This window comes from Callorhinchus milii, unplaced genomic scaffold, assembly GCF_018977255.1.
Source record: "Callorhinchus milii isolate IMCB2004 unplaced genomic scaffold, IMCB_Cmil_1.0 Scaffold9, whole genome shotgun sequence".
Classification (NCBI taxonomy): domain Eukaryota; kingdom Metazoa; phylum Chordata; class Chondrichthyes; order Chimaeriformes; family Callorhinchidae; genus Callorhinchus; species Callorhinchus milii.
Genome location: NW_024704750.1, coordinates 2,851,580 through 2,995,758, shown reverse-complemented (window position 1 = coordinate 2,995,758; position 144,179 = coordinate 2,851,580). Strand labels below are relative to the sequence as shown.

At 42.5% G+C, this 144,179-nt stretch overlaps 4 protein-coding genes across 9 annotated transcripts in view; 2 read left to right on the top strand and 2 right to left on the bottom strand.

The window, feature by feature from the left end:
* Positions 1 to 14,240, bottom strand: part of atxn3 (ataxin 3) — a 19,228-nt gene extending 4,988 nt beyond the window's left edge. Inside the window, exons 1-9 of one of the 5 annotated variants that reach the window (XR_006085291.1) lie at positions 14,148 to 14,240; positions 10,425 to 10,589; positions 9,350 to 9,394; positions 5,788 to 5,873; positions 5,438 to 5,504; positions 4,332 to 4,419; positions 3,179 to 3,323; positions 2,120 to 2,289; positions 1,023 to 1,098 (exon numbers count right to left, since the gene is read on the bottom strand). Coding sequence is in view for 4 of the 5 variants with exons in the window: in XM_042337962.1 (XP_042193896.1) it covers positions 2,120 to 2,289; positions 3,179 to 3,323; positions 4,332 to 4,419; positions 5,438 to 5,504; positions 5,788 to 5,873; positions 9,350 to 9,394; positions 10,425 to 10,589; positions 14,148 to 14,171 (790 nt within the window). In the remaining variant the exon portion in view is untranslated. Of the gene's footprint in view, positions 1 to 1,022; positions 1,099 to 2,119; positions 2,290 to 3,178; positions 3,324 to 4,331; positions 4,420 to 5,437; positions 5,505 to 5,787; positions 5,874 to 9,349; positions 9,414 to 10,424; positions 10,590 to 14,147 lie in introns of those variants that run through there. The other 4 variants (XM_042337962.1, XM_042337963.1, XM_042337964.1 and 1 more) reach the window with 4 other exon arrangements.
* A 1,390-nt stretch (positions 14,241 to 15,630) lies between these two features.
* LOC103185390 (NADH dehydrogenase [ubiquinone] 1 beta subcomplex subunit 1) lies at positions 15,631 to 18,941 on the bottom strand. Of its 2 annotated transcripts, none has more exons than XM_042338176.1 (3): positions 18,832 to 18,941; positions 16,430 to 16,570; positions 15,631 to 15,950 (listed from the first exon to the last, which is right to left on the bottom strand). In XM_042338176.1, exons 2-3 carry the CDS (start codon positions 16,567 to 16,569, stop codon positions 15,914 to 15,916), a joined length of 177 nt encoding a protein of 58 aa, XP_042194110.1. In that variant the 5' UTR covers position 16,570; positions 18,832 to 18,941; the 3' UTR covers positions 15,631 to 15,913. The 2 variants fall into 2 exon arrangements, with proteins under 2 accessions (XP_042194110.1, XP_042194109.1); XM_042338175.1 differs by having other exon boundaries at positions 18,836 to 18,941.
* A 620-nt stretch (positions 18,942 to 19,561) lies between these two features.
* cpsf2 (cleavage and polyadenylation specific factor 2) lies at positions 19,562 to 30,549 on the top strand. Its single transcript, XM_007903849.2, has 15 exons — positions 19,562 to 19,635; positions 20,437 to 20,610; positions 21,057 to 21,216; positions 21,406 to 21,511; positions 22,121 to 22,250; positions 22,741 to 22,856; positions 22,981 to 23,168; positions 23,405 to 23,695; positions 23,973 to 24,073; positions 24,278 to 24,478; positions 26,225 to 26,377; positions 26,823 to 27,048; positions 28,072 to 28,380; positions 28,589 to 28,723; positions 29,547 to 30,549. The coding sequence occupies exons 2-15, from the start codon at positions 20,462 to 20,464 to the stop codon at positions 29,637 to 29,639; spliced, it is 2,358 nt and encodes a 785-aa protein (XP_007902040.1). The 5' UTR covers positions 19,562 to 19,635; positions 20,437 to 20,461; the 3' UTR covers positions 29,640 to 30,549.
* Positions 30,550 to 77,790: 47,241 nt separating this feature from the next.
* On the top strand, positions 77,791 to 143,250 carry LOC103185392 (sodium/potassium/calcium exchanger 4). The gene is given in 14 exon segments (XM_042338347.1): positions 77,791 to 77,995; positions 78,893 to 79,006; positions 120,045 to 120,121; positions 122,541 to 122,615; positions 125,355 to 125,439; positions 126,304 to 126,407; positions 126,968 to 127,042; positions 132,862 to 132,887; positions 134,883 to 135,034; positions 138,745 to 138,911; positions 140,209 to 140,323; positions 140,945 to 141,057; positions 141,608 to 141,673; positions 143,043 to 143,250. Coding segments are annotated over 14 exon segments (1,479 nt in total). The 5' UTR covers positions 77,791 to 77,838; the 3' UTR covers positions 143,196 to 143,250.
* The last annotated feature ends 929 nt before the right edge of the window (positions 143,251 to 144,179 follow it).

Sequence of the window (144,179 nt, the reverse complement as noted above, 5' to 3'; positions counted from 1 at the left end):
TTGAATAGCGATATAAGAGACTCTTTTGTATGTTGAAAGGTGATTGTTCCAACTAATCATGACCATTTCTCTTCTAAGGAATAATTTATAAGTGACATGCACATGCTTAAAGCAACTTATGCAAATTAACACAAATTACAGTCAATCCACTTTACAATATATTCTGTGACGTACTTTGAGACATCTCAATAACGTGATAAGGTGCTATATAAAAATCAAGGATTATTATTATTTACAAAAACCAAAATCCTAACAAGTTTTACTGATGTACAACTAATTCCTTTGGTAATAATTCCAGACATCAAATGAAAAGACTACCCACAATGAACTAACTGTAAACTCGGCATGGCAACAACAACGATTTACCACCAACAACATTTGGGCTCAGAGTTTCACATAAAGCTTTAAATTTTGGTTGAAAACCAAAATGGTTAAAAAAAAAGTATAAAACTGCAGTGACCCAAGATTATATGAGAGTTTTCTTCCCACTTAATGTATTAGCTTTGGCTTCAATGTCCTGTGCCATATATCTTTCCTGGCTTAAAGGACAAGATACAAATCTGCTCTTGTGCTGGTGCTCTACAGGTGGCTATGAGGAGCTACACTAAATAAATCACTACATCATTGCTGCAAGTTTCATCGGATAGTGAATAATGTGCCCCAAGATTTTGAGGTAGTGTACTCTTTAGCTCCAACCTGCCGTGTAATTCCTGTAACATACATGATTGTCCTCTGAGGTTACATGATTAGTATTGAAATAAAAATATTTTGCATCATCTATCGAACCATTAAAGCTAAAGGATACGCGGCTGTTCAGATTTCCCACAAAATAAATTAAAGATTATGTCATTAAAGAAATGTCCACAGAAACAGAGATTTACTTAAGACTATAACTAAAGCTTTTTTTAAAAAAAATTACAGATAAAATGAAAAACATAAAAACATTTTCATGTTTTATTTACGAAACGCTTAAAACAAAACAGCAGTAACGAAACCTCAGGCTTGCGACTGTATGTACATACGGTATACAGTACAGCTTTGCTCTCTTTGTAGTCATGCAGGGCTGTGAAGCAGTCTATCACCTTCTTTTGGACCTTTCTGTTTCAAAGGATAAAAACTTTTGTAATCTCTCGTCAGTCCAAACACAACTAACTCGTTTCACGTCTCATGCCTGATCTGCCCCTTAATCGGTGGGCGATCTTTCAGCAATTCTACTCCCGCTCTCTGGGACTCCATCCTGGAAACCCTGCACATTACCCCCTCGCCCCCTCCCTAATTTTAAAGCTCGCCTCGACTTACCTCTTCCAATGCGCTTTCAGTCATCTTCCCCAACCCACCCCTGAGCCTTCTTGGCTCCCCACACCCAAGGCATAGCTGTCTAGTCAGCTGTGTGAATGGCTTTGAAATGTCCTCCGGATGTGAAAGGCCTTATACAAGTGTAAACTATATTTTAACTGCAGAAACACTACTGACAGGTAGGTAGGTCACAGTCATGTTCAGACCCCAATTTGGGGGCTTTTGATCAAAGAATAAACATGGTGCAAAACAAAATATGCAGTTACATTTCAGAATTTTACTTTCTGAAAGTCAACAGTTACAAAAAAAATTCAATTTCAAGCTACACTGGTCAATCCTTTTCACTGAACTAGATTATAGCAAGATGATAATAACTATTTAAATATCAGCCTTCCCTATGGAGCTATAACCAGGAGCATCTCAACCCCATAGGGATCAGTACAGACTTCTGGATTGGCTTTTGCATATAGCTGAGAGAAACGCACAAGGCTGTAAAAATACACTGCTCAACAATTCAACACTGTTTTACACAACTCGGATTTCGTAAATTCACTTTACAGGATATTCTGTGAAGCGCTTGGAGACGTCTCTAAGACGAGATAAGGCGCTATATCAAATGCAAGGATTATTCTTTTTTTTCAAATAAGCCTTACCTGGAATGCCACAAAAATATGAAAATAGTGCATGGATTAACCCATGGTTGGTGGGATCCTACCCTGTGTGAGGGGCGCTATATAAATGCCAAGTTGTTGAAATGTACTGCAAGGTCGAGAGAGTGAAGAGAACTGGTAGCTTTCTCCTGCATTGCTGGGTGAATCCCCACCTTGCATACTGAGGTGAATCGCTCTGCGGAGATCTGCTTCCTCGTCCTCTGTCTCCATGTGCTGACGGCTCAATGACAATGCTCTCTGTAGGTTTTCATCATCCTCGTCGACCACGCTGGTAACGGATTTACTGGCATCGATTGTTTGCTCCCAGTCACTGTTCTGTACGCTACAGAACACGAGAAACAGAGAGTAGATTTTTTTTACTACAAATTTTTTTTATAAAATATGCCTTTTCTGCCAACAACTATTAAAAATCCCAACAGTTTAGTTCAGACATTCAATCACGCTCCATAGGCCACCATTAATCTACTGTAGAATTATCTCTATTTCTTGTTTTATAAGAGCAAACATTCTTTGGATTTGTGCTGGTGTGAACGTTTACAATAGGTGGAAGATAAAATCAAGATTATTTTCACTCTCACATCAGAGATCTCACCCACAGCAACCCCCACCTCCACCAAACCACAGTGATACAAAACACAAATGCACCTATATGGGGATGGGGGGGCAAATTGCATATCGAAAAAATCACAAGTCATTTAATATCAAAAAAGACACGGTTAAATGCAACATAAACTATTCTTTATTAGCAAATTGCTCAACTTGGTAATGCATTTTTGGGACAAAACATCTTAAATAGCTGATGTTCCGTTCATTCCATTCTATAACAAAATTAAGGATTGCAATAAGACTGGGATGGAAATCAAAAGGGGATTTGCGCCATCCTGCCTTGTGGTAGGGAATAAATATATTTTTGAAAACAAAACCATTTTCTTCCCCATTTTATGATAAAATAATCCTTGCATTTGATATAGTGCCTTATCGCGACTTCAAGAAGTTTCAAACAGCTTTGCAGATACATTGTAAAGTGAATTGACTATAGATTAAGTGGGAAAAACGCGGCAGTCAATTGCACGCAGCAGTGTCCCACAAACACTCGTAGATTAAATGACCAAATTATTATTATAATTTTTTTTTACTTTTACTTATTTTTTACAATGCCGATCCCAGCCCAATCCAATACTGTAAATGAAATTCTCCACATTGCTCACTACCTCGGACTGCTCTCGGTCTGTGTCCTCTGGGTTCCCTCCTCTCCAATCAGCTTGGGTCTCTCTTGTTGCACTACTCTCATTATCTTCAGCAGTTCATCAGCTTCACATTCTGGTAAATCTCCCCTCAATACAAATATTGAATAACCTGCGGAAACAAAACAAACTTCACACAGAGCTCCACGTTTGACTACTTTGTCCACTGCACACACAAATGTCACTCTACAGATATTTGCAATCACAGCTTTACCAGAAGGCAATTTTGTTCTAAATTAAAACAAATATTTTATGAGCTTTAAATTGTTACTGTACTACAACTGCAATTGCCTATGATTATAAAGGAACCTATGTCCTAGTTGATTTAAGAGCTGTAGCAGCACTGTTTTTATGCTCCATAAAACTATTTCTGTTTCTTATATAATCATGGAGTTCAAGACCATGTTAGTAAATAAATGTCTGGAACAGGAAAGAACTATCAGGTATCTGTTCACTGTGAACTCAGAAAACTTAGCTGCTCAATCAAAGGAATTGATTTGCCTAGCTACAAAATATACAGTCACTACATTTTACAGTAAATCCCATGAAGTGCTTCAAATGTAAGGATTATTATTATTAATCATTTATATTCTGAGCTTTGTTGTTTGTTACCTCAGTGAAACCACTCCCACTTTACTCATTTATTTTCATTCCACACCTGACTTACTGACTGCTTTCTGCTTTGTAACAAAGAAGTGAAATAATGACCAAAATTATGAAAGAGATTAACAGTGGTTCATTTTATGATAGCTAACGTGAAGACGTTTTTTGGGGAAAAAAATACATAGAATCGTATGAATTGTATAGCAAACAAATTTAGGGTGTGATCTGAAAAGGAAAGTGAAATTTCCCTGATGGATATACGTACTTAAAAGAAGTAATTTTATATAAATATCTTAAAAAGTAGACCTGGGTCGTAAATTCATAAAACCTGTGAGGTATTGCAGTGATCCGGTTTGCACTGATAATAGTAAAAAGCTTCTGAATTATTGCTTCCTCTGTTTAGAAGGCTGATGAGTCACCTCAAAAGAGTCAGAAAACACAGCTTCTCCAATTAGCTTCTTTTTCCAACTTATTAATCTCTATTTATTAATTATATTGTAATATTTAACAGGGATACCTTCTTGTTGTAATTGAGCCAAGAAAAGGGCGAGGTATGTGTCGGAGATCAACTCAGGACCCATCAGTAAGGAATTCAAGTTAAACCACTGACCAGAAAAGAAAAATAGCCATTATTCCTTGTGACTAACAACCTAGAAATCAAAAATTTCTAACTGAACACACATCGCAAAGAAACATAAGTGTTACATAAGTCTATCTTCACGTATAGCTATCAACAAGGACCGTTAAAGTCACTTTTTAATTCTTAAAAACATGTTTTAGGGTTTTTGGGTTCCATTTTTTCTGTCAAGAAATGGGAAAAACAGAGGGGACAATTTAACACAAAGATAGAATCTACTGCGAAATTTTGGGAAGCCAATGCACAATCACAGAGGCTGAAAAAATTGCCGGATTTGGCTTTAAAATCTTAAATTCAGTTTTTTTTAAAAAAAGGATTGTCTTTTAACCAAAGAAAATAGGTATTTTTATCAGTGAAAAATGACTCATGCTCTTTCGGTTCCTAGCTATTTATGCCACCTAGTGCTGAAACTCTGGGTAAGTTAGACTGCAGTCAAGCAGACCACCAAATGTACCTATTTCTTATTTTAGTGAATCAATCAAGGTTTACAAGGGAAATTAAATTCATACTGATGACTCCACACTGATCACTAACCCAGGAAGAAAAGGGGTGTACCTATTCACGCGAAAGGCTGGCGAATAAAACCAATGATTTTTTTGTAACCAATGTTATGATTTTGAAGGATTGGTGATTTTTTTCACCTCCTGCAATTCTTTCCCTATAATTGTCTTAAGAAAGCTGGGTCCTGATTTAAGGAAGGAAGTGGCAGTCTGGTATTCTGGCATGCTAATCCATTTGAGGGACATCATATAGGGAATCTTTGCCTCGTTCTATATCAAACCAGGTGTACTGAACTAACTCATTTGAATCTCTGGAATACTACCACAGTATGTTTTAAAAATCTTTCGATTAAATTTCTGAAATGGCACGGTAACAGTTGAAAATATGGGCAACAGTTGAAAAAGTGGGACATTTCAAACGTCAATATTTTGTGGCGAGATTCAAAATTCTACAGTGCACCTTAGAGTTAGTAGGCTAAAAACTACCTGATTTCCTAATTTTCGTACTGTAAACCAGTGTTCCTTGTAGTTGCATATAAATGCCCTTTCATTTCTGTGAAAACAATAAATTGTGGATATACTTTAAACCATTTCCACGAGGGCTTTGATGAAAGAATCAACACTTTTTTTTAAATAAAAAAAATCCTATTTCCATAAATGACTGTCCATTATATATTTGCAGTAATTTTTTTTGTTAAAAAGCAGAAAATTTGAATAAATGAATCCAAAATCTGAAAATTAAAATTAAGATCGGTATAGTTAGAAAAATAAAGCAGTATTTTTTAATATCAATTAAAAAAAGAGAACACACTGTATTTACATATAACATATCTTACACTGCGTCAATCCTTAATCGTTGATACTCTGGGCTGTTGAAGAGGGTAAGTTCTAAACCCCAGACTCCCAAGGCACTACTAATCACCTGCAGAAATAAAATTACTTTGAAAGCTCTTTGAATTTTACAGGCATACAGTGGAGCCCACTTAAAACACATATTAAAATATAACAGATTGTAAAGCATGCAAAAACTCAATGCATTGAATTATAAGATAATACTGCCATTGTTTTGTACGACTCACGACCTAACATAGTAATAGTACAAAGTAATAGTAATAAACTATTCACATCACACTGTATATAACCCAAATGGAGTGTAACATTGTGTAACTGTTTGGCAACCCCCCTCCCCCAGTCTATTATGTCATAAGAATAAATGTGTATTGTATACTATCAATTATGTTTCCAAAGCAAAAGAAAGTTTCTACAGTAAATACTGTGTACTGTGTGAACAGCGTATCAGTCTTCGATCTTGGATAAGTTGTAATGATTTTACGTAGTACATTCTAAATGACTTTGTATAATATATGATAATTTTCCAACAATTGGAACAATTGTTAGCCCAACACTGGGATGAATTTCCACCTCCCTGATATTATTTATCAGTGAATGTGCTGAGGGGGGGGTTTTGGAGGGAGGTTCTAGCTACTTATATATTATTTCCACAACAACCCCTCAAGCCCCTTTTGAAGGCTAGCAAAGGCTGAGTGTCAAAACATTTAAAACATTCAACTCTTCCAAATGACTTTTAAATCTCACAATCACTTTATTCACCAAGGGGAATCTAACATGATACTCTCAGCTGACCATAATTCAAGCAATGATTCAAAGAGATGAATAGATCTGGTTGTACTGAGATCTGATCATTGTGCAACTGAAATTAAGTGAATAATAAATTGGAAAAGCGCTTGGAAAACTCTCCGCATCTAAGACAGACAAGAGCTTCAGTCGCAAAGGAAGAGGAAAGAGGTGCACAATGCTCTTTGGAAAAACAAACAATAAACACATAAGTTATTGGCTGAACTACAGAGCAACACTAGCATCAAGTAGCCAAGGAGGAGTTACTGTACAAGTTTCGAGTTGACACACAGTTGATTTGAATGGGATGTCAGGAAGCGATATGACTTGAGGAAACAAAAGCATGTGGGGAGGGAAAGAAAAAGAGCTAAATCCAACACAGAAATTTACTTGTCTGCAATTTTCCACTTGATGAACTAAAGTACTTGTAAAATTTGTGGTCAAAGCTTGCATTATTTGTTTTTAGAGAGCAGCAGCAGTTAATGCATTTTAAACGGCACATCTACTCTGAGGCAGTTCATTTATTTCACTTTATTCTGTAGGATGTTAGAAAGAACTGTTAAAAAGATATTTGAATCCTCCATACATTTCTTGACTCAGAGGGTAGTAAATTTATGGAAATCTATCTCAGAAGGCTGTGGATGCTCAGTCATTGAACATATTCAAGACTGAGATCGATAGATTTTTAAAAACTAAATGGATATGGGGATAGGGCAGGAAAATGGAATTAGGTTAGAAGATCAGCCATCATCGTATCAAATGGCGGGGCAGGCTCAAGGGGCCGAATGGCCTACTCTTGCTCCTCTTTCTTATGTTCTTATACATTAAATAATAATTTGTAATAACCGTTAAATTTCAATTAAGTATTACTACTACAACCGAAGTTGCCAATAAATATAGATTTATTAGCATTTTCTATTTAATAATGAAACGTCTTCATGTGCGAACTTGCAATGCCAAAGCAACAGAAAGAAAGATGCAGAGCTCAAGAATTGTTTTTTACATTTAACATTCAGAATTTTGCTAGAGGATTACTTTTGCTTGCCACCACTCAGGTCAGGGCCAACTTGTTACACATGCTCTCTCTAGTTCATCTTCCCCTATGGTCATGAAACAGAGCATTATTAAAAGGTACAGATAATTCAGCAAGCCGCTCCACTTCAATTGAATATTCCATTAAAATAGATCTGCAAGATATTCGAGCGGTCTGATATCGGAGTTTTTTCCCCCCTCTCGGGTCTTTTCTGACCGGGACTATGCACACGGACACACCACACTTCTACTCTTTGATGGATTAAAAATTGTTTGTGTTTTTCAAGCTCACTGAGCAAAGCAGTTACTTGCCCAAATCAAATCGCACCAGTGTCAAATTTAGACTCGTACATACAACAACCAAGACACTTGGAACAAAATATTTGCCGCTGTAAAATTATTCACCATTGTTCAACATCTGTGGTGGTGTTAGAGGAGAGGACAGTCACAAAAGTTCTGACAACTTCACAGTAAACCATAATCCACCCATACAACTTCCCAAGGATATAATTTATGTATTTTATCTCTAAATAGAAATAGCTCTGAATCCTTTTAGCTTAGGAACTAGTTCATTGTCTAGTTATGTTGAACAATTCTTTTCTTTAAGGATAAAACTCTTCCTTTACGTTCTTCCCCCCTTTTCCTTGATTTTCCAGCCAAATACCATGTGAATCTGACTGTCCCCAAGCCCGAACCAATGCTCTCTTTACCCCAGCTGCCAGGATGTATTGACCTGCCCTCATTTCTCCTCACTAACACTCTCTGGCACCATCTAATGCTATCATAATGCACTGCAATAAATTGCATAAATAGCCCGTCATTGCTTCTCAGATTATGCACTTACAGAAAACAAGAGATCAAAAAGAAACTAATTGCTGCCCCAAAAACATATGACCATTGACTCTTTTTTATAGATTAGGTGGATAACTATTTTTTAATAAAACTGTCAAAACCATTATTGATCACTTCTTCCACTCACACTTACATCTTAGTTTTATCAGTCAACGTCAAACAAATTATTCTTCTGCTTAGCAAGTGGAAGCATATTTGTTTTTAAAAAAATCCAACCACAAACAATTCCTGCTTAAAGATTATAGAATGTGGCAAACACCTCTCATATATGTACAATTAATGGATTTTTTTTAGTGAATTTAATTTTTGATTTTAGGCAACCTTAAAAATGTGTGGTGTCTGCATAGTCTCCGACAATTATAATTCACAAGTGATTTTTTTTTAAAATTCGATTCTATAATTGTTATTCGAATTTAATATTTAACACTTCTACAATTGGGAGAAGTTGTGTCTTTATATCTATTTGTAGTTTATAACTGAAATCTAGGATCAGTGATCCAAATTCTGCAAATTTTTCCTTAGCAGACAAGCAGGTGGTCAGTTTATTGTGAAGCAATGGCCTGAGAACTGAACGTGACTATCCGCTGAAGCAGGAGGAAATGAAGAGATTTATTTTTAAGAAAAGGTAAAATAATGGCAACGGATAAGCAAAACAAAATGAAGCCTGGAACATCAGGCAACTACATTAAAGCAAGCAACTGCTGAACCTACTTGTTTCTTATACTGTAATCTTAAACAATAACCACTAAAGGGAACTAAAAGATCATGAAAAACAAGTATAGTTTCCAATCTTTATTTCGGGTGAAGGAAAGGGTTAAAGTAAGCATTTTTTTTAAAAGCTAATAAAAGTAACAGGTTGAAGAGATTAAAAACACTTACTTGAATTGAAAAGAAACCACTGTCATCCATGTTCCCTGAAGGTTGCTGTGTTGAGAAAAAAAAGCTAAATAAAAGTCAAGATGGTACTTGGTGGAATGTTAAAACTCCTGCTTATGTTTAAAGGAATTCATTTGCTGGTAATTGTGAAACATTTTATAAAACAGTTGGACGTAAAACACCTTTGGCATAATATAATTTGATTTATTGATTTCAGATTCAGTAAAATTTAACTTGTTCAGCATTGGGCTTTGTAGCAGTTACCACCTACAATTTGAGGCATGTGAGTACAGTCCATCATTTGCCAAAGTAATTGGGGGGGGGGGGGGGTGAATAAAACCTTCGGACGAGATGTTAAACCAAGATCTTGGCTGCCTGTTCAGGTGGATGTTAAGAATCCCATGGTAGTATTGGAAAAGAGAAGGGAGTTGCTCCTGGTGTCCGGGCCAACAAGCCCCAAATAGAATTTGTCACTCATTAAATGACAATTTGTGAGACAATGCTGTGCGCAATTGCTGCCACGTTTCACCCACAAAATACAGTCCATTCAGTTTACGGTTTATCCTGTGAAGCGTTTTGAGACATCTCAACTCTGTGATAACAACAACAAATTACATCTGTATAGCACCTTTCACGTTGGGAGGACGTCCCAAGGTGCCGGACATTCAGGGATTTGCACCCGAGCAGGGCGTTGGGATCAAGAGGGGTGGATGGCTGGGAGGGTAGCGGTAGGAGGGTGAGTGAAGGTGTGGTCAAAGAGGAGGGTCTTGAGACACGCCTTTAAGGTGGCAAGGGAAGGAGCAAGGCATAGGGACCGTGGGATAGAGTTCCAGAAGGTGGGGGCAGAGAGACTGAAGGTTCGCCCGCTGATGGTGGGGCGGGTCAGGCGGGGTAAGCGAGGCAGGACCGAGTCTGCTGAGCGGAGGGAGTGGACGGTTCATTATGGTGTTAGCAGGTCACAGAGGTAGGAAGGAGCAAGGCCGTGGAGGGCTTTGGAGGCAATAATTTCTTAGTCGTGTTTGGAGAAACAAAATCCCAGAACTTTACATCTATTTAAGGGAAGCAAATCATCATTTACCTGTAAAAATATTTTATATTCCTCTGTTGCAGTTCCTCCCTCTGCCATTCTCGCCCGTTCCTCTTCATCTAACTGCTGTGCAATTGAAGAGAGCTCTACAGGACTAAAGTACTCTCCCTGTAGCAAATTGTTGAGACAATGCTGAGCACAGAGGGACCCTTCTTGCTGTGGAATCAAGCGTAGCAAAAAGTTCATCAAAATCATTATTTGCATTTTGTACAAAATTCTTGCGAATGAAAAGAAATCTCATTTATATTTAGTGAAACAGAAACGAATCTGGAACATTTTCAAATCCTTTCACTAAGAGTGTGCATGATACATGTATTCAGCCCTTCCAAGTGTAGTACTGTGTTCATGTCCTGTGCTCATTTTCATGTACACAAATTGTAGCCAAGAACAAGAAAAAAAATACAAAACAAACAAATATGAACTGGAATAGATATATAAAAATATGCCCCCCATCACCAAAAAAAAAGTAAAGAAAATAGAAAAATGCACTAATCCAGACAGGCACAAGGGAAGTGATGCAAATGTGATATGTGGAGCACTGACTTGGTCAGGCTCATGGTTACATGGTATCTTGATTATAATCAACCAAAAAACAATGTGCATTAAATTGTCGTTGTGCTATTTCACAACCGTCAAGGTTGCGGAATTTACAACGAAGGAATCCATTGCATTTTGAAACAATGTACTAATGCACAATGCCACAAGTTAATGCACAATGCCTTAGTTTTCGACCGTGCTTACTTACGGTCAACTCCCCCCCCCCCACCTCCGGGAGTCAGGCTCCGCCACTGTTAAGCGCTCTGAGACGCTGCGTGGAGGATGCTATATAAGTGGAAGTTGTTATTGTTGATTAATAACACGGCTTTGTCTACACAGGAAACATTTCGAGGGCTTGAGTTCTGAGCAGAAATTTAGTATCTTTCAACAGAGAGAGGTCACCCACCTACTTATGCACTTCCTGGTAAACAAATTAGAATGACATTGGCAGAGTCCTAACAATGTTAGCAATGCTAATGGATTGCAACAAATTCTGGATTGAGTTCGCTTTTATCGATCAGAGCATTTACTGCCCATATATATCATCAGCATATTCTCCAACAGCATATTTTATACAATTCTTATACAGATTTTTTTTTTAGCACTTTCACTAAGTATACACTGTTCACAAAAGCTGTCGGCAGGAGAGGATGTTTACAAGCCATTTCGGCTAGGTTGATTGGTATGAACATTGTGGGTTGAAGCCCCATTGCACATGAAGTCACATTCTAGGGTAAGGTCCTGGCTGCTTATTCAGGTGGAAGTTACAAATCCCACAGCACTATTGAAAAATATAGGGGAGCTTCTCCCAGTGTCCTGGTCAACAATCTCCCGTAATAAAATTAGGGGTCATTCATTTCACAGCTGTGTGTGGGACATTGCTGTGCACAACATGGACTGCCTTATTCACCCACAAATACAGTCACTCTATTTCACAGTAAATCCAACACATCCTCTTGACATGAAAGGCAATCTCCAATTGGTGTACGATGTTGGGCAGTTTTGTATCTTTGCAACTGGGATGCCTTTGTATCCAATGAAGAGGAATTATGGATTTTAAATCATAAAACAGGATGTGGAAGTAGTGTACTGCAAGATCACAACAAGAACATATGATGGGAAGAAGACATTTTACTGGGAAAACAGCACCCTCTGGCAGTAATTGCTATATGGCAGACTTGTGACAAAAATCCTGGGGTAAGAGGCAAGAACAGTAAACACGTTATGCAACTGTCAGGGATTTTCACTGCAATTATGTAATAAAGCAAAGTGGAGGACAAATCTAAATTGGGGTTGTATTGCAGATAAACAAATGGAACTTAGGCAATATCTTCAACTTTCCAGTTTCACTTTTGTAAACAACAAAATCAATGAATCAAAGTTTACACAAAATACAAAGCTTTCCTCGCCAAATTCCCACACTCATTTTCCAAAACTTAGGAAATGCAGAATAATATCCCCCCCCCCCCCGCTCCACCACCAACTACACTGAATGATAGATAAACATTTCCACAGACTTCAACGCTGGGTAGTTCCACAGTTATCTCTAAGGGACTGCTGGTGGGTTAAGCAGTCTGTGAAACTTTTAACGATGGAAACCAAAAGCCCTAACAAATGGGGGCAATGCTCAGGCCACTGTTATTGGCGACAAGTTCTCCGAGACACCACCCCGCATGAAAGGCACTACACAAATACGATGTGATGATGTTGTTCCCATTGTTTTCGCTGGACAAGCTTATTCGCTGCGCATTGCACAGCGACCATTACCACAACCCCTAAAATGGAGTCGAGATGGGGCAGGTTTGAACGAAAAAAAACGAAAGCAGCTAAACAACACCTGGGGCTCATCTGCAAGTCAAGAACACCTGGGAGGGTTGATTTACAGTCACCGATATGGCTGTGGGTCAATTCCCTCCCTCCCACCTTCCTTCCTTCCTTCCCTCCCTCCCTCTCTCCCATCTTCACCCCCAAAGCCTGGTCACGGCAGCAGCACCAACAAGCCAACACCACCTGGCAGGGGTTGAGCGCACAGAGTTACTGCCCTCAGTGTTACTGTGGGCGGCGGAGAGGGCGAGTCCCTGCCTCCCTCTCTCCCCCCCCCACCTCTCTCCCCCCCCCACCTCTCTCTCCCCCCCCCACCTCTCTCTCTCTCTCCCCCCACCTCTCCCTCTCTCTCCCCCCCACTTCTCCTCTCTCTCCCCCCCACCTCTCCCTCTCTCTCCCCCCCCACCTCTCCCTCTCTCCCCCCCACCTCTCCCTCGCTCTCCCCTCCCCACCTCTCTCTCGCTCTCCCCTCCCCACCTCTCTCTCGCTCTCCCCTCCCCACCTCTCTCACTCTCTCCCCCCCACCTCTCTCACTCTCCCCCCCCCCACCTCTCTCACTCTCCCCCCCCCCACCTCTCTCTCGCTCTCCCCCCCCACCTCTCTCTCTCTCTCCCCCCTCCACCTCTCTCTCTCTCTCCCCCCCACCCTCCATCTCTCTCCCCCCACTTCTCCCTCTCTCTCCCCCCCCACCTCTCCCTCTCTCTCCCCCCCACCTCTCCCTCTCTCCCCCCCCCCCCACCTCTCCCTCTCTCCCCCCCACCTCTCTCTCGCTCTCCCCTCCCCACCTCTCTCTCGCTCTCCCCTCCCCACCTCTCTCTCGCTCTCCCCTCCCCACCTCTCTCTCGCTCTCCCCCCCCACCTCTCTCTCGCTCTCCCCCCCCACCTCTCTCTCGCTCTCCCCCCCCCACCTCTCCCTTTCCCCCCCCACCTCTCCCTTTCCCCCCCCACCTCTCCCTTTCCCCCCCCCACCTCTCCCTTTCCCCCCTCTCTCTTTCGCACCTGTCTCTTCCCCCCACCTCTCTCTCCCCCTTCTGTCTCTTCCTGTCTCTCTCGTCTGTGTGTGTCTCTCTCTCTCTCCCCCTCCCCTGAACCCCCAAACCCTGGTCATGGGCTGAAGCCCTGAAATTCGGGCGCCATGCCGGCTGGAAGCCTGGCCCGGCACAGCCCGGGGCGTGTTGCGGTCGGTCAGGGCCGCCCTCGGGGACCGGCCCGTGTCGCTGCGGCCCCGGAGGGGAGGGAGGGGGAGAGGCCTCCTTCCCACCCCAAACCCTCAGGGCACCAACCGCCGCAGGTCCCCCCCCCCCCACAGGCCCGGCCCCGCGCTTTTATTCCCTTTCCGCCTTTTTAACTCACTTTCTCGTGAAATATGGCCTCCATGATGGACAATAGACCAGCCTGCACCGCGGCCTGGCTCCGCCCCCCCGCGCGGCCGTCACCGCCTCTCAACCAATCAGCGCTCAGCACCCGCCCCGCCCCCGTCCTCAGTACGTCAACAACAGAGCAGAGCCGCCAGGGCAGGGGGCGGGGCGAGGGGGGTGGGGGGGCGGGGCGAGGGGGCCGGGGGGGCGGGGCGAGGGGGCCGGGGGGGCGGGGCGAGGGGTCCGGGGGGGCGGGGCGAGGGGGCCGGGGGGGCGGGGCGAGGGGGCCGGGGGGGCGGGGCGTGGCCGGCTGCGGCAGGACTCAGGCACTGACCCGCTGAGCCGCGGACTGGCAGTTGGGTCACGCCAGGCAGTGGAGTCCTGTTGCTCAGGGGTCAATCCACGACGCTGCGCACGATCGGCTGCCATGTTTAAAGGCTCTGAGGCGCGGAGGGCGCTATGCAAATCCAAGTTGTTGTTGTTGTTGCTGTTGGACGTTTCGCCCATACAATCAATTCACTTTAGCGTATCCCGTGAAGCGCGTTCAGACGTCCCGAAGACCTGATATGGCGCTGTATCAAATGCAAGGATTATTTTGTGACGTCCTCCTGACCTGAAAGCAACGCTACCCTTGCAATGACGGCACTGAACTAACCAGCGGATCAGCCGTGGCCGAGCCTGTTCCACCACCGAGAATGGTGGAACAGGCTCGACGGGCTGAATGGCCTCCTCCTGTTTCTGATGCCAAGCTCTTCGGAGAGCTGTGCCAGTTTTGAAGTGTGTGTGGGCAGAACCATTCCCATCTATGCAAGATCTGTGCCATACGGGTGCAAGCGGGGCAGAGCAACTGATGCTGGACTAGTGCAGTCAATGCCACAGCTTCGCAGGCTGCTATATCCAGCACTGAACACTTTCAGCGTCGTAAAGCCAGTTCAGAGTTGTCAGGCAGGTACATTCATGTACATTTCCAATAAGTTTCTGGCCGTGCAATTTTCGTAGAATGCGTAGGTGTGTCTGATGAGTAATTCTGCACAGGATGTTTGTTCTTTCATCTCATTTTTTTTTTTTAACTTGAATAAAACATTGTCGGCTCAGCAAGTTTATGAAGTGAGCAAGCCTGCCATAAAATAGACTGGGAAGCACCCAGATTCAAATTTCACTCTGCTTCAAATTAGTCGGAAGTCATTCAGGGTGACAGCAGGGCACAACTGACCTTTTGATGATATTTTGAAGTTTAATATTCTGCTGAAGAATTTATATTGAAGAGGCAAGTTAGTGTTCAGACAAATGAATGATGAATCCTGGAACATAAATATTGCACCTCTTCGCCACTTTATTTTTTCTATCTCTACCATATCCCATTCCAGAATAAGAGGGGTGGGAAAGGACTACGAGTGCATTCACATTCTGTCGCGTGTTAGATATTCATGCTGGGCATTCATTAAAATATGAATGAAAATTCACAATCAAAGTAACAATTCAAACAAATTACTAATGCGTTTATTAGGTCTGACATAATACTTCTGTACATCAGTTTCTTAAACAGTAAATGCTGTAATAATGAATAGATACATTTTAATTTTGTACTTAATAAATGTTGTGTGATGTTTTGATGCCAAATCCCATGTTAGAAAGAAAACCAGTATTCAAAGAAACTCATTAAATATGGTAGCTAGCTGGAAATTTGACAAGGCCAAGAACTAACTTAGAGCCTGATTTCTTTTAATGTAAGCAAGCTTCATTTCCAGTGGATTTGTCATTTTACTTCCATGTAGTTTCTTCATCTGGTCTCAATTCTCTGAAAATAAAGAAATAATATGACTGATTAAAACATACAACTGTTCTATTGCAGTAGTTAATTTGAATTGACCCCATTTACTCACATATAGCAGAAGCATATTTAATTGAAATAAAAAGAATGAAATATTGCAAATAAAAATGCCAAAAGCATTTCACTTTTTTTAAGTTTTTAAAAACCAATCTTACATTTCAAATAACAAATATTTTGCAATTTAAGACATTTCTCAGTACACTGCCACTGCCAAATAAGTGCCAAGAAAGGGAACTGATGTATTATTTTTACAACATATTTTGTGAAGCGCTTTGAGACATCTAGAAGATGTAAAAAGCGCTATATCAAATGCAAGGATTATTATTATTATATATTTTGTTATATTAAAATATTAATGCATTTTGCAGCCTCCAAAATTAATTTGTAAATAATGCCATATGAATTAAACAAGAAAATGTAGGTCTATATACTATTCCACTACTCACCGTCTGTACAACAAGCTTTTATTTCTGAAGTCAGTAAATTTTGCATCATTCCTTCTGTCAAAATAGCAACCAAGTAGAAAACCCAGGGGAACAAGGATATTGACCCAGTGTTCCCGTGCAAAGCTAACCAGGTTCACCATGCTGAAGGGAGGAAAACCAACGAAGAATTATCAAACACAAACTTTTACCTGAACTAAACAAGTCATGCTATTAAAATTTTTGGTAAGCATCAAATTAGTGTAAAAATCATATACTCCAAGTAAATCAGATGATGAAACATTCCTCTCGCCCACCAGATTTACAAGTTAAAGTAGAACTGAACCACTGATTTTTACACGCGTCCAGAAAACACTTAGTAGCGATCAAAGAGATTGGGTGTCTACCCAGTTCTGATAATAACGCTCGCTTTTGATAATAGAGCCTTATCATGTCGTTGAGATGTCTCAAAAGCGCTTCACGGAATATACAGTAAAGTGAATTGACCGTGTATTTTGTGGGCAACAGCTGACCCAGCCGGTACGCCCACTGCCGAAAGGTGAACTGACACCCACAGACCAAAAAGATCTTGAGTTGATTTCCCAGTCGACACTGAATTAACTGATCTCAACCAGGGCAGCAGCAGTATGGCTGTAACTCTTCATTACAATGTTTACCAGCGAAAATAACACAGGTAACACATTAGCCAACCCCCACCCCCCCTCAATGCAGAGGGTGATCAGTCACTGGAAGGCGATCAGTATTTGGGACGATTCCTGGATGATTCCACTCAATCTCCAGCCCCGAGAGGTCAAAGCTAAGAAGGACACTCTTTTTTTATATTGCCGTCCCGGCTGAGATCCCAAGTAACAACGGAACTTGGGGTCAGTTGTGAGCGGTTGTGTTGCGGCTCAGTTCCACTGGGCAATGGCACAGTCACTCCACTTTACAGCATATCCTGCGAAGCGCTCTGAGACGTCTCGAAGGCCTGATACGGCGTTATATCAGATGCGAGGTTATGATGATGATGATGTCTGGCCCGAGGCTCTCGGCTCCGGATTCATCTCCAGAAGTTGCCCCAAGCAGCCAGGCGCTATCTGAAGGGAGGAGGGGAGGCTGTGGGGGGGGAGGCTGTGGGGGTGGGAGGCTGTGGGGGGGAGGCTGTGGGGGGGGGAGGCTGTGGGGGGGGGGAGGCTGTGGGGGGGGGAGGCTGTGGGGGAGGGGAGGCTGTGGGGGGGGGAGGCTGTGGGGGGGGAGGCTGTGGGGGGGGGGGAGGCTGTGGGGGGGGGGAGGCTGTGGGGGGGGGGGGAGGCTGTGGGGGGGGGGGAGGCTGTGGGGGGGGAGGCTGTGGGGGGGGGGGAGGCTGTGGGGGGGGGAGGCTGTGGGGGGGGGGGCTGGGGGGGGGGGAGGCTGTGGGGGGGAGGCTGTGGGGGGGGGGGAGGCTGTGGGGGGGGGGAGGCTGTGGGGGGGGGAGGCTGTGGGGGGGGGAGGCTGTGGGGGGGGGGAGGCTGTGGGGGGGGGAGGCTGTGGGGGGGGAGGCTGTGGGGGGGGGGGAGGCTGTGGGGGGGGGGGAGGCTGTGGGGGGGGGGAGGCTGTGGGGGGGGAGGCTGTGGGGGGGGGGAGGCTGTGGGGGGGGGGGAGGCTGTGGGGGGGGGGAGGCTGTGGGGGGGGGAGGCTGTGGGGGGGGGGAGGCTGTGGGGGGGGGGGGGGGGGGGGGAGGCTGTGGGGGGGGAGGCTGTGGGGGGGGGGGAGGCTGTGGGGGGGGGGAGGCTGTGGGGGGGGGGGGCTGTGGGGGGGGAGGCTGTGGGGGGGGGGAGCCTGTGGGGGGGGAGGCTTTGGGGGGTGGGAGACTGTGGGGGGGGGAGGCTGGTGGGGGAGGCTGTGGGGGGGGGGAGGCTGTGGGGGGGGGAGGCTGTGGGGGGGGGGAGGCTGTGGGGGGGGGGGGAGGCTGTGGGGGGGGGAGGCTGTGGGGGGGGGGGAGCCTGTGGGGGGGGGGGGAGGCTGTGGGGGGGGGGGAGGCTGTGTGGGGGGGGGGGAGGCTGTGGGGAGGGGGGGAGGCTGTGGGGAGGGGGGAGGCTGTGGGGAGGGGGGAGGCTGTGGGGAGGGGGGGAGGCTGTGGGGAGGGGGGGAGGCTGTGGGGGGGGGGAGGCTGTGGGGGGGAGGCTGTGGGGGGGGGTCACTGAGCCACTCGGGCTCCCCTTCCCGGGGGGGTGGGGGAGAGACCGGGGGAAGAGAGAGGCCCCGAGCGATGAGGGCGGCCCTCGGGAGACGACAGGAGAGAAGGAAAGGCCGCGGGAGAAGGTCATCGGGGCCTTAGAGCTCTGTGTCCCCGGGGCCCGTGTGGAGTGGGGTCCGGGCGGGGGGTCCGCGCTCGCGGGACTGGGGAGCCGCGGCCTCTCCCCTCTGACTCTCTCTCTCTCTCTGACTCACTCTCTCTCACTCCGTCGTCGCCGCTCCTCTTCGAGGCGTGAGGTGAGGTGAGGGGGAGTGAGGGGGGGGACGGACGCCGGCGCAGCCCATTCACGGCCTCTTGCGCGCGGAGAGGGGGGGATTGTGGGGGGTGTCGAGGAGTTGGTGCAGTCCGGTGACCTCTGACTCACACGTGACGCGGGGCGAGCGGGAGGGAGAGCGCCGGCAATGGCGGCGCGGAGTCCCACACACCGACCGCGCGGCTTCTTTTGAAGCTCTTCACTCCCTCTCTCTCTCTCTCTCTCTCGGGCGAAGGAGTCTCTGTGTGTCCGCGCTCCCCCTCTCTCTCTCTCTCTCTCTCTCTCTGCCTCTCCCTCTCTCTCTCTCTCTCCCCCCCCCCCCTTCCCGGGGGTGTTTAAGGGGGAGGGGGGAAAAAAAAAAGGGCGCCTGAGGCCTGTCTGCGCGCCCGCCCGCGCGAGGCGAGGGTCTGGGCGGCAAAGCTCTCCAGTTGGAGCCTCACGAGCCGCACGTCCCCGACACCCCCTCTCCTCATCCCCCCCCCCCCACACCTTCCTCTCTTACTCCCCTCCCTCCCCAACCCCTCCCCGACCTCCCACCCCCTGTTACAGACCGCAGCCCCCGCCCTCACCAAGCGAGTGGGGCTCGAGTGTCCCGAGGGTGAAGCAAGTCAAACCCTCTGTGGAGTCCACAACCACAACAACAACAGCCATCACCGCCACCACCATCACCCCCTTAAAGTCCCATTGAAGCGCGACCCAGACCTGTGTGCGTTTTAACTCCTCAGTTTTCAGGCTCCCCAGGTAAAGTGCACTTGTTTCACGTTTCGCCCCCCCCCAACCCCTCCACCCCCCCACGATAGACGCGGTCGCTGTACTTGGAGCATCTTCCCGCGAAGCGCCTTGAGACGTCTCGGAGACGAGAGAAGGCGCCGTACCGAATGCGAGGTTTTATTCTTATTTCTGCGGCCGTCACGAGGGCCGAAAAGATACCGATAAAGATAAAAGAGATACTGCTGCAAAATTTTGTTTCATACATTCACTTGGTAAAACAGGATTGAAAGGCGGTTACGGTTTGGCACTTTCGTTATTCAGGGGCCACTCGCTGCGTGATCTAAATTGCCATTAGAACTGGTAACTTTCCTGTGGGGTAGGGAGAGAGGCTGATCGACAGAACAATGTTTTGAGATAGTAGGAAGATTGGAGGGCTCTGCGTCGCTACCCTGTGTGAGTGGTGCTATATAAATGCAAGTTGTTGTTGATGGAGAGCAAGCAGAGAACATAGACTGTACAGCATCACTCCAGACTGTTTGGCCCAAATAGTTGGTACCAGTATTACTTAAGAGATGGGCTAAGAAGCTGCACATCACTGTCGACCTTTCACGCTTCTGAGTCCTGTATAATGTTTTGGTGAATATTTGAATCTATAAACGAGACACATTTAGTGGCATGAGGGTCACAGGGATTTGGGATGGGTTGCTTCTCGGAAAAACAAACACCGACCTGAAGAAACGGGCTAAATGGCCTTCTACCATGTTATACACTTGGATAGTTCTCGTGTGTAGACTGGGTCTGATTCACTTTTTTTCCTTGTTCTTTTATCAGTTGTGTTTATCTGTGAAAACCAAACATGACGTCTATCATCAAACTAACTGCGATTTCCGGAGTGCAGGAGGAATCTGCTCTCTGCTACCTCCTGCAAGTGGATGAATTTCGCTTTCTGCTGGACTGTGGTTGGGATGAAAGTTTCTCTATGGATATAATTGATGCACTGAAAAAGTGAGCAAAGTCATTCTCCGCATAGTGACGTGGTCTGTTTGTAAAGCATTTAGTGGTTATTGCTGCAAAATTACAATAGGTTTAGAATTTTCAGTCAAATGTGCGAGAAATATCAAGGTTTCAAAAAATAATTGTACCTTGCTTAACACTAAGCCGCTCTAAAATACTGAAACTACTATTTTTTGTTAAACGTTCATTAGTATGTTCAGCTTTAACTTTTTTGTGCCAGTTCCCTCTGCTCACTTGAGACAGCTGACTTGTCGGGGAATGGTTTCATAGGTAGTGACAGTTCTCTGTTCTTCACTCAGCTAATTTGTTGAGATATTTTGTAGCCATTTCATTAAAAACAGTTTCTGATCACATTTTTTTCTTTGACAAAGTTGTATTGAACTTGAAGATGTCAGTTGTTGGTAGCAATTTTGTAACTGATTGCAATTTGTTTTCAGGTACGTTCATCTAGTCGACGCAATCCTACTTTCTCATCCGGATCCATTACACCTCGGCGCTCTCCCATATGCTGTTGGGAGGTTAGGATTAAACTGTGCAATTTATGCCACTATTCCCGTTTACAAAATGGGACAGATGTTTATGTACGATCTCTATCAGGTGAATTCATTTAAGAAACATCTATGCTCTGACAATGATTTAAGTACGAATGCTGTTAATCTTTAGTTACAAAACTAAGATGCATAAGTTTTTATAGTAGCCAGTAAGGCACAGCATATGGTACCTGGAGCTGATTATCATGGCATGAAATTCTGATTTAATTTAGAAGCTTATACTTTTTTTTACAAGTCTCGACACAATACTGAGGATTTCTCACTCTTTACCTTGGATGATGTTGATGCAGCGTTCGACAAGATCCAGCAGTTGAAGTATTCCCAGATTGTCAATTTAAAAGGTATATTTGGAAACAAGAATCCATTTGGAGACTCAGAGGTTGAATTAAGTAATGGAAACCACAATTGTGCAGTACCAATGCATTGCATCAAATTGTGGTAGATTGTCTGTTAATGCCTGCTTTTCCCCACATATGGTATTTTTCAATCTACGACTGTTTGTGGGGACACTGCTGTGCGCAATTGGCTGCCGCGTTTGCCCACAAATATACAGTCAATTCACTTTACAGTATATTCTGTGAAGTGCTTTGGGACGTCCAGAAGACATGAAAAGCGCTATATCAAATGCAAGGATTTTCAATCTTAGTTATACTATCAGGGTCAGGGGATTCACCTTGAGGAACAAGAGAAAGTTAGGTGTGACTTTACAGGCTCCTAACCTCACAGATTGCTTGCTGTCGCAATGCAGAGCTGTACGGCTAAGAATGGGGAATGGTGTTCGACCAAGAGCATCCTTGAAGGTGGAGAGGGAATAGTTGGGAGGATTGTTTCTTAATGATAGTATTTTCAGATTAATTATTCAATTGAAGCAATGAAAAATACAATTCTCTTACCGTAGTTAGTATTTTTTATGTACGGTTGAATATTTCTCTATTGTATCTCATTTCCAGGCAAAGGACATGGTCTGTCCATAACTCCTTTACCCGCAGGCCATATGATTGGAGGAACAATCTGGAAGATTGTGAAAGATGGAGAAGAGGAAATAGTTTATGGTGTTGACTTTAACCACAAGAGAGAAATGTGAGTGACATAAGACAGCACCCTTCTTAACAGTATAGCATGTATTTCTGCTGCAGCTCTTTTGTTCACGTAGAGGTGCTGTTTACTTATGGCAGCCTAACATAGTTGTTAGGGACCAGCTAAAACTCATCCTCTGTTAAACTGTTTGGTTGCACCTTACTGTGGTGAAGGAAATCAACATAGCTTGTTCCGCTTTTGTAAAACCAGGTTTATCTATTTTTTGTGTCTGATGTTGACATTTTACTATGGAACCTACAGTCTGTCTATGAAAGCATCAAACAAAAAATTGTATCAGGTGGAATAGATGAGGACTCCTTATATCTTATATCTATGGACACTGTCGAGCTAAGTGCAGTGTGTTTTTCAGTGCAAACGTGATGGCTGATGTGGATTAAAATGTGGTAATAAAACTAGTTGCTATTAGGTAGGTTTAAAGCATGATCATGCAATTTGAACAATAAGTAATTCATTTCCCATTTTGTTTTCTTAGCCACCTGAATGGATGTTCAGTGGAAATGATCAACAGACCCTCTCTGCTCATCACGGACTCTTTCAATGCCACTTATATTCAACCCAGAAGAAAACAGCGAGATGAACAATTGCTCAGTATGTACTTTCCAACAGTTGTGTGCTAGAAAACATAATCTAATGCTATGATTGGTTTGTTTTGCGGCAGCATAGGCATGCTCTGTGTGTTCTGTTTCTGTTTACACTGTGTCTTACCTTGCAGCCAATGTCTTGGAAACATTGCGTGGTGATGGCAACGTGCTGATTGCTTTAGACACTGCTGGACGAGTGTTAGAACTGGCTCAGCTTCTAGACCAGATCTGGAGGACTAAGGATGCTGGACTGAGTGTTTACTCTCTCGCTTTGTTAAATAATGTTAGCTACAATGTGGTGGAGTTTTCCAAATCACAGGTTGGTCTGGAACTATGTTTTTTTCATTACTTCCAGATTCTTTCAGGCATTCTATTATGTGAAAAGCACAAATGCAAGTTTAAATTTAGTATTTTACAAATTACTGAATGCATTTCAGTGATTACAGTTCCTTGGAACCATAGTGTTAAGTGCTCTGGGATACCAGCCTGCATGAGGGGCGCTATATAATGCAAATTGTTGTTGTTAAGAGATCTCTGTTGCTTCTTCAATTACAGGTGGAATGGATGAGCGACAAGTTAATGAGATGTTTTGAAGACAAACGGAACAATCCCTTTCAGTTCCGCCATCTGTCTTTGTGCCACAGCCTTTCGGACTTGGCACGAGTTCCCAGTCCAAAGGTTGTGCTGGCCAGTCAGCCTGATATGGAATGTGGGTTTTCTCGTGACCTTTTCATCCAGTGGTGTCAGGACCCAAAGAATTCTGTCATCCTTACCTACAGGACGACACCGGGAACACTGGCCAGATACCTAATAGACAACCCGAGCACCAAGAAAATGGATATGGAGGTAACAATGGAAGTGAAAGTTGGTGGTTATGATTTGTTTGCTTTAGACTTGTTTAGAAAGAAGTTTTTATGGTGGTTGGTAATTTATACATCTTCAAAGCCTGTGCATTGTTTCCTGTGTCAGAGGGGAAACAATGACCCACTTGCAACTCTCCATCTGCACTTTTGAGATTGTAGCTGGGAAGTGCACAAGAGATGTAAAACAGTCCCATAGTATTCACACACGTCGTGTACTTTCTGTGATCTTTACAATTCGTTTTTCTTTTTTTTGGAAATAGATTAGACGGCGGGTAAAATTGGAAGGGAAGGAACTGGAAGACTATCTGGAAAAGGAGAAACTCAAGAAAGAAGCAGCTAAAAAGCAGGAACAAGAAAAGGAGTAAGAAGGCTTTGGAACCTAATGATTCTTTCTACCCCCTCCCTTCCCTCCCCCTGACCATTTCTCCCCTGCTCGGGTCCTGACCCAACTGTCCAGCGCCTTGGGACGTCCTCCCAACGTGAAAGGCGCTCTATAAATGAAATCTTGTTGCTGTTGTTTTCCACTATTAAGCTGGCTATTTTCTTGACTGTGTGCGCTTCACAGGCGAGATGTTGACTCAAGCGATGAGAGTGACGTTGAAGAAGATCTGGACCAGCCGATAACGGGGAAAACCAAACACGATCTCATGATGAAAAGTGAGAGCAGTCGCAAAGGAAGTTTCTTCAAACAGGCTAAGAAGTCTTACCCCATGTTCCCGGCCACGGAAGAAAGACTGAAGTGGGATGAATACGGAGAAATAATAAGGTACGTTGGACGCTTGTAACCCTTTCACGTGGCTTTCACCACATGGAAAAGTTTTGGATCTACATCTCTTTTCCCCCTTCTCCGCCATTAACAACAACACAACTTGCATTTGTATAGCACCCTACACCCGGGGTATCGTCTCAGAACGCTTAGGTGTCCAGCTAGCTGGGATTTATCTATATGTGGTTTTGTTTCGGAAGGCAGAAATGATTTGACAAACATTTCCATGAAGGTAACACCCTTGTACAATATACTTTACATAAGACATAATGCCTTTCATGTTGGGAGGGTATTTCAAATGTTTTACACAGCTGGTTGGGCACCCAACAACAACAACAATAAAATTACATTTGTATAGTGCCTTTCATGTCGGGAGGATGTCCCAAGACGCTGGATAGACAGAGTTACCGACCTGAGCTGAGGGGTGGGGGAGGGAGGGGAAGCAGGGAGATCGAAAGCACGGTCGAAGAAGAGGGTCTTGAAGGTGGCGAGGGAAGGGGCGAGGCGGAGGCACTGTGGGATGGGGTTCCGGAGGGTGGGTGCAGAGTGGCGGAAGGCCCGCCCTCCGATAGTGGGACGAGCAAGGTGGGCGACGTGAAGCAGGCTGGAGCCCGCTGAGCGGAGGGAGTGAACAGTGTGATAGGGGGTTAGGAGGTCAGAGAGATAGGGGGGGAGCAAGACCATGGAGTGCTTTGAAGGTGGGGACCAGGATCTTGAACTGTATCCTCTGTGTGATGGGAAGCCAGTGAAGTCGGGCGAGGATGGGGGTGATAGGTTCGCGGAGCCTAGTGCGGGAGAGGATACCGGCTGCAGAGTTCCGGATGATCTGCGGCCTATGGAGGGAGGAGTTGGGGAGGCCGTCAAGCAGTGAGTTAGCATAGTCAAGCCTCGATGTAATGAAGGCGTGTTATGAGGGGTTCGGCAGCCTGTGGTGTGAGACAGAGTTGGAGCCGGGTGATGTTGCGGAGGTGAGGAAGGCAGAGCGGGTCATGGCACACGTGGGGTAGAAAGGATAGTTAAGGGTCAAACAAGACCCCAAGGTTCCAGACTGGCTTAGCAAGGTGGAGTGTGCATCCATGGATGGTGACGTTGTCAGCGCCTGAGGTGAGGAGGTGCTGACAGAAGCCATTCAGGAGAGCCTCGGTCTTGTTGATATTCAACTGAAGAAAGTTGGCTCTCATCCAGGACTTGATGTCTGACAGACATTCTGTCAGGACAGCAGTGAGTCCTGGAGTCAAGGGTGGAGGCAGAGAGGTACAGTTGGGTGTCACACGTATACACGTGGAAGTTGACCCCATGTCTACGGATGATGTCACCAAGAGGGAGCATATAGATAGACAGAGGAGTGGGTGGATAAGAGAGAAGAAAATAGCCCAAGTCTTGAGTAGATGATGAAAGTTTTGTGCAACAGATCTAGGTGGTACACTGACACTACACAGAAAAGTCATAAATTTGCAAATGTATTTTGTCTTGAACCACAGCAATGTCCCATGCCAGCTTTTCATTTTATTGCAATCCTGGAGTGCTATTTTTGCCTCTGCCACTTGGTGGTACTCTATGTCAGCTTGTTTTGTGTTTCGTGGGCATGATTTTGTGTGCGTGTGGATTATTTATGAACTGTAGAAGTTGCAACTAGCTGCTGACATTTTGTCCAATGCCAACATTAATCATTGACATTGAAGCACGGCTCTGCATTGTAATGTTTCTGTTATTTTACTAAACTTATCAGTCGATGTTTAATTTCAGAGCAGAGGATTTCTTGGTTCCTGAACTTCAGGCAGCAGAGGAAGAGAAGAGCAAACTTGATTCTGGTCTGAGCAATGGTGAGGAGCCCATGGATCAGGACCTGAGTGACGTTCCAACAAAATGTATTTCAACATCCGATACCATAGAAATCAGGTTAGTAAGATCCTATATCTTAATATGTGCCTTGTATAGAGTAAGCCAGTTGCTTTCTGTTTCATTCTGTCCTATCTTCTTAATGATAGCACAACTGTTTGTGGGTCTCTGCTGTGCGCCATTGGCTGCCGTGTTTCACCCACAAAATATACAGTCCATTCACTTTATAGTATATTCTGTGAAGCGCTTTGAGACATCTCAACCATGTGATAAAGTGAAATGTGAAACTCAAGAATTATTATTGTTTATTAATTTTCACTCATCAAAGTAATTGTCATAGCTCAATATTGTGTGTGTATGTGTGTGTGTCCTCTCATCTATATTGAGTTACCATGTGTATCTGATCAAGAGCTACCAATAAATCGTTTGCATTTGCAGTTTTTATTTCGAGCCTAAGGTGTATGTACATGAAGTGTAATGTGCATTTGTCTTCTTATTTAAACAGAGCCAGAGTGACATATATTGATTATGAGGGACGCTCAGATGGTGACTCGATCAAAAAGATAATTAATCAGATGAAACCGCGGCAGTTGATTATTGTTCACGGACCCCCAGAATCCAGTCAGGACCTGGCTGAATCTTGCAAGGGATTTGGTGGGAAGGACATTAAGATTTACACACCAAAGCTTCATGAAACAGTGGATGCAACCAGTGAGACTCACATATACCAGGTATTGCAAGATGCACATTAAATACCACATGATTTTTCAAGAGGCTACTCTGATGATTACTTTTTACATATAATTACATAGAATAATAATAATCCTTGCATTTTATATAGTGCCTTTTGTGTCTTCTAGACATCCCAAAGCGCATCACAGAATATACTGTAAAGTGCATTGACTGCATATTTGTGGGCGAATGCGGCAGCCAATTGTGCACAGCAGTGTCCCACAAAGAGTCGTAGATTGAAAATGACCAATTTATTATTGCTTTATTTTTTGGAGGGATTGTCATTAGGTGTGTGGAGTAAGGAAACTTGCCCAAGGTTTCACCCTGCCTGGGATTGAACTCAGGTGTCTCACTTGCAAGGCGAGTGCTCTAACCACTGAGCAGCATGTAATCAGACTGATTGGCCCAAGTAGTCTTTGATGGTGTTTATCCTCTTTATGATCCTCTGTCCTTATTTTCATTGGTAATCTAAATCAAATAGGAACTTTCAGTTTTGTTTGTGAGCTAAAATGAAACCCTTTGGTGTATCTAATTCTCGTAATCACTTATCATAGGCTATAACTGTTAATATTGTCCATCAACCACAATTCAACATACTGCTGTTTGTGTTAGAGTAGCTAACTTTATTCCTTTGTGCTGTTAAAATGTTATTTCTATTAAACTTGCATTTTAATGCAAGGAGCATTATTAATATTTTATCCTGAATATTTTTGTCTATGTAAATGCCATTTATTTCTGTGGAAAATGTAAATGCAGTTTGTTTTAAAAGTAAGATTCTTTAGTAAAATGAGATTTACTGCTTTATCATCACGGTTTATATAAGCAGTATTTCTGTCCTAATTGCACTGGAGTGGCACATTGAATGTGTTAAGACCCAGCAGAGCAGTAATGGTGTAAAAGATTGCGGTGGTCATTGCAAGATGACGAATATTTCTGAGATTTATGTGGTTGCTAAATCTATTTGCTTAAGATTCCTAAACTCTTGCATTGATCCTTGTGTTTCTTGCTGTTTCTATCCTCAGGTCCGACTGAAGGATTCATTAGTTAGTTCTCTTCAGTTCTGCAAAGCGAAGGATGCGGAGTTGGCCTGGATAGACGGTGTCTTGGACATGAGGGTGTTAAAGGTTGACACTGGGGTCGTTCTGGAAGAGGGGGACTTGAGGGTGGATGATGATGGAGAAATGCAGGTCGACACTACTGCACCCACACATACCTCCGACCCAGTTGCTGCTCAGCAAAAAGCTATCAAGAGTCTATTTGACGATGATGAGAAAGAGGCCAATGATGACCTCGATGTCATCCCAACACTGGAACCATTGCCACCAAATGAGGTACATTGAAGGCATTCTGAGATCGCTTGTTACTGTTGACTGTAAACGTTAATTTCCTTAAAATGTAGGTAGTGTATATTGAAGCCTGAAACAGTAAAGGAGTATTCATTATAAGTAAAATGATTTATAAAATCTGTAGCCTTTAAAGCTCTCACGGAGTTATATAAAAAAAAATGAATTATTTATAATTATTAAACTAAATTTTCAGGTTCCCGGACATCAAGCTGTCTTCATTAATGAGCCAAGATTATCTGATTTTAAACAAGTTCTTTTGCGGGAAGGCGTTCAGGCTGAGTTTGTTGGTGGTGTGCTGGTCTGTAACAATGTGGTGGCGGTCCGAAGAGTAAGTATATTTGCAGCTGTCCAGCGTTTAAAATAAAACCAACAGAAGTGTGGAATTACCCAACAGAGAGCCAAGACATGATAGTGGTAACTAATAGTTACTTTGGTAATTATAATATATAATAATAATTATTATATAATATAATTATAATAGCGCCTTTGGTCACTTTCCTTCCCCTGGCTCGGTCACGAGATCGTTACTGTAAAGCGCTCTGAGACACCGTCCGGCGTGGAGGGAGCTATATAAATCCAAGTTGTTGTAGTAGGCTTTCCTGTAGCTGAGCTGCAAATCTTTCTCTCTCATTGTTAAAGGTGCAACAAGTTCAAGACTGAGGTGGACAGTTATTTGTTAGGTAAAGGTATCAAGGGATATGGGCCAAAGGTGGGTAATTGGAGTTGAGGTACAGATCAGCCATTATCTTATAGAATGGCAGAACAGGCTCGAGGGGCTGAATGGCCTCCTTCTGTTCCTAGAGTAAGAACTTAGGGCCATTTGAAGTTTCTTAGGTAATGCTAAAATCCACAGCAATGAAAATAGCTATTGAGCGAAATCATCATGCTGTTAAAATTAGTCATAACAACAACAACAAATTACATTTTTATAGTGCCTTTCCCGTCAGGAGGACCTCCCAAGCATTAGTTAGAATTTTTGCCTTTTATTAATTCCTTTTATTATTCCTCTCATTTACTAAGTTTTTCCACATGTTCTGCTTCTGCGCTTTATCTTCCTTACCCTCATCGGTATTTCCACTTTTTTTCCCCTTATTTTTGCTTTTCCTTATTGGTGGATCAATCCCTTGATTTTGATCTTGTTTCTATTTCAGACTGAGACAGGACGAATCGGACTAGAAGGTTGTTTGTGTGAAGATTATTATAAAATACGGGACCTATTATATGAACAGTATGCAATTGTGTAGCTAACAGCACTTGGAATGCATTTGAAAGACAAAGATTGGTGTTCCAGAAGGCTCTAAAAGTGTCAGTCTCTGTTGAAAAAAACATTTGCTTCATCTAAAGTCTATACAATTTTTAATTGTTTTTTTAGGACAGCATTTGTTTATACCTGTGTGAATATTTTTCTTGTTTGCAATTCTACTGCAAAGTATTTTGAAAATATTATACAGTCGAACAACTGTTATGTATTCTACTGCTGTTAACACAGTAAAATGTTCTGTTAAATATAGAATATGTTCTACACAATTCATCAGTTTTCAGTCTGTGTGGGTTGCTTTTGTGGCCACTTTGCTGATTCAAAAAAAAAACGAGTAAAGAATTATTTAGAACAAATGTTGGCTTTCATGCCCATTACATCTGATATCAGTTAATGTTAATATTGCAGCTGCAAAATTTTAGTATTTAACCTGTGAGCAATTAGCTTTGCTTATTTAATGAGGGGAGGGTACACAGCAGTAAGAAGTAGGGAAGTATTCAAATGATATAAACTGGCACAGCTGGTAAGATTTATTTTTACAGCCTGTATCTTTTTTATCATTGTTTTATTCGGTTGTAAATTCCTTAGATCTCGCTCAACATCAGATCTTTGCAGATGATTATATTTTAGAATGAGTTGCTGATCTCATTCTAACATGGTTATTCACTTATAAAGCTGTTGTTGACAGTTTTTTTTAAGTGAAGTTGACAGTACAGAAGTTAACGTACGAATGTTAATATATTTGAACAGGTTTAGTAAATATTTGAGTGCTGTTTTGATAAAGGATCAAAATGCTATTTTGAGCATATTTGTTTACGAATGTATTGTAATAAGCTCTATTTTTGAAATCCGAGTGAAATTAATAATAGTTCATAAAATTCCTTGTTCAAATTTCATTGTGACCGATTGCCCCCAAACTATTTGTTCAAAACTAAGTTTCTTTTATTTGCTTCATATTTGGTGTCTCCATTTATTGTTGTATTTCTAGGTGAGTATCATTATTTGAGTTATTCAGAAAGCTGCAGCTCTGTTGACTCATCTCTTATGGTAGCTGCAGAATGGAGCAAGTCTGTATCATGTCGAGTATTCAGAGGAGAACATCATTTGGGGGAGGGGGTGTGGGGAAGGAAGGCAGACGGAAGAAGTACATCCATTCTAAAGTACTGTCCTCATAACTTCTTTTTCCAAGAGAAATTAATTGTTTTTACCATCTGAAAGGAGAGCTTTTTTATCTTCCTTCAAGAAGGGAATCTACTGGAGACCAGCCATGTGGGATATCCTGACAGGAAAAAGGGAAATTAAATCATTTTAGACCAGGAGTCTTTATTCCATGTTCCCGTTTTTCTTTGTAACCCAGGGATAAATTCTCCGTTCATTTCATAGTTTAGTAAAGCGTGTGAGTAATTGCTAACACAAAGTCTACCGTATTTTAATTCTTCTGCCACAATTTAAGAGCATTAATATTCTGCCCTTTCCCCCTATCGCCTGAGAGATTTGATTGAAAGGAAACACAGTTACATATTAGTTGTACCAATGAATTTTTTTTAAATTTCATTTCCCTAACCAGTTATTGATTTGTGTTGGGTCATAATTCCCAAAGCCTTAAAAGAATGAGAAAAGTCCCAATTTGGAGGATCTCAGTGAAATTGGAAACACTGCAAATTTTGCGATCTTTTAGGGACGAGATGACAAGATGGGTAATATTTCATCTTCAAATTGTGTGAAAGATGTGGTTTGTTCCATTGGAAGTTAATATTGAGTGTTCAGTAATTGGCAATCTGCATTCCTCATAACTCAACAACAACAACAACAACAAGATTCCATTTATAAAGCGCCTTTCACGTCAGGAGGACGTCCCAAGGCGCTGAACTCAGTCAGAAATGATGCTATAATTTATGGTGTAGAGTATGGACAGTTGATTGTTAAAGCAGAGTAATGTGGTTTAAATTATATATGATGCATTGCATTTCATTAAAGGAAAAAGAACACTCATCTTCAAAGGATGGCGCTGTTTCTCTATCCCATCATTCACAGTAGAAGCATATTTGGCAATTGAAGTTGCCAGTTGTATTGATTTCCATAATTTACACAGGCCTTTCTTTGATTAAATAATAAGAATAATCCTTAAGATGTAGTTAATAGTCTGGTATATACTGCATGCCTAATCAGTTGTCACTGCCCTTTTCTAATGCAGTTCCCTCATTATACAGTACTTGATTATCACCTCCTTTTCACTGACAATCTAGGTTTCCAACTTCACAATAGGGGAGGAACAAAGAGATCAGGATGTCTGGAATAGACAAATTGCAAAACTAATTGCGAGTAAGGATCTCCATTTAAATGCAGAAGAGGTTGTATGCCCTGGTATCTGCATATTTTGAAAACAAAACACAGTTAACAACAACAATAAGTTGATTTATGTAGCACCTTTCACATCAGAAGGATATCCCAAAGTACTGGATAGTTGAGGGTTTGCACCCAGGAAGGGTGGGGGTGGAGGAGAGGATGACCTAAGGTGTGGTCAAAAAGGGAAGTCTTGAGCTAGACCCTGAAGGAGGGAAGGGGCACGGCAAAAGGACTCCAGAATGGAGTTCCAGAGCCTAAGTAAGGGTAGATAGAGTAACCTGATAACTCGTCACTCCCCAAGGAAAAAGGGCTCATCGACGTGTTTTCCGGAGTGATGGGTTACACCCTGGATATTGACAGCACAATGACTTAAGTGATGTGACAAGTTTAAGCCAGATTCGAGTTATCAGGAGTTTGCTGTTGGTTGGAAGCCTGACCATTGATGATGGGGCTGGGGCACAGAGCTAATTGGGTTGGTTGGGTTTGCCGAGCGGAGGGAGCAGGCTGATTGGTTTATGAAGGTCACAGGTAGAGTGGGCAAGACTGGAGAGATTTAAAAGTAAGGATAAGGATGTTGAACTCAATCCTCTCTGGGTTTGGGAGCCAGTAGAGCTGGGCAAGGATAGGGGTGATAGGCTTTCAAGCCTTCCGCACGGAGTTGAAGGGTAATCTCAAAGTCATGACAAGATTACACGAACGGTGATAAACCAAGGAACTATTTAGCTGGAATTTTTCACATTTGTCTTTTTTTGTTGGGAAAGGAGAGTTATTATCAATGGCTATTTAACTTCCCAGTAAAATCGTGTAAAATGAGGGTTATGTATGTATGCCTTATAATTACTCCAGGTTCCAGTATTTTCAAAGTGCTGTTAGAAGTGGAACAAGAAACAGGTTTCCTGTTGTGTTGAAAGGAACATTGCAAATGGTTGTTGTGATTATTACCAGAAACCAGTGTTTTTGAGGTTGGAAGGTTGAACCTGTTCAATTAATTGAATCTTTTGTGGATCCATGTGCTAATTGTAAGGACTTAGCTCTATGAAGTTTTACGAGTCTATGTTTGGTCACAGTTCACAAACATAAAAATATATAGCAGCAGGTCATTTTAAACAGGACTTTGTTTTCGACATTGGCTTAATATTTTTATGATCAGCAATAGTGTTTGGTTATCCAATCATTGATCTAGACCTTAAAGCATATATGCAACCTACTGCTTTGGTGGCTATCATTAATAGTCCTTTGATTATGTGCCTTTGAGGAAACCAGTAGTTTATAATTGCTGAATGTATGATGGATTGGATTCCAAGCTTTATACCATAGTGTCATCAGTAATTTGCTCAGTTTTCAACCTGCGAATAACACTTCCAGTCATTGGCCTCCAAATTACACAGTCACTACATTTGGCAGTAAATCCTGTGAAGCGCTTTGAGACACACTCGACAAGAAAGCACTGTATCCAATGCAAGAATTATCATACACCGCAGCACTAAACTTCCATCTGTGGAATGGTAGCTTCCACATGATGATATCCCACACTAATCCAGCTTTGCAACACTGTTGGTCTCTCTGCTTAAATCTGGCAATGATGCCCTCCACCTATTTCGACCACAGATGAGCAGCACAGAAACCTTTGTGTCTCAGAAAGTATTTGCTCAACTCAGTCTGCACTCACCCTATAACCTTCAGGACGATTGCTCACCAGATATTTATCCAAAACCTTTTGAAAGAGTTAATTGACACTGACTTGGTTGATTTTGCTGGGACTTTTTTTCAGGTAACCATTCCGTGGAGAAAACAATCCTGCTGACCTCTATTAATCTGAAAACCATATCCATGCATAATCCATATCATTCATCCCGATTACGCGCTAACATGGATAATGTTAAAATGTTACAAGAAGTGTTTTCCACCATTCCATTTATCAATTTGTGAACAGTAGATGTCCCTCACCTGATATGGAATTGCACTCTGAGTCCAGTACGTATGAAATCATCCCATTAAATCACTAGCTTTACAGTCTAATTCTAGCATTATCATTAATCATAAGATCACTCAGCCCAGTGCGGTAAATTCACGGATGATATAGTGCAAAATCATTCCACTAGCTTCAGAATTTGGAATCGTACAGTAATGAGCAACCATCAAAAACTAATGAGAAAGCTGAAAAATTCTCTGGGATTCGAAATGTCTCGATCAGGGGTTGAAACAATTGGAAAGTGGACGTCCACCATCTGCCGCTGACAGTGAATCCAGCCATCACATTCGTGCTAATTAGATATTTGTTACTAATGAGCAGATTGTAGCCTTCAGTTAAACTATCATTATATTAAGTTTCACATCTGAGAGATTCACTTCGGAACAATCATGTGAAGAAGAAGACGAATGATTATTCATTGGCAATAAACCCCTTGGATAGCTGTGACTGAAGTAGCTTATTAGGGTAGAGAGGCAAAATTAATTAGTGGTTTAGCATAAGATTGTGCTTCTGATTTACTGAGAGTGTCTGCCCTAATATATAGTATTTCTGGCCTGTTACCTTATTACATTATTTGAACTCAGTGCTGACAACTGGGAGAGCTTCAAACAAACTCGCAGATACTGTGGGTCTTTCTGTTAGTGGAGCTGTGACTAATTTGAAAATGCTGCTTTGCATTCTGATCTGATCGATTACTGTTAAATGCAGTGTATGTTTGTTGATTCGGTACAATCTCCTACTCGGTGTCAAAATAAATTCAAACGTACACAAAACTCAAAATATTGCAGATGCTGAAAATCTGAAAAGAAAAACCGAAGTCGCTGGAAACACTCAGCAGGTCAGGCAGCATCTATGGAGGAAGGAAGGTGATGCATTTAGTCGATAGTCAACGTTTCGGGTCCATGACTTTTCGTCAGAATTCAAATTCCCTTATCAGTACAGCAAATCCCAACTCTCATTAACCCTCTTCTGTTTATGGCTCTGAATGTGTGAAGCACACAATGTCACATGTGAGATGTGCAGATATTAATGCAAAGCTGTGGAATGGTTACATAACAATAAATGGATCTTATTCTACCACTGCTTCTAAGATGATAATCCTTGCACTAGATACAGTGCCTTATCACGTCTTCGAGATGTCTCAAAGCGCTCCACAAAATATACTGTAAAGTGAATTTAAGCGCTCTGAGATGCCGTCCAGCGTGGAGGGCGCTATATAAATCCAATTTGTTGTTGAATTGACTGTATATTTTGTGGCCGAAAATATGAGTTGACCCATGCAAGATAAGGGCCTACATCTGATCTGTTGTTTGTGTTGTATGGTCTGGGTATTGAGCAAAAAAATGTAAACATTTTGTTGTGAATACTTGGCTCATTCTCTCTCCCCCCCCTCCCCCGGCAATTAAACAGAATTCATCATTACTGAAATTCACAGCAATATCCTTATGTAATTCCGTTCTTCTGAAGAGGGTAATTTAAGACCATGGGAGGAGAGAAGTGGGCTAGAGAGAATGAATTAGAGCAAACAAAATGGGAAAGTGTTTAAAGATATAAAAAAAATGTAATTAAAAAGAATATTTCATCTCCATAGGGTGAGATACGCAAAGTCCAGTCTGCCTCTTCTGGTGTTTAAAGTAGTTGTTAAAGATTCTCCGGCGCTATTTTGAAGAACAGGGATTTCTCCTGATCTCTTTGCAAATATTCTTCTCTTATTCAAATTCATCCCAACAAAAAATAGATCAATCGGTCATTCTGTATTTGCATGTTGCTTGCACAACAACAGTAACAAAGGAACTTCATGACATTTTGATGTTACTATATCAGTATCAATCAATGCCATCAGGTTTATGAATAATATTGGGGATTTATGACAGGGTTTGTAATTAGTGTAATGCATTCTGAACGTCACCTTCAAAGGTCACCTTCATACTCAAGACATGATGTAGATTAAAATTGGTCTCCCAAATAATGGGGTCACCGAGGTTGTATTTAGTCGATAGTGTTTTCGTAGCGATGATTCTCAACCAGCAGCGGGAAAGTGTAGATGGTTGAGATGGATGGCATTTAGCTTGCACCACGGAGAGACGAGGAGTGAATGAATACTTGAATTCATTCTGCAAGGACTCAAAGCCACAGTAGAGAGTGGGAGGGGTTAAACCCTACATTCGTACATTCCTTTTTTTCATCCAAAGTCCAGTGGAAATTTGGAACTCTCTCCCCCAAAAGGCTGTGGATGTTGGATCCAAATTTTCCAGACTGCATTGGATATTTGTTAGGTAAGGGTTTCAAGAGATGTGAGATAAGGGCAGGTAATTAGAGGTGAGGTATAGATCAGCTATGATCTTTTAGAATGGCAGAACAGGCTTGAGGGTCTAAATGGCCTTCTCCTGTTCCTATGTTCTTATGCTGTTACAGTTACTCATGATTTTGAACAGAGCACATTATCCTTTCAGCCTAATGTTTTCTTTTGCAATGGTTCATATTAAATATTTAGAAAAATATTGTTTTAAAATGTCAGCCCATTGGAGAATGAGAATTCAATGCCAGATTCACGCAACACTGAATAAAGGAAGCCTCTGAGAATATGGAAATGGCTTTCATTTCCTCGCAGTTTTAGAAATTAAAGCTGGAGGGTTGTGATTTTTCTATTCTTCTAAATGTGCAGTGTTATAAATCATGGAGATTATAGTGCCACAGGAGTAACTGGTTCTTCATTTGTAATGAATATCCTGTGAGAAATTATTCCTACGAAATTGAACTCAGTCTTGCATTGAAATGTAATGGACCCCAAAAAAGGCCATTGCAGTCAATCTGACCTGTCCCAAAATAAAGGGAAATAAAATCGACACTAACTCATAATTTCAATCAATTTCTTTGCCAGATTGGTATCTAATTCTCTCTTGAATTTGCTCCTGCAATGTTTCTTAATATTTCACTTGCTTGAACACATTTCTGAGCCTCTGTAGAACCACGGCAACCTGAGCCGTCTCCATCACTGAAAAGCCTCTGCATTGGGTTTTCTTGGCAAGATATCAAAGTGCCCACTCACAGTGCAGTGGATACAGACATTCACACACATTGCAGACAGCTTGTAATCCATGTGCACCTTTTCGCAACTCGAAAGACATGCTTTTTTTTAAGCCAATGTAGCAGTGACAGCAGCAGCAGGGCATCTAAACAGTTCAGCTTCATAATTAAATGAGGTTGACTTCAAAATAAATCTGCTGAATGTTGGCAATACTGTGGCGCTGAAGGTTAATCCTCTATCATATTGCACCACAGAGGGTGTGATGTGACTCTACACCCATGATCCGTAATTCAATTAAGTGGCTGCAACGATTGTCAGCCAAAGGATTCTCTTTTGGAAGTTGGGGAAGAATTATTGTAAATCACCCTGTACTCATGCGGTGTTGTAGTGTATCAAGGTTCGATTCTTGGGCAGGGCGAAACCTTACGTGAGTTTCCTTACTTCACACACTCACCTCTGTTTACTGAGCAGTAAATGGGAACCCAGTTGTTAGTTGATTGGCGCATAGCTTACCGGGAGTAATAATTGCTGCAATAAATAAATACATAAATAATTTGGTTACTTGACCCACGCCTGTTTGCGGGACACTGTTGTGCGCAATTGGATGTTGCATTTCACCCACAAAACGAACAGTCGCTTCACATTACAGTATATTCTGTGAAGTGCTTTGAGACGTCTCAAAGACGTGATGAGGCACTGTGTCAAATACAAGGATTATTATTATAAAGTACTTGCTTGCAGGTATTGAAAGATTGGGCAGAGCAGATTGGGCGTAGGAAGGCACTTGCCTGTTGAGTCAGCTAAAGAATGTTGAATGAAAATAGGGTCAGGAAAAAATAACCCATGTGCGTAAAGTACACTGAAATGTGGCTCAGCGTGTCGATTATCAGAAGATCACAGAACAGCATTGACAGTGTGCACTGGTCTGGACTGGACTGGACTTTCCTGGCCCAAGTCAAGAAAGCTGAGTGCCAGCTATTGACTCCTGTTCAGAAAATTAAGGCAAAAGCGTCAGTGACAAATTAACACACGAAACCAAGATAAAAGATCTAAGAGAAACTGAACCTCGAGACTTCCACTAATTATACTCTTGCTGCTTCCTGTGTGTCAATGAGAAAAAAAACTAGTTAGCATTTTTTCTCAATTTATTCAATTTAACTCATTCAAATGGAATTCAGCACAACATTTTTTTAAGCGTATGATTTACGCGTAACTGATTGTTAAGTGGTTGCGTAACTGATTGAGGTGGGAAATCAGCGGCTGAGCAATATTGGGTCAAGTAACGCTGAGCCCGGCAGTGAGAAGGTCACACTGAGAAGGTTTGTGCCTTGGAAACCCAAGGCTTGTCAGTGTGCTTTATCACTCTTCCACCTGTTCGGATTAGCAACGTTTTTAAATTTATTGTTTCTTCCCAGAAAACAAATGCAATTGAAACAGAAATTTCACCTTATATTAAAAAAGAAACCCACATAATAATAGTGCCTGTACTACGAACGGAAATGCAGATGTGAAAAGCAACGCCGGGGTCTAAAGATTAGTAATACATAATATTACATACTTCCTGTCTTTTATCGAATTGATCTGCCATTATAGCAGCTCAATCAATCCTACATCCTCCCGTTCCTGACACTATCAGTGGAGTCTTGTCGAGTATTGGTTAGAGCGCTCGCCTCGCAAGGAGTGGGGTTCGATTCTCAGGCGGGACGAAACCTGAGGCAAGTTTTCTTACCGCACCCACCTCTGTTTGCCAGCTGTTTCTCTCTCTCTCTCTCTCTCTCTCTCCCCTCAGATAAATGTACTCACATCACAAATCAGAACAGATAGTCAGTTGCGAAATCTACACCTCAAAGGGTTAAACACATATCAGGGTACACATATCAGAAAGAGATAATATAGATTCCGGCCATTTCAGATAGATTGACTGGTGCAGAGAATTATCTGACGTGCTTCCAAACGTATGACAGTGTTAGGTTTGTAACGATTTTAGCCTTTTGTGTCCATGGTAACTAAAGACGAGGTACTTTGGGGGAAAAAACACAACAGATTGGAGTTGCAGAGAGGAGCTGAGAGCCATCAATTACAGGGAACGAGAGGTGACCTAATTCAATTGGGGATTGCTGTTCCACTGTTTGTTTTTTGATTGTATTGACAGGGCGACACATTGATCTGTCGCTCAGTTTACAATCTTCTCCAGCGACTGAGGGATGGCAAGTCAGTCTGGCCCCTGTCTTCACATCACCATCGCCACAGTGGACTTGACACTTTTCCTGTGAGGTGCACGGGTACATTAACGGAGCTGTGTTTATGTCAAACGTTAACGTGAATCTTAACCTCACACATGGTAACGTGGATTGTACATATGGGGGAGAGACAGAGAGAGAGAAGAAAGGACATGCAACATGGGTTAGCATGATAATGAACACATTCAGTCCAACGTGTCTGTACCACTGCTATCTGCAGTATCGCCTTTTATTATTAATTCAGCTAACCTTGTATCCCTTAACATTTCTTTACTGCGCTGGTGCTTATCTGGTTTCTCAGCAGCCACTTGAAATGAAACCCACAACCTAACAGCTGTCTGAGTAAAGACATTCCTTCCAACCTCTCCTGTTTTTTTCTATGAATGATATCAACACCACCAACTTGCATTTATACAGCACCCTTCACAAAGCGTAGCATCTCGGGGGCAAGAGAGGATTGGCAACCGAAGGTGTGGTCGAAGAGGAAGATCTTCAGGTGCGATCTGAAGATGGGCAAGGAGGAGGCAAGGTAGCGGGATTGAGGCAGAGAGTTTCATAGTTTCAGGGCGTTGTCGCTGAAGGCAAAGCCGCCGATGGTGGAGCGGAGGGGATGAGGGACGTGCAGGAGGTCAAAGCCAGCCGAACAGTTCAGAAGAGTGCCATGGGTAGAGGAATAGGATATAAGCAGCATCACATCACACTCAGTTTCCCCCTTTATTTTTTTAGAAAGGCAGAACAGTAAAATATACTTTTGCTTTTTGTCACACAGTTCAAAACAGTTGACTTTGAATCGTAATTATCATTAGTATCTATTTGTCTGCTGTAAAAACGATATACATGTATCATTTGCTTTGGTAAAATGGACTTCAGCTTGGATCAGCATCCTCTGAAAATGCCACGGAAACTAATAGAAATTCTTTTTCTTCTTTGTGGAAGAAGGATTTGCAAGAGAGCTTGAACTCTGGAGTCTGTCACGCGCCCCTCCCGCTTGGGAAAATACCAAAGCAATGGAGGTTGTTAAAGCTTAAGGCTTGTTCCTTTATTTCATTTTTGTAACTGACTGGGAATTTCTTTTCAAAATCGGGATTGTGAATTCCATCAACCTAATCCTCTTATGTGGCGATGAGAGTCTTGTGTAGCTTTAGCCCTGCACTGGAACTACAAGGTGCCCACAAAGTCCTGTTACAACAACAACAACAACAACAAATTACATTTACACAACGCCTTTCACGCCAGGAGGACATCCCAAGGCGCTGGACAGTCAGGGATCCACACCCGAGCTGGTGGTTGGGATCAGGAGGAGTGGAGGGCAGCGAGGGTAGGGGTAAGAGGATGACGGAAGCACGCTCAAAGAGGAGGGTCTTGAGACGGGTCTTCAAGGAAGCAATGGAGGGGGCGAGGCAGAGGTACTGTGGGATGGAGTTCCAAAGGGTGTGGGGCAGAGAGGCTGAAGGCCGGCCGGCCTGCCCGCACTATACTAAATACAATTAAATGCAGATAAATACAATTATCATGATACTTCCACATGTTTCAGTCATTGGTTGTTGGTCAGTGCGCTGTGTAAAACAAAAAGCCATGAGGGTAACAGGACTTTATGGACACTGTATACAAGAAGCCCCAATCAAAATGAAAGGGATATATTTCTTGTCCGATCATTTTCGCAATTGTTTTTCCCTCATTGTATTTGGTACCGAGCCACCGAGAGCAAGATTGCAAATGTGATCTCTGGTCTTCAGTGAGCAGCCGATCAAAGGCAAAAGAATGGAGGCCATTGCTATAATAGGCCTCAGTGCCCCTGGGATGGGGAAATAGACCTACGTAATCATTCCCACACCTGATCGCGACCCAAATTGACCATTGCTAGGGAGTGTGCACATGTGGACATCAGGCACCGACTGGATATATCTTGGATGGATACACTTGCAGTTGTACGCCCTAATGACACTCAGGTGTCAAGGCTCATAGATTAATGGTTTTGTTTTGTTAAGCGAGACCCCAGAGGGTGACTGGCACTGAACAAGAGTCAGATTGCTTCAGCAGTGGAAGGGAGAAAAGTGGAAGGGAGAAAAAATACGGGAGAAAACTAGAGGAGAAACATTGGTTGTGTTTTAAAAAAAAGGGTATGCACTGAACAAATTTTCTGATTTCTTTGTTGTCTATGTGTGTTATAATTGCATTGAGTTTTGGCAGCCGCAACCCAATTTCTGAGTGAGTGTGGCTGCACAGAATTCTGTAAACTATTCAGAATTTGGTACAAATTTGCACGAACATGGCAATTTCACTCAGGGAGACTGATGTGGGAGTAGATTTCCTCTCACTGATATAACTCTTGGGGACACTGGGGTTCTGGCGAATGGTTGGAACAAGGTAGAGAGAGCTTTATTCTGTGTCTGACTGTGTTATACCTGACCTGAGTGGACTCAGTGAGTGCTGACAATGTGGGGAAAAAAATATACCAAAGCATTCCATTCCCCAGTGCTGATGTCTCTTGTTGCGGTGAGTATATTAAAGAAAAATTATGCACCAATCTACAGAAAGTTCTTGTGGGAAGGAAAAAAATACTGTTTGATTGGTAGAATCACCCATGGACTAAATTGCATTGGAACAAAATAACCATTTATTGTTGTAAAAATCGTTAATGGTTTTGTTAAATTTCAAGCTTGTTAATGAAAACCAATTGCAGGATATTCAGGTGGGGGAGAAAAAAAGAACATTTATTTCCTAATATTTATTTCAGTGTTTTAGATTTTAGTATTTCAATGTTCTGGATGCTGGAGAGAAATTGCCCTGTTCTGCAATAAGCTTATGTCATTTTATTTTACTATAATCTTTCATTGAAATCCTTATCCTTGCCCTAATGGACAATATTAAGGATGTGCAAAATGACCTCTGATTATGTACAGTATATAATGTGCAAATTCTGAGCCTCTTATGATGACAAAAATATCGTTGATTTTAATCCCTTTATATAAGAAAAAAATGCAAACCTTTGTTTTATTAACACAGAGCTGCATACGGTGTAAATAGGTAGTGTGGTTTGAAAAATGTACCTATCAATTTCCTTTTGTTTTTGTTTATTAAAAAAAATCCAGCATGTCGGGTATCAAAGGTTTCTGTTGAGAAGTGTACGGCTCATTGTTGGCAATAGTTTCACTTCTGCAGAACCTTCCCAAAAGCTTATTATTACAGGGATTTGCAGAGACTTTACAGACATAATTGAAAGCTCCCACTGCCTTCAGTCAAGGTGCAGGAGACAAAAGGTACCAAATGCTTAATGAAGGATTACGACTTCATTGAACAGCCTCAAAATGTGCTATGGAGTCCCAGTTACCATTCTAAAGACATGTTCACATTGGTCCTATAGCAAATTGAAAAGGGATTACTTTGTGACCCAGTTATGTTGCTGCAAGTGATTTGGAATTGCCTCCAGGAGCAAAGTGATGAACTCCAGGGGCAAATATTGTTTCTTCTGACTTTTATCAGGGACTGAGGAAGCTGGGTACAGAGACTGGATAGCGCAGTGCTTCTGCTCTCATGTGCAGCACCTAGTTAGTATTTTTTTAATTCTGTTTAAAGTCGAGGAGAGATTTAATCTCTTTTAATAAAGTATGTCCAATGAACATCCTCGAGCACTTTTAAGGGACCGTTTCTACAGTGAAACCCAAATCAGTTGACACATAATTGCATTTCTACTGCAAGATGAAAGCAAATTCTTTGCTCTAATGCCACTCGAATCAATTTATACTAAGCCTTTGCAACTTCAACTCGTACTGTACTTGCATCCAATTGTCCAACAATATAATCTCATGGTTGCTCCTTGACTACGTTTTTGTTCAGCCACTGTTTTTGTCATGAATTTAACAAACTCACTTCACGCCTTTCTAGTTCCCTTGAATGGAGTATCAACACGTATTTCAACAACAGGGCACCCAAAAAACCAGCACCATTCAAAGTTATGCAAAGCACATTTATGCCACAAGTTGGACATTGGTGACACTAAAATGGGAGATTGCAGCACCCGATGCTTGACAGAGCTGATCACACACTGGTCGCTAATAATGGCAACCCATCAAGGTTCTCCAACAGAAATATAGTACAAAATTACATTTGCAAAGCGCTTTTCATGGCGGGGGGACGTCCTGAGGCACTGGTCAGCGTGAACCTTCTCCAAGTTCAAGGGCTACAATAACAATTTGCCTTTTAGACGCCTGGAGAATATCTCAACGCGTTTCACACAACTGCCTGGGACCAATTGAGCAAGTGCACTTCTAAATACCCAGGAATATGAAGATTAGAAACTGCACCAAGAATAAGGTACCTGCCATTAGACATCAGTTTAATTTGTGTTAGTCAGGAATCTGCAGGAAATGCACAGTATCACTGTAGAACAAGCACAGCAGGGTTTAACACTGAGTTCATGCCTTTGGGAGAAATCTCATGTCCACTCAGCACAATCATCTGATATTGTGAAAACCATCAAAAGGAGATAGGAACAGAGAACCAGAAAGAGAGATCAAACCCCTGTAACGAGCAATTTGCTTGACAGGCAGGTAAATACTCAATCATCCACTGATTCTGGGACCAAATGGATTTCTTCCCTTCACCTAATGTGATAAATATTCAGATTTAGAATTTTCATTACCTGAAGTCTTACTGGTTTTCTCAAACTGACTCTTTGTGAATTTTCAGTTTTATCGCAATCTTTCCTATATTTTCATATAATTAAATTTTGTTTAAGTGTATCGTAGTTCTTGAAATTTTTACTATATTGAAGGACAACCTCAGGTTATATTGTATAATTGCACTACCAGTGTCTTTGGTTCAATTTAAGAATAGATTACAAATGACCCAAGTGAGAATTCTTGCCACACATGTCACTGGATAGAAATGATCAGAAGCATTTGCCAGCAGAAAAGAGCCAAGGGTCTCTCTAGCATTATAATCTGACGAGATCAATATACAACTCTGATTAAAAGCAACGAATCTTGTTTATCCTTTTGATGTGACTGAAGCCACACGGAACAGCGCTGAAGACAACTGACAAAAAAAATCTGTAGAGCAATGGGAGGGGAAAAAGTTGATGTTTCACAAGATTCGGTTGTGATAATTTTATCACGTTGAATGTGTTACTAAACATCGCTTGGGTGTTAGCAGTTTTCATAGAATTCTTGGGTTTTATAAGGAGCTGTGAAATGCACAATGGACAGATGATGGTTGTGAGCTTGTTACAAAATAATCACATCCTCTTGGGTTGATTCGGAGACCCTGAGGGGGAAAAGCTTTTGTACTTTAACCAATCCCCTGAACTCCAGATACAGCCCGAGCAAAAGGATTATTTGTTTCATCAAACCCACCCTTCAATGGAGATGAATAATCACTTTCACTTGTGTAATAATTTTCACATAGAATGGATGACTCGAAGAGCTTACTGATGGAGAGATGAAAGAAGGGGAGTTTGAGGGAATTGCTCCAGGCAATTGCGTTTTTGTGAGATACGTGTTTATGGTACATCCGATGTTTTGAAGCCAGGTAAAGGAGGCAAAGGGGAATTGAGAGTGAGAATATAGGGCTCGCAGGTTGCTCAGGATATTATTGTTTCAGCAAGATTAGAATCACAAGCATGTATCGAGCATTGATTGTCTGTGTCAATACAGTACTTGTCTTTACAGTGTTAAAACACATCCTTAACCAGATCTGCCAGCAATTCATTTCAAGGAGGTTAATTGACAAAGAATTAGTCTCTTTTGATGAATCTATTCTACATAACTAATAATCTGTGGGGAAAAGCTTCTTCTGATCTCTGTCCTTTTGTTCTATGAATTCTTTAATAACCATGAGTTTTCCTTCCCCGCTCTCTCCCCAACCCCCGGCTCGGGTGTCCATTCCGCGTTGTCAAGCCCTTTGAGACATCCTCCTGACATGAAATGCGCTATAAAAATGTAAATTGTATTATCGTTCAGCATTGTAAAAGATGTGAAGCGCACTTCCGCTCAATCCTGATTTCTCCAGCAAAAATAAATTCCGTGCTATGAATCTCTCTTTATATCTCATTCTGCATTTAGAGTATTGGAAGTGAATTTTTTTTNACAATCAGTAAATCAATCTCGAGTGTGAAACCTAGTTTATTCGCCCTTCCTTCAAGGCGCATTGAATTGGAGATACTAAAATCGGGTATAGAAATAGAAGACTTTTCAATGCACCGAATGAAAGTGAAAATCTGCCTGTGTTATTTTTCGATGCTGACTCAGTGGAATTTTTTTNCAAATAAATGTCATTCAAGAGTTAGTCTTCAATAACATGAAGGACTCTTGAAACTTCCTGGCTGTGCAGTGAATTGTTGGAAAGCTTCCAATTCCGACATAAACGAGTGGAGACCAACAACAAGATTACAATTGTACAGCGCCTTTCAATTCGGGAGGATGTCCAAGGCGCTGGGCAGTGTACAGCATTTCAGACCCGAGCTGGGGTTGGGGGGTCAGGGAGGGAAGGGAAGGGGGTTGCCAATGGCATGGTCGAAGAGGAGGGTTTTGAGGCGGGACTTGAAGGAGGCTGAGGAGAGGGCGAGGCAGAGTGATTGGGGGATGGAATTCCAGAGGTTGGGGGCAGAGTGGCTGAAGGCTCTCCCGCCAATGGTGGGGCGGGGGACGTGGAGCAGCCAGAGCCGGCTGAGCGGAGGGAACGGGCGGGTTAGTAGGGGGTTAGGAGGTCACAGAGGTAGGGTGGGGCGAGGCCATGGAGGGCTTTGTATGTGAGGACCAGGATCTTGAACTGGATCCTCTGAAGGATAGAGAACCACTGGAGTTGGGCGAGAGTGGGTGAGATGGGGTCACGGAGTGCAGGAGAGGACACGGGCTGCAGAGTTCTGGATTATCTGCAGCCTCTGGAGGGAGGAGTTGGGAAAGCTGACAAGCAGAGCATTAACCAATTCAAATTTGGATCTGTGTGCAAATGAATTAACTGTTATAATGTTCCAGGTTGGAATGGGTTTCGGTGGCTCGAACCTTAATAACAACTAGGAGGCAAACAAAACATACTCGGTGGGACTCCAATGGAGGGTATTGGCTGATCGTGGAATAGTTCCTGAGTCAGGCGGGTCTACAGTTTTCCAGGGCACTCGCTGCTGATGATAGCGCAGTCCAGCCTAGCTCACCGGTAGGACCTTGAAGGGCCGACCAGTCGCTGGGCGTAGTGAGTCATCTCACTCCGCTCCTATTAACCCTGCAAGCCAAAGCCCTAATGGGTAGTGTGGTCTATCTGAACAAGCAGCGTGAAAGCTTGCCAGACTGCAATATCAATGATAAGCAATGGAGTTTTAGCTGGTTAGACTCCAGCAGTTACTCCAACGTATGCTCTGTGGCCCCCAAGTCTTGGCTCTTGCCAACATGCGCCTAATACTGAATTAAGTAAACAGGATGCATTGCTCCAGGGAGAGAGAGCGCATTTCATTCCAACAATCTATCTCTGGGATGTCCATGTGTAGGTGGGATGCATGGAATTTTCAGCTTGGTTTGGATACTCTTAAGCAACGGTGATGGGTTTCTGCATGTGTCAGATACCCAGCTGACCAAAAAAAAGTGGAGGAGAAGTGAAGCATTATGTGCTCTTATAATAGTGTATCCCTCTGATCCGAAAGGTCCAGGCAACTTTGCGATATTTGTATATCCTTCAGATGGTTTTGTGTGAAAGTTGGCAGTGTTGCAGTCATATGAGTCTTTACTTCCACCTTGAATGCTGATGATTATCAGTCTGGTCCCCAGCATTGCTGACACCTTTCACCTATTTGCCAGAGATCCAGACTTCGGAAACTCACTTTCTGTACAGAGTTCTGTACAGTTTCAGGATTTATTCGCTGCATTTGATTTTGGCTTTGCTTATTATTTTTGGACCATCAAAGCAGACTTTCAAGAGGTGTAAAGAAATTAAGCCGTCAGTCACGCAGATCATTCATAATGCGTTCTATACGATAAGGGAGCTTTTAAAGCCAGGCTCCTGTGTGGTTGGAGCCTCTGATCCTTGCTAAAGACACTTTTTTTTCCAGTGGGATAGATTTTTTTAAATGGTTGCCTAGTGACTATTGCAAAGTTCCTTCTCCTGCGGAAAAAGCTTCACAGGTGCACTTACACAGCATGCACCATTCTATAAATGACTGCCTACCTTGCTGGCTGGTGTTGTGTCAGCGATGAGCGGGGGAAGGGAACCACAGGGAAATTTAACAAATGACAAAAAAAAAATCCAGTCTCTTTTAGAATAATAACATACGCCGTGAATCCTGGTTGAACAATATTTGTTGCAGTTAAAATTTTTATTCTATCCCCTGCATAGAGGAAACGTGCTACAAAGCCCTTATTTAGGTTTAAATTTTCAACAGCAAGAGGATGGTGTCAAATCCCCCTTTAGATTTTCTTTCAAATCTTGCCCAATATCTACTTTAATAATATTATTAATATCTACTTTAGCCTTTGGGAGCCTGGCTATGAAGCCATGTCCCTTTTTGAAATTACAAAGTGTTTGCTTTTAATGGAGAGTCTGCAAATTAGCTGAGGAGGTAACTCAGCATATCATCAATGCCATAACAAATGCAGTTTATTACGGTAAAGGTTATTACCATGTTCTGCTTTTGCTGTTAGACCATCCTTTAGCATTCCTTACATTAGGCAACATTATTGCAGCGGCAATTCTAGTCACGTATCGGACTGTTTTACATCCAACTCAGAATTAGAGTACATTCCACCTGGGGCTGGGTTTACTGTATTTAAGTGTCATTTCAGAGTTTGCCAGAATTGTCGAATTCTTAAACACAGTCTTAACTTTGAAATCGGTTCCCTGTAAGTTCTTTTGAGTGTAAATCTAAACCCGGGTGAAATCTCTGCCTCTACGACGATACAGCAGTACCATTCCTGTGGTGAACAGAACTTTTTTGAAAAAAACTGCGGATAATGTTTTTCTTGTTTCTTAGTGAAATGTATCCTGAATGAGCGTTACTGTCCGTACAAACAGTTGAACATATACGGTCAGTTCACTTTACAGTATATTCTGTGAAGCGCTTTGAGACGTCTCGAAGACGTGATAAGGCTCTGTATCAAATGCAAGGATTATTATTGAAATCCTGCTCCCGGCTCGGAGTCAGGCTCCGCCTCTTTTAAGTGCTCTGAGACGCTATCCTGCTTGGAGGGTTCTCTATAAGTGCATGTTGTTGTTGTAAATCATTTGTTGGCACAGAATACTGGCAGGCTTGAACACTGCTGCCTCCATCACTTGTTTCTGTGGTAACCATTTGTTATTAATGTGATTTGTTCCACTTCCGAGGGATTATCCCTGTTAAATCTGTAAGTACAAACTGCTATCTGTAAAACATGAATTCCCTTGAGCTGTAAAATTAAATATAATGTCCTTCAATTGATCATAATGACTGCTTGCTTGTACTTTATTCTTTTTCTTCAGATGCGAATGATCTGACTGATTGACAGCTACATTTAAAGTAATACTTACCATTGCATTACACACAGGTGTCTCCTTTCCATGATGAGCAACTAAAGTACATTGAATGATTATTTATTTTACCATTACATTTTTTTTGGTCTGACACATGCAGAAACCCATCACTGTTGCTTAAGAGTTACCAAACCAAACTAAGAATTCCATGCATACCACCTACACATGGAAATTCCGGAGATAGCTACACGGAATGTGCGGTCTATATAACTACAGTGAATAGGGAGAAGAAAAAGACACATCGCAAGTTGTATTAATGTTAGATTCGAGTTGGAACTCGTGGAAGTCGTACCTGCAGATTGAACAAAAAAAGCAGTGCAACGCTTAGAACGATACTTCTTGAAAATCAAGTGCATCCACATGTAGCTTTCTGCAAAAACACCAGGGAAAACCTAAAATATATTCAGTTGTCATTCATTAGAATTTACATATTTATATCTAAGTGAATGCATTTTACTGCTATGTATTAATAGAAGCGCATAAAAGTTTGATGTAATTCCAAGAACACGGATTTAGCACATTGCACTCCAGAAAGCAGGTTCACAGGCCGTTGCTTAAAATAATTAAATGTAATCTAATTCTCAACAGGAATTCTATTGCAAAGATTTTGAAAGTACACTTAAGAGTATAATATTTATAAACATAATAATCCTTGAATTTAGTATGTGCTGTGACATTGAATGTGATGTCCTCCAAATTGATCACGATGCCTACTTGCTTGTACATCATTATTCTTTTGCTTCCGAAGAATGTCTCGAAGTGCTTCGCAGAATATGCTGTAAAAAGTGCAGTGACTGCATTTTGTAGGCAAACGGGGTAGAAACATTTAAACTTTTTATCGGCAGGTTTCAAACGCTATGGTCGGTCCCTATATATACCGGGTGGATCAGAGTGGTCCAACTGGTGGCTCGCGGGGCCATATCCAGCCTGGGGGACGATGACATCTGTCCCACAAAGTATTCCCAGCTTTGTTGTCCACTGAACAAATACAAGAGACACGCGGGCTCCGAGTCAATCAGGAGATGGTGACTGGGGGCTCAGGCTCCGCCCGGCAATGGATTTTCCAATCAGGATAAAATAACTTAAGTGGCCCTCGTACCTTTCTCAAATCCAACACCTGGCTCTCAGCAGCCATTAGCTTGGACCACCCGAGGGTAGATAATGTCCTTCTGAAGCGCCGGTAAACTGTGTGTTATTTACCTCAATGACTATATTTTACAAGTTCTCCAATCCACAATCCATCCCCATTCCTTGCAGGTCACAGTGGTGGCAGACAAAGAGCAGTTGTTCGAGAGCTTAGCCAGAGTACAATTTGGTACACAGGTTTGGCTGAGCGACTCTTTAAAAAGCCCAGAGTTTATGATTGAATTCCTGCATTTAAAAGAGATCATTTCCTTTGCACCTCTCACCGAATAACGCTTTGTATCCAAATTATCTCTGTTTTATATTACCTCGATGGTATTCATGTCCTCATTACCTTGACCAAGAGCTCAGTGTGTATTATAAAACTGTCATATGTGGCTGACAAGCTAATTACTTCTGCAATTCAAACACCTTCATTTTGCTGGAAATCTCTATGAGCTATTACTCCCGCTGCTGAATACAATTTTAATGTTTTCCAAGTGGGCTGTAAATGAAGGCAAAAGTCACTAAAATGCAAATTCATTCAGCCTTAGCATACATACATTAAGTAGAAATTCAGCAGGGATTTGTTTACTTGTATTCAGTTAGGAATTTTAATGGGTTTAAAAAGCGCCTTATCTGGGGCACCACAAATTAAACCTCATTAAGAAAGTTCTGTTCAGTTTGTGCATTTCGTAAACACTAATTAGTTCCTCGGTGGGGTTGTCGCTAACTATCCCTACCCAATTATTTCACATCACATCTGGCTGCAATGAATTGGTTTTTCCAAATGTTCTCATTAAATTACTTTGAAATCAACCATCAAAATAATATGTGAACTGTCGCTAAACAATTAGGAATATTGGGCATTGCTCAATATTCTACACTGTAGAATAGCTCAGCACAGACCCCAGTTAGAAGTTTGGCAAAATTGAGAATGGGACTAAGGCTCTGCCTTTTTACTGATTTAAAGCAGGCAATAATTTACTGTAAATTACTGTAATCCAGTACTTTGGTGGTTAGTGTGCTCGCCTCGCAAGTGAGAGGACCCGGGTTCGATTCTCTGGCGGGACAAAACCTTAGGCAAGTTTCCTTACTCCACGCACCTCTGTTTACCGAGCAGTAAGTAGGAACCCTGTTGTTAGTCGATTGGCGAATCGTTTTCTGGGGTAATAATCCCTCCAAAAGAAAGGAATAAATTGCTCCCTCAATCCACAACTGTTCGTGCGACACTGCTGTGGCCAATTGGCTGCCACTTTTCACCCACCATATGCTCAGCCAATCCACTTTACAATATATTTTGAAGTGCTTTGAGATGTCTCAATGATGTGATAAGGCACTATCTCAAGTGCAAGAATTATTTAGTTCTCTGAAAACCATCAGGAAGTAGCATGTTTCTGTTTTCATTATAATTACGTAATGCTATGAAATTGCTTTAAAGGAAGAAATTGCTCCATTTAAACAAAGCAAGAAGCTGACTCCCTGCTCAGAGAGAGAGAGACTAGTCTTTGTCTGGATCACCCTCATTCAGGTGAGATTCACTTATTCAACTGGATAGTATGAGTTGAAAGGAGTTCAATCTATCTTTGACCCTCAGTTGATGGCTTTGGATTAACTAATTGGAAGTTAAACTCACTTGGAAGGATTTTCATTTCGCTCTTCTTATCTGATGGATGATTAAACGGGTCAAAGTCTTCCTCCATCCTTGATAATGGCCAGAGATTTAACTAACAATCCTGTGTAAGAATAACTGAAGACAATTCAGCTGTACGATAGCCAAAAGGCTGACTCAAAGTAGGCTTTTGGAGAATTTTTTGTTTGGGACGGGAAAGGGTAGTACGATTCAGTTGTGACATTTCAGCCCAGATCGTGTGTCTAAAATCACAAACCAGCCCCAAGAATACATAAATCTTGGAGTTTGTAGCTGGAGAGTGCTTATCAAAGGTGATTGGCACAGACAGAATTCACTGTATTTAATGTCCAGAATCTTACTTTAAAAGTTGTCCTGCAGCGAGAATAAATGATGCAGGATACTGAATAAATAGTTTCTGCATGATATTCAAAGTATGGAACCAACAGCTATTAATATGAAAGCCTTTCATTCCCACAATCTAAGCGTCAGTCTCAATTTGACTCAACGACATGGAGCCAGATTCACCAACTGACAGAAATATGTGTTTATTGATCCATCCTGCATAATAGATTAGATTACAATGCCTCAATCTTAAACAAGACTAAATCTATAAATGGATGAATATTTATATAGGATAGATAAATAGATTGCATGCTGTTCATTCACTGTTCTTGAGGTCGTGGGATCAAGTCAAACCAAAGAATACATCTTGACAGGAGTGCATGAAGTAACATTATAAAATTAGAGGGTTATTCTAGAGTTTTGCTTGATAAATCTTTGAGACCAGCAAGAAACTTCATAGAACATTTCCTTATATGATTAAATAGGTTGAGTAGATTAAATGGATTGCGTGGAGTCTATGATGAGAAGATTGTATGAAGTCTATTGAAAGAACAGGACTGATGGGTCCAATGATCTCTCTAATTTCATGCCTTCTTGTGTTCTAATGATCTACTTGCAGTTTTTTTTTAAAAAGCTTAATAAAGGTACCCAAGTCTAATTTCCTGGATAAATAGCAGGCTTGTTCAAAATTAATACTATTCTAGCTTGGTTCACATATTCATAAAATTGTTCTGTTCCTACGCAGATGAGGTCATGCATTGCTAATCTCATGGAGATGAACTGTAGTAATGAGAGATCTAAAATCAATTAGAAAGCACAAAGTGTATCTAATTCCAATTATATTAAACACTGCTGTTGGGTCTGTTCTTGTATCTGTACTTTTAAAGAACAGAACTGGTAGACTTTTTCTGGTCTTTTACTTCACGGCTGTTCGTGGGATCTTGTACGTCAATTGCCTGCTGCGCTTGCTTGTAAATACACAGTCACAACACTTGAAAGCAATTTCCTGTAAAGTGCTTGGAGACATTTTGATGTTATAGGCGCTATAACAACTGCAAGGGTTGCGATTATTATAAGATGATTAGGAAGCACTCTGAAAAAAAATCCGAGCAGATGTTTTGCATGTTAATGGAGCACAAAGCCTCAAACCCAATTGTCGTCAAAGAGTTTCCACCATAAAGCCTGGAGCTCCTGTGCACGAGCAATGGCATGTGAGACACAGACATAAGCTTTAAAAGAATGTGTGTGGAAAGTGTAGCAACGTGACTTCCTTTTGCATTTGGTTAGAAAACTTTAGTTGGCTTGTGTTTCAGCAGAGACAATGTGGCCTTCATCCTGAATTGATGATAATAATAATAATCCCTGCATTTGATATAGCACCTTATCACGTCTCAAAGTGCTTCACAGGATACACTGTAAGTGAATTGACTATTTATTTTGTGGGGCAAAATGCTCACAGCAGTGTCCCCACAAACAGGTGTGGATTGAGTGACCAAATGATGATTATTATTATAATTATTTTCCTTCTGGAAGGGATTATTACCCCCTGGGAAAGCACACACCAATGACTGAACAAATGTTGAAACTAATCTGTTTCCTGAGCTCTCCCTCGAGTTGTCAATGAATGACTTTCCTTTGAATAAACTACAGAATGAAATATTTGCCAATTGAGTTCCAATACTCAGCAGCTCCACAAATCTTTTTATTTGCTTTAAAGGGACACCATCTCCGGAAGCAAGTGTTTGTTTTTTCGCAAACCATTTTTCATAAATCACTTGAGCTCTATTGTTGAAAGAGAAAGGGGGAATGAGAGGAGATAGTTCCAGGCTTATGGGTTGAGGGACTTCATTCAACGCTGCGAACAATCTAAGATCCTTGTGTGTAGCCTTTCAGAGAGAGAACCATCACTCTGAATGCTCTGAGACACTACCTTTATAAAGGGCGCCCACATAATTGCAAGTTGTTCTTCCCTTTAGAGTTTACCCGACGCAAAATTGCTCCTAAATTGTTAACTTTTTCACATTTGTCTCTTTCCTGTAAATACTGCTTTTTTTTTATTTTATAAAAATGGGTACAACAAAAAGATTCCATTTGTAGAGCGCCTTTCACGTCGGGAGGATGTCCCAAGGCGCTGTACAGTTGGGTCAGGACCCGAGCCTTGGGGGGAAATGGTCAGGGTGAGGGGAGGGAAGGGAGGGAGCGAGGAGGGGGGAAATGGTCAGTGTGAGGGGAGGGAAGGGAGGGAGCGAGGAGGGGGAAATGGTCAGGGTGAGGGGAGGTAAGGGAGGGAGCGAGGAGGGGTAGAGAGTCGAGAGGGGAGCTGAAGGCTGAAGGTCAAAGAGAAGGGTCTTGAGACCGGCCTTGAAGGAGGAAAGGGAGGAAGCGGCGAAGGCACTGGGGATGGAGTTCCAGAGCCTCAGGGCTGAGAGGCTGAAGGCCCGGACATCGATGGTAGGGCGGTTGGGGCGGGGGATGTGGAGCAGACCGGAGCCAGAGGAACGGAGGGTACGGGCAGGTAAGTAGGGGGATAGTAGGTCAGAGAGGTAGGAGGGAGCGAGGCCGTGAATGGCCTTGTAGGTGAGGGTGAGGAACTTGAATTCGGGTAGGGGGAAATAAATAATGTTTCATAGCGTGACATTTAGAATGGTTTGGTGATTTGTTTCGTTGGTGACCCATGCCAAGTTCTGTTAAGTGTTATTGTAAAACTTCCTGGTGTGTCCTGATTTATCACTCAAAAAGTTGTTTGTGCAGAAAAGTGCCAGAAGATTGCAAATATTCTATCAAGGCAAAAAAGCCATCAATCTCTCCCCACGCTCCCTTTTCTTGTAGTTTCTGATTCCTGCCATCACAACATTGGACTTGACAGGTTTAATTTGTGTTCAAGGAAATTATGGGTGTTGTGGTGTAAAGATTTCGTAATGTATTCAACTGCCGAAACAGAGTGAAAGATTATACAATTTTTTTTTAAGAAAGAAAAAGATTGCGCTGCTCCCATGGCTCAGGGAGTACTGAGCTGCTCCATGTTGCCCCTCCCTATCCAACCACCATCAGTGGCCGAACTTTCAGCCATTCTGCCCTCACTCTCTGGAACTCCTAAGTCCCTCTGACTCACTCCGTACCTTCATACATTCAAAGGCCACTTCAAGTACCCTTTTGACTCTGCTTTCAGTCATCTACCCCCCCCCCCCCCCCCCCACCCACCCACCCTACCCCGCAAAGGCTTGGGAACCCAGTCTTAACTAAACATGTCATCGTTTTGTAAAACTAATCATATTCCAAATACTTTCAAACCCATTCCAGTGCCTTGCCTTCTCTTAATATATTTTCATTGGGATACATGTACGGTGGTTTAAATTGTTTTGGTAGCTCATTTAAAACGTGTTAACTTCAGGTGTTTTAATTGGGGTCAATTTTGCAGTTATTTTTAATGCATTTTTTTAATTAAGAAAATCCAAGTTGGATGACTCGTGACTATGGCACTGCACTGACCTGAGGAAACTCCACTCCGAAAATAGATTTGAACTGGTTTTGCTCTGGATTTCTTAATTAAGAAAAACTGTAAGATTGACCCGACATGATCTAATTGTTGCAATGTTTCCCGAGCAACTAAAGAACTTTCATTTTTAGAGTGGCTGCGAAACCATTCAGATTTCTGAGTGACTTTGACATTGATATGCACTTATACACCAGTTGAATTCCCCTGTTAGTGCACATTGCCACAGAACAATCTTTCCTTTCTTTTAAAAAAAAAGACCCTATTGTATAATAATCTTCCACTCCATTTCGGCAGATGTGTACAATCATAAAATATTTATACTGCAACTCCCTGAAGACGCTACATTTATTGGCATGATTTTGTTAACAATTCTCATCAGTGGTGTTCGTGGCAGTCTGACTTAGTTGGTAGCTCACTTGCCTCTATCTCTGAGCCAGAAGGCTGTAGTTTCAAGCTCCACATTGTGGCTTTAAACTCGTGGTCTAGGCTGACATTACAACGCAGAGAGGGAGTACTGTATTATCCGAGATCACTTGATCATAACAGAGATTCAGATGAAGAAGATCCCGTGGGCCATTTGATGTCATCTTTTTCAGAATATAATGTCCTCCCGTCACAGCTTTGAGCTGTTTCCTAAGTGAGAAGAAAAAGAAACTTAAAAGGAAGAGGAAAGTTACAATCTCTTGCCAGGTTGAGAGACATATTAAGGCGTTTTAAAGTAAAGTTTGCTGGTTGGTTTGGCTTTTTCTTTCCTGAGTATTGTCTGAAGGGCAGTAACGTGGCATTCATAACACAATAATAATCCTTGCATTTGATGTAGCGCCTTATCTCGTCTTCAATGCACCGTTACCAAACAAATAGTTTAATCCTATCTTTCTTTAAAAAACAAAAGAATATCTTCACTCAGTCTTGTCTCAGCATTGGGAGTCTTTTTAATTGCTTTGTGCTTCACAAATGATCTACCTGCTTCTCACTCAATGTCGTTAATTTGACAAGAACGCCTCAGTGCCAGGCACATCTTTATCTTTTCGATTTCTCTACCCATTTCCTTCACAATGAGATCTTCAGTCATTGTCTTTCCTTTGTCTCCCTCTCTCCATTAACTTGCGCGTCGCCTTTCAGCATAGTCATTTTGGACTCATCTGTCATCTACTAATTCCAATCTTTCTCTCTCTCTCTCCTTTGCTGCACTTCTTGTTTCCAATCTAAAAAGCTATATCTTGCACTCATCAATGCCTCAATTGTCGATTGCAAACTCTAATTATTTTGTGTGACCTTGTTCAGTCCAACTCTGGTCATTGTTTTTTCAAGACATTGTCCTCTTGCTGGGGTTGACCAGTCATTCTATGTCATGACATTTAATCTCAAGTTTACAAACCAAGACAAATGAGATATTGTCTATCTCACAAACCTATTCCAATGCTTCAAGCAACAACATTAGACCTCTAGCGAGGTAGCATAAAAGTTGCCTCTGCAGCATAAACATTACGTGACTTAAAAATAATATTGAGGTAGACAATTCACGCTTTGTGTTTTGATGGTCGTTCTTTATCATTCTCTTTCTCCTCTAAAGACTCACCTCTCCTCCTCTAAAATGCCTCTTGCTAAATGTAGAAGAATTGTAAGAAACCTGCCAGATGTTTTGTGTGCCAGATGTTTTGAATTTTTCAGAACAAGTTGGTCTCATTACATGTTTTTCTCAAGAGCTACACGTCCACAGGGCACCTTCATGCTGTGGTTTGGAAGATGATGGAGAATGATTTTCACGCTCGCTTGATATTTCTGTGTTCATTTTGTGCAAACAAATTGCCGGGTGAATGGGATGTCATCCAAGATGTGGAAGAACTTCTGACCAAACCTGTAGGTCATTGGTGAGCAATGGAAAGTTGTAAAGAATCCGTCAGATTGCTATCTAAGGATGTCAGCATTTGTCCTTAAGCTGCCTGTGACTGGAGGACACTAAGGGACTGAGGTATGATGTGATCCAATTTTTGGTGGTCAACATTTGTTCTTAAACTCAGGGAGGGAAGAAGCAACCAATAGAAGTCTTGTGGCAGCATATTCATTTCACTGTCCCTCTTTTGAGAACACATTGCTTGTCTGCTTTACGAAGTTACAAGTTACTTTATACTGCAATTCTAAGAGATCACTTTAAGTCTTTAAAAGCTAAAGTTTAGTAGAGATAAGATGTGTATTTCCCCCCCATATTTTTTCTCCTGAAGGCAATAAGTAGGGTTGGGTTCCAGCTGAGATCAGTTAGTATAGTGCGGAGTGTAGGACTATGGACTAGGAATGTTTTCATTCGGATAATAGAAATGAAGGACTTCTCAAGAATGTGCAATAAGTGTGACTCTTAATGTGTTCATTCTTCTTTTCTGTAAGTGAAGGGACATACATGTGAACACACTGCAGAAGGAATGACAAAAAGGTATATCCGTACTTTGTTCCAGTCTCTGTCTGTTCGTGTTACTCGGGTGTTTTAATGGCTGACCTGCTAAATATTGGCACTGGACTTGAGTGAAAGAGAGATCCATCCCAGTGATAAATTGCAAAAATATTTCTTGGCTGTAAGCTGATTCTTTTGCAACCAACGTGCTGATATCTCTCTGGAGTCCTGCCCTGCTCAGGCCACCTATCCATCTGTATGGGAAAAGATACTGCAAGATGGACAGTGATAATAAAAGAACTTGTATTGTTGTAGCTCCTCATCACATTGAAGCTTCTAAAGCGCTTCACAATGAATTATTGTCAAGTGCTGTGACCATTTTTGTAAGCAAGCGTGGAGGTCATTTGTACCAACAAGGTCCCCCAAAGAGCCAATTCATCTTCTTTTCAAATTAGTGGCAAGTCCACTTTCAATGTCTCCCCTGAAAACAGGCGGACAGGATGTCGTTTAACATCTCCACCTCATCCGAAAGACAGCACTTCTGACAACGCAGAATGGCACATGGAGTAGTAGCCTAGACTATTTGCTCAAGTCTAAGTATAGGGCTTGAACACACAATCTTATGATCCAGAGGAGCTCCCAATTGAGCCAAGCTAACAACTGTGAAAGACTCTTTCTCCGCCCCCCCCCCCCCCCCACACACACACATTTAATCATCACTGATCACGAGTAAATGATAATTCCACCAAATCCACCCACATTCAGAGATATCTATTGCTAAAAACAGCAGTAAAATTTCCGCCCAGTCAACAATTCAGACCCAAGTTGGATTCTTACTTTGCAGGACTGAAACTTAAAATACCTTAGACTTGACAGAAGATTATTTTCTAGGAGGGGAAAAAAAATCCCATTATACATTCAATAGGAAAGTTGAATTGAAAAAGGCACCAAAAATTCATCTTCTTTTATAACCTAATTGGTGAAGTATTACGTGGAAGCTGGGATCTAAGTATCTAATTAAACATCACATTTTAATGATTTAGGTAATATATTATTGATTTTTGTCATTACTTTAATTCTTTGGAAAAAAGGTTTGGGATTATCACTTAAACTACAGTAACTTTCCTCTCGAGTCTAATTTCCATCACAGGAGTTGCACTAATAAGATTGGATGTTCCAGGACATCAGAGACCGAGCTCCTTATCTTTCTGAACCACACGTTAACTATTTATGAACTGAAAATCCATTGAAAATTACATCCTGCTCTTCAGAAATCTGTGGCATCCCTGAGGTAGCTCTGTTACTTTAACTATCGGTGTCTCATTTGCGATGTATCTTGAAAAGGAATTCCTTTAGAATTTTCCCGTCATGACTCTGCTCTGGAAGGTTAGGAATTTTTACAGTGCAGAAAATTTCTCTGATGTTTATCTTAGTTCTCCCTCCCTCCCCCGAACACAAATACGGGAGAGAGAACCCTGCAGTTATCAGTTTCTTTTACAAAATCCCTCCTTAATCCAAATTTGTTTGAATCGAACACGTAACATGTACATAATCTTTCCATCAGAGCAGAGCAAAAGCAATCCGAGTGCTTTTATGTATTTTTAAAAAAAAGCCAATGTTAAACAGAAATACAATAAATCTTTTATGCATCACGTTTCGGTTACCAGCATATCGTGTGATCAAATTTTTTTTTGGCGCAGTGTTTTCATGTGCACAATTAAACCGAGACAATTATCTTAGCAATTTCATCCGAAGAAAAGAAGCTGACAGCCCTTGAGGAGGGGGGGGGGGGGGGGAAGATGAAGGGTTTCTAAAAGGGTGGTGGAAAAGCAAATTGAATAGGTGCTTGATAAGGAAAAACTTGCAAGAATACACGGAAAGAGCGGGGGAGTGGGACTGATTGGGTAGTTCTTCCAAAGAGACGGCACAGGCATGATGGGCTGAATGGCCTCCTTCTGTGCTGCAATATTCTATAATTCTAATCCCATACAACCATTTCAGTCCCCAAGCCTGTCAGGTCTTAGGGAGGCCACTGGAGAAAGAAGTCTTTATTCCAGTTAATCTGGATTTAACCATACCCGGGACTGCATGTTATTTTTGGGACTCCATCATCTATTGAGTTTTTCTGACAGTTGGATATGACTGACGCATGCGAAAACCCATCACCATGCTTAATAGCATTGATGACGGGTTTCCAAGTGTGTCAGACACACAATGTGATCTTTGTAACACACATCACTGTAGTGGCTTTGGCTTGATTTTCTCCAGGACTAACCATTGAGTCCCTCTTCCCCCCTTTGTTACCTATAAGTTCGCACCTGCGTCCCTGAAGAAGGAAAAGGGTGACAAAATGCAGAGCCCTCTTTTCTAATTTAAAAGCAACTAATGTGTTGAAGCACTAACTGTGGAGATGCTATGGCCAGCAGTGACCCTAACTTATATAACGCATGACTTTAGATTATCCAGTATACCGTTATGAGCAAATTTGAGGCTGAAAAATGTACAGGTCAATTTTCATTCCCTCCTCTCCCCCTCCTCCCCTCTGCCCCTTCCCCTCCTCTCCGAACACACATTATATAAAAACACAAATTTATCTACATTAGATACCAGTTGAAACCAAAGAATGAAATGACATCCAATGAAATATAAGCATTCTTCATTTTTGATGTGCTCCTAAACTATACATTATTTAAACGTCTCATTTAAAATTCCCCAAATCCATGATGATGTTGGCAGTAACCGACATTTTGTGTCTTGCACAAGGTTTTTAGGTCTGAACATGAAAAAGACTTTAGTTACACTCAGCTGACTCTGTGTTAGCTCTCAGCTGGCTGAAACAATTAATAATAATAATAATCTTTGCATTTGATATAGCACTTTTCACGTCTTCTCGACGTCTCAAAGTGCTTCACAGAATAGACTGTAAAATGAATTGACTGTATATTTGTGGGCGAACGCGGCAGCCAATTGCGCACAGCGATGTCCCACAAACAGTCGTGGATTGAAAATGACCAATTTATTATTGTTTTGGTTTTGGAGGGATTATTATTAGGCTCTGTGTGGAGTAAGGAAACTTGCCCAAGGTTTCGCCCTCTGCCTGGAATTGAACTCAATAGGACAACCAAAACCTTCATTCAATTTTATTGAAAGCAAATTGGAGGAAAAATGCTGACTGACTTTTTATTGTTGTAAATGTGTTCAATTTGTTTCAAGGTTAAACAGGTTTTTTTATATTACTTTAATTGATAGTAACTGTCCTCCCCCCACCCCACACGTGCCACCCCCCCCAACCTTCTCCCATGAATGTTAACGCCTTTTGTTCCAGAAATTGGACGGCAAAAGCAAATTAGAATCGAGGGAAATATTGCAGTACGTTTAAGTGTTTTTTAAAAGAAATGCCAGATCTTGTGTTTCCATTTCCCAAAGATGTCAAGTATTACCGGTCATTCACTTCATAACCATTTGTGGGACACAACGAGTGCACTGCATTGACTACAAAACACACAGTCACCACACTTTGCAGTATATGCTGTGAGGTGCTTTGAGATGTCACTTTCCTGACGTGTAAGTGCTTTGTTAAATGGAAGGATTATGGCGTGCTCTCGTGTTGACGTGGCTGTCTGAAAAACGTGGTGCGTCAAGTGCCATTCACGTCTGTGTAATGATGCTCAGTGTTCAGTGTAAGTGCTCTATGCAATCCAGCTGTGTAGAGCTCATATCTGCAGGCATGGTGACCTGATATAAGGTTCAGCGGCTCCATTGCATTTGCATTGATATGATAATGTTGCAATGATAGTGAAGCAGTGTTACTGCAATGCTGGACTAGCCTTCGGTGAGTTTCTTTAGCCACGCAGTCACTACAGCTGCATGTTTAGCATGAAAACAGTAAAGTAACAAGAACGAAGGACGTGCTGGAACTAAACCATGTGCGTTCTGGATGGAGTAGTCTGCTTCCAAGTCGATCAGCGAATGCTGAAGGTGGCTTGCTTTGCATGGCTCGGAGATTTGCTACGAGTTTGAAATGAAGGAGCTGATTTTAAAGTTTCATAAATTGTCTAAAACATGTCGGGAATTGCAATATATTTGGACATTTAATCCGACCCTATATAGATTTACAAATCACAGCAAGTTCCAGTGCACATGTTTTTTTTTAAAAAAAGAAAAGGTACAGATTTTCAAATTAGTTCTGTGGCTTGTGCCAGTGTGGTTTGTGTGCTAATAATGGGCATTATCGTTATTTGGGCTATGTCTAATTTACTAAAACTGGGTATGATTTGGTGTCAAGTTGTTATTTAAGCGAAACACTTTTGCAGTGAAAGCAGAGCTCTACTACAGGTCAATCTATTTTCGTACAAAAACACGTTCAATATTTATTTGGCAAAACTTAAACGTTTCATAGCCCAGCATTGATTTGTGATGTGGATGTCACGCTGCTCAAGTGGATCTGTGCACTGCTGTGTGTGTGATTGATTGCAATGGGAGGGGGTAGGTGGGTGTATGTGTGTGTGTGTGTGTGTGTCAAATGCCAGCTCGAGTGGCAGTGGCGTTAAGCTCTTTGAAACGTCCTTCGTGAAAGTGAAAGGCTTTATATGAATGTAAATTGTATCGTAATTGTATATGTATGTTGGTAGTGAGTGTGTGTATGTGCCAGTAACAAATCTTTATAGTAAGGTATTTTATATGTCTTATATTTTATGCCTAATTTGTATCAATTTATGTTATTCAATTACCCAGAACAATTTCGTCGGAGTATCTTACTGAGATCAAGTGGACCACAGCAGAAGGAACAAAAGTAATGAACCATTTTGAGCCAAGGGTGAAACAGCCGTTTTAATTAGAGTTGTGTTTTGAATGATCAAAGCAGAACCTTTCAGGTTACCTAAATTTTGTCTTTAGCGAGGAAAACAAATGGTTATTTGCATCTTGCTCTTGAATTCATACCCATAGTTTTAATCGCAGCCCCTGTATTCCCCTCCCCACCCCCTCCAGTCCAAACCTGCTTTGCATTGTTGCATTGTATTTGTAAGTACACGTTTCGCCCACAAAATATACAGTCAATTCACTTTACAGTATGTTCTGTGAAGCGCTTTGAGATGTCTCAGTGACGTGATAAGGCCCTATATCAAATGCAAGGATTATTATTATTAAATATAGCTACTGGACTGAGAGACCTGAGTGCGGAGGATGATTTATGGCAATGCAATGTGTTGTAATAGACAGGTGAGGGTGCTGTTTAGGATTTTTCGGTTGACATTTGATCTCCGTTATCTGATTTGTGAGTGATTGTGTAAGTAGGTTTCCTCAGCACGTAAGGGAAGTGCATTGATTTCATATTTATTTCGAGCCTTTTTGTCAACCTTTCAGTGGCGATGACTGATGCAATGTGGAGAAAAAAAANTTTCGTCCACGGTTCCTTTATGTTTCCTTCTGCCCTGTGCCACCTTTCCTTCCCTGAATCAATACAGATCTTTTCCCCCACACCTTTTGCTAATGCTCGCACAACAAGCACCACTTTGATGAAGTACTTGCAGCTTTTAGTGTTGAGACCTGCAGTAGGAGATCGGGGTCAGAGCATTGAAAGGCTTCCCCATGATAAATTTACCCCTTTTATACTATTGGCCAGTGTCTACAGCAGCAGAGAGGGGGGAGGATATTGCTGCCATCAATGTGCCTATCCCTTGGTCTCTCTCCACTGTTTTGTCCTCTCTGCAAACAATTTATCAGTATTCGCTTCAAGCAGACTCCTTAATCTAGTCAAATGGAGCTGAATATGTCAACAACAACTTGCATTTATATAGTGCCCTTAGCTGGACGGTGTCTCGGAGCGTTTTATTTTAACAACTACTCATTTATTAAGCAATATACATGACATTCTGCTGCATAAACAATTTCAAATATTACTTTCCACTTTTCTCCTTATAAAGTTGCAGTAAGTATTAGCTTGGCTCAGTCATCCAGCAACCACATCCAAGTTTTGCCCACAAAATATACACAAAATATACACAAAATTCACTTTACAGTCTATCCTGTGAAGCACTTTGAGGCGTCTCAACTACGTGATAAGACGCTATAATCAAATGCAAGGATTGTTATTATTAAGTGGGAAGGTTTTTCTCCTGGTGACCTGGGCAACGAGCCTACAGATAACAACAACAACAACAAAATTACATTTGTAAAGCCCCTTTCATGTCGGGAGGACACCACAGGCCATAAATTGCTGTCCTGCTTCATGGCTGATTGATGTAGGATGCTGCAGTGTGTAAATTGAGCACTGTGTTTCCTTAAAAACAGTTACTATACTTCACAGGTGTACTCAAAGATCCCATAGTTTGAAAAGAAAAGGGGGTGGACGAGGTCAATCAGTCAGTGAGCTCATTCACTGGGGCTTTGGGACTTTTAGTTTTGTGCCTTTGCCTAGAAAATCAGTTCCTCCACTTGACAGTAATTACCTGTGAAGCTTTTAGGTGTAAAGTTCTTTCTCTTTCAATCAATTACTAGAAGAAAAGGTGTCAGGCAGCCTTTGTGTACTCTCGTTCTATGTGTATATCTGCACTTATCCTGGTTGGAACCTGGCATTTCACACCATTAAAAATCAGTGAAGCTCACTAAAACGTTTTACAGTACTTAGTGTATCAGTCGGGCTCATTTAATTGCATTCTTGCATTGTGGAGTCCTGTAGCTCAGTGGTTAAAGCACTCGCTTTGCAAGTGAGTAGACCCGAGTCCAATCCCCGGCAGGTCAGGGCGAAACCTTGGGCAAGTTTCCTTACTCCACACACCTAATAATAATCCCTCCAAAACCAATAATAAATTGGTCATTTTCAATCCACGACTGTTTGTGGGACATCACTGTGCGCAATTGGCTGCCGCGTTCGCCCACAAATATACAGTCAATTCACTTTACAGTGTGTTCTGTGAAGCGCTTTGGGACGTCCTCCCGACGTGAAAAGCGCTATATCAAATGTAACGATTATTATTATTATTCTTGTCTGAGTCAGAAGGTTATGGGTTCAATCCCATATTGGGACTTTGAGCTCATATAGTCTAGGCTGACACTCCGGTGATGTGCAGGGGGTGTGCTGAATTATTGGAGGTGCCATCCTTTGGATGAGATGCTAAACTGAGATCTCATCTGCCTGTTCAGGAGGACATTAAAGATCCCTTGACAGTATTCAAAAAGAGAAGGGAGTTTCTCCTGGTGTTCGAGCCAACAATTCCCAACCCCTCCCCTCCCCACCCCCAACTAAAAATTGTCGTTCACTTCATGGCTGTTTGTTGGACATTAGTAGTGCAAATTAGTTGCCATTTTGCCTACAAAATATGCAGTCACTATATTTTAGAATATAAATGCAATTTGTTGATTTGTTAATAGCACTGTGACGAGCTTTGAGGTGTCCTCCTGACATGAAAGGCACTATATCGAATGCCAGAATTACTATTACTATTAATAATGTACTGCACTTGTGAACATTCATTTGTGACCAAGACGCAGATAAATGCAAAAGGAATAATTTTGTAATTAAATGGATTTGAAACACCCCATTTGTAAACCTGTTTAATTAATCAAATTTGAACTCAATAAATTGAATTCAGTCTCCCAGTTGTTAGCATTTAGTTCCCCGCGTTGGCAAGTAAATCCTCTGTGTTTCTTTTTTTTCACCCCCCGTAAATTTGTTAGCTAATTCTTCAATGAACGGTTTTGGTGGGCAGCAACCACTGAAAGTGACAAGAGAGAGAGAGAAGGAAGTGGCACGATCTGCCCATGAATTGTAGAGTAAGAGGCAGTTGTATTCCACTGCCAGGCGCTCATCGCAATCTAGCGGAAGGGCATTCTTTCAAATAGCTCTTGGCTGAAGTCCAGAGGAGACACTCGAATCATTTCTATTCTCTCTCTCCCTGCCATCCATTAGCTGAGGGGGGGGGCGGGGGGGGTCATTGATATCCCAGCGTTTGTTTCAACTGGATCTTGGCAGAAAGACCTTGAATGTGTGACCTCCTTCAAAGCATTAATCAACTGCATCTCCTAAGAAGCCCGTGTTCGTTTTTTTTTGTTCTGTGGATATGGAAGCAATGCTGACAGGCTTGACTGCGGGTGGCAGTTGTCAGCAGGAATGTCACAAGTCGACAAGACTGACATGACTGGATGCTAAGCGAATATCCATGTTTAAACCGTTGCTGGTAAGGAAGAGCCGTGTAATTGTGAAATGAGATCCCGGTGGGATCGAAGTGGTTAAATAGTGAGAAAGATTCTGGGGGTGGGGTCTACCGTGGGCCGAATGCTAAACACAGCAACAGAAGTATCGGTGCGTTCTACTTATAAATGTACCAGTTATATATAGAACCTCTGAGCACACAGGTTACAGGACCGATCCACAGGGGACTCCCATTGGTCACAGTTGCCCAAATAAAAGTATTACCATTGACAACTATTCTTGGCTTCTTATTCTCATCAATTAGTAATCCACTGCTCTCTGCCTCCTATTCTAACCAATTAGCATTCCAATTTGCAGGTTCATCCAGGAATCTAATGAGCATTTTTTTTTATTGTTTTACCCATACGTCTTGTAACAGCTAACTTTTAAAAGTAATTTCTGAAGGTTGAGATTAATCCGGTAACTTTATTGTATCGAAAAAGAAGTTCGCCACCTCTATTGTTTACACAGAAATTGACTTTCTTAAGATGATGTTGGATTCATTATCTTTCACCTGCGGTGGTACAGTTCTGGTGGTACAGTAATAGGTGGTACTATTATTATTTTGTTTGCCAACCAAAAAGATTGGCCACTACTGCTCTAAGGCAATACCAATAAAATCAATCCAATAATTCTTGTATTTTTGTATACAATTTTTGCATGTAAAATTTGCAGCACCTTCTCATTGATCTCGATTCGCATGGAATAAAATCAGTCCCTCACTTCATGACTATTGTGGGACAATGCTGCACGGATATTGGCTAGCAATTTAGACTTACAAAATAGTAATTACGTCCTACAGTAAATCTTCCGAAGCACTTTGAGATTGGTTAGTGTGATAAATGGCCTCATTGTGTTTCCGGATATAACTATGCTTAATGGAGAGAGGGATACAGAGAGTTGTGAATGCATTCAATTCGTTTGTAAGGTTAACTTTTTTGAAAAAAAGGATTTTTTTTCTCTTTCTGTTTCAAATCAATAGCAGAAGGATACGGTTATGGGATCGATTGGGATCCACGCTCAGGAATTGGCTCAAGTGATGGCTGTTCTACCTGCCTTTTATTTTCAGTCCTTTTAAAAATAAGTTATTTCTGTGTGGGTGAGGGGGGGAGAGAAGGAGCCATTTGTTACTCAAATAAAAATAAGGTGGTAGATTGGGACCAGCTGACAATTGGTCAAAATTTCTTTCTCCCGAAGTTGTCGTAGAATTTACTGCCTTGTACTGTAGAGAAGACCCTTAGAAGGTTGCCCAGTGTAAGTATTCTCATCGTAGTGCCTAGACCTTATCTGGTGGAGACTAGAATTGTAGTGCAAGTGACATTTGATTTCCTTCCCTAATAGATCAACTTCCACCCTATGTGACCAAACTTCGTGTGTGCTTATCCCATCGTATCCTAATGCAGAGGCACCACGGCTGACCTTCAGAAGTGGCGCTATTATTGATCTATACGGACTGCCTCTTTCTTATTCTGCGCACTCAAAGGTATCAAAGTGTGTTTGGAAACCCCTGAAATGTGCCGGGCGCAGCAGCCAACAGCAGCCATAAACATTACATTTTCTGGCCTACTGCCTGTCACAGAAGAATAAGCAGAGGCCTCTTGCGACATTTCACTGCCAGGTCCCGAAATACTCCTTTCAAACGAATAAATCAGCCGCTGTGTGTTTGTCTGTTCTTCGTGCTCGTTGACCTCCTGCCTCTCAGGAATGCTTTGGGGAATTGAGTCCAAACAAAACACAGCAGAAGCCAACATGTTGCTCAAATGAGGAAGGAAAATATAAAGGTATCATCAAAAATAATTTACTTATCAATATCAAAAGGTTTTGCCTTCTGGGTTCTGGTGAAGGCACATTTGCCAAAACTCCGTTCTACTTTTACCTTTCAGATGTCATTTGACCTTCTGTAGGTCTCCAGCATCTTCAGTTTAATTAAAAACCCTAATTTAAATTTTGACCAATTGTCAGCTGGTCCCAATCTACCACCTTATTTTTATTTGAATAACAAATGGCTCCTAGTTACAATTATATTAACACCTTGACGTGTGCTGACTGCATTGCAGCCATCAATCAGCTCCAGCAGAAAAGTGTTCAACATTCACGTGATGTAGTAATAGAACGACCACCTTAAGTAACCTTACCGTCTTAGTTATACTTGTTATTTTTTCCAAAATATCTCAGAATCAATTTAGGTCGAGTGTTTAGTCTGATTCGTAGCCTGACTCACTTAACTCTGTGTCGAGGAGCTAATCGTGGTCTTGTGTGTGCCTGGTGTATGTGCAAACACCCATACTATTATCAGAAATAACCTCATTTGACCCGACGTAACCTGTTAAACCTTGCACTTCCCTTTCTAAGCACAAGTATTCTAAGCACAGCTCCCTGCTCCTGCCTTCCCTACGATATATCTCTGTCAGTGAATACGTGGGATTCCATGGACAAAAGACATCTGAACATCTATGAGCACTGTGTTACTATAATGTAAAACACTGATCCTCTTACAGAAATCACTGCTCACAAAATATACCCCAATACTGGGTCTGTTAACCTATTTTCCAGGTTCTTTCATTTTCGGGCAAATCTGTAGCCTGAATGACTATTTTATTCCTCAGTTTATTCAGACCTCTGACTGATATTATTCCCCAACCATTTATTTAGCTCTCATTTCTTGGTCGATGGCAATCTTATCACTGTATTGTGGATCCAACAACAGCAACAACAAATTGCCCCATGTCAGGAGTTGGACCGGCTGACAAGCCTCCGGGAGTGTTCTCATCGGAGGCATCAACTTTCAGACGGGGCATGAATCGGAGCTCCTGGCTGCCTGTTCCAGGGGAGATCAAGGATCCTGTGATGCTAGAAGTGAAAACGCAAAAGAACAGACTTTCTCCTGATGTTCTGGCCAACAATCCTCTGTGGAAATTAATCATTCAACTCTCAGTTGTCTGTGGGTCGCCTTTCCGGATGTTATATAAAATGCTCTTTTATTTAAAAAAAACAATTGAACTTTTCAAGCCGTGTGTGCGGGTGCGTGTGTGTGTATGAAGTCATAACCGATTCTTATATTAGTTACAGTACCCATCGCATTGTCAAGATATCTCACAGTGTCCGTACAATGCTGTCACTGTGTATCTTTGGTGTGTGGGTGAAAGCAGAGCTGCACCCAGTAATTTCCCACAAAGTGCCGTGTTAGTGAGTGACCAGTTTTTATTTTGATGCATTGTTGGCCGAAATTGATTTAGTTCCATAATAATGGACGACAGATTGATAGAATGTCGTCTATACGCAAATATAAAGTGTGTACCTTCAGTTCCTGTGAGGCTTCCAATCCTTTGTCAATTTCTGCTCCAAGATTTACATTTCCATTCATTAAAAGCATAACTTTAGGTCTAACTGCAATGTAATCCCATTATCTGTCATGTTCTGCAGCTCCTTTAAACCTCTTAAGTGACGACTGCTATTTATAAAGCATCTTTTGTTCTCTGATACTGCAAAGAGAGAATTATAGAGAGGATATGCTGTGTCGTTTGACCTGAGATTTGCAGCTTAATAGAGGAAATTTGCTGCATTTGTCATCAAATGCACAATTCATACTCAGTGGGCTGTAAAGAGCAATTGCAAGGCATTAAATTATCCACACCTGCATCTTAAAAGGATTAGAAATATCATAGAAGATGAAGAGAAATGGAATGAATATAAATATGAAATTATCACTTGTTAGAATCCTGTTGCGTGCAGTTTATCACACTCATAACTAGCTATAGCTGTCTGACTCCAGGAAAAACACACAACTGCTTCATTCTCAGCATGTGGAGAGTTTTCTGTGTCGGGCACTTATACAAATCAGCTCATGGTTTGTCCCACAACATATAGCACTGAGGAGGAACACCCAACATGTATGTCCAAAGAGAGCATAAATATAAGAGTTTAGGAGGAACTTCATCACACAGAGGGTGGCGAGAATCTGAAACTTACTGATAATAATCCTTGCATTTGACACATCGCCTTATCACATCGCTCACATCGTGAAACCCGGCAGCCAGTTGCACACAGCAGTGTCCCACAAACAGCCATGGAGCGAGTGACCAATTTTATTTGGGGATTGTTGGCCAGGACACCGGTGGGGAGAGACAAACTCCCTTATCTTTTCGAATAGCGCCGCGGGATCTTTAACATCCGCCTGAACAGGCAGACGGGACTTCGGTTTAACGTCTCACCCAAACGACTGGAAGCTGTGAAGGAAAAAAAGCACCAATGTATTTAAGAGGGAACTTGAGATGTGCATTGGGAAGAAGAGAGGGATTCAGGTGAGGGGAATAGGAAGGGTGGAGGCTCGAGTTTAGTGTAAGCGTTGGCACAGACTAGTTGGAGTCCTCGATTCTCCTTCTCTAGGGTTTCAAATATGTAGATTTATACTTTTTAGCACTCAGCTTGCACAGTAAAGATGAAACTGTGCACCTTGATTGGTGGAACTGATTTTATGTTCTGTATTGAAATTTACAACTGCCATTTGCTCACCAGAAAAGCATTGAATTGAAAGGGGATGAAATGATTTGTGTTTTTTTATATAGAAGGTTCACTGATGACCGACCGACTCGCATTAACTTCTTTTACGGGTGAAACCTACGAGTGGACAGCCTTTTCCGCGTGCACGGTTTGACTTTAACAGTACGTGAATTTTCAGGAGAACACCTCTAAGCTCTTTATAAATGCTATGTGCCCTTTATATTGTGCCAGTGTGTGCAGTATTGATTGCATGCTTAGCAGCAATGTGTCCAGGGAACTATGTTTACAATCCCAGATCACATTACTGTTGTTGTGGGAAGTCAAAGCTTTGCTGCTCCCAACACATGTTGTATCCTGGCCTCCACCTTCTACTGAGATCGACTGCCACATTGGTCTCCCAATCCCTGACTGTCCAGCGCCTTGGGACATCCTCCCGACGTGAAAGGCGCTTTACAAGTGTAATTTATTATTGTCGTTTCTAAATACTGTCGTTAAATCTCTTAGCAGCAATTCACTGTGAAGACGTTTTGACTTTATAGGCGCAATATCAAATGCAAGGATTACTGCTGCATTTGTGGAGTCACTGTAGCATATTGGTTAGAGCGCTCACCTCGCAAGCCAGAGGACCCGGGTTCGATTCCCTGGTGGCTGACTCTTTAATTTCTATGCCCCTAACCTTTGGTACTCCCTCTCTGTATCACTCTGCCCCCCTTTCTTTTTGTCTCTATGTCTTGCCTCAAATCTCAACTCTTCAAATACATCTATGGCCACTTCCCCTTTGCTCAGTGTCCAGCCGTGTCCCTGTAAAGATCTCTGAGATGTTGCCTCAGATGAAGGATGTTATATAAATAAATGCAAGTGGTTGTTTTTCAGTGAGGGTTTTTATACTGCTTGCTGTAGGAAAACCCTAAATAGACGCACAAACTGCGTGTTTGCTCATATCAGCTCAATTTATCGGTCAGCCCTTAGGCTTGAGTTACATTATAACATCTCAATCCTCAGACCATTTCGTCAGACATCAAAATGGGTTAGTGGAAATCTGAAGTGCTTTTTTTTGTTGCATTAAAGTGACTCGTCTAATTCAAAATAAATAACTTTTACTTTTGATCAACATGCTTCCATTTTCCCTGGCAGCCCTCCCACCTCCGTGGAACAATCCTTCTAATTAATAATAATAATAATAATAATAATAGTAATAAAATAATATTATCAAGCCTTGGAGATGTCTTGCAATGCTTCACAAGATTTTACTGTGAAGTGTAGTGACTGTGTATTTGTAGGTTGATTTACTTACTCTTAAAAATGCAAACACAAACCCTGACAGTGCTGAACTGGTAGACACACTTACCCACTCACTCTCTCTCTTTCTCACACACACACTCACACACTTAGACACGAAAGCATTCACTTCTTCAGAACTTTAAAGGGAAATATGTGGCAGGCACGAGTGTGAGCAGATGGCAGAGCCGTATTGGAAAGCGTTAAAAGAAATGTGCGGAAAAATGCACTGCCTGCAGAAAAATTCAGGCTATAATTAAAATATCTGATCTGATTTTTTTTTGGCACTTGCTAAACAACATTCCACTAAAACCATCCTAATGGCTCTGAAGTGAAAAAGAGAGAGGACAATAGTTGCAATCATCTTAAGTGTTTTACGAGCTGCTATTTTTAATCCCCGTACAATTTTTTTTTACGTGACGGGGAGAGAAAAGGGAGTGGCAAAGAGGGTCAAACAAAACAGACAATGCTGGAAGGGTTGACAGCAGGTCAATGTGGGACTGAAATGAAAAGGATTAGGTTGCTGTTTCGGGTAAGACCATTGCTTCATCTGAACCAGATAGATAAAGAAAAAAAAGTGCAAATGCAGGAAGTCTGGAACAAAGCAGAAAACTCTGGAAATGCACAGCAAGTCAATCAGCAATTGAGAGAGAAAAGCACTCTTTTTTTTTGTGAAAAGGCCTTTTATCCGTATGTGGGGGGGAGGGAGATACTTGTATGAAGAGATTCAATGTTGTGGCAGAAACATTGAATCCTACAAAACAGAAGGATGCATAGTCCCATTCCCCTGCTCTTTCCCCGTAGCCTTACAATTTATTCCTTTTCAATCGATATTGTACACTGATCACTCACAAGAAAACACCCCACTTCTACTTAATGGGTATCACCCCCAGCAGCAAAGCTCCTGTCTCGTTCAGCTTCAGACTCTATTGCTGAAAGTCGGTTTGCCAATTGGTGGCAACACTGAGCTAAAAGGGCAACTAAATGCCAGGATTATAATGAGGCTAATAATGATAATGATAATAATAATAATTCTCACGTTAGTCTAGATAATCGTAAATGTTGAAAAATATATATTTGTCTATAAAAGGGTTTATTCCCCCCTCCCAATAGAAAGATTTTGAAAATGAGTGAAAGAATTGTTTGGGTGTAGGCTTGCAAAAAAAAATGTTAATAATCATAATCCTTGCATCTTCGATACGACTCAAAGCGCTTCACAGAATATACTGTAAAGTGACATGACTACATTTTGGGGGTAAAACGTGGCAGCCAATTGCACACAATAGTGGCCCACAAACAGTCGTGGATTGAGTGACCAAATTATCTTTTTCTCTCTAAATGTTTGTAGTGTTCTGTGAAAGGCCGGGCTACAGCTTCTGTGCTGAGCATTTGACAAGCTCTGCAGTTGCTGCTGCCAGTAAGCGCTTGTGATTTGAAAATTGGGCCCTTCTCTGTACATTCCCGGGATGCTGACCGGTTTCCTTTTTGCTGGAAGGCACTTTGTCCCTAGACTATTTTGATGAAAGGTTCCATCTTCCAGCCCCAGTGCTATTATTACGCTACATTCTACATTTCGCCCGGAAGATATACGGTCAATTCACTTTCCAGTATATTCTGTGAAGCGCTTTGAGATGTCTCGAAGACAAGATAAGGCACTATATCAAATGCGAGGATTATTATTATTATTCTAACCTGGGCTGGATATTATGGTAAGTAAACTTGTTCTCTTCCAACGACCAGTCCTCTGAACCTCATTAATAGTTCCTAGAACTTAGCTCATGTGCTCCTGCCCTTATTTATGACCCTTTCAGTTATAGAATGTTATGGCAAAATAAAGTCGATTTGGCCTATTGTTCCTGTGCAGAAACGATGCGGAAGAACTATCTATTTCTCCCGCTGCCCCCTTGCACTTTCCTGTGACTTGTTTATTTTTCTTTTCCGAATACAGTATTAACCTAAATCCCTGTTTAAAAGCTATTGTGGCATTCTGCTTCCACCACTGTTGCTGTTGGTTAGGCACTTCCATGTCCTAACACTCTGCATTTAAAGCTTCTCACTTTGTTTTTTGTGGTAGTGATCTTAATTGGCAAAAGGGGTCTGTGATTCTATCACAATGTCTTGCCCACCCTGAGACCCAGTTGTCTCCGACGTGGTGGGTTACTGTGCCCCATACAGGCAATACTGTAGTTCACTACTAATCTCCGAATGCAGATTATGGGAACCTTTTCATTAAACTGTCTTTAAGAGCTTATTCAATTTTAGAATGCAATGAATAGTGTGTGTATTTCCTTATCTGTACTATCTTAAGCTATGTTACGTAGCTGATGCAAATGTTCACATGATGCTCATTTACAAGGCTCCTTTTATGGATGTGCTCCAAGCTTCTGTTTGACACAAGATAGTAGCTGTTTGGGCTATCTTTGTTCCCCCAGTTATATAACAACACGTATCCCTCTCCAGCCCACACCTGCAAGGTCCGCATCTGAAAATGAATTACCAAGATAAGGAGAGAGAGAAAAAAATATTCCCGTCAAGGCAGAGAAATCTAGGTTAACAGGAAGATGTGATTACAAGCAATCCATCTGATTGCTCAGCTTGGTACGAGCGAAGAACCAAAGTTAGTGGGGATTCAAATGATCAAAGTTGTGCATTAAATCAACGTTAAAGGCAAAAGAGGCATTCACCTTGTGGTGCTGCAGTATAGAGCCATGAAACGTATTTGAATGCGCAATTGCAAGCATTGCATGTCAGTAGGCAATTCTGAAGTGACTGAAAGGGGTAATTTATACTATGATACTCTTGGTTAGGGTTCTGAATGTGCCTTAAAATGCAATAAAATTACATTTTAAAAGGATATCGGGGTTGATGATATTCATTTTGCCAACTGTCAGTCAGCTATTGACCCTTGTGACTCTGCACTCCTTTGTGTTCAGAGTAATGGCTTCTGTGTCATGGTAAATGTTGAAATTTTGCCTGGCACCAAGAGAGTAATATAGGAATGTCACCATGACATGAATCCATCACCAGATTAGCTCTCAAAGACACATTGCCTTACACCATCAACCCCGATATCCTGTTGTCGGATTTGGAGACTGATTTTAATCAGTCTCTTTAATTAATGTTGTTCCTTTTTATTTATCTAACCTCTCGTATTTACATAGTTAATGTAATTTGGGTGTGAGGCATTCAGGGCATAACCAGTTAATGGGCTATTAACTCTGTTAGCTCCTGTTAACCCTGCAAGTCTGGGCTGATGTGGAATCAACCCATTCAGAAGGTCATAGAGGAGGTTGAGAGAAAGATAATGACTTGGTAATTAAGTGTGTGGTGGAATAAGATTGAGAAATCTGTCATGATCTCTTAAACTGTCTCGCGGTTGGGATGAGTTGGATGTTATTCTCTAATTATCCAGCTGCTATTGTCACAGAGTCCTTTGTATTTGTGTTACGTGAAGCCACTGAGATACAGCTTCACCTCGGGCACGAGGGCCTCCACTTTTCAGTTCTTAGAAAACAAACAATAACAATTTACGTTTATATTCATGTTCTCGGGAGGTCCTCCCAAGGCCCTGGACAATCAGGGATCTGCACCCGAGCTGGGGGTTGGGATCAGCCCGGGTGGAGGACAGAGTGGATAATAGTAATAATATAATAATAATAATCCTTGCATTTGATATAGCGCTTTTCACGTCAGGAGGACGTCCCAAAGCGCTTCACAGAACACACTGTAAAGTGAATTGACTGTATATTTGTGGGCGAACGCGGCAGCCAATTGCGCACAGCAATGTCCCACAAACAGTCGTAGATTGAAAATGACCAATTTAATTATTGTTTTTGGGTTTTTTTTGGAGGGATTATTATTAGGCTCTGTGTGGAGTAAGGAAACTTGCCCAAGGTTTCGCCCTCTGCCTGGAATTGAACTCAGGTCTCTCGCTTGCAAAGCGAGTGCTCTAACCACTGAGCTACAGGACTCCACATAGGGGTTAGTGGTAGGAGGGCGGCTAAAGGCGCGTCGAAGAGTAGGGTCTTGTGATGTGCCTTGAAGGAGGCAAGGGAGGGAGCGAGGTGAAGGGACTGTGGGATGGAACAGTCTTGCATTGGGCCTTTTTTTTACACACTTTAAACAACCTTTCTATGGTGAGGACTTCATCCAGGCTGCGTTAACACTGCAGCTGACGCACAATTTTTCCCGCGTCCAACCACCTCTGCCAAGGGAGTCCAGTCCCCAGCGCAGCAATGTACATTTGGACCATTGTACACCGTGTTTTAGACGTGAGCTCACGTGAGTACCACACCATCCCCAGCAGCACCAGTTCAGATCAGCATCAGTGAGTTGGTTTGTTTTCTGCTGCTTTGTGCATCTGCGAGTTCTTTCTGCCCGAATAAATCCACAGATGCTACTTTTTTTTGCCCCGTCAGCTCGGTCCGTCAGTCAGTCAGTCAGTCAGTCAAACAAAACTCTTTTTCAGCAGACTTTCAAATTACTCCCAAGCACCGCAGGCAGAGACTTTGCTCATAACACACAGTTCTCAGACTGCGAGTTAACAGTGTAAAATCCTCACCCAGATAACTAAACAAAATTTGAACAGCTGAAATTCGTTCTTAAGGCACTCAACAACGCAGTACAAAAGGGTCTTAAAGACGGATCCTTTTTTTTGCCTTGTGTTGTGTGCCTAGATAATAATAATAATCCTTGCATTTGATATATCGCCTTATCAGGTCGTCGAGACGTCTCAAAACGCTGCACAGAATATACTGTAAAGTGGATTCACTATGTATTTATGGTCGAAACACGGCAACCTCTTGCGTTTCCCCCAAAAAATCTCCTTTAGAGATTCTTTATTAACAAGGTGCGGTAACACAGCTTTCCTCAGACCGCCCACACCAAAACCCTGAGCCAAGATCAGCCTCGTGGGGGAGGGATTGTGTTCTCACCATTGCACAGGTACATTTGTAATTCAAAGCAGCAAAGCTGGCCCGCAAATCTGCAGCGAAAAATAGGGCAAAGATAGGATAATTTCTTCTGTTTTACATATATATATATATCTATTAGGAAAGGAGGGAGGGAGGGAGGGAGGGGAAATGCAGATTAATTCTTCCCCTCTAATAAAGCCACCAGAGATCAGCCTCTTGGAGTATCACGTGCCCGCACATGACTGAGCTCAGGCTGGTGTTAAGAGAAAGTTACAGAGAGAGAGAAAGAAAGAAAGAAAGAGAGAGAGAGAGAGAGGAAAAATGTTCAGCTTCCAAACTCAACACCATAAGGCTGCACAGTAACCTCTGTCCAGTCACACACCACCAGCTGCACAGCACACACTGCAGACACTCAGGACCTGGGACTACACAGCTTGTTTGAACACATCTATCCATCTATCCATCCATCCATCCATCTATCTATCCATCCATCCATCCACACCCTCTCTCTCCCTCCCTCCTGAGGACAGACAGTGGCTGCAAAAGATAGAATGATTTTATAGTCTTTATTAAGAAGGAACTGATTGCATTGTCTTAATTCTCTTTTTAACGTGTGTGAGTGTGGTTTGGTCCTAAATTGGTGAGATTTTGGAGCGATTGCTACTTTTTTCTCTCTCTCTATATATAGATTATACAGTGTGTATATTATATAAAAAGATACAACCTTCAGGGGTTTTTTTTTGAAGCAGAGAACAGAGAGAGGAGGAGAGGGAGTGATCAGTTGGCTTCTGATATTGACATTATCTTAGCCAAGTCTAATTTGGGTTGCAATTTTTTTGTTTGTTGAAATTGACAAGGGCTTAGTTATTTTTTTATTGTGTGTGTGTGTGTGTGTGTGTGGGTGGGAGGGGAGGAGAGAGAGAGAGAGAGAGAGGGGGGGGAGAAAGGGGAAAAGATTCTTGCTTTCTATTTGCATTGAGATCAATTGGTACATCAGTGCGTCAATTCATCCAAACACTTGGGTTTTTTTTTACATAAAGCCAGTGAAATGCAAAGCAATGAGATGAGATGGGGGCTGGAGCTGGAGTTTACAGGCACTGTGTGAGTGAGTGAGTGAGTGAGTGACTGAGTGAGTGCTGTGTGTGGATGTGTGCAGAGAAAGTCTCTCTCTCTCTCTCTCTCTCTCTCCTCTCTCTGCCTCTCTTTAATTTTTGTTAAGATTGCACAGTGATCACCAGCAAAGCTCATGGATTCAAGTACTAAGCGACCAAACAGTGCAATGTCAAGCCTGGTCAAGATGACTAAACTTCCAAGAAGAAGAGAACAGCTTCTTTATCAGATTGGAGTTTCCTGCAGCATTCTCTTCCTGGTCTGGTGTATGTGTAGTCTTCTGTCAAAATTAGGTGAGTATTCTCTCTCCATATATCTCTCTCTCTCTGTGTGTGTGTGTGTCATCCTCTCCCTCTCTCGTCCTCTTTGTCTACCCATTTCCCTTCAATGCAGTTTGCTGTTTCCACAGTCCTGTGATCAGATTCAATTTGCTTTGCTCTTTGAATGTTGCTTAAAAAAAAACTGCAATTCGCAATGTTTTACAAACCAGTGTAAAATTGCTGGCAATGTGTTGTAAAACCTGCATGCGATAGTAATGATAATCATGTTCCTTGCATTTGATACAGCGCCTTGTCACGTCTTCGAGATGTCTCGAAGCGCTTCACGGAATATACTGGCAAAGCAAATTTTGTGGGCTTTATGCATCTCTCTGTCATCCTGTCTCTCAAGTGCCGGCTTGGATCTTAAAAAAAAATGAATGGGCTCATTTCCAAAAAAAATCGATCGGACCGTTACAGTTTAATATGATATTAATATGATGCAATTATCTCTGCAATAAAGCATCCTCGATGTACCTTGCCTTGAAGGAAATGCATAACTTCTCTTCCCCCCTGGGAATGGAAGAGCTTGATTTAGCCCCGAATATTTTTCAAAGTAAAATTTCTGTCTCCTGCAGTTCCAAATCCCATCTTTTGTAGGGTTTTATGCGCTCTAAGCATAAATTACAGTATATGATCCAACCTTACATTGAGACAAGCTGATAAATCATCTGATATTGCCATGTTCAAAGAGCTTTGGATGAAGCAGGTAACTTTGTGTGCACTGTAATTCCCCTCCTTAGATGTTTAGTAAGTTTACGGGAGAGGTTTGAAAGAAATGCGATAAAAGAATTCCTCCAACTGGAAGGAAAATTCGATGGTTTCATGAAGCCACCACTAAATGGTATTTTTTTTCCCCCATATCATATATAGAACACGAGAAACATGCTGGGGAGAAACCTTTACTGGACCTAAGGTGGTTGAATAGGAAGTTAATGGCAGCAGAGACAGAAAATGATACGCAAGTCACGAACTGCACACGACCAGGTAAGGGACACTCGACAAGACACCTACGTGGGATATTATTTTCAAAACCAAATCTTCCGTTTGCATATGATAATCCCTTTTGGATATGTGCCAGCCATTAAATATTAAACGGTTTTTTTTGGCTGCAGCTGTATTAAAATACAGCGACTGTAGAAACCTGTTTTCACATGAAGATGTCACATTCAATGTGCATCATAAGAGCTACTTTTCTGACACTAGGGAGATTAAACGAGAAGGTTGTTGTAGGGAAGTACTTTCATTGTTAAAGATTTATTCCCTGACGTGTCCCATAGCCAGTGTATATATTCTTTTAAATAGACTTCCAGCAATTAAGGATGTTCCTGTATGGGCTTCTGTTGAGTAGAAGGGAATGAAATGTTGTCCAGATGAGTCCATTCTAATTCATGAAAGCAGCGTGCACTTTGACCATGTCCAACAGAAGCCTTTGAAGCCCCGAAACTCTGGAACACTCTCCCTCAATCCCTTCGCTTGCCCCCTCCTTCCCTATTTTCAGGTCACGTCTGAAGACCTTCCTCTTCGACCGTACTCCGCCACTGTCAACCTCTCTGGGACGCTACCCTATGTGAGGGGCACTACATGAATGCAAGTTGTTGTTGTTCTTGTTAATGGTGAAATGATTTTCGAATCCAGATTTTGGTGGTGTTTACCTGGTGTAGTTAGTCATAGACTGTGCTTGTTGACTCCCACAACCTAGTTGATTGTCCCCTCGTGCTGAGGATGGTGATGTGAACTTTCCTGCAATCTCACCGTTGTGCATTGGCTCGGAATGGAAGAGTTCAGCAAGAAGGCAGAAACACCAAAAGAGACTTTCTCCAAAAATGATGCAAATTTATTGACCGAAGTGGTCAGGGGGTTAAGGGCTGCGATGCAAAGCGTTCCAAGACCCTGCCCCGTGTGAAAGCACTAGATAAATGCAAGTTGTTGTTGTATTCTCATTTCATCTTATGTTGACTTCAAAGAACTATTGGTCACAAAATACTGGGGAACAAAGATGATGATTTACTCATGATTCTCTATCGATGGACCTTCTATGATCACTGTCTACGAAGCATCAACAACAACAACTTGCATTTACATACTGATCTTTGCATGGGGGTGGGAGGGGCGAACCTCTGAATTTACTATTTTGTTAGCAATTCGCAATTGCTAAATTCAGTCTTGTTTTCTGTTCTTAAAAGAACTTGTCCGAAAACTGGCTTCAGAATTAAGAACTGTATTCCAGAATTTGCCAAGTTCTGGTTGCTCTGAAATGCTGAGAAATTAGAGTGAATCTAAACACAGGTGGCATTTAAAAGCCATTTAAAAGTCCTGAGAATGTAAAAGCCAGAGCATCACTATGATTCTTGGTGCCATAGGTTGTCCGCCCATTGGTCTCAGGATTAAATGCTAATTCGTGAAATGTCTAATAGGTGCGAGACTAAAATAGGGAAGACATTAGATGTCCATGATTACCATCCCAGACAAAGCAACAAGGTCTTGTGCTGTGTGTCCTCGGCTGTGCCCAGAACATGGAAGCAATTTGACTGTTTGTAGGTTTGCTGATGGATGAATTGTGAACGGGATTGTTCTGTTCCAGGAAGAATAGGTCCTTGAACTAATAACAATACTGGGTCTATGATCTGCAAGGTTTTTGGCCATTTTGTTTGCGTGGGAAAGGACAACATCTCACTTTGTTCCAAATCTGTTTGGAAAGTTTGCACGGCATCACTTGTATAATTGGGAGATCTCATGGTAACTTCTGATTTTTGCCCTTTAGAAATGTTCTGACATTAAATATTTATGTTCATTGTTCCATGGGCGGTGCTAAAGTGGAGTCCTCCAGCGTATTGGTTAGAGTACTCACCTCGTAAGCGAGAGAATCTGGGTTTGATTCCCAGGCACGGCAAAATGTTAGGCAAGTCTCCTTACTCCGTACCCCTCTGTTTACCCAGCAGAAAGTAGGGACCCCGTTGTTAGACGATTGGCGCTTTTCCGGGGGTAATAATCCCTTCCAATTTTTTTTCAATAATAGTTTGGTCACTCAACCCACGGCTGTTTGTGGGACGCTGCTGCGCGTAATTGGCTGCCGCGTTTCGCCCACAAAATATACAGTCAATTCACTTTACAGTGTATTCTGTGAAGCGCTTTGAGACGTCTCGAAGATGTGATAAGGCGCTAAGTAAAATGTAAGGATTATTATTCTAAACCACACAGTCGTGTTATTTTGCAATACAGCAGAGTAGCCACCGTCTAACCTTCCGTGTTTGATCGCTTAATCTGATGTAGGGCTGTATTTGGCTTTGAGCAACGTCGCACGTCGCATTGTAACACGCTGAAACCGAAATGATACACGACGCCTGAGAAAGGGAACCGCGCAGGAGACCGCCAGTGTGTTCTGAGGATGTCACACAATGAAGCGGTGCAGGTGACCGGCTTGTGAAAAGCAGATCCCGAGCGGCTGATCTGTCTTGCTAAGCTTCAATATTGTATTGCAGACGCTAATCAATCAATGTTTGCCAGGCTGCACCTGTATGTGAAGTGGCATTTGACATTTTGGTGGTCAGCCTTCCTCACTAAATCCTGCAGATACACATTTAATAATAATCTTCGCACTTGATATTGCTCCTTATTGCGTCGTTGAGACGTGTTTACGTTTGCACTGTTTACACCGGTAGAATTTTACTTTTTAATTTTATCTGTGATCGGGTCGGGACATGTATGCTTTGTGATCAGCAGTGGTTTGTGCTTCCGGGAACTAGTGTTGGAATATCTTTCCCTTTATCTATGCAATTTTCACTCTGGGTTCTGCCAGCGTGAGTGTGAGCACGTGATCACTAAATGCATGACGCTGATACGCTGTGGAATGTCACAGTGGAGAAAGCATCCAAACCGCATTTGTAGGTGTTGATGTATACAGAAATGACTTTTGCTGAAGAGCTGAGAGAGAGGGCTATTTGCTGTACAGGTTTACTTGATGCGAAATAATTTGGTCCCTCAGTCCGCGACTGTTTATTGGACACTGCTGTGCGCAATTGGCTGCTGCGTTTTGCCCACAAAATAAACCGTCGATTCACTTTGCAATATATCCTGTGAAGCGCTTTGAGTCGTCTCGATGACAAGGCGCTATATCAAATGCAAGGATTATTATTATTATTATCTTGTGAATTCTTTGAGACGTTTCAATGATATGATGAGTCAATATCTCGGATACAAGACCCATTTGTTATATTGGTTGTAGCAGTTGGAAAGGTGTGTTTGGCTATCGGGAAAACGCACATATATTAAAAATAACATAGATTAAAAATGACAACGCCCATCCATGTATTCTCTAAATACAGCATAAATAGAGCTTACAGATTGTGTCCTGGTCAAAGTGAATTGTACCAGCGACATTGCTGAGTTGTGTAGCTGTGGACGTGCAAAAGGTTTGGCCTATATTCACCTGTGCATTATATTCAGACAATGCTGTTTGGTTTTATCATTCATCAAAGAGGGTAAAATTACCTTCCAGCCAACCCAATAGATATTCAGAGTAGCTTTAGCTATTCTTGGTGGTTGGTCACATAGCCTTTCCCAGAATAGCAACAGAGCTCTTTTCAAAGTCCTAACCCGGTGTTACACATCGGCAGATAATTAGAAATTAAACTCTCTGTGGTCTGATGCTGAAATAGGTCCTCCGAGACACTGCCCCATGTGAAGGGCGCTATATAAATGCAAGTTGCCGTTGTTGTTGAAATATACTTTCATTTTCCCCAGTGATGATGGTGTGGTTGTGTAAAGTCTTTCTCGGAGGATGCATTTTGTGTGTTGTGTATGTGTATCTCTCTCTTTCGCGCACACGCACACACTAGATAGACTCAGAGACTGAATGATGGAACGCTGTGTGTGTGTATGTTGCTCCACACACAAGTTGTGTACCATTCTGCATATGGCAAGTGAGGAGGTGTCTGTAAATGTCATTTCTATGGCAACAGAGAAGCTCCAGGGAAGCAGAGTGATGTGTGCCCCATTTACACAGCTCTGCCTTCAAATTAATGCTAGCGATAGAACCTCATCCTGGTTGGCTAGTTCGTGCCAGGACTCATTTGAAGTGCAACATTGCTATCCATACAGAGAGAAAATAGTCAGACTGCTGTCGATAGCTGGTTCGTTTCAGTGTTCAATGGACAATGTAAAGAATGTAGATGAACTAGCAGAGCTGTTACACATGTCATGTTGCAGCTTCTCCATAGAAAGGCCTGAGAATACTGAAAACCCAAACCAATGCATCCTACAATCTGTGAGATCAAATGGGACATTTTCAAATGAATCTCTCTCACGATTTAAATTTGCTTTCATCAGTTTGGTGGACCTTTTGCCAACGCCCTCTGGTCAGGACCTGAAAATCTAGCTCTTCTGATGCTGTGAAGTGAACGCATTAAGAGATGTGCTGTATCGCTAGTAATCACTAATAATAATAATTCAAAGTGTTGATGCCTTCAAACACAGATTAGATGAGTTTTTTTTTTAGGAAATACCATTATGGGATACAGTGCATAGGTAGTTTGAGACATATGTGCGTGCGACCGCCAGGAAGGTGGAAGGCGAACTAGATGGACCTTGGTCTTTTTTCCATCTAGTGTTTCTTATGTTCTTAATAATAATAATAATAATTTGTGCATTTGGTATCAAGCCTTTCACATCAGGGGGATGTCTTGAAGCGCTTCAGAGGATTTACTGTCCGATAGCGTAAGGGTTTGTGCACTCGCCTCGCAAGTGAAAGGAACTCGGGTTTGACTCCCAGGCGGGACGAAACGTTAGAAAAGTTTCCTTATTCCACGCAACTCTAGTAGGAACCCGGTTGTTAGTCGATTGGTGGATCGCTTTCCGGAGGAAGCAATCCCTCAAAAAAATATTGGGTCACTCAATCCATGACCGTTTGTGGGACACTGCTGTTCGAGATTGGCTGCTTGGTTTCGCCCACAAAATACGCTTTACAAAATATCCTGTGAAGCGCTTTGAAACGTTTCAATGATGTGATAAGGTACTATGACAAAAACAAGTATCATTATTATTACTGTGATTTCTTAAGGTCTCGTCTGTTTCTTTGAAGTTTACTTGCTTTCGGGGCTAACGTTGAACTGATTTGTGAACCTTGCAACTTGATGTTTGCAAACAATTAGTCACAGATAGTTTGCAATCCAGGTTTTACCAATATTGCTGATTAAACATCTATGTCATTAAATTTTTAATAAGTTGACATATTAAATTTCTTTTCAGGGAATTATCTGGTTTGTTCCTCACACTGATTCTCTTTTCATTGGCGATACATTGGCTAGAAGAAAATCAATAAAGTTGCCAACGTTGAGCAAATAATTTTTCCTTATATATCCTTCTTTCAGAAATGCGGCAAGGCGTGGTCTGTAAGAGGAATGTTTCAGTCTGAATGAACTGATCTTGTTAGCAAATTACTGTAAACACACCGGACTAATAAATCCTCTCATGAGTATAATAGTTTCATAGTCACCACAAGCTGAGCGACCGTGTTGTGACACTGTACTTCTCAACTTTGTTACTTGTTGGTGGAGAATTTGGTGAGAGGAATTTTCTGTCCATGCAGTAAAGGGGTTCTGTACTGGAGTCGCTTTCAGTGCCCTCCCCGGCCTTGCTCCTCCCTACCTCTGTCCTCTGCTAACTCCATACCAACCTGTCTGTTCCCTCCACTTGGCTGCATCTGGTCAGGTCCACATCCCCCGCCCTGTCCGACCCACCATCGACAGTCGGGCCTTCAGCCTCTCTGCCCCCACCCTTTGGAGCTCCATCTTACAGTCCCTCCGCTTTGCCCCCTCCCTCGCCTCCTTCAAGACCCACCTCAAGACCCTCCTCTTCAACCACAGCTTCGGTCATCGTCCTACCCCGACCCTCCCCGCTCTCCAACACTCCTGATCCCAACCCCCGGCTTGGGTCCAAATCCTTGACTGTCCAGCGCTTTGGTATTACAACAACAACAACAAGATTACATTTGAATAGTGCCTTTCACGTCGGGAGGATGTCCTAAGGCGTTGGACGGAGTACAGCATTTCAGACCCGAGCTGGGGTTGGGGGGGCGAGGGGAGGGGAATGGGCGTGGCCGATGGCATGGTCAAAGAGGAGGGTTTTGAGGCGGGACTTGAAGGAGGCTAAGGAGGGGGCGAGGCGGAGTGATTGGGGGATGGAGTTCCAGAGGTTGGGGGCAGAGTGGCTGAAGGCTCTCCCGCCAGTGGTGGGGCGGGTGGGTCGGGGGACGTGGAGCAGCCAGAGCCGGCTGAGCGGAGGGAACGGGTGGGTTGGTAGGGGGTTAGGAGGTCGTAGAGGTAGGGTAGGGTGAGGCCATGGAGGGCTTTGTATGTGAGGACCAGGATCTTGAACTGGATCTTCTGAAGGATAGGGAGCCAATGGAGTCGGGCGAGAGTGGGGGAGATGGGGTCACGGAGTTTGGTGCAGGAGAGGACACGGGCTGCAGAAAAGAGAAGGGAGTTTCTCTCTCCCAGAGTCCTGACCAACAATCCCCAAAATAAAATTGGTATTTCATTTAAAGGCTTTTTTTTGATGTTCTCCTGATGCGAAAGTGCAATACACATGTAATTTGTTGTCGTTGTTGACACCTCTGTGCGCAATTGTGCTGCCGCGTTTACCTACAAATACACAGTCACTCCACTTCAGAATATTCTGAGATGTTTCCCCCACTGGAGATGACAGTGCAGCACAGGTATGTGTGTGTGGATTGGAGGAAAGCTTCATAGCAAGATTACCCTTACATCTTCGTTCTTTGTGAAGAATGCATCAAAGACAAGCCAGGGTGCGGAGTGGGGGGGCGGGGGGGGGGGAGCTGAGGGGTGGTTCAGTACTTTGACATCAAAGATGTTCCCATGAGAGAATCCCACTCTTCTGATGTAGTCAGTTCAGAAATGAAGTTAGGACACATTATATAAAGAATATACAGTGAAGGGATCTTAAACTGCCTTGGGGTTCAGTTGACAGGCAGAAGATACTTGAACTTCACTCCACCTTAGAGCATAGTCGAAACCGTTCAATTCCATTGAATTAGACCCATGTACCTCTCTCTCTCTCTCTCCTCTCTCTCTCCACTGTACCTGCTATTATTTGATCCATAATTCTATTCGGGGATTTGAATGCATTTTCTTGAAGGCAAGCCTGAAAGTGTTAAGTTTTAGCTCAGACATTGCCTTATGTATTTAGTTTCCCGAACCTGTTCAGTTTGTAATTGTGGCGCAGTTTAAAGGATGAAGATTGTAAGCAATACTGAAAGCTATGCGCAGGCCTAGTGTATAGAAATAAGCGCTGTACAGTACTACACTAGCTGAAGCTAATTACATGAGCATTCTGAGATATCCCTTGTGAAGCGCAGTGCATGTTGCTTGTTGCTGTTTTAACTTCTATTACTGCTCTGAGTTATAAATATGGTACCTAATGAAATTAGCCTTTAATGATACTCTACACAAGGTACAAGATGCACAATTTTCAATTAAGACTCAATGGAATAGGTTTGCTGATTTTGCTTTTTTTTTGGCATTGCCGACTGAATATGCATTTTGTTTCCTCGATCGTTTAAGAGAATATGAAGGTTTATTTTATTCTAGTATGGAAAATTATCTGACTGTTGGGAAACTCAGTCTTAAGTGATCTGTAAATTGAAGGTATCTGAATTGCTGTAGTAATAATAATAATAACAATAATAATCGTTGCATTTGATATAGCGCCCGATCACGTCTTCAAGATATCTCAAAGTGCTTCACTTTGAGTGCTTCAGTGTAAAGAACTGAATAAGTTGCGTGGTATCTGTTCCATCCCCGCTGGCATCGTACCGTTGCACACGTTGTAATGTGATTCTAAGCGGAAAGTTCCGAATTTACCCACGATTAGATTAGGTCGAAATGTGAGTGCACCAAAGGTAGTTTTTTTTTTTGATATTTCATATTTCTCACAGTCACGACACTTTACCGAACAATCCTGTGGAGGACTTTGAGATGGCCCGACCACGCGATAAGTCACTATATCAAATGCAAGGGGTTATTGTTACTGACTTTATAGGCTCAGACGTGGAAAAAGGACACATGAACAAGTTAACCGAGGCAACTGTTATCTGTGGACTCGCATCCATTAGTTATCACATTGAGGAGAGGCAGTGGCAAAATATTGGCTGCATTTCATTTGGAAATTGACAGAAGTCTAAACCGATTGATATTATACTTAATGTAGTACATAAATCATATGAATTGAATATAAACCAAATTGCTTTCTAAGAGTTCAGCGGTACTGCTGCTCTGCATGAAAATAATACAATATATAGGTCAGATTAATGTTCACATAGAATAAAATGTTTGAGATCTCATTAAAATTTGCAGTTGAATTTTCATTAACGTAATGTCTAGGCCAATGCTTGGGGGGGAAGATATTCATAATATTTAATCTGCTTTTATCCATCAGAATTAACCCACAGTCGTTCTGTGATAGAACTGGACAGCTCAACAGCCATTGAAGCTGACCAAAATGGCAGCGTATGACTAAAGAAGGTCAAAGCACTGAGTTTAAATGTTTCCATTTCTAGACAAATGGATCTGTCGCTTTAGACAGAGGCTGAAAGGCAGACAATGCAACAGCTACATCAATGGGCATCGCTCATTGTAGCACTCAGCCAAAGCCATCAGATCGTTACACTGACTAGTTTTATTCTCATGACCCAAGTCAAATTGTTGTCATCTACATCTCTTATTTTGTTTTCTTAATCCACGACTGTTTGTGGGGACGCTGCTGTGTGCAATTGGCTGCCGTGTTTCTCCCCCAAAATATACAGTCAATTAACTTTACAGTATATTCTGCGAAGCGCTTTGAGATGTCTTGAAAATGTGAAAAGGACTATATGAAATGCAGGGATTATTATTTTTCTTCTTATTAATTGCACCCTATATTGCAAATGTGGCCTTATTTCACCACACAAGGAAAGAATGCTTTCAGCTTGTAATCAAATGTCTCTGGGGAGCAACCTCGTGTTTTGTTTAGCTTTGTTGACAGGGACTGCAATTAACTGGAAGCGTTCTGTGAATAATCGATAATGATTAATCCGCTTCTTTTTCTACCTCTGCTAATAGACTATATTCACTGTGTGGTAAGTTTGTTTTTATTTGCCCTTCCCTACCTTGCATTTGTCAACCATTACAAAACATCTGCTTAATTGGTACAGATGTTCTTGTACATTATTTATCTTCCTTAATTATTCATCTGCGTACAAAACTCTTGGCAACTCCTTAGGATGCTTAATGTGTTAAGTGCTTGCGCACATTTAGGAGGAGTGTGAGGAGCAGTGCCGTGGAAGCGAGGCTTACAGAGCTCTGATTATCTTAGAGATTTTCCATTTCTTAACACCTTCTGTTATTGCTGAGACCAGTTTCAATCCAACTAAAAAAAGAACTTGAATTGTTACAGCACCGTATCACTTTGAAGAGTTTCGAAGAGCTTCGTGAGTATAGCGACTCTTTTGTAATCTGTTATGTAGCCCACTGTGTCAGATGTCACCAAAACTCCAATTTGTGGAGTATCAAAAGCCCTACATATGGTCCAATAATTCTCGTAGGATCCCAGGGTTAAAATTGTGACAAAGCAAAAGTCTTCCCTGATTGCAAGGGGACATCTGACGTGGGCTTGGAAATTATATGGAAGAACATGGAATGTATTGTGACTTGGTTAGTGCCACATTGGGAGTAAATTTGGGTAGTATCTCACGTATTGTTAGAGTGAGTATCCAGATAATCTCTTCTGCTATATTCTGTCATGCGCCCAGAGATTGATTGACTACATTTGCTTCTGATTATCCAGGACATCTGAGGATGGCTGCCAGTTAATTAAATTTAGCATCTTTAACTGAAGCTTTGCATTAGGCTGGGGGCAGGGCTGGGGAGATAAGAAGAATCCTCGCATGTGATACAGCGCCTTATCATGTCTTCGAGACGTCTCAAAGCACTTCACAGAATACACTGTAAAGTGAATTGACTATATTTTTGTAGGCAAAATCTGTCTTTCAGGGCTAACTGATTTGATTTGTTTCAAACTCAATCCGGTGTCCTGTCGAATTACAACAACAAGGCTACTCAAATGCCATGTTGCTTTATTACTGCAATATTAATCCTGAATACTTAGGACACGTTTTTAATTAAAAACAGAAAAGGCGCTTTAATATATGAGCTACTTTAATTCTACTTGTCCATTTTCCATTCCATTTCCAGATTTCGAAAAGTTATATGGAGTTGGGGGAAAAAAAAAAAATCTAAGTCAAAAAATAAAAACGGTCCCGTTTTTACTTTATTGACTTTTACTTTTTTTAAGTTTGAGGACGACTTTTCGGGCAATCAGAAGGCAAGAGTGGGAAGATTGCCACAGATGCATTTTATAGTAGAAGGTTAATTCCTTTGACCAGCGCGGTAATCGGCTATAAGAGTAGCTTGCTTAGCTTGGTGAAATAATTGTCAGATTCTTCATTTACCTTGCAATTCCTTTTTCATGTAGGGTGATTTAAACCTTACAGAGTTGCGTGCAAATAGTGTCAGCCTGGCTCGACTGGTACTACATTTGCCTCTGAGTCAGGAGGTTGTGGGTGCGAGGACCACGCCCGGACTTTGACCTTGTATAGTCTGGGCTGTTATTCCTATGCAATGCTGGGCGAGTGCTTCACTGTTGGAAGTGCGGTCCGTCAGATGAGATGGTAAACCGAGGTCCCGTCTGACTGTTCAAGTGCACGTTCGAGATCGCACGGCACTCTTCGAAGAGAGAAGGGAGTTGTCTTGTGGCCACCAAATAAAATTGGTCATTTACTTCATGACTGTGTCGGATATTGCTGCGTGCAAATTGGCTGCTGCGTTTTGTGTACAAATTACAGTCACGGCACTTTACAGTATGTTGAGGAGGTGTGCGTGTGAATCTTTTTTTTGCACAGTGACAGTATGTTGATGCATCAATTGTCCACTGATATATTCAAAAGCTATAAGGAAATCATAATTTCACACTGACCAGTTTCAACCTAGGACAGCTCTTCGCGTGTCTATCACCTTGATAGTCACCTGTTTTATAAAGTTATAGTTCACATTCCCGTCCCTCTAAAAGACCAGTGTTTAAAGTGGAGAAGGAATTATAATTCAACTACATGGTTTTCAAATCCAAACACTCTTGATGTGTATGATCAACTGTGACTAAATTGAAACACAAAGTCTCCAGTAAGAAAGATAAAGATTATCTCCTTGTATCATTAAAAGATCAATTAGGTTTAGTCGGAGTTCTATTCCCAGCTTGTAACAAGCTTGTGTAAGGGGTGGTGAGTTGAGGTGAGGTATTTCAGTGAATTCGTGAGAACCTGGGCTTGCACATTGCAGTGAAGTTTGCAATCCAACACAAGCAACAAGTCATAAAATGTCAACTCTGTTTTGGATCACATGAACATTTGCAGCCAACACATTTACTAGCATTTTTATTTATTTGACTCGGTGACTGGATGCAAGTGGTCAGAAAGTACACGACAGCTGTTTCCTTGGGCTGCATAGAAAGACATGGGATCGTCATCTTCAATTGAATCCTAAAGTCTAGAAGATACACGTTTTATGACAAGAAAATGGTTGTGCATCAGAGAAATCCAGCACAATGGTGACAGTGTCCAAAAGGGTCTTGTCCAACATTGCGATGGAATAAATGAGTGTTCAAGTTCTAACCATCTGTGAGATGAAATACGGACATGTACAATCATTCCCTCAGATCATTTCACGTAATGAAATGAAATGCTAAGAGATAAGCTGATGGGAGTGAATTCCTGGGACTCCTACTCTGTGACTAATGGACCTCTTGTAGATGGGCCAATATGGCACACTTTGGGTTTTGTCGTAAACTCAATGTTAATGTGGCAATTTGTCAAAGTGAGCAATTTATCTTTTGCATAGAATGCAGCAACAACAAATTACATTTGCATAGTGCCTTTCGTGTCAGGAGGACATCCTAAAGCGCTGCACACAGTATGGCACACCTTTCCGAGTACTTTTGCTTGTCCCAGCACTCGGCTTAGCACAATATCAGTGTACATGGCATCGCACTATTAATACCCACATCCTGCTGTTGAAATAAATGACCAGACAGAGAGAGTGAGAGAGAGTGTCCTAGATCTACTGAGTGGAGAGGAACAAAGCAAGACACCAAGATCACTGTGCTCCTGCTTTAAACTCTCTAGATCTCGGAATAATTATTTTTGTGGAGTGGGTGGCTGATTTTGGCATCTACCCATACAAGGATATGAACCTCCCCGTGTTCTACCTTGGTTGAGACTGATTTCCTGTGCCAAGCTGCCAGTAAATATAGTTCCACCCAATACAAGTAGAGCACAGGTAGTCTTAGACTCCCATTAAATACATTTGCTACAGTGTGTTTTACATTGGGAGGGTGTCTGAAAGTGCTTTGTATGATTTACTGTGAAGTTATAATACTAATACATTTACTAATACTAATACAATACTTACATTTGATAGTAGTGCCTTTGATGTTGGATGTCCTATAGCACTTCACTGGATATACTATCAAGTACAGTGACAACGTAGTTTGTAAGGATAGCATGGTGTCCATTTGTGCCCAGCAATGTCCCACACACAGCCGTGAAGTGAATGGCCAATTGGATCTGTTGTCTGTAATATAGTGGCTCAAAGTTAGTATTTTAAGGCATTTTTGATCTTCCAGAATTTGTGGAAGTCTCAGATCCCCAAGTTCATGATGTTCTCAGACCCATTTTAGCTCCTTACATAACACAAGCTGCCTTCAGAAGGCCAAGTCGGGTTGGTTTAGAGATTTGTGTTTGCTCCGACCTATTTAATCCTGTTAGAGCTGGATCTCCAAAGTGAACTTTTCCTTCAGAGGCAAACTGACTGCTGAGCAAACCTCTTTGAAATCTGACTCTTTCTGCCAGTGATGGGAAGGAAGTCTTCATTACCAACTGAAATGCTTTGTAGTCTGGCAAGTGCCAAGGCATCATCACAATATACGTTACAGGAAGGGGTTATGCAAAAGAAGTGAGCCTGATTATTTGTAATTGCGTAGGATGTGGCTTCACAATATTCACAAGGTTTCACTTGAAAGTCTGAGAATTCTGCAGTATGTTAAACATGACTGAGGTTGTGTGTCTGGTGTGTTCTTTGATATTTGCTACAGCGCTTGTACAAATAAAAGAATACTTTCATTTCATCCAAATCCTTGTTCTGAATAAAACTTTAAACTTGATCGCTGTCAAAGACGAGGGAGGAATTGAACACAAGGAGCTCAGGGGTGACTGTGGGATCTAAAATGCAGCATTTTGACTGCTTCAATTAATGAATGCAAACTCCCTGCGTGTCGGCCTCCCCAACTCCTCCCTCCACAGGCTGCAGACCACCCAGAACTCTGCAGCCCGTGTCCTCTCCCGCACTGGGCTCCGTGACCCTATCACCCTCATCCTCGCCCGACTTCACTGGCTTCCCATCACACAGAGGATACAGTTCAAGATTCTGGTTCTCACCTTCAAAGCCCTCCACAGTCTTACTCTCCCCCCCTACCTCTGCGACCTCCTAACCCCCTACCACCCTGCCTGCTCCCTCTGCTCAGCGGGCTCCTGTCTGCTTCACGTCCCCCGCCTTGCTCATCCCACTATCGGTGGGCAGGCCTTCCGCCACTCTGCACCCACCCTCTGGAATTCCATCCCGCAGTCCCTCCGTCTCGCCCCCTCCCTCGCCACCTTCAAGACCCACCTCAAGACCCTCTTTTTCGACCGTGCTTTCGATCTCCCTGCCGACGTGAAAGGCGCTATACAAGTGTAATTTTGTTGTTGTTGTTGAATCTGGATAATAATAATAATAATCATCATCCTTGCATTTGATATACAGTTAGGACCATACATGTAATATGACTCATGCAAAGTATGAGTTATGTCAAACTTGTATAAGCTGTATCATATATGACTCATGTAAAGTTATGTGTAAATCAGATTTTACACGACTAACACATAAATACGGTACACAAAGTACCTCACTGCCTGGTAACATTAACCCAAGGTTTCTGTACCATGTTTAACCCATGCATATTAAAGCCCATTCTTTCCATAAAGAGTACAGTAGTGCCTTTCTCATTGGGAGGAAGCCTCAAAACGCTTCACAGGATTTTACTGTAACGTGTAGTGACCGTGTACATTGTAGGCAAATGTGACAGCCACTGTGTGCATGGCAGTGCGACACAAACAGCGTTTTAAAAAAAATCCCTCTTGTGCTCTTCGTGTTTTTCTAAAAAAAAATGGAAGTACATTTATTTTTGTCTGCCCCCAAACCTTCAATTTTTTTCATCCTGTTAAATCGTGACAGAAAACCACTGCACGATTCAATGAATCAGCGTTTTTTTACAGATTTCGCATCCTTATGAGATTTCTTACATGAGGTGAAATGCTTTTAGTTATATAATAAAAATAACTCTCAGCTGTGTGACATCCAGGGTGAAATTTAATTTCACCCACAATTGATTTTTAATCCGCATCTTGAATATATTGAGCCCATAGTTGTTGTATTAAAAAAGTAATTGGAAAATAAAACCAATGTGTTGACTGATTGAAAGCTTTCAGCACATTTCAAGGTTCTGTTTCACCAGGTTTTATTCACATTATCACTGGCTTCACTGGCTGCTGAGAGTTAAATGACCCTTCAGTTCACGTCACGATACTTTCTTTCTGTGTTCGTGTCGGCATGATAAATGATCATAATCCTTGCATTTGGTACAGTGTCTTTCACGTCAGGAGGACACCTCAAAGTGCTTCACAGGATCAACTGTTAAGAGTGGTGATTGTGCATTTCTAGGCAAACAACTGATGGTATAATGGGAAGAATGAAGAGTTAACAGGACTTAAAAGGCCTTTTTTTTTCACGAAGCTCTCTGGTGTTGCCTTCTGCACCATTAACAAGACCAGGGAGGCAGTTCCACGTTGAGATCTTTAACTCACGTAGCCTTGGCTGACATTCCAATGCAGTTCTGAGGATCAGCTACTGTCAGAGGTGGACCCGGCAGCCTGTTCAGGTGGCCATTAATGATCTCATTTGAAAAGGAAAGGAAGTTTGTCCCAGAGTCTTGGCCAACAACCCTCAACGCTACTGAGATAGGAAATCAATACGGCAAGTCTGTAAAATACTCCATCACCTTTGTGGCAGAGTCTATATTTAAAGGTTTGAATAATTAATATGCTTTATTCTAAATAAGATTTTTAAAAGTTACGTTTTTGGGGAATAAACAAAAAGTTTGGGTTTAACTTTGAGAGAATCTCCAAGCAAAAATTCCAATTTACTTTTTGGCCACATATGAAATGTCGTCCCCTCCTACATTTTTGGTTCAAAGCTTTCAAATCGAATAGAAGCTATGTTTTCCACACCACAGAAAGTACTTCGCAACAGTAAAATTAGACACAGAACATGAATAATTGAGAGCTCGAAATCTGAATTCTCCTCACTATGAGACATTTAAATCCCATCATTTTTTGGTTTGATTCAGTCAGTAAGAACCCAGTTGTTAATCCATTTGCAGATTGCTTTTCCAGGGGTAATAATCTCTTCAAAAAGAATAATAATAATTTGGTCACTCAATCCACGACTGTTTGTGGGACACTGCTGTGCGCAATTGGCTGCCGCGTTTCACCCACAAAATATACAGTCAATTCACTTTACAGTATGTTCTGTAACGTACTTTGAGAGATCTCAAAGATGTGATAAGGTGCTACAACAACAACAACAAGATTACATTTGTACAGCGCCTTTCACACTGGGAGGATGTCGCAAGACACTGGACAGTGTACAGCATTTCAGACCCAAGCTGGGGTCAAATAATAATAATATAATCAAATGCAAGGATTATTGTTATTATTCACCAGCTCACAGATACAATGTGCCGCCCAAACAAGCGGTGGAAAATTCTTTGTGCTAAATATATTTGCTTGTGTACCTCATCAAACAGTTAAAGTTAATGCACAGGATCTGGATCCATAATTGATTTCCCCCCCTTCCCTTTCGTGGACACCTAAGCCAATTAATATCTCTAGACTGCCCTTTGAGATGGGCTAACTCGGCACAGGCCAAGGACCTCGCCCAGCACCATGCAGTGCTCTGCATTCTGTGTTGAGCCAACTTGCATTCATAACAATAGTAATTAATAATCCATGCATTTGATATGGAGCCTTTCACCTCATGTGGACGTCTCAAAGAGCTTCACAGGATTTACCGTAAAGTGCAGGGACAGCATATTTTGTAGGTGAACACGGCAGCCAATTTGTGCACAGCGATCTTCCAATTTGTCTCTCGTATTTAACAAGGAAAAGGGGCAGGTGGGTGGGACCAGGAAATTAAGTGATCGATCATTTCACCCTTTATGGAGGGCAGGATTTACTGACCTCAAATTCCATACATTTGCCGATTTACAAAAGTTGTTTATCACTGTTCGTTTTCACAGATAAAAAAGGAGATGCGTTTCTTTTCATGTTCTGTGAATCGTTTCATTTTGAATGTTGTTTTCCTGTAAAGGAAAAAAGAGAAGACAGAGATAAGTGCAGGTTCAAAACTTGAATCGAAGGGAGAAGCATCATAGCATTTCTTTGAATTTGGAGGTTGCGAACGTAAATCTCAGGAGACGTCATAGATTTCTCTGATATTCAGGTTACTAATAAAAATAAGGAGTGGTGAAGGTAGGGTTGCTCTACACTGCTCTACACTTTTTTCACCAACATCTGTTGTTGAGTGTATTTTGCCCCCCTGAGAGTTACGATCAAATTGAAAGGCTGGCCACTGATCAAGTGCAGGCCATGTAGCCAATAAAGTCATTTTTCTTTATTACAGCTCTTGCCCCGATGTGGTTTGAAAACACGGTTTTAGTCCTGACCCCATGAATGAGAGCATCCAGAAAGAAATGGGAGCCAGGGGGTAATTAGGATCAGGCGAGGAAGTCATTTTGGTGAATTACTACCACCCACCCCAGCTTTTTGGGGGGAAGAAGTTACGCAATCTTTTTCAAGAAAAAATTCTCTGTCTTGAGTGAGTTACTTTCAAACACAAACGCACAATACCCACACTTGTTGCTTGTATCTGACTGAACAACAAGGCAAAGGCAGACGTGCTCCAGAAAATGACACACTAGCAGCAAATGGATAGCGTTTAGTGAATCTTGCCTATGATATTGCTGCGGTGCTTTTGTTGTATTGACTGTTTTATTATGTGGGGGACCTGAATCAAACATCTTATAATTACGTTGCATAAAGAATTTGATTGTCTTCATTTGTGGTTTGATGTAGAAGTTATTGCGTGTTGATGTGCACAGCAAGACAGATGTTATAGCCAATTCTGTATTTATAATGGGCGACAGAAAGGGAATGGTTTCCTGGGAGAGACAGCCTGGTGATATAAATTTCTTTATAGTGTTGAGCAGATGTGTGTGAGGGAGAAAGAGATTTAGCATTGAATGTTTTCAGTCCTTGTGAGTCCTCAGTTCTCAGTGTGGACTTAAAGCAATGATGGAGACTTTTTATACGAAAGCACAGAAAGGTTTCATAGTCACAGGAGTAGAAAGATCTACACACAAAAAACGGGCCAAGAGTACAATGGAGAAGAAGCAGCTTCAAACACAATCAGAAGACCTGATTGTTCAGAGCTATTAAAGAACAACGTAAACTGACTTTGCAAATATCAAAGCAATTATACTGCCAACTTCTCATTTTTTTTCTCTACAAAGAGACTTTTCATCAGTTTTGAGGAATCAAATTGACTTTATGCGGGCTCAATTTGCTTTAGTCTTCCAAGGATATTCAAGAACATGTTTACTTAAAGTAGTTTCATTAGATATCATTCAGGAGGTTGTTAGATGCCTCGCTAAATTGAAATCTGGTTTAAGATTGTGAAATGGACTGATTCTATCAACCCCGGAAATATCTCCATGTTTCATAATGTTAATATGTGCTTATTAATATTAACATTAAATTAATAATGAGGTAGAACTGGTAAGTGAATGTAGATATTTGGCAAGATTGCTGATTTATCTTGTAGGGATTAATTCGAAGAGCTAAAAGGCAAAAGTCCGGAAGATGTACTCACAGAGAATGGATGGAAAGCCTGTTGGTATTTTGATGCATTAAAAAAATACCTTTGTGACAACAGACAGCTAGGCTAGAGGGTGAACACTGCAAGGTGTGATGTCCTGAATTACTTAGACTGACATTCAGCCCAAATGATCCGTGCTAATGTTTATAACTCAGTGAAGTATAGCCTCCGCCCTTCCTGATGCCCTCTCCCATACCCTTCCATTTACTTCTCCCTCTTGGGCGCACATCAGTTTCTTGTATTGAAAATAATCAGGGAGGAAAATGCTCTACTTTATTATTAAGTGTGTACACAAAAGTCTCCATTAAGAAGAGCGAGGGTTATATGCCATCTTACAAAACTGTCTACAATACAAAACAAGACAGTTTGAGGGTGTCCACTCAGATCGATATGAAGCTATGGACATTTTTGTAGCAATTGTGAAAGGTATTAAATGGAAGCCACAGTACAAACAAATGCCCTATGAGCCAAGTTAAGCCTACCTTAATACTGTGAAACTGTAAAATCAGGACAATCCATTGGACCTGATCCATATTCCTCGTTCTAGCTGTTCCCTGGAAACCAATTAGCACCACTGGCTACATATCTTCTCTGAAGATTTCTCTTTAGATTAGATAAAGATTAATTTATTACCAGAAGGTACTCCACGCTTTTTAAGAAATATAATCCTTTGCATCCGATTTTGTGCCTTTCGCATTAGGAGGACATCTCAAAGTGCTTCACAGGATACAATACAAAATGACATTGGTATAGCGGCTTTCATGTCAGGAGGATATACTGTAAAGTGGAGTGACTCTGTGTTTTGTGGGTGCTTTGCCTTTGTTCACTGGTGGAATTAGCACATCTTTTCATTCTGCTCAAAGTATTTGCAGAATTCCAGCAGGTTTTTTGTGATCTCCATATTCGTCAAAACTCTCATGGTAATTTTCTGGAGTACCTTTTGGTTCTTATTATGCAACAAATTGGGTCAGAGAACAGTAAACAGTAGAGTTTATTTTAAGAAAAAAAGTTGGTTGTATATTCCTTCCCCCCCACCCCCCCCACCTCCCAACACTTCCCCAACCAAACCCACAAATCTATGTTAGATCTCAGAACCATGAATTGGGTTGAGGGTTGTCAGTGACTCATACAGCTCTCAGATTACCACTAGATATGCGAGCATCCTGTCAAATTACATCAGATGGTCAAATATCAGTGACTAGTTGATGTGCACAATAATAACCAGTAAAGCCTACTTTAGCTTGTCATAATGGTACAGCGTTCAATACATTGTCGTGGGACATTCCTGGGTGGCAGATTGGCTGCCGTGTTTGCCCACAAAATAGCCAACCAAATCACTTTTCGCCCACGTTTCGCCCACAAAATACACAGTCACTCCACTTTGCAGTGTATTCTGTGAAGCGCTTTGAGACGTCTCAAAGATGTGATAAGGCACCATATCAAATGCAAGGATTATTATTATTATTTTGCATTATATCCCGTGAAATCTTGATGACGTCATTATCAAATGCAAAGATTTTTCTGATTAATAATGACAAGGTTCCTATAGCTTGTGTGAAATGTAGATTTATTTCTCCTTTCCACAGGAGTTGGATCAGTATTTCTGGTTCGCTCTTTATCGCGGAGAACATCTAAGTGCTATTTAGAGCTTATCTGGGAACTAATGGAATTACAGAGCGGTCCACGTGTCTGAACCTGCTGGAAGGTGTATTAACTCATTATAGGATTGGAGTAAATCTCTCTCTGTAAACGTCTTGTAAGCTTCAAAAGTCACACACATGGATATTACAGTCTTGGACATTCTATTCTGTACTCGGTGGCTGTTTCACGAGTCGCGTTTGTTTGTTACCTTGGATCAACTAGCATAGTCTTGTTCATGATAATAATAATAATAACAATCCTTGCATATTCTGCGAAGTGCTTTAAGACGTCTCGAAGACATCTTATCACGTCTTCGAGACATCTCAAAGCTCTTCGCAGAATATACCGTAAAGTGTGGTGACCGTATATATTTCGACCTCTCCAAAATGAAATGCTACAGTCCCCGTATTTTAATCTTATAGCCTAATTAAGGCTGAATACATCTCAACTCCTGACATTTCCTATATATAGCGTTTTATACTGTAGGACAAAATGAGGATATTAACATTTAATCATGAAGATGAAGCACCACTTCACACTGATAGACAGAGCAGCCCAAGCTGTGCCTGAGGCAATACACCGCAGTTCCTGCTACACACTGGAGCCCTCAGAGTAGTTGAACCCACTCCTTAACATATCCTTGGCAATGCAGTTACGTCGTGAGGACCGAGTTGCTCAGATAGAATCAGATACTGTGTGACCCGTCGCTGAGATCTACACTACTGTAGGTTTGGATTTGAAAGTTGAAAATTGAATGCGCTTGTTAGACTGAGAGAGATTCCACTGCAGTTAGCACGATAGAGCAGAGACTCAAATACACAGGGCACTGTAACCCACCACCCCCACCCCCCACCACACACACACACACACACACTCACACTCAGATCTGTTCCCACCACTGGAGATCACATCACCACTGCCACACTCAGGTCTGAGCCCGTGGTTAATGGTCTTCACTATGTATTCCCTTGTCCCAATGGCACTGCCATTGCTGAGATCCTGATCCAGTGAGATTCCCATCGACAGAGTGGGGAATTACGCCACTGTATACGTGAGAGTGCTACAGTCTGCTCAGTGATACCCCAGGGTGCTGCGTCAGATAGTTATTTCCAAATCTACAAACCCTGGAAAGAAATAGCTTTTGATCAGTACAGTACTTAATAATAGCTATAATCTTTGCATTTGATACACCGCCTCATCACGTCTTCGAGACATCTCAAAGCGCTTCACAGAATATACTGTAAAGTGAATTGACTGTATATTTTAGTGGGCGAAATTGGTCTGGGTCTCGACACAGAATTTTGAGCCAACTATCATTTGTAATGTGTATGCAATATTAAATATTAAATAGGAAACGGCTGAGGTAAACCTGATTCATACAACTGAACAACCACAGACATTGATTGATTCAATTGTGAAATCGCTTTCTGGATTAAATCAATACCAACGGGTCTGGTTCACATTAAATTTTTAGCATTGATTCGAGATTAGAATAGAGTTCCTTTTCCCCGAACGTCGGAAAACAAATTAAGCAAGCAAAAGATTTTTAAGGACCAAGGCAATATTGATGCGACTGGTGTTCGATAACTGCTTAATGTACTGGAAAAGCATTTGTACAACAACAACAACTTGCATTTACGTAACACCCTTTAAGCGAGGTAGAGTCTCGGGATGCTTAAGTGTTTGGTAGAGTCAGGGTGGGTGAGAGAGAGAGTCAATGCGTGAATTTTGTGAGGATTCTTCTAAGGTATTTTTTTACTTGTAATAATCCAGTCGTCATGCCTAATCTTCGGAGGTATTTGATGGTCACATTGCCTTCGAAGCATTCCTATTTGGGGTTTAGTGTGGGCTACTGCAGTTCCGAGCAAACAATAGTTTCATTGTCGATGGCAAACCTTAAGAAATAGTCCTGCTGTGATCCGAGCGGAGGGCTGATATTGAAAACCATGGTAATGCTGAGCTCACACTGAACCACACTTCAACCACAGGGCTTACAAAGTTGCTCCAGCTCTGTCACTTTGCTCTTGGATCTGTTGACTGACCCATCCATCGTGTTGATGAGTTTCCCCCGCACCCATAAAGAAAGTCATTAGTTGGTCTGTTCTTCTTTCTGTGTGAGGGCCCGAGAGTAATAATAATCCCTCAAAAAAAACAATAATAAATTGGTCATTTTCAACCCATGACTGTTTGTGGGACATTGCTGTGCGCAATTGGCTGCCGCGTTCGCCCACAAATATACAGTCAATTCACTTTACAGTATATTCTGTGAAGCGCTTTGAGACGTCGAGAAGACGTGAAAAGCGCTATATCAAATGCAAGGATTATTATTATTATTAAGGGGTGGGAAAGGGGAGGTTGGCTTAGAAAAGTAAAACCCAACCATAAGGCCAACAACAAATTACACTTGTGTATTGCCCTTCACGTCCCTGGGCACTGGATAATACCTTCCACAAACCGCACAAGTATTGTCTTTATTTTTGGCAGTCGGAATATTTTTCAGTTCACTTTAATTTGGAAGCCGCTTCCTCTCAAGAATGCGGACGGATATTGACTTCCAAATTAAGACCGGATTTAAGAAATTTTCCACAGTTCTTTCTGCATGATCATGAATTTCAAGGCAAAATAGTCTTGCAGGCTCAGACTACGTGGAGATTTGGGTGGGTGTGTGTGTGTGTGTGTGTGCTTGAGCGTGTGTGTGTGTGTTTGAGCGTGTGTGTGTGTTTGAGCGTGTGTGTGTGTGTTTGAGCGTGTGTGTGTGTGTTTGAGCGTGTGTGTATGTGTGTTTGAGCGTGTGTGTGTGTGTTTGAGCGCGTGTGTGTGTGTTTGAGCCCGTGTGTGTGTGTGTGTGAGCGGTGTGTGTGGTGTGTGTGTGTGTGTTGAGCGCGTGTGTGTGTGTTTGAGCGTGTGTGTGTGTGTGTTTGAGCGTGTGTGTGTGTGTGTGTGTGTGTGTTTGAGCGTGTGTGTGTGTGTTTGAGCGCGTGTGTGTGTGTGTTTGAGCGTGTGTGTGTGTGTGTTTGAGCGTGTGTGTGTGTGTGTTTGAGCATGTGTGTGTGTGTTTGAGCGTGTGTGTGTGTGTGTTTGAGCGTGTGTGTGTGTGTGTTTGAGTGTGTGTGTGTGTGTGTGTGTGTTTGAGCGTGTGTGTGTGTGTTTGAGTGTGAGTTTGATGTTGAGGAGCTGATTTGCTATTGCTTCTGTGAGTTAAGTGCATTTGGCACAAAGTGAACTGTTAGGAGCTGATAGTCCCATTTTAACATTCAGTACTGTTAAAGCTTCATTGGCTTTGGTGGGGAGGTTGCTAAGCAGAACACTGTTTACAGATAAGTGCCGTGCACAGTACTTCACATCGCCCTGACGTAGAGTGAGTGGTGCTCTTAATTCTGTGCTGCTGTATCACATTGCTCTGTTGAAGGAGTTTGTGTCAGACTAGTACCTCGAGTATAACTGAGCCATTTGCTGAGGCTTTTCACCCTTTGGTTGCTATGTGTATTGACGTCAGGAGTGAAAATATCCTTATAATTATTTGGAAGGTATCACCCTGGGAAGTAGTACAGGTGAAGCGAACAGGAAATGCAGGAACTTGTATAGCGTGTAAACACTGGCATGGACATTAGTATCGACTGGAACTTGTTTTTTCTATCTCTTTCCTTCTTTGCCCTCCTTCTCCCCCTAACCGCCCCCCCCCCTCCCCCACACCCCCCCATATCCACCCACAAAAACATCCTTAAACATATCTTCTTCATGGTATTTCTCCTTGACATTTAGATTGCTGATAGATCCAGAGAAATTTCGATCTCCCACAACCAGATGGTTTTGACATTTCGAGCCCCTGAAAATATAATGAAGAAATACGTTCTTTTTTTATCTTTATCTAACAATAAAAATAACAAATAATAATGATTCCTACATTTGATATTGTGTGTCTTATCGCATCGTCGAAATGTCTCAAAGCACTTGACAGGATTTGCCTTAACGTGCAGTGACTGTGTATTTCTTTGGTAGTTATGGCAGCCAGTTTACGTAAAGCAATGATCCACGAGCAGCCCATGTTTATCCACAGCACAATAAAGAATAAAGAGTGTTTCAGAAGGTGGTGATTATGTAAAATAGGCCAGGAATCAGCATAACTTGCAGATGGAGAGGCAGATTGCGTCTGTAGATTCAAGACACAATTGGATAGTCATTTGGCAAAGAAATTAATTGAGGTGTGAGAGAGAGAGAGAGAGAGAGAGAGAGCGAGAGAGCAATGTTGCACTGTTTATTTATAGTTTTTACTATGTTCTTTGACAGTCCTGTACATTCATATACATGTAGTCAGAGAGTAATAAATGTTGGGTAAATAAGCATTGCGAGATAGGTGGGTTGCGTGTGTGTGCATATGGAAAAATTGACTACAAATAGAATTACAAATAGATTATTTTTACCTTGAGATCTCATTGATGTGTTAATGGATCCAACAAGCGCTGTCTGGGAAGCACTGTTATTTTATTTAAAATGCTTTTTGCACAGCTTATTGATGGGTTTGGAAGCTGGAGAGTTGCTGGGGGGAGTATTGAGTTTCACAGTAGCTTTCTCGTTCCAATTAATCCTGACCTTATGGGCTCCAGTGTGCTTCGAACGGACGCTCACCAAATGTGAGAAGTTAATGAAACAGGAGTAAAGGCTCTCAATGTTCAGAGCCCACGGTAAGGCTCAATCACTCCTTCTTATGAAGTGGCTAATCCATTTGTTCTGGGTATGAATCAGTGAGGAATGGAGCAGAGAGTAATTTCTGATCGACGGGTAATCTTGTAAAGCTGTTGGCTTCGCTTGGCTCACTTGGGAGCCCTCTCACCTCTGGGTCAAAAAGTTGTGGGGTCAGGAACTCTGGTCTGACGCTGCCTCATTCCCTATCGGAGATTCCTCAGGTCAATGGGAAAGGAACCCTATTCACGTACAGCAAGTGGGGCAGTCATTTAAAAATCAAAAGTGCTCTGTAACACTCCGTCCCAGCAAGAAATCTTTGACGTATCTGTTACGTTTTGAAAGAAATCCTTTAGAAGCGAATTGGAGCAAAATTTAAATTGTGCAAGCCAAGATATATTTTTTTTCACGATTCTGAAATCAAATCATTCACACCTGGGAACTGACAGCAATTTGAGGCACCTCATTAATCTCTGAAAATATATACACTTTGGGAAAGTGGATCATTCTAGAAAATTACCGCTTAGAAGAGCAAACAAGCCTTTGGGGATACAGTATATTGAAGCTACAGTTACGTCAAGCAGTATATTAGATTGGAGTTCGCCTCTGTGCTCCTGTTTGATTGTTAACTTACTGAAAGATTAAATGACACCTTCGGAAAGTAGCCGGATAGCGTGATCGTAAATCATGTGTTTATAGGCTACAGTGTACAGGGGTCTGTCTCTCAATGCGGAGGCATCTGCAAATATATTGGCAAGCCAGCACATCGGGGTGCATTTGGTTGTTTGATGGCTTTCTGAATGCTACAGCTCTAAAAATAGGCACAACACAAATCCAGTAATTACACGCTCCTTGCAAAGTAATAAATCAGTAGAGAATGAAATAATTGAATAAAAAATACATATTTTTCCCACGGCCATGCTATTATTGCTTGATTTTATATTGTTTTTTATTTCCCTGTTTGTTTCTTCACGACTTCGACACTACAGCTTAGCTCTCAAGTTCAACGATTGAGGTGTCAGCCTGGCCCACCCAGTCAGAAGGACGCAGGTTCAAGGGTGCAGGTCTTTGAACTCGCAGTCTGGGCTGATACCGCAGTGCAGAGCTGGAAGTACACTGCATTGTCAGAGATGCCGTCCTTCAGCTGAGACACTCAACCGAGGATCATCTACCTGTTCAGATGGACGTTAAAAGAATAGCCAGCTCTATTTGAAAAGAGAACGGCAGCCGATTTGCACACAGCAATGTCCGGCAAACAACAATGAATAGAATGAACAATTTTAATTGGGGGATTGTTGGCCAGGACACTAGGAGGAACTGGGAGAAATAGTTCTGCGGGATGGTTAGCATCCACCTCGACTGAGGTGTAACATCCAACAACGCAGCACACTCCTAGCCCTGCATTGGAGTGTTTGCTGGAGGCGGCCTTGTTTTTTTTCCTCCCAGGCAGGGAAGAAATTTTCCCAATATAAATCTTAAAGTTTGTTTTAGAAAGAATATAAAACCTCTGCCCTCTTGTTTCTCACGATCCGAGTCAAATAGATGTATCGGGCGACTGACAAGTCTTTTGACTGAGCCCTTCCACCCTGATTTTAGAATATTCCCCCCCCCCCTCCCCCAAAGGTGTCACTGCTGTCTTCGTTTTCAAAGCTGTCGGATTTGAGAGTGAGTGGGTGGAAAGATTTCTGTGGCAAGAGGTTAAGTTGCCAAACCTGTGGGTTTCTGCTGTTCCTAGTCCTCAGCCACTGATGTGCTGTATTAACCAAAAGGGAAATGTGACCAGAAAATAGACAGGAGTCCCAAATGAGTGAAAATGTTGATCCTCAATGAGTTTATCTCCTTCTTGAGCTGAGCTCCAGTGATGAATATCCAGAAGCTTGTCTAACAGCCTGTATTGCTAAAGATTTCACTAGTACATGGAAAAATATATCCTTGCAATTTTTTCCTGGTCAAGTACCTATCCAATTCCCTTTTGAAAGTTGTTACTGAATCTGCTTCCATCACCCTTTTCAGCCATAAAAACCGCTAGGCCAACAACAACATTGGTAGAAATGCTTCTCCTGTACGTTTGAATTTAAACCTGATTTACTTCTACTCTTTATCAAGTGTATATTAACATCGCTCTCACTCTCTGGAGCTGACGTGCACAGTGACTTCAAGCCATTGTACAGTTTAGGAACGATGCATGAGCTACAAAATCGGACACTTTCAAGCCTTTACCGAGTGTCAGATGGTATTTATCTATATTCCCCGACAAAATACGCAGCTGCTACAGTAAAGCCTGGGAAGCTCTTTGAGACGTCTTCCCGACACAAAAGGCGTAATATCAAATGCAAGGATTCTTATTATTATTGATAGAACATTGCGCAATTAATGCAACATTGGCGCCAATCCTGCTCCTGAATAAAAAATAGATTCCTGATAACTCGATGCTGGCTTATCTTGCCATTACCACTTAAGTCATCATGCCGTCAATATCCCAGCCGCATTTTGTTTAAGTATTCAATCGCATGCCTAACTCCCCACTCCAGATAACGTCACTGAGCTCTGTTCTCTTGTGGTTCACTGTATAAACAGATTCACTGTGATTAATCTTCTAGGCCTTAGAAATATTTATTTTAAAAATAAGATTAGGGGAGCCAAAGGTTCAGTGCAATAAAGACATCGCCAACAAAAATAGTTTTGCCTCCCAGCCAATGTATTCGAAATTAAGACTCTATGGCTCTATTTGAACAAGAAAAAGGAGTTTCTCTTGTTAAGCGAAAGGCCCTCCTGGCATGAAAGGCACTATACAAATATCATTTGTTGTTGTTTCTCCCGGTGTCCTGGCCAACAGATAAAACTGGTCATTCACTTCACGGCAATACTGGTTGTGGGACGTTGCTGTGTGCAAATTGGCTGCCACATTCGCCTCCAAAATACACAGTCAATAAACTTTATAGTAAAGTCCCGTGACACTCTTTCAGACATCTCACTAATGTGATATATGAAATACAAGGATTGTTATCTTTTGTCAGAGAGCTAGAGCTCGAGCTTCTGTATCTCCTTGTGATAATCTGCTGGCTGTCTTACTCCTTTCAGGATGTTGTATAACGTTATAATTAGTTTGGGGATGATATTGAAACCTGCTCAGTGCTTCATAATGACATTTAAATGGTGATTTTAGATTAATTGACAAGCGAGTTCTTGTGGAAAGGCAGTTTATTGTGTTCCGTGATGAGTTTGTAAATTATACTGGGATCCACTCACTCTTGCCCTAGGGTGAGCACTGAAATCAATCCAGATATCACTCCAGTTCACCACTTAGTGAGGTCCAATTTGCATCATTTCCTAACTGGATTCCTTAATATGGAATCCCGGTAACACAAGTGGAGTACCTGGACTCCTACAAAATCTTGGACACGTGTTTTTCCATGGGTTTGCCAACATGAATTAATTCTTGAAAGGTTTCCTTGTTAAGAGATGCCGCAAATTAGCTTTTTCACCTCACCACCTCCCCCTTCAGTTAACACAAGGGATTCAATATTCCATCAGCCTTTGCTTTCTGTTACAATCCCCGTTAACCTGTGCAGAGCGATTTGCCAAAACTCAACCACCCCTTATAATAATAATAATAATAATAATATAATCCTTGCATTTGATATAGTGCCTCATCACATCTCAAAGCACTTCACAGAATATACTGTAAAGTGAATTGACTGTATATTTGTGGGCAAAACCCGGCAGCCAATTGCGCACAACAGCGTCCCACAAAAACAGTCGTGGATTGAAGTGACCAATTCATTATTATTAATTTTTTTTGAAGGAATTATTAGCCCCGGAAAAGCGATCTGCCAATCGACTAACAGAAACCCTGGCAAAGGCACTTTGCTGTCATGTCACCAAGGATTGCTCACTGCAAGACGTGAAAAAGAGCGAGGGATTCTTTAAGTATACCTCAGTCCTTTTTATTTTATAGCTGTTGGGAGCTCATCATGTTCCATGACTGTACATAATGTACAGTCGTCTTATTTTAATTCGACTTCAGGAACCTCACACTCGTGTTCAAATCCCTTCACTCTCTGGCACCTCCTTCCCTCTCCGACCTCCTCACTCCCTAATCCACCACCCGGCACCTCCGCTCAACTGGTACCGACCCCCTGCTCATCCCTCACACCCTCCGCCCCACCATCAGAGGTCGCGCTTTCAGCCACTAAGCCCTGAAACTCTGGAACACTCTCCCTCAGTCCCTCCACCTTGCCCCTTCTCTCCCCTTTTTCAAGTCCCGCCTGAAAACCTTCCTCATCGACCGTGCTTACGGCCATCTCTCCCCTCCCCACCAACTGTGCCACTATCAAACCATTTAATTAATAATTTAAGAGATAGCGGAAATGTGCAGGAGCGAAGAGAGGAGTGGAACATACAAACATAGAAATTGCCAGACAAAAAAGACCACGCTCCATGTAGTTCGCATTCCACCATCCTGGTATTATAGCTTTCTACAATAATGGAGATGTTGATAGCAATTAATTCCGTATGCATTAGTCTACAGCAGACTGGAAAACTTTGGGAACATGAGATCCAAAGTTGCCTGGTTCTATCAAGCCATCCTATACTTACTACAACTAATAATAATAACAATGATAATTCCTGCATTTGATATAGCGCCTTATCACATCTTCGAGACGTCTCAAAGCGCTTCACAAGAATACACTGTAAAGTGAATTAATTTTACGTTTTGTAGGCAAAATTATATGTCATGTTTCAAATTACAAATTCAAATTAAATTAATTCAAATTAAATTATATGTCATGTTTCAAATTACAAATTACAAATTCAAATAAAATTAATTCAAATTAAAATTGAGCTTTACAGCTCTAATTACACGTTGTTTTGCTCTACTCTCTTGCAACCTCCGAAAATAATAATCTGATTTTAGTTTTTAAATTCGATTTAACTTTTGATACGACTCTATGAAACCCACTCTAAGCTGTTGTTTCCTCTCAACAGAGAACAGTATTTGCTTGTCTAATAATTGCTTACTGCTCATTCCGCAAACACTGGGAATCAAATTCTTTGCTGTCCCCACCATCCTGTAGCTCAGTGGTTAGAGCACTCGCTTTGCAAGTGAGAGACCTGAGTTCAGTTCCAGGCAGAGGGCGAAACCTCGGGCAAGTTTCCTTACTCCACACAGAGCCTAATAATAATCCCTCCAAAACCAAAAACAATAATTAAAAAATTGGTCATTTTCAATCTACGACTGTTTGTGGGACATTGCTGTGCGCAATTGGCTGCCGCGTTCGCCCACAAATATACAGTCAATTCACTTTACAGTGTATTCTGTGAAGCGCTTTGGGACGTCCTCCCGACGTGAAAAGCGCTATATCAAATGCAAGGATTATTATTATTATTATTATTACACACATACGTATCCCAAAATATAATTTTTTCTAAACAAAATCGATGTAATTTGCATTTGAATGCATGACGGCGTGAGAGAGAGAGAGAGAGAGAGAGAGAGAGGCGTGGTCAATCCAGAGGTAGTAGAACCATAATCATCGGTATTTATAGCAGGAGAATTCTCTTTGGCAGCCAAGTCGAGGGCATCCCTATTGAAATAGTAAGACACCTTGGAGTATTGATTCATGATCCTTTAGCCTTCAGACAATGTGCTGAGTGTATCAAGAAGCAAAAGATTCAGAGAGGGTCCGTCTGTTCAGCGAGATAAGGTGTTACCTCCCACTTATCTGCACAAAACTCAAAGCTATTGTTTAATCCACGCTGTCCTATTCCTCTTTACATTTGGTGGATCACTGTAAAGGGAAAGCAAATGTTAGCATTGTAGAGAGACAATGCAACCATTCAGCGGCAATGACAACACAGCCAACATTGGGTTAGATATAAACTATTAGCATGACACCTTTAAACAAATTCCCGTGTCATCGTTGGGGAGAGTGTAAAATGTCAGACCCCGACTTTGCTTTGGAATAATACCGGTTGGCTTAGTTGGTTTGGCTCTTCATACAGGAGGTCGTAAGTTCAAGACCCATGTCTGGACTTTGAGCTTGCACACACCAATACGGTGCTGGAGGTGTGCTGTGTTATCGGAGGCGCTGTCTTTCAGAGAACACGTTAAACCGAGGTCCCATCTATACCAGCTCAGGTGGATGTTAAAGATCCCCATGGAACTATTTGAAAAGCAAAGGCGGTTTCTCCCAGTGTTCTGGATAACAATCCCCCAAGTACAATCGGTCATTCAATTCGCAGCTGTTTGTGGGGCATTGCCTGCGCAAAGTATCAGCGTCGTACAAAAAATACACAGTCACTACCCTCTACAATAAAATCCTGTGAAGCACTTTGAGATGTCCTCCCAACATGAATGGAGCTATATCAATTGTTAAGATTATTGTTTATATTAATAATAATAATAAAGCAAACTAGAATATTGGGCACAGAGTCTTGTTGAAATAATTTGTTACAACCAGACAGTCCCAACAACTTTAATAATAAGATCAAGTGGGCAGTCAGCAGATGCTGATATCAGGATATTTTGGAGCCTCTGAGAAATCTCCTCCTTCACCCAACTACGAATATGGAACGAGCTGATTGCTACCCTGAACTGCACCATCTCCCTCGCAGTTTTTACAGTACAATGTTTAATGTGAAAACTACTTTTAGTAATTCGATGTGGAAATGTTGGGTAGGTTTCCAGATTAATATCCAAGGCCGTTTCAGTTTAGATTCAGGACTTTTAGAGATTTGGGCTTAAAAAGTTGCTAAACTATATATATGTATATATATATATACTGTATTCACCATGTTCTGCAAACGAGTTTGTTATGACTAACGGCAGGATCTTGTGACTATAGGGGATTGTGTAATGTTACAGGAGGTGCTGCTATACGGATATTTATCTTCTTTATATAGATTGGGTGATAAAGAGAGAGTAGTCACAGAAGCTGGGGTTTAACACACTGGGGAAGAAAAGACTGAGGAACGATTTTGTGAAAGTACTCAACATAATAATAATAATAATCATTGCCTTATCACCTCGCAAAGACGTCTCAAAACGCTTCACAGGATTTTACTGTGAAATGGAGTGACTGTGTATTTGCGAGTGAACGCAAATGAACAGCCATGAAATGAATGACCAATTTTTTTTTATTTGGGGGTGATTTTAGACCTGGCATTAGTCATAAAGAGAAAGGAGTTTCATGGCTGGTTGTGGGACATCATTGCAGTGGACAAATTAGCTGTGACATTCATCTGCAAAATACGCAGTCGCTGCACTTTAAAATATATACTTCGAAGCGTTTTGAAAACATCCTCCTGATGTGATAAAGCGTTATATCAAACGTAAGGAATGTTACTGTTAACACTGAACGGATCCCAAGGTGTCAGGGCTGACACTGTGAGTAATGGCCTCGTTAGCCTCATCAGCTAAACTCCGGAGTTCTGATGGTTTTCAGGCAATGGGTGAGGATTTGTCTCACACTCATTCTGGACCGTTGTCGTTTCAGAATATTTACCTGTGGCAGGACCTTGTGTTGTTGTAACGCCCTTTCTCATGAAAGAGAACGCGGAGGCGGTGGCTTTGAAAGTGCCCTTTCATGGATAAAGACCAAGTTCCTTTATGACCTGTCGGAATCCCACATCCACACCCAGATCAAATGGTCTGCTCCCGACCTGGCATCGGGCCACTTCTTTGGCTTGAAAGTACAGCGCTGTGGCTATGTAGTGTACAAAACACTGTGGCTGTGCACAGATGCACTGCACCTATTCCCCCCCACCCCCCCCGCCTCCACCACCCACCCACCCCCACAGTGTGAGTCGTGAGCTTCAGGACAAAGAGACAAGATGAACAAAACCCAAACACACAGGTTGTACTGACAACCCTGTCTGCTGTGACAAGCTATCAGCACTTGATAACCATTTGCATGAGTGCTTGTTATTTACATCTGTCTTCTCAGGAGAGAGGATGATAGCAGTGAACAATCTGATCTCTCTTTATCTCTCCCCCACTCCCTCCCTCTCCCCAACATGATATAGAACTGCATTGCCCTGCATTGCTGTTTATATCTAACCTATCCAACGGTGTCTGTCAAGCCTTGTTGATAAAGACGGTGCATTATTGAGTCAATTTCACAAGCGAACTGCTGCCAGTACAATTAATATATCGACATTAATATTTAAAGGGACTTTGTCGTCACCACAGGGAATAGCTGTTCAGAAAGGCTGAGGTCCCATGATCAGCCCTCGCTCGAAAAGCTGGGATGGTGTCTGAACACTACAGCCGTTGTTTTTTTTATCCTTTGGCATTAATTTTGCCTTTTTTTATATAAACAAAATAGATATATTATACAGGGTAACGAAAAAGTTGTGCTACCATTACAATGAGTCTTAAAAAATTATGGTTTTCTTTTAGATAATAGGGTAGATATCATGACTTTTTAGTCACCCTGTACGTCTATATTATATATATATACATTTCTTTATTCCAAGCTAAACAGGAGATATATTGCAAAGTTTGAAAGATGCTTTACGTGTGTACAAAGTCGGTGAATTATCTTGCTGGGATCTTCCCGGTGAAACCATCCCTGTTCAAAATTGTTAAGTTTGAGTCGAAATGAAAGCCCCCGCCCCGTCATTTCATCTGGTCGTTCTGTTCGACTGTAAATGAACAGTGCAATTCGCCCACGATCTGCCAGGTTCATTGCACGTTCACTTAAGAAATTAAAATGGATTGAAATTAAAACAAAGCCGCTTTTCAGCATCAGTGATGAACAATGAGAGCTAAACTGCAATGTGCATTAGAATCGCTCTCCAGCCTTAATTCCTCTTAAACATCCTATACACAAGTAGATGGGTTTGGTTTCGAAAATGCCCTTTTAACAAAGGCAAATTGATGCTCAACCAAGTACTTATTTCTCCAGTAATCAAACATCTGAACGAGACATCTAAGCAGCGGAAATGGTATCTGGGTAATAAAATGGTTCAAGTAAAATGTCAGCAGGACGTCTCAAAGCACTTCACAGGATTTTACTATAAAGTGCAGTGAGTGGGTATTTTAATCAGTCTGGACCTTGAGTTCGAAGTCCTGACCTGGGTCTTGAACCTCTGACTCCGAGGTGAGAGTGCTACCAATTGAGCTCGGCTGACACTCAAATCCATTTGGTGGTTGGTTGTTTAGCATGAGAAGCTTGTGAAGCAGCAGGAATAAAAAAGGAAAACGAATGTTACTTTATTGGGTTCTTGTTAAAGTCGCTGCCACAAATCACCACGGAATAAGAGTCTTGTAGAGTTCACGAACGACAAGGTCTTCTGTTAAATGTTACCGGTGTCCGTCCACCTCATCAACGTAAAGTGCATCGAAACGCTATCCTTGTGACGGGCGCTACATAAATGCAAACTGATGTTAGCCGAAACTAATGGCAATCGCAGGGTAAGGTATTAGCTAATTAATGTCAAAGGAACCAATTACCGGCAGAGTAACTGATGTCATGTGAGTGTTTGGCAGATTGAGGTATATTTTGTGTCCGACAAGCTATCGGCAAATTTGGTGAAATTGTTTGCAGTGTTGATTTATTGCGAGTGGATTCCTGATGCGATGGTGCTGGGTTTTTTACTGCGTGCCGGGCACTGAAATGGTTAGGTTGCTTAAGGGTATGACTGAACCTGGCAAGATGGATGCATTTGGATATTGCCTTTTCCCTCCTTGACTATCACACTAAAAAATAAACCCATCTCCTGCTTCTCAAACGCCGCTGTGATTTCAAGGCAATTGTTTTGTGCTCGGATTCTCCCGTTGGTTAGTGATCACGCTTAGGCCATGTTTGGAAACGGTTCAAGATGTGAACAGATCCAGAGATCATATGACGTCTCAAAACGCTTCATAGGATATACTGTAAGGTGGTTTGTCTGTGCATTTTGTGGGCAAAACACGCAGCCGGTATGCGCGCAGCAGTGTCCCGCAAACAGCTCTACAGCCATGACCAATTTTATTTGGGGGGATTGTTGGCCAGGACACCGGGAAAAAAACTCCCTTCTCTTTTTGAGTAGCGCCGTGGAATCTTTTAACATCCACAGACGGGACCTCGGTTTAACGTCTCATCCGAAGGACGACACTTCTGACAATGCAACACACCGCCCAGCGCTGCATTGGAGTGTCAGCTAAAACGATGTGATTCCAAGTCCCGACTTGGCGCTTGAACCCACAACCTTCTGACTCAGAGGCAAGAGTACGGGAACCACATGGTTAAACACTTGCCCTGTAAGTGCATTCCTTGGCGATCGAAGCTGCTCACTGACACAGTGCTCCTCTCTTGTAGCGAATCAAATTAACTTACGGGGCTGCGACGAGGAAAGATTTAATTACGGTCAATCAGATAATAATTATTAAGAGTGTGTTACAAATGCAATCCCATGTACTGTTAAAGTGGCGTGGCTGTTACCGTAACTCCTTTTGGCAAGTTTGCAGGTAAAAATACTCCTCGGATCAGAGATGTGGCAAACAGTAAACCTTGCAGCAGGCAGACATAGCACCTTATCACGTGGCCAACTCTAAAGTGTAGAGACTGTGCATTCGAAGGTGAATGCAGCAGCCGTTATGTGTACCATGGGACAGTTAACCTGCTGTACTGAGCAGGGATTCAAATGTCTCATCCGAGGGTTGGCATCTCTGACAGTGCAACCGTTACCCCATTTCGTTCGTGCCATTCAAGGCTGTGAGCTCGAGTCCTGATGAGGGAATTGAACTCACAAGCTCAACGGAGCCTAGCTGACACCGAAATAAAGCAGGTCACGGTTTATGCCCTTCCCTGGCTTTATGCCTTGCCTTCCCAGCGCTCCGAGAAGCTGTGTCAATGCAAGTTGTTGCTCTATTTAAAGCTCTTTGGTGCACCGCATTGTTTGTGTTCTTCGAAGTTCACAGCATATCCTTGAACACGGCAGATATTCCTACGCAAATAAAATGGTGCCGGAAAAGCCTGGGAATGACACATCAGGTGTAATTGCGATTAATTAGCGACGTCCCAGCAAGTTGCTCAGCCTGTTAATCGCTAGAGAATTTAAGTTTCTTTTCTCCCAATCGGATGGCTTTGTGTTGATGCCAGACCGAGGTGTAGGTGTTTCTTCGAAGGGAAAAAACACAAAATAACTGCCAACATCATGGTTACTGCAGTATTAACATTACTAATATTCTTCAAAATGTTTAGGATTAAAACGATGGGAATCTCCATCAAACCTCTAGGTTTCCATCCAACATATCTATTTTGTCTTTGAATTGAAACCTGGTGCGTCTTTAGAGTCAGATTCTCCGTCAGTGCTGCTTTGAAAATGTAGCTCGTGCAAAGAATATATAATAATAATATTAATCCTTGTATTTGATACACTATAGCGCCTTACCACGTCGTCGAGACGTCTCAAAGTGCTTCACAGGGATATACTGTGTTTTTCGGGCGAAACCTGGCAGCCAGTTGCACACAGCGGTGTCCCACAAACACTCGTATATATTTTTTGAAAGGATATTGTTGAGCTTCAGTTTATCCCTCTGCTTCTCTTCCCATTCTGGTCAACCTGAGACCTTCAAGCCTATGAACTGAGCTGACTTGCTCTCTGGCTTCTACCCATGTTAACCACGAGAGGGCCTATGGGAGCAGCTGATCACCCTCTGATGTTCCCCTGCGTGTCTATGAACAGATTGGCGCAGTGGATGGTTGACAATATGTCTCAACAACCTCAATGACTGTGTGTGGTGGCTTGTACTCCACTGTATCACCTGCATTGCATCGAGAAGCAATCGGGGTGGATTAACTTGAAACACCTTTTAAGGTTAATTTTTTATTCCTTGGACAGTTACAGAGAGAACAACAAAGAGTTGACCCAAACCTGGTCGATGGCGGTTAGACTAACCTACAAGAGGTGATTGGGTTTATTTGATGCCTTGTGTTTCTACCTGTCTTTCTACAAGCGTGTAATGCTCCCATTTGCACTTGTCACTGGAGTGGATCTGTTGTGGCTCTCTCCAGTGATACTGCTCAGGAAAGGGCTCGGAAAGTACTTTAATAGCCGGTCATTATAGTCTCGGAGATGCCTCATTCTTCAGGTAACTATCAGGAGCGAAGAAATTATCCCCTTGTTCAAGAGGGGATTACCTATCCTTGCATTTGATATTGCGCCTTATCACATCGTTGCGACATCTCGAAGCGCTTCACAGAATATATTATAAAGCGGATTGACTGTATGATTTGTGGATGAAATACGGCAGCCAATTGTGCACAGAGCGTCCCACAAACAGTCGTGGATTGAGTGACCAAATTTGATTATTACCCCCTGGAAAGCAATCTGCCATTCATCTAACAACCAGGTTCCAACTCACTGCTAGGTAAACAGAGGTGTGTGTGTGTGGAGTAACGAAACTTGCCCAACGTTTCGCTGTCAAAGCAGGTGGCCATTTGTTCGTAATCCTTTGACGTTGATGTGTTAAGTCGCAGGAAGAGTTGAGTAGTGGTGCCCACATCCTGTTTGTACTCTAATCAATTTGAACTCTGCCTACGACATTCTCCCAGGTCAATACCGGAATTCTTACGTCTGGTTGTGCTGGGATCTCTTCCGAGGGAATGTTATTCCTTTCCTTTCCGAAAGTAGTTGTTATTATTTCGGCCTCTCTCTTTAGTTCCTTCTGCGCTGCGCCCTCTTCTGTTGCAAAGCCGCAATCGGCTGTCCTGCCACTTGTGTCAAGATCTTTGAGACGTGATAAGGCGCCACATCAAAAAAANTCCAAGGCTTATTATTGTAATTATTATATCTCGTCTCCGTGGCTAGGATTGATAAGGTCAATCCAGCGGCAGAAGGAGAACCATTTGAAGGACTCGATCGGATAAAACCGGGCTCGTTGTGTGAAAAGTAGTTCAAGTCGAAATAATAAATGCTCAGAGAGGTACAATTGGTGTTAGCAATTTTCAGCCTCCCTGTAGGTTTAAATGTCCTATTTTAGTGCACTGCTGAGACAGTGATGAGCATTGGGAAATGTTCTATTTGTCACATAAATTAGGCGTTCCTTCCGTTCTATTGACCCAGCTGTGCTTGCTGTTCAAATCTTCATCAATCAGAATATCATTAAAACATCGTTTCACAAACCTCTGTTTTTGTTCTGAGCGTGCTCTTGAAGTGTGGGTGTGTGTGTGTCTGTGTGCACGGGTGGGTGGGGGAGGGCAGGGGTTGAAGAAAGTCCGCACTTTTGTTCTCAACCCACCAGTCTCAAAAGATCACGGTAATCTCCGAACAGTACTTGCGTCGATGAGTAAATGAAATTGGTCAGCATTTCATCGTAATAATTATAATAATAATAAGCCTTGTATTTGATATAGCGTCTGAACACATTGTTGAGACGTCTCAACAGAGCTTTGTGGAATATATTTGCAACGTATATTTGCTGTGTATTTTGTGGTCTTTGCTGCAGTGTCCACCGACAAGATACACACTCCCTACACTTTGCGGTAAAATCCAGTGAGGAGTTTTGAGACGTTCCCCCAGTCATAAAAGGCTCTATGTATCAAATGCAAGGATTATTATTATTGTTATTAGTGACTTGTGTTAACTGTCTAAGCATCGCTGTCTTCAGATCACTTGGTGCTTTGGTTAGAGGGCTTTTACCTTAAACCCGTGAAACATTTTCCCTGATGAAAAAATTAATAGAAAGGCAGGATGTCAAAATAAAACCTGCGGGTAACTATTCAATTTATATATTTTCTCTTTCACTGCTTTAATTTAGACCTCAACATCCAGTTCTCTTTAAAAAAAATAATAATCTTTGCTTGAGTCCTGTTCGGTATTGCACATCTCAAGCCATTTCAGAACACATCAAAATATATCAAGATCAGAACATTGCTTTGTGTAAGATGTTAGCCTGGCTCTGCTGGTAACATTCTCATCTCCGAGGCAGGAACTTGTCGGTTCAAGCATCCAGGTGTGGAGCTTTCAGTTCACCGTCTTGCTTTAGGCTCCAAGCTGTGCTGAGAGAGGTTCCCTAGCCGTCGGTGGCCGGGCTTTCAGCCTCTCTGCCCCCACACTCTGGAACTCCATCCCACGGTCCCTTCGCCTCGCTTCCTCCCTCGCCTCCTTCAAGGCCGGTCTCAAGATCCTCCTCTTCGATCGTGCCTTCGGTCGCCCTCCCACCTGTCTGCCTTCCCTTCACCCCTACCCCACCCCTCCCCCATGCTCGGGTCCTGACTCCTGACTGTCCAGCGCCTTGGGATGTCCTCCCAATGTGAAAGGCGCTCTATAAATGTCATTTTGTTGTTGTTGCATCTTAAAGTCCTTTGGAACTTTCTAACCTCATTAAACTGAGGTCCCATCTGCGCGTTAAAGCGGATCTTAAAGATCTCTTGTTTGGTCAACAATCCAATGGATTTTTAGATAGAAGATTGGTCATTCACTCAGAGGACATTGCTGTGAGAAAAGTGTATATTTGCTACAAATATGCACAGTCACAACATCTTCCATAAACCTCTGAAGGGTTTTCAGCTGTTTTGATGCAATAAGTCGCAAGGGTTAGTCAATCGCCTAACAGTACCCACTCGCTGTGTCAATCCATCACTGAGTTCAATTCCAGGCAGGTCAGGGTGAAACCTTGGGTAAGTTTCCTTACTCCACTCAGAGCCTAATAATAATCTCTCCAAAACAAAACAATAGTAAATGAGTCATTTTCAATCCACGACTGTTTGTGGGACAATTGGCTGCCGCATTTCACCCACAAAAATACAGTCGATTCACTTTACAGTGTATTCTGTGAAGCGCTTTGAGACGTCTCGAAGACGTGAAAAGCGCTATATCAAATGCAAGGATTATTATTATTATATTATAAGTAAGAGCAGGTAAAGGTGGGAAAGAGGATGCGTTGCTATTTGTTCCATGGCAACAAGTTCCACAGAGTTTTTAAACCAACGGGAGATTTTGTTTTTAATTAAAATTCACGGCGCAGTTTATTTTTATGCATCGTAACTGCAAACTCAGCAGTTCTGCTGTGAAGAATTCAATCTTGGCCCGGGTACCTTCTTTAAATATTCAAATGGAAACTGCCTGATTCAATTTTATAATTCATAACGCTAACCATTAATCATTTATAAACTGAACAATCTTGAGGAGCGTTAGAATTTGGGAGCTGTGCGTTGCTGTAAACAACCTCAAAGTACTGGAGAGAGTCAGTGACTCCATGGAAAGCAAATAATTTTATTGTAACCGTGGTTTATAATATTAATAACCACCCTTGCATTTGATATAATACCTTTCGCATTGGGAGGATGTCGTAAGGTGCTTTGCAAGAATATACTGTGAAGTGGAGTGACTGTACATTATTATAGTTGAACGCAACACCAGTAACAAATTACATGCGTGTGGCACCTTTCACGTCGGGAGGATTTGGATCACAGACAGAGATTTGGACCTCAAACAGGGATTTGGACCACAGCAGCCAATTTGCACGAGGCAAAGCCCCACAAACAGCCACAAAGCGATTCAACAATTTTATTTGGGAGATTGTCGGCCAGAACACCGAGAGAAAACCCCTTCTCTTTGCTGAATGGTGCTGCGAGATTCTTTAACGTCCGGTTGAACAGGCAGACAGGTCCTCAGTTTAAGGTCTTCATTTGAACGGTGGAACCTTTAACAGTGCAGTACTCCAAATCTCTCCCCACATTGTGTTGGAGTGTCTGTTTGTTGGAAAGCTTCAAGCCTGTGATCTGCGAGTATCACAATCTGATGTTGTTTTGTGCGACAGATGGGAACCACGAAAATAATTTGGATGAAGGAGGCAATTCGGCCCATTTGATCTCATCTTTGCAGAATACCCACCCAACTTTCTAGTTCCAGTCACTGCTCATGAAATGGTCCTCCAACCAAGGTTAATCCAAACAAGGTTGATTAATTCTGTTTTTAGAAAAAAAGGAGACAAATAGAAAATCTTTAGCTGGACGTAACCTAAGGATAAAGGTGAGACACAGAGGTGGGGTGCCAGTTCATTGAATGCAGAGTGTGTGATGCATTGTAATAATAATGTTAATAAATAATAATAATCCTTGCATTGAGTTAGCACCTTTATCACGTCGTTGAGATGTCTCAAAGCGCTTCACAGGATTCGCTGTAATGTGGACTGATAGTGTATTTTGTGGGTGAACGTAAGACAAAGTTGGGAGAAAGATAACTTGTGAGGTAGAGGGGTGGTGGATTGGGGCCAAGGCAGGTCGGAGATCACAAAGATCTGAGTGAAAGGGTAAGCGAGGAGAGCGAAAACCTTCTCCTGTGACTTCTGTTGTAAACCTCGAAATAATCAGTCTTGTCAACTGGTTAAGCTGAGGAAAATGTGAAGTGCTCTCAGTGAACCTGAGTTAAGATCATTTGCTTTAACTCTCAAAGGTTTGATATGTTTCACCTCCTGCGATACTGTTTCTTGCTCGCGAGAGGACCCGATCTGATATTTTATTCCTGTTCTTGTGATGCACTGCTAACACATGCGTCATATCCTCCCATTGTTGTTTGTTCCAGAGCCCCTCCGAGCATCCTTAACAATCGCTTTACTGCCTTTTGTTTCATTACAGCTATCCACGAGTTTCCAGATGATCTTTTCACCAATAAGGAGAGGCAGCATGGAGCGATACTGCTTCATATCACGGCAGTAAGTAGATTTATACGTCTCACGTGGGACTACGGCAATAACCCATTACTTTATTTGATATTTGTTATCTCCCAACCAAACACAGTGCTTGTCACTTCCAGTTAGAGTGTGGATGAGTGAAGAAGATTAATACCCGGTGTTTGGCAAGTAAAGGATATTAAGGGTCCGGAGAGAAAGGAAGAAAATGTAATTACCGATTTAGAACTGTACGGCCATAGAAATTTACTGGACAAAAGAAGGCCATTCAGCCCATTGTGTCTGCGCTGGCTCTTTGAAAGAACAATCCATTCAGTCCCAACACACCTGCCTTTCCTCTATTCCCTTGCAAATTCCTACTTTCTTCGATGCGTATCTAGTTCCCTCTCGAAAGTAAAGGTGGATTCTGCCTTGCCCACTGCACCCGGTGGGACATTCCACGTCATGTCCACCCTCTGTGTAAATGGCGTTGACGCAGGACAGCTGCAAATAGGAAAATATTCTATTCCCCAAACCTCCCAACCTTCACCTACACCACCAGCGCAAACAAAAATAGATCTTTTGTGCGGGCTTTCAAAACAGACGAAGAGTTTTACTTGTTCGGCCTTCCTCCGGAGACTTGAGAAGATGAGGCACTTTTGTACTGGCTGCTTTCAATTATTTTTGACATTCTAAGGAAAAAGTCCCTGTTGGAGTTTTTTTGTGAACGGTGTCGATTCCAGAGGTTCTTCAGTAACGCAACAGCACCAACAAATTACATGTCACGCCAAGAGGACATCCCAAGGCGCTGGACAATGAGGGGTTTGCACCCGAGCTGGGGGTTGGGATCAAGAGGGGTGGAAGGCAGGGGGGGTAGGGGTAGGAGGTGGGGGTAGGAGGGTGACCCAAAGCGCGGTCGAAGAGGAGGGTCTTGAGATGGGAGGGTCTTAAAAGAGGCATAACTGATGTATGTAACTGGAAATGTCTCAAGCCGAGACTCCAGATACACCAGGAAGTACACATTGCGAAGTTGCCGTAGGCAGATGCTCAGGCCTCACCCTCTGCTCTGGAGGTGTTAAACCACGTGGCGTATCTGGGCGCCAGCCTTGCTCAGTCACTGCTACAGGCCAATAGTTGCTGGCCTTTCCAATCCACTGACACCTTAATGTACTGCCGGCAGCACGTTAAGGCTTCCGGAGGAGTTCCATCACATTTACTGCTTCAGCGATCAGAAATCACCCGTTTGACCTGTGCAAACGAGTACAACTCATCCCTTTCTCGCTGTTAAAGGGAGGAAAGCAGCAGCTGAAAGCAAATCACAGCACAGCCCGCGTCTCAGTGACTTGAGAATTATATATTCCAGTTGAGGAATTCATTAAGTTAAAACCTGTGCCTTTTGGCAGACAACCAGCAATGCCGGCAAAGCTCGGAGGTGGCTCCAGACGCCCTGCAATAAGACATTCAAAATAGCTCCTGAACGCAGGGCAGTGGAGAAAAATGAATCAATGATCTGAAATATCTTAATGAAACGAGCACACAGAGAGCAGCAGAAACCCTCAGCCCTCCCTCACCACCATGCTGACCTAGGTTAATCAATCCCATGGTGGTTGAGTCTACTCCTGTTAGCCTTCGGAATAGGCTCAGTGATGTACTTTGTTTTACAACGGTGCTAATGAATAATCAGAGTTTGCTTCGCATCTTCCATTGCTAATATTCTTGCTGTGCAAATTGAGTGAATATTTTGTTTGTGACTGCTGTCTGTGGAGTCAATAACTGTTGGGTTCACTGTTGTATCTGCCCCACCATTCTGCCTCGTTCTCTGGAACTCCAACCCACAATCCCTCCGACTCATTCCCTCCAACTCGCTGCCTCCCTTCCTCACCTCATTCAAGGTCCGTTTCAAGACCTTCCTCTTTGCCCAGACTATTGGCCATCTTTCCTCTCTCCACCACTGCTGTTGAGCGCTTTGGGATGTCCTCCCGACCTGAAAGGCGCAGTATAAACTTTCATTGGAAGTTGGGTTCTAACCAAAGGAAATAAATAATGTTATTTTGATAAAATTTGAAATACAAGTGAGACTCCTTAACGTCCTCGTCATTGTTTAACTCGATGCTGGGAGTTATGGTTGAAGCAAAAAGCATCGATGTATTTAAGAGTTAGCTTGAGGCATATTTGTGAGGGAGAAGGAAACAGAGGAGTATTGGGGGTTGGGGGGGGGAAGGAGTGGGGTTCAGGTGCAGTATAAATCCTGGCATGGACGAGTTGGGCTGAATGGCCTGTTTCTCTGTCCCATCATTCCATATAATTGTGTGTTGTCTATACTGACTTCTTGTTGTTAATGAAAGCAAGGCGGCACTGCTTATGTTGCCCATGTGCTGCTTATCAGGCAGTGAACACTTCATAAAGAGAAAACTGAGTGTCTTAAAAACTGACTGACATTATTGTTTTCTCTCTCTCTTCACAGACTATGTACATGTTTTACGCACTGGCTATAGTGTGCGATGATTTCTTTGTTCCGGCTTTAGAGAAAATCTGTGAGGTAATGTTATATTCACAGCTAAGTGAGCGAAACGGAAGCCTTTTGCAGTTTGCTTTGGACAAGTGCCGGGAATCAGCCTGGATGTAGGAATATGGGGAATTCAAATCCGCATTAGGGCACCTTTTAAACAGATTATCAGATTCCTATTAATCACACAGTAAACTCGCCTCTGTAATACTACTAGAGGAAATTGAAATGAGTGCGTGTGTGTGTCTGTGTGTGTGGGAGGGGGAGGGATAACAAATCAATTGTATTTAAAGTAATCCTGGGGACCAGGTTCAGACTATGACTGAAAAGCCGAGAGTCAGGTTTAAGTGTTTTATGAGCATTATCGAAATTCCTTCATCGAGTCAGTGTTTTTTGACTAAGTTTTGATGTGCTTGCTTTAGTTTAGAATATCCTAATCCTTGCATTTGATATAGAGCCTTATCACGTCGTCGAGACGTCTCAAAGCGCTTGATGGAATACACCGTAATTGACTGTATTTTGTGGGCGAAACGCGGCAGCCAATTGCGCACAGCTAGTGTCCCACAAACAGTCGTGGATCGAGTGACCAGGACACTGTATCCAGAAGCCGGTGACTTTTCTTAAGCATTTTCCTCGCGGTTTCATTCATCAGAAGGTGCTCCGCTTGCTTGAGGGGGAGAAGGCTTTATTGGGATGCTGTTTCAAAGGTGAAAGTTGTACGGTACATGCAATGTAGGACATCACTGGAGGCGAGACTGATTTTAGGAAGACACCACCTGGGGGATTGTATATCTAATTACATAAGCAGACCTGCACTGTTCCCCGGTTGTTATTAATAATAGAAAACGGAGGAAAAAAAACCACACTACTGAGCTAGACCATGCAGAACAGATGTCGTTGCAATCGAGTGCAGTAATCTAATGGAGGGGTTGGGTCGAGATTACAAATGGCACAAGCAGAACCTGATTTGAAAGCTCCCTCGTTGTTAGCTCAGTCTCTCTCTCTGTCTCTGGCACCCAATTCTCTGACCTTTCAGCTTCACTGTTTGTTAACAGGAGAATTATCTAATCCCAAAACAAAACGGGAAACAAAAACAGGACTGTTTGTGGGACACTGCTGTGTCGAATTTCAATTGATCTTGTATTTCCATGAAAGCCCAGATGCATTTCGATAGATTGTCCAAGTGTCTAAGCAGTGATCCTTTGCTGAGATAGTTCATTTGAGGCGCTTTAAGAGATGAGGCGGTATATCAAATGCAAGGATTATTATTGTTATTACTTACTGGCACTAAGTCCCTTTTATCACTGGCTGATTTTGCTTAAAACTACCTGTTAATCTTTCTGAACCTTAAGTATTGTTCTTATTTTGGGGACGACTGGTAATAATAATGCAATAATAATAATCCTTGCATTTGATATAGTGCCTAATCATGTCGTTGAGATGTCTCAAAGCGCTTCACAGAATATACTGTAGAGTGGAGTGACTGGGTGTTTTGTGGGCGAAAACAGCAGGGAGGGTTGGGGAGAGGGAGCGAGAGAGAGAGTGGGAGGATGGAGGGTAGGTTAAAGCTGTGGTTCTCTCTTGGCCAGGTCTTAATTCTGGCAACCGGGAGAAACACTGAACAGAGTCAGAACAAAGGACTTTCCTCAAGGAGGTTAAGGACAAGAGACTTCCGCTCACTCTTCTTACCCTCTGTAGCAGCTGGTGTAAGAGTAGCATTGGAAACAGCCCTTGGAAAGCAGGGATGGCTTGAAATAGGGAGGGAGTTTAAGAGGAACGAGAGAAGCTAAATCGAGTACTTGCTTATCACTGAGTTTAAAACATTTTGGAACACGTCGGAAAAAAAATTGCCACCCGATTTTATAAAATTTAATGTTCCCTTTTCTATTCCGATTGCTATTTATAATTTATAATCTCATTACAGTTATTTGAAAGTGCCGAGTGATGAATAGGATTGACACAGGGAACAGTGAATTGGCCTCAGAATTTGGGGGTACTTTTCCTACGACATTAGCCCACAAAATACAGCCATTCACTTTACAGTATGTTCCGTGAACGTCTCGAAGACGTGATAAGGCACTATATCAAATGCAAGGATTATTATTATTATTTTTATTATTAGTAGTTCAAACCTGGATGCAAATGTTGCTTCGGCCACAGCAATACACAGTCACACGCACCACTTTGCAGTGTATCCTGCGAACTGCTTTGAGGCGTCTCGACGACGCAATATGGCGCTGTTAAGGATTATTATTAGTCCAACTCACTTAAGAACATAAGAATTTGCTGGTTCGCCTTCCATCATCCTGGCAGTCGCTTGACATGTCGTGTCCCCAAACTACATACTGCGTCCCCAGATATTATTTTCTAGCAGAAATCTGTCGAATTTGTTCTTGAAACATACAACGTTTCTGCTTCCACCGTCTGTCTTCCTGAGCCGTGTAGCTGTTTTTTGCAGACTAGGTATCCGGTCCAGGCCGTGTAGAGTGAGGAGCTTTATGTGACTGTCAGGGCTTAATTAAAAACACCACACTGATCCTACACTTTAAACATTAATACTTTACACCAGTGGTGGCCAGATAGTGCAGCAAGTCTGAGGGACTGAGAGTCCAATACTGTGCCGTCTGTTATTCCATCTGAGCGATAATACAATGTGTGCAAACTGCAGGCAGTTTTAATTCCAAAATTGGGGAACAATGCCCTACTCTATTTTTGCTTCGTCATTTCTTGTGACCTCTTGTGACTTCTTCCTTGTTTTTCTCTTAAAAACAGCGGTTGCATCTGAGTGAAGATGTGGCCGGAGCCACTTTCATGGCCGCTGGGAGTTCAGCACCGGAACTGTTTGCTTCGGTTATAGGTAATTGCTACAAATTGACCCTGAAACGACATAAGAACCGCCTGTGTCAGACGTAGATGCATTAAAAATAAGCCCCACATCTTTAATCAAATTGCCTCGTTTCAAAGGAAGTCAAAAGATTAAAGTACGGAAATGTTTGAGTCATTAATCATTTGCTTCCTTTGTAAAGATGCTTTGCGTTTGGAGGGAGAAAGCATTGATTTCGCTATCTCGCAGCCAAGTAGTGTTCCTCTTGGCGTCTTTCAACACTTGTTAGTGCTGATAAGTTGCTCTCAATGAGAGCTACTGTGCTAGCCCGATTTTGTCGCTCTCATCAAATGAAAGCCGGTAAATGTGTTTTTTTGTATATTCCCCTCATTACTGTGCCTCTAACCTCTGGACAACAAGCGCTGACCATAAAGTCTAAAGCCTGAAGTAGCTCTGAGTGTACGATGTCCTCTTTGTTACAAGCGCTGTGACATATTTTCCCTTCCGAAAGTGAACGTCAGCTCCTAGTGAGGGAGCTGGAAAAAACCCTTTTGAACTGGGATTCAGCTCAGCATTAATTCCTAAAGCCACGACTTGCCACACGATACGGCGTCTTTAATCAATAGGCTGCGGCTTATTTTTGATTTCGATGCATTCACAAAGAAAAACGAATAGAATACTCTACCTACACAAGTACTGTTTCGATCTCAAGCAAAGGGTTAACAATCCCCCCCCCCCCCCCTCCACCCACCGTGATCTTCAGAGGAGAAGAGATTAGAACGTAAGAATTAGGAGTAGGCCATTCGGCCCCTCAAGACTGCCCCGAAATTGCTGTCGGTTTGCTCTTTCATCGGTGAGTAAGTGCTTGTGTAAGACGTACTTTTATGTTCCTTGCAGGGGTTTTCATAACACACGGAGATGTAGGAGTTGGAACCATTGTTGGCTCAGCAGTGTTCAACATATTGTGTATCATTGGGGTCTGTGGACTATTTGCAGGACAAGTGAGTTATAAATCTCTCTCTCTAAATATTATTCAGGGTGAATCCGAAGTCTTTACTCATGGGTCTATATTGCAAGTTCAAATCGTTTACTCATATCCGCTCGGTGACAAAACCTTTCACCGACGGAGTAAGAATGTAAGAATTTGCTGGTGGAAGAAGACCAAGGTCCAGTTAGTTTCCCTCCCACCAATCTCAGCCGTCGCTTGACATGTTGTGTCTCAAACTGCATACTGTATCCTGAGATGAAAGACATACCTGTACACTCTACGAAAGTTGTCTTTTTTAAAAAAANCTTCTACAAATGCAAGCTGTTGTTGAAAGTGCAGGAAATTTCGGGTGCCCTTAATTATATAACGTGCACCCAATCAATGAAAATGTTTTATTACGTAATCATTGTTTGTTCACTACATGATTGAGTGGGCGTCAGGAGAGTGATGGTGTGTGTGTAGGACGTGGTGTGTGTGTGTAGGAGATGGGCACAGAGAGGAAACATCAGATGTTCTCACCAGGTAAATCTCTGTCCCGTTTCATGACATGTTTCTATTTTTCTCCTCTTTCAGATAGTACAGCTCACCCAGTGGTCTGTGTTTAGAGATTCGTCCTACTACACGTTAGCGGTGATTGCACTCATTGTGGTAAGTACAGAAGCCCACGTCCTCCAATGCATGTAACACTGACGAGGGCCTGGAGACTGCACTTGTCTTACTGCTGCTGCATTCTGTGGACCGCTATCATTGTTAACCATAATAATAACCCTTGCATTTGATGTAGCTCCTTACCACATCTTCGAGGCGTCTCAAAAGCCCTTCACAGGATATTCTGTAAAGTGAATTGACTGTATATTTTGTGGGCGAAACATGGCAGCCAATTTGCGCAGAGCAGTGTACCCCACAAGCCATAATGGAAGTTTGTCAGTCTGGCTCAAATTGGCAGCCTTTTTGTCTCCGAGTTAGGACTCGGAACTGATATAATCTATGTTGAAACTCCAGTAGAATGCTGCTGAGAGAGGTGTTATGTGCACAGAAACTGCACTTACACAACATCGAGATGAAAGTGTCTGCAACCTTTTCTTTAGATGCACGTTTTGGTACCAAATTATATACCCCGTGCACTTTACTTTACACTGGCACCATTACAGGTTACGTGTCTGCTGTCAAACCTGTGTTAATGTCAGGGCCTTTATTGTCCTGAAACAATATGCCAGGTTGGATGCATGTGATTTAGTTGAACAAGAACTAGCTGTGTGCATCCGCTCACTGCAGTCAGTCCACAGTGGTCCCAGCTGTGAATTGCAGTCTAAATATGAGCCACAGATGTATAGAGTTTCACGATCAACCACATCAGGCTAACGGATGCGATTCCAAGCTAAATCCCTCACACTGACATTTGTCCTTCTTTCATGTCGAGGCAGTCGGCTGGAAAGCACTTTTAAGTCAGATTTATTTTCGTGAAATGTCACTGATCTTATTCACGTTTGGCTGTTGAATCGCCCGTGAGCTCCAAACTGTGCGGATCACATGACACCAAGTGACGGGAGAGGGTGGGTCACTTACAAGTTCGTCATCGACACGGAGGGATTTGTTGACGGTCAGTAAAGCAGTCGTTGAAAATATTACCTGTGCGGTTTGGGTCGATCTCAGGCTCAGTCAATGACTTGAAAGAGAATCGTGTTTCAGGAGGGGACCATTTAGAGGTACACAAGATGCCGAAAGGGATTGAGAAAGTAAACCCAGATCAATACTTCCAGATAAACTTTCAGCGCCTTGGGATGTCCTCCCGACGTGAAAGGCGCTACACAAATGTAATCTTGTTGTTGTTGTAAACCAAGGCCGCAGAACAAGAGAGCACAGGTTCAGGGTTGGGAAGGACAATTGTAGGTCAGGCACCAGGAAGTATTTCTTAAGGCTGGTGGAGGTTCTGACGCTGAGATCCTTTAAGAAACTGCTTGACGCTTTAATGGGAGAATGGTGAGGGTGTGTTATTCAGGAAGGAGGAGATTAAATGGGCTTGTGATCTCTGATGCGGTTGACATCTTTTAGGAAAGAATGAAACAGCCAATAGACCTGGCTCCCTTCACTCACACGGCATAAACATGCCAGAGCCTCAACTGCTGGACCGTGGCTGTCAGTATCTGTTTCACATAAACAAGGTCACCACTCGGGCTCTGATGTCTTTGTAACCTGGACTCATTTCCTCCTGTAACTCGATCTGAATAGCATTTAGTTCCCAAATCTGTGACCGTCGTCTTAACTGGTTGTCCCTGAGAGAGTTTCCTTTTTAAAAAATGATTGACCTCTAATACAGAGGATGACCCCGCTTCACTCTCTTCCCCCCACCCATTCCCCCTGCCTCTCCCCCATTATAACACAGAGTTTCGGATTCCCCCATCCCTCCCCCCCCAAATTAAACTCTGCGTTATAATGGGATACAACGACCACCGGTCCTACTTCCTGGGCACTGGGTCATCGCTGACATCCTTTCCCGCGCAGACCAACTGACCACCTTGGCATTTGCTTGAATGTGGGTTCCAGTAACCAAGGATCCACATGAGAGATGTGTTGTAAGGGAAGCTTATTAAGGAATCCTGTTAGAAATCATCACATGTTAGACCGCAGCAAGATGATTATTAGCTCATAAGCAATAAACAGACCTGACTACAAACCCCCCACCCCCAATAAAATTGGTCACTCATGTTTGTGGGATGTTGCTTTGCGCAAATTGATGGCTGTATTCACTTGGAAAAAAAGAATTGCTACACTTTGAAGTACAAATATTATTATAATCTTATTACGGTAAATCCTGTGACGTGCTTTGAGATGTCCTCCTGACGTGAAAGGCGCAGCATCAAATGTGAGCATTATTATTTATAATAATAATAATCCTTGCATTTGATATAGCATCTTCGAATCGTCTCAAAGCAGCTCCACAGAATATACTGCAAAGTAGAATTGACTGTATGTTTTGTGGGCGAAACACGGCAGGCAATTGCGCACAGCAGGGTCCCACAAACAGTCGTGGGTTGAGTGACCAAATTATTATTATTTTATTAACTTATTTATTTCATTATTGTTTACTCTGTAGGGAAAACATGGCTGCAGGAATTTCTTTAAACCACCACTTTGTAGTTTCCATCAGAATTGTTCTTTTTTTAAAGCAATGGACAAAAGGGGAATTCTCGTCCTGTCCTCCCAATCATCGTGGGTTTGTCATTCCTCCTACATAATCATAAAAACATGCCCCGGTCGGTCACTGTACCTTATCCTCCGTAATAGTAAATTTTCTCGTTTTCTCATCTAACGGGAATTTGCAATTTCCTCCAATATGAAAGTTATTTTTCACCACTCGCAGATGTAAAACAAATTGTTCCGAGGAGCCCATCTGCAAAGGAGTCAGTCGACAACAGGAAAATTACTAATCTTACCCGAATGTGATTGTCTGTGCAGTAAATCCAGCGAGGCTCTGAATAATTGTCTCCATAAATCACAGAGGGCTCTGGACTTTCCACACTCCAGTCCGATCACTTTGAGACAGTAAATAAAAGAACATGTGTGTTCCTAAAGGACCTGTCCTCTCTCCCCTTTCTATCTCCAACTGTGTGCAGTGAAACTATTATAAGGTGTGAGTTGGAGAAAGGTCCATAAATTCCCAGCCGGCGTTATTACCAGTCTCAACGACAGACATTGCCTGCACTGTGCTTAAACCGATTTGAAGCGGGTCGGACGGGATTTCAAACAATGGGCGACGGTGGATTTCATTTAAAGCGAGTGAACCTCAGCGTACTTTACACTCGATTGAAATTTTCGGTCGATTTTCCGACTGAGGTGGATAAATTTCTCTTAGGTAAGAGTACCGAGGGATGAGGAGCAAAGACGGTTGCAATGCAGTTGAGGTGCAGGTCAGCCATGAACTAATAGAATGGCAGAACAGGCTCAATGGGCTGAATGGCCTCCTCCTGTTCCTATGTACACGACCCCAATCGCGGTATAAGCGAACCGGTGAGAGGCATTTCAGTGACTTGCCAACCGAAACGCACTGAACGGGGACCACTTTTATATCACGACTCGTTCACTCGTCCACAAAATATACAGTCAATCCACTGTACAATGTATCTTGTGAAGCTATTTGAAACTTCTCGACCACGTGATAAGGCGCTGCATCAGATGTGAGGCTTATTGTTATTGTAACAAGTTTCATTAAGTTTGCATCCCCTTGAGCGTAAATACTGCACGAGCTTCAAATCCATAACAGGGTACATTATCTGTGACGGATGTTAATGGTGTGTTTGATTAGTAATGATACATGTGCACATCAGGATGTACGCCAGCATTTGATTTTACCGAGATAATTAGCTGGAACTCGGTCCAGTGTAATTAGTGATCAATGAAAGGGAAAAGTTGCAAGTGCCTCTGTGTGGAAGCAGAACCGCAACAGATAGAACAGAATTTCAGCAGGAGGCAAATCAAATTATTGCTAGGACCTTGCCACGTAAAGCACACTGAGCCGCCGCTGGTGTGAATCCTAAATCTTTTATTAAATGGAGCGTAGAAAAATAATGACACACATGGTGGCACACTGAGTGTCACTTTTCATGATTTATGGCCCTGAAAGGCATTTCCAAAGATAGCCTTTATGGTTAACGAAGCGTTTTGGCAGTAAAATATAAATTTGTTACCTTGGTGCGCGTACTGTAGCTGCTTGAATCTGTGTCGCACTAAATCTTGTGGCAATAACCACAATAACCACTGAACTCTGATTAATATATGACTTGCTTTTGGCTGGAATAATTTGCTGGAAATCAAAATGTTCGTTGGGTTAGAAAGTGGAATGGTTTCAAAAGGTGTCATGCGGTGCAGCCCCGATGTATGCGGAGGAGAGAGACGCAGCTCGCAGACCAGGAACTCGCTGGTTCGAATTGTGTGGGTGTATGTCGTGTGTGGTGCGTGCGCGAGGAGAGGAGGTGAGGAGAGGTCAGGCTCAGCTGTGTTGCCTTCAAGAGTGAAGAGCTCAGGCTCACACGGTTTTATCATATGGCTATTTGAGCTGGAGTCCCACCCAGCACCTTTGGACCTTACCTCGGTATAGTTTTCGGCTGCCATATTTGCCTCCAAAATACAGTCCCTGAACTTCACAGTGGATCTCGTGAAGCGTTTTGAGACGTCTCGAGGGCGTGATAAGACGCTGTATTGAGTGCGAGAATGTTGATTATCATCGCTTTTCTTTTCTGGCCAGTTGCACAAACTGTTCCCGAGGCTCAAAACATTCTTAACAGGCGATTTGAATAGCTAGGTTCGAAGTTTAGCCTAATTCGCATTCCAGAGCTCTCTCCTGCTGTCTGCAACTTAGATACGCACACAGTCTTTTTTGCACAAAGAGCTGTCAAAAGACAGTCGGAGTATTGCAGAGCACTTCTGTGGCAGATTGTCAGTACGTGTCAGATTTGTGTGGGACATGCATTTTCCCAGCACTATTTTGAGACTCGGGAAGCAGTGATTAGAACGAACATTGATTCCTCCGAATACAATCGAGGGAGATGATCGAGAGCTCCGTGACTGCACCACGATATCAGAAAGATCTGCTTTGTGGGGAAAAAAGTACTTAAAATTGTAATAACGTGCAACAATAGAAATGGAATTTTTTTGTAGAGCTGAGAGAGAGGCATTAATGTCTTAACCAGAATTGAGATGGGGACTTCAGCTGCCAAACGGAGAGAAAGAATAACTTAACAATGGCTTGAACACGTTGATCGAGAAATTACACGTATAAAGAAAAGCGATTGGATGTGGCCACAGAATAAAGGAGGATAAAATACTGGGCTGGATGGTTGCAAGATCTGATATAACAAATGCAGCATTAAACTCCCTCCCACCTAATGTACATTGTGGCGATTCATTAAATAGGAGGCAGAATGCGTTGAGTGGGATGTGGTGTGTTAAAGTCAGAGCAGATTCCACGCCAGCCCCTTCAGTCAGCTCCCAGTGGAGAGCATTGGGTGCAGAAACCTCAAATGAATATAAAATCAATTAGTGCCAGGAGTCAGCTAAATTCCTTGCAATAGGTGTCAGCAGCTTTCATTATTCACAAAGCAGTGCATCGCTCCAGGAGAGGAGAGAGCGAGAGGGGTGGTGGGGGGTGGGGGGGGGGGGGGGGGGAGAGAAAGAGCACACGGTTCCATAACTGCTGTGAGACTGCAGATCAGCTTCTATTCCTTGGTGGGTGTCTCAGTTAGAAGCGTGTTCAAGATCTGCCAAAACTTCACAGTAATGATTGACTGTCGTCTGTCACTGGCATTGAACCAGTGACCCAGATACCATCAAGCTGCAGGCATCACTAAAGGGGCCGTTTTTACCCCCGTTTAACTGTCAAGCGCCCCATTACTCTCGTGGTATTACCTTGCAGTGCAGTTACATTATCAGGAGTCGCTCAAAATGCTTAACTCTTGTCTTTTCCTTTGCAGATTATTTACGACGAAAAGATTCAATGGTAAGTGGAATTACTCCTTCATGATTCCTAAAGACTTAATCGTCTCTTATTGCTGCTATTTTGGTTGCTCCCTGGAATGATGCTGTTAAAGAATAATAGTAATGGAAGGAGAACTATTTGATTTCTCACCAAATTAAATCGGAATAGTCACCCACACGAGATGATTTCAGGCGCGGTGCGATCTGCACACATTGCACAGCCCGAGCACACTGAAGTGTGATCTAACATTCCAATACACCCCCTGATGTTTTGAAATGTACCATTAACTCTGCGCGATTGCAAACCAGTGACGCTTTACTTGTCTCTTCAAGGTGGGAAGGCCTTATTCTGATCTTGATGTACGCAGGCTACATACTTGTGATGAAGTAAGTCCACCTTTTATTTTGATCAATTTTCTTTCAGATTATCAGTTATCAGATATGACGAGGCCACAGGGTAACTGCAATGCTTGAACCAATCCCATATCCGTTGTGATTTTTATTTTAAATGCATCGTCATACATAAGCATGTATTTCTTTTCTAAAAAAAGCTGAGTTTTCTACACTGCCAGCATGCCTTCCGTATCTTAACTGTTTTTCTCCTAAATTGGTTAATCCTGCCAGTATCTTCATAGATAACTTGAACACGATGGAGAAGGGAATAGAAGGCCAATTATGGAGGGCGTAGGACTGTAAAGATTGCTCTTTACAGGAGCTGAATGGTGTTTTTCTGAGCTGTAAATGGCTGTGGTTCAGGGGTTGGATGGTGGAGTATATGTAGAGTGTAAACTCGGACAAACTAGTTGGGCTGGATAGCCTGCTTTGGTGCTGTTAAATCCATGAAATGAACAGTGTTCTTTGCTAAACGCATTCACAGGTGCCCTTGAACAATGGCAGCAATAATAACAATAATAATAATAATTCTTGCATTTGATATACCGCCTGATCACATCGTTGAGACGTCTCAAAGTGCTTCATAGAATATACTTCAAAGTGGATTGACTGTGTATTTTATGGGTGAAATAAGCCCTCCCAGATCTTGTTCCCGAGATTGACAAAAGTAATCTCTTTCCTTTCCCCACTTCCCCCACCTCGTGGAAATGCCTGTGTAAAATTGCTCGTTTCGACCAATTTTCATACTCTGATCCTCCCAGATAATAGTCCAATGCGCCAGTTATATGGCTTTGGGCCTGCCTGACGACACATCACATCAATCTGAGGAGTCTGAGATCATGTCGTATTTTCAAACAAGGAAACCGATGTATAAAATGCCCTCATCATGGCAGAGTTAATCAGTTCATATTTCACAGTGTCCTGTCAGTGCTACCTTTGTTGTCATTTTTGAACCAATCTGGTGGGAATGTGCTCGGTTGGGAAGCTTTTGTTATTCTGCTGATATCAGTAGCTCTTAGTAAAAGAACGGTAATAATATTCCTGGCATTTGATGTAGCGCCTTATCATGTCTTCGTGACATCTCAAAGCGCTTCACAGAATATAAAGTAAAATGAAGTAAAACCTTGTGGAGCGCTTTGAGATATCCTCTGGATGTGAAAGCCGCTATATGAAACTTGCTGTTTTTTTTATTATTCGTGATAGGAATTAAGAATATAAGAATTTGCTAGGTGAAAGAAGACCAAGGTCTATTCATCCTCCACCATCCTGACAGTCGCTTGAGATGTCGTGTTCCCAAACTATATAATTGTATCCTGAGATATTATTTTCAAACGGAAATCGATCTAATTTGTTCTTGAAAGAATCAACACTTTCTGCTTTCACCGTCTTCGCTCAGGCAGCTTGTTCTGTACGTTTACTGGGAAGGTTGAATTGCGCCAATGTTAGGCAACAACAAATTACATTTGTATTGCGCCTTTCTCGTTGGGAGGACATCCTAAGGCTCTAGACCCCATTGGCTCAAGCTAGTCGGAGCACGGATGTGAACAGAGGCCCCACTTGCTAACTCCACTGTGTGTGCGCACGGCGAGATCTTGTCGTTGCCTGATTTGTGTCCAACTCACAGATTCAACACGAGCATGAGGAACTATTTCACAAACAAGCTGAAGAAGAACGGGAACGTAGCCAACGGCAATGTGGTCGGCAATGAAATGGAGGACGGTAATGGTAACTCTCCTGATATTTGTGATGACCCGTCACTCCCATTGCTGCCTCGAGGTAAGGCTAACCAGACAGCGAACAGCCACTATATACGATCGGACTCTTCCCTCAAAGTGGCCGTCAAACACAGTCAACTTCCAGCTTTGGATTCTCAAAACACAACACCGATTTTGGCCAAACCGTAGCTTTTTTTGAAAAAAAAATGTTGTTCTGAATTCCTCTTCCCTCCCCACCCCCACCCAACCTCCCCCACATCTTTCCCCCCAGGTAGAGCAAGCATTGCTGGTCAGTGCCTTGTGAAGTTGCACTTGGATACCGATAGGTAGTGCCAAATAGTATTAATAATCCTTGCGTTTGATACAGCGCCTCGTCACGTTTTCGAGACATCTCAAAGCGCTTCACAGAATATACTGTAAAGCGAATTGACCGTATATTTTGTGGGCGAAATGCGGCAGCCAATTGCACACAGGTTTTTTGTGCACAATTGGCTGCAACTTTGCACGTAGGTTGAGCACCAATTGACCCTAAAAAGGCCGTGACCGGGTTAATCCCCCCCGTCACACAGACTGTGATGTTTCTGCCTGTGATTCTCTTGACGAGCTGTTTTCTGGAGCGGTGCTGCTCTCCGTCTCTCTGTCTCTCTGTCTCTGTCTCTCTCGAGCTGAGTGCATGCACAGACCTCCTTCGCCCTGTAGCTGCTGGGAAGCGATGCACAATTGAGCGCTCACACAGCTTGAACGTAAGCGATTTCTTTGCACTGTGACGTACACTCCCCCCCCCCCCCACCCTCCCTACTGCCCTCTAACACACCCAAGAAAGTGCCATGACGTGTTCCACAGGTGGTGCAAAAGGCGACAGGTTGGCTAAGGAGTGAGTGAGTGAGCCAGGGCTTTTCCTTAAGACAACAAAGAAAAACTGTTGGCAAAGCAAAGCCCTGAAATCCGCGTGGCTTGATTTGGTTTGTATCGCATTTATTTTACAGTGCAGAGGTTCATCTCTCCCACCCCACCCCCCCATCACAAGTTAATACCTTCAAGACTGTTCTCTATCCGCCTCACTAACTGGCACTGACTCTGTCTGTTTAGCCTTACTCTGGTTGCTATGCAGTTGTAGAGTAACCGTCTTAACACTGTAATGCATGTCGTGTCCACCTGCATGTCATAATTCTTAATATAATAATAATAATAATATAACAGTTAACCATCGCCCGGCTAACCGTGATCTCTTGGAAACCAATCTCCTAACTCAGAAGAGTACATTAGTGGAGTTGGGTGAAATGTGATACATCAAAGGGCTTTTTTTTTAGTGTCTTGATAACAATGTTAATCTTGATAATTTATCACTCTTTACAAACAAATACTACTCTGTAATCTTAGAGAAGTGATCTTAGAATGGTGGAACAGGCTTGAGGCGCTGAATAGCCTACTCCTGTTTCTATGCAATACTTTTAGGTCAAAGAGTAGCAATTCTGGGACTAGTCAAGTTAGACTAGTTAGGGCCATGCTAACAGGCCAGCCTTTACCACCTGGCATAGACCAGCTTTGGTTGTGCTAGACCAGGTCTCCAGAGAGTGTTCCTGTCCATCAACCCAGAGAGAAATTCTGGTGGAGAGAGAGAGAGAGAGAGGAAGGGGGTTGGTGGAGTTGGGAGCTGTGTTGGGTTCACAGTGGTGTCAAAATTGTGATGGTAGCAAAATATTCCCAGCGGGATTGGGAAACATGAAGCATGGATTTACTCCCGATCTATCTTGTGTGCAACGAGCAGTGCAGTCCGCCAACGGGGTGGACAAAGAGGCCTCTGCGGCTCGGAAACACGAGAACGTGGAGAACGGCAACATTCCTGCAGACAAAAGCCCGATGGAAGGCGGAGACGGCGATGAGGAGGAGCCGAGCTCATGTCACCCTTTTCACTTCCGGGTAAGAACTGATCCTTGAATTGATTTCCAATTGCCACTAGCTGCAGCGAGGCAATGTCTCAGAGATGTTGACGTGACTTGTTGAACCAGGGGCCAGTTGTAAAGAGTGAGGATTCCTGACACTTTTGAGTTTGGCATCACTGGTAGATACGAATTGGGCCAAGCCAGGGGGAGGGGGAGGAGCCAGGGGGAGGTGGAGGAAGGTGACCAAAGGTGCGGTCGAAAAGAAAGGTCTTCAGCTGAAACCTGAAAATAGGAAGAGAGGGGTCGAGACGAAGGGAGTGAGGAAGGGAGTTCCAGAGCCTCGGGGCATAGTGGCTGAAGGCACAGCCGCCAATGGTGGAGTGGAGGATTCGGGGGACAAGGAGGAGGCCAGACCCGGTGGAGCGAAGGCAACGGGTACTGTTTTGAGGAGAGAGGAGGTCAGAGAGGTCGGGGGGTGCAGAGGAATGGAGGGATTTGAAGACAAGGGTGAGGATCTTGAAATCAAGCCTTTGTGCACTCGCTTCACTGTATCAAGTACACTTTAGACCTCGCCTTGTTTTAATGAGCCCGATTTACAGACAGGGACTGGGGAAGATTGCAAATGGATGTTAACGCATTGAACTGCACATTAGGGCTCAACATGCAGCACTTGCAAATACAGCGCCCTCATTTGTTAGGAGATTTGCTTGGAGGGTGGGAGGTTTCACGGTGGGGATTATTGATAGCTGAAACTAGTTAATATTTAAAGACTGCTTTGGATCTCAGCTCCACTCTGGCTGTTGTGTTTTAATCAGTGCCACATTGGTGATGTGCTTAATACATCACGTGATATTTTTCACCCCATTAACATTCCTGCCGTGCTATCTTTTATTTAACCGTGTGAAAGCTGTGCTGTGTACTCTGCATTGTTATCACCGTCAAGGCGGTTCTGACAACCTTATCTTTGCAACAAGAGATCGAAAATAAACCCCAGTGACCTACATAAATCCCACAGTAAGGAAAAATAAAAGTGTTGCAAATAAAGTTCCGTTAATCTCCGAGTGACGGTGAGTGGTGAGAGAGGTGGTAGGGTTACACTAATTGCAAGAACCTAACCTTAGCCTGAATCACTAGAGCAATGTGCAATGCAGTCGGCTTTCAAGTGCTGTATAATTTCGATGGACTACTCAAGGGCAGTGATTAAAACACATCCACCACAGTGGAGATGGGATTAATGAGGCAATTCTCTTTGGGAGGAAAGAGGGTTGATGGAAATGTATTCAAAAGAATCGCAAGCGAGAGTGAAGTTTCCAACGTTTCCTGACTCATTCCTTGCGCTTAAAAAGGAACGCTCTGCATCTAAGGTCACAAATGTCACCCCCTCCATCTTTACTGAGAGGTGGCGATGTCTTGTCAAACTCGTCGAAGTCACTTCCGAACCCTAAAATAAGTCTTTTACTCAGGCGTAGAAGAACAGCCTCCGTCAACAAATGAAGAACGACCTAATTGCATTCACTGCACTCGGCGAGAAATTCCACTGGGGGTCTAGATTTATCTTGTTGATGAAGCAATTTTTACGAAGGGCCAGAAATGCGTCGAATTGTCGAATTCAGCTGTAACTTTGAAGCCAGCTTTCTGCAGGGTCCGACGGTAAAAGGATTAATGCTGTGTTTAGGAATTAGGAAGTTCTTGTACGCTCTGAAATGCTTTGTTGAGCAAATGGAGACCCAGGTGGACTTTCTCTCCCCCGCCCCCACCAGCCAATGCTGTGTTAACTGTACCTGCTTCTTCCATCAAAGTTAGGTCCAGGAGTCCTTGTGCACGGACACACTGTTGCCTTCAGATTCGTAAACCGCCTGACCGAATGGTACGTGTGTTTTGTCTGCAGTGGGATGTTTGAACAAGGTGAAGTGGCTGAGTTCGTGGCCACTGCTCATTCTGCTGTTCTTCACAATCCCCAACTGCGCCAAGCCTCGCTGGGCGAACTGCTTCATGTTGTCCTTCTTCATGTCCACTTTTTGGATTGCCATCTTTTCTTACGTCATGGTGTGGATGGTAAGTCTGAGGTCCTTTTTATTCCTCTCTACTGTCACAGGAACATGGGAGTGAGGCCATTCAGCCCCTCGAGCCTGTTCCGCCATTCTATCAGGTCATGGCTGATCTGTACCTCAACTCCAATTACCCACCTTTGCCCTATATCCCTTAATACCCTGACCTAACAAAATCTATCAGTCTTGAAAATTTGAATTTGAATGGATCCTACATCCACAGCCTTTTTGGGGGAGAGAGTCCCAGATTTCCACTACCTTTCACCCCACTTCTACTGTCAAAACATGGGGTCATCTCGTAGCCCAATAGATTTTATTCGGGGCCAAAACTGGTAGTCATCTCAAGCTGCGGAATTTCAGGTTTCAGTAAGTTTAATGGTACCGGCCTGGCTCAATTGGTTGCACTCTCACCTCTGAGTCAGAAACTCGTGGGTTCAAGTCCTACGCCGGGAATCAGTTGCCACATTCTCCTGAAAAATACACAGTTACTACACTTTACAGTAAATCCTGTGAAGCACTTTGAGACAGTTTGATGACATGATAAGGCTCTGTATGAAATGCAAGGATTATTATTATTAATGCTACTTTGAAGTGTCCTCACGACGCGAGAGGCATTACATAAATATAAACCGCATTGTAAATTCTATCATTATTAATAGTAATAAGAAAACATTTTGCCATCTCGGAGCTGGATGGATGGTAATAAGGGCCAAAATTTGCAGTAGCCTCAGGCTAACTAAATTCACATCTCAAAAGGTCGGGTGCTGCTTAATTACATCGTGGAAATGCGCGGCTCAGGGAAGCACGCCAGCGGGTAAATTTGCTGCGAAAGTAACCCATACCCTTGCTGTGAATCTGGAGTACATCAGATGCACACAGGATAATGGGATCAGGCTCCATTTCCGCTTTGGTACCACCTGTAGGGTAGACAGAATGAGAACGTTAACACAAAGAATCATGGAAAAGTGGTAGATTTCACCCCTTGTGATCTATCTAAACTTCACATTGTTCCCCAGTCTTTCGACACAACCTAATCCCAGCAGCTTCTTGTCGATGTGCTTTTATTAACACTGTCAGGGTTATCTCGCAATTTTATTGATAAAATCAATCTCGGGGTCCTCCTCCTTAGTTTGTGACGATCAGATGATACCTGTTGAAAACCTCTCTATATATCCTCTCTCTGTGACTTGCTTTCTCTTGGGACGTCCTCCCGACCTGAAAGGCGCTATACGAATGTAATTTGTTGTTGTATGTGCCACTTACTTGTGTGCCCACCTGTTTGGCTTTTGTTTGTGTGTGTACAGGTGACTGTAATAGGCTACACCCTGGGAATTCCGGATGTCATCATGGGAATCACGTTCCTGGCAGCAGGAACCAGCGTTCCAGATTGCATGGCTAGTTTAATCGTGGCCAGGCAAGGTGCGTGCACTTCATCTTTATGAGCCGTGTGTTATCAGTGCCCTATCTCGATCCTCAGCATCTCCAAGATCCTCATTCTCACCTGTAAATCCCTCCACGGTCTCTCTCCACCCTATCTGCAACCCCCTCAAACCTTACTGACCCTACCCCTCTCTTCTTTCAGTGAGTACTGTCCTGTTTCATGTCTCTCTCCACACCCCCCATCTCCCACTCCCTCCTCCCTCACTCTGCCCTACCTGCCCCACCATCAATGGATGGGCTTTCAGACATTCTGCCCCCACTCTCTGGAATTCCATATCACCCGCTCCTTCCCTCACCTCTTTCAAGGTCTGTCTCAAGATCTACTTTGACTGCACTTTCGGTCACTTCCTCGTCCCACCACCCCCACCCCCAACCCCCCCCCCACACCCCCCCCACACCCAAAATAGACGAACGTGATCGACGAGGTGATAAGGCGCTATATCAAATACAACTATTATTATTATTAATATTATCACAAATGTAATTTTGTCATTTGTCGTTGTGTTTGGTGAGCGAATGCTCACAAGTCAGTGATCCTCACAGGTCAGTGATGGTCTGCACTGGGGCCGGTGGTGATTGTGTAAACTCTTGTGTTGGCAGGGATGGGTGACATGGCTGTGTCCAATTCTGTCGGAAGTAACGTCTTTGACATCCTCGTGGGCCTTGGCCTCCCGTGGGGGATTCAGACAATGATTATCCAGTCCGGATCAGTGGTAAGTGCCTTCCAATCCAAGCCAAGCATCCCCTCACTGACCTCTGCAGGAACTCGCTTCCGGGGAGATTCAATGGAAGGACATTTTCAATTTCTTTTTATCAATTCTGTGACTTTAACCCCGTAAACCAAAGCCCTCATGGGTAGGATGGTCCCAGCTGGACAAGCAGTGGGAAGCTTGCCAGACAGTGCCGTCAATGGCAAGCTGTGGAGTTTTAGCTGCTTAAAAACACAGGAGTTACCCCAATGCACCCTCTATTTTCCCCAAGCCTTGGCTCTTGTCAACCTGCGCCTCATACTCTCCAGAATTAAGTAAGCAGGGTGCGTCCCTCCGGGGAGAGAGCGAAAGAGAGAGTGCGCGTGCCATTCCAGACACAGCGAGATTTCGATGGCATATACATGTTGGTTTGAATGCTCTTTGAGCACGGTGATTGGCGGGGAGTTTTGTATCCTGGGGGAGGTGAGCTAACATGGTGGAGCCTCTTAATGACGGCGGTGATGCAGAGTGTGTGCTTGACAGCTGACAAACGTCTGTGTGCTTTGCATTGCAGGTACATATAAACAGCAAGGGGCTTGTTTACTCAGTGATCCTTCTGCTGGGATCAGTGGCCCTCGCAGTGAGTAAATACAGGGTTACTTGTACTCATTTGTCAATGTTCTCTGCATATAAATCAGCTTGCTTTTGTATAGTGGCTTTCACCTCTCCTGTGGCCAGAGGTAGGGGTGGGGGCTGTGCCCGTGGGAGTGAGGGGTGAGCCTGTGGTGTGGTAGGGAGTTGTGTTTGTCAATTATGTCAGCATTTGTCTGCTGGATCTATGTTGCAGTGTTGAGCTTTATTCATTGCTCTGCCGATGCTTATTACCCTGGAAGCTAATCTGTAGCTGTTTGATATGCCTCCGTGTGGCAATGTGGGGGAATTACTGCTGTCTGTGTGTGCGTTTCATCGCCCGTGTCTACACTGAACAGTATTCCGGAGTCCGAAGGTTGTACTCTGTTGTAACTCCCAACTGCTAAAGGAGTGATGGAGTCATGTTAGGGTAAGGTTCATGGAGGGATCAGACAGGTTGGTAAGGTTTAGTAGTGTGGCAGAGGTAGGGAGGAGCAAGACTATGGAGGGCTTCAAAGGAGGTACCTAGAGACCCTCGGGGCTGTCAACACACTGAGTTGCGACCTCCCAGGGTCTAGAGCTCAAAAGCCTTCATATCCCATAAGATGTCTGTTCATCCCATGGAATGTTTGTTCATCCGATTCCGCACCCCGTTCCCCTCCGCACACCCCCATAAACTCCAATTATGTAGGTGTACGGTTACTCCTGAAGAATCCTGGCCATTCCTCATTCATATCGGGCAGGATTGTCCCTGGGATCTACTCAGGGATCAGACCAGAGGACTGCAAGGTTGGAATGTGACTTCTTTTAGAAGAACGTATTTTTCCAGCCCAAAAGGACTCCAGCTGTTTACTTACAGATTATCGCTACATTTAATTGGGGGTCCATGTGTTCCTTTCCTTTAAGTACCATTCCAGCCTTTTGCACTTGCAAAGAAAATCTCTCTCTCTCAGTCAACCCCAATGTTGGGATTTTGAATACAGTCTCGACTGGCAGTGCAGTGCTGTGTGTGTATGTGTGTGTAAGTGTGTGCTTGGGCCTCGTTGTGGAAGGTGTCTTCAGATGAGTTGTTAAATCGAGGTCTGCCTGTTCAGATGGATGTTGAAGCTCCCGTGATACTATTCGAAAAGAGAATAGAGTTTCTCCCAATGTCCTGGCCAACAGATAAAATTGGTCGTTCACTAAATGGCTGTTTGTGGGACATTGCTGTGTGCAAATTGGCTATCACATTTGCCTACAAAATACACGCACTCTGCACTTCACAGTAAAAGCTTGTGAAGCACGTTGAGAGACCTCGATGGCGTGAAAGGCGCTATGTCAAATAGAAGAATTATAATTATTATTACTGTGTACGTGACTCTGTGTATCTGTGCTTCTAGGTGTTTGGTATGTACATGAATGGATGGAAACTGGACAAAAAACTGGGTATTTATGTGATCTCGCTCTACTTCATTTTCTTGTGTTTCTCGGTAATGATTGAGTTTAACGTTTTTACGTTTGTCAACTTGCCAATGTGCAGAGGAGGTTCTTAAACACATCAGGCAACCGGTTGGAGACCGTGAAGAACAGAACCTTCTTAGACTCCTCGCTTTTCCTTCCTTCCTTCGTTTTGAGAAAGAATGTTTCTTTGTTTTCTTTGGCTATTTTAAACGTTGAATAGCTTGAAAAGTTGAACAGTCCGAAAGCCAATAATATAAATCGAGGACTGCTGACTGACTGCCTGGCGTTTCCACGTCTAAAGGAAGAGCTCTGCCTCCCTCTGGTCGAGGCTTGTGGAACCGCAACTGCGAACTGCTGACCTGTCTACATCTGGAGTACAATGTTCAACTGGATTACAAGCATTCTCTTGGCCTCCAGCTTGTGAGCTCAAGCACAAAAGGTTTAATAAATTCAAGAGGAAGAATGCTGTGACATTTTTATGAATGACTGCACCACGGACACTTTGTGTGGGAAAAGATTTCCTGAAGTTCCTTTCCTACTTGACTTTTATTCGCCCGCACTACATGCCGGAGCCTGGAGTGCTCTGCTTTGTCCAGCAATTTAAAGAGTATATATTGGAATTATATGGACTTGAAACAAGGTTATATTTGTATATTTGGTGATGGTAGCTTTAGTGATGAATGAAATGCTAATGCTCTCTGTACATTTTAACTGCAAAGTATATATCCTGATTTGAAGTGTGAATTTTAATCATAATATTTTGATATTACATTATATCACACGGTAGATAACAGAGTTCCTATTAAGAAACAGATGAACTTTGTACACATTTTTAAACGTTTATTTAATATTTCAAGCATTTGTTCCACTTGCAATGAACATGAACCAACATATTCTTAGACTCTTATACAGTGCAATATAATTAATTAACTGGAGCACTTTGTGACAAGTTTTTGCAATATAAATGTAAACCTCTCTGTAAGTAAGTAAGTAAGTAAGTCATCCTCACTAAATTGCATTCAGAATGCCGAATGAGAGTTGGCTGTGCTATTGTAAAGGGTTTGTGTGAGAATCTT

Bases quoted from the DNA above. Each gene is read 5' to 3' on its own strand.
- LOC103185390 (XM_042338176.1), bottom strand. From the start codon at position 16,569: ATGGTGAACCTGGTTAGCTTTGCACGGGAACACTGGGTCAATATCCTT. The intron at 15,951-16,429 runs GTGAGTAGTGGA...CTTTATTTTCAG, and splicing joins AAAAGCTTGTTGTACAGACG to AGAATTGAGACCAGATGAAG.
- cpsf2 (XM_007903849.2), top strand. From the start codon at position 20,462: ATGACGTCTATCATCAAACTAACTGCGATTTCCGGAGTGCAGGAGGAA. The intron at 22,251-22,740 runs GTGAGTGACATA...TTGTTTTCTTAG, and splicing joins TTTAACCACAAGAGAGAAAT to CCACCTGAATGGATGTTCAG. The intron at 26,378-26,822 runs GTTAGTAAGATC...TTATTTAAACAG, and splicing joins TCCGATACCATAGAAATCAG to AGCCAGAGTGACATATATTG.